Consider the following 144,179-nt stretch of genomic DNA (forward strand, 5'->3'; position numbering starts at 1 on the left):
AGCAGTAAATTTTCTCCCTCCTGTGCTTTTTATTGCCTCCATCTGTTATCCTTCCCCTCCTCGGTCACAGTTAGAACTGAACATTGCAAATTATCACAGTGAAATGAAGATCAGGCAATAAAGTTTGGGGATGATTGGATAAAGCAGCTCAATTACAAAGTGAACAGTAGAAGCTGGACCACGTGATGAAGAATAACAAATTACAGAAGGCTGCCCAGTGCATCCAAGGATTGCCATCCAGTGTCTCAGATAATCAGTGTATTTCTGGGTGCAGATTTAAAACCACTTTTTTTTACAATTCTGAAATTTTATTTCCCTCTAAACTATAATATTATAAATATTAAGGCTAGGGAAAGGGAAAAAAAAAGAAAAAGAAAAAAAAAAACCCACACCCAACCCAACACTCTGAAATGTCTCTATAACTTTATTTAAGAACCTCAGTAGTTTTAATTATTAGATGTTCATCCACATGAAGCCATTTCATTCAGTGTACCAAGAGGGCAATAGTCTGGGAACTCATCACAGCTATGCAGGAAATGAGACTTAAATCTTTAAGATCCTCTCTCTTTTACAGAAGGAGTGAAAACACAGGCAGCACATGAGGAAAGGAAAAACATGGTTTTAAGGTTAAAAAATGTCATCTTCAAGTATTGGAGTCTGCTCAGATTTAACTACAGACTATATGATGATGAAAAGATCACCCTGAAATTTTCACTAGTGAACTCTGACTGCCTGGCCCTTAATTTCTGAAAATCCAGATTTTCTGAGATCATGGAATCTGATTTATGAAAGGGCTGAGAATTCAGAACTGCGGGAGGGGTCAGCTACACATCTGCTTTCCCTACAAGAAGTGTAAAGCATTTGTAAATGTATCAGGTTTAAGGCATCTCAAATCGAATTGATAAAATTAGTGCTTATTTTTACCTTGCATATCACCATTTTTCCTGTCCCTGCATCTTAAACAGCAAAAACACATTAAACAGTGATTAACCAAAGGATTAATAAACTACCCTCTTATGGTAGCACTATAGAAAGGTACTTGAGGAAGTCGATAATCATGCATTCAGTGCTGGACAGAATGGTGTGCAGCAAATAACTCAGCGGCATCCACTGAGCAATTCAGATAAAAAGAAACATTTCATAAAGCTCCTATTCAGTGGTGTCTATTGTATATGTTAAATTGCAGACATCTCACATAAAAATGTAGCTACGCAATCATGTAATTTAATATCCCTGACAGGATGTGGATGAACAATTGGAAAAATTACCAGAATTAAGATTGCCTGTGTATTTTCTGTTTTCTCTACACTCGACTTTACAACCTTAACACTCTTGTAACAAAGCATGTGATATACTGGCTTACCAAAAAACATTTTTCCACATTTGAGTATTTCCATGTCAGGGATTTGTAAACACCATTATTATTATTATTATTATTATTATTATTATTATTATTATTGTTATTGTTATTGTTATTGTTATTGTTATTGTTATTGTTATTGTTATTGTTATTGTCCTAGTAATGTTCAAAAAATCAGGAACTTTAAAAAGTCACTGAACTTTATATTCAAAGATATTAGTACATTATACATTTCTAGTAACTTGAACCTGCTTTTCAAAAATATGTGAAAATGCTATCAATTATGACATGAGGGTGTAAAACCATGTTCAGTGACCCATTTAGGAGAGTATGGGGGTAGAGGCCAGGAATCTACAACTATCCACTTTAAAATGTCTCCCTTCTTTAACTTGAATCAATTAAGGAAATGGTTTGCCATTAAATTATGGCTCTCCCACACACCATTCAAATACACACTTGACTCCCATTGAAATGGTCAGTTCAACTTAAATTAGATTGAACTGTGCATAAACAAAAGGCTACTAAGAGAGCACAAAACTCCCATAGCACCCTCTACTGATAAAGAGGGAATGGGATTAACATTCATACAGAGCAATTCCACAGAACAGGCAAAGTAACAGAGAAAAGTGAAAATGGGTTTTCATTGCAGTTCAGAATTGAAGCTGCTGCTTTATAAAGGGACCCTTTCAAGACATTTACACTCAAAGGCCCAATCCTGTAGTCCTTACTCTGGCAAAATTCCAGCTGAAGTCAATGGGAATATTGCCTGTGTAAGGACTATTCAAAATTAGTCAAACTGTCTGAATATCATTCAATCAGCTCTAATCACTGCATTGAGAATAAAGGCCGTAATTTTGGCATTTTTTGTCACTTTAAATTCTTCAACAAATACTTGCATTATTCTCTGTAAATCATCTTGCCAAGCAGTATTTGTCAAATAATTGGACAATTTTTTTCCATCAACCATTGAATAAATTATGAATAACAAGCACTGATTTAACCATGTGACTCCCATCAGTCAATTCTTAAGTTTCCTATGAAGGGGGTTTTATTGGTGGCTTAAACATTAGAGAAAAATCTCATTCAACAAGAACTACTCAGCTACCTTTCCGCCAGTATTGACAACGTAAAGGCTAAATCTAAATTGTGGTTTACTCTTTTTTAAATTGTATGGACCACCATAAATGTTAGTATACTTGTTTGACAGAATATTTGGGTTTACTCATCATTCCAAATTTAAAGTATAACCTTTAGGAAAAATAAAAAAAAGATGCAAAGCTCTACTGAGGAGAGATTGTATATGTAAAGAGACTTAATAACATTTGTTTGATTAACAGGTATACCTGGAATAAATATTTTCTCTCAGGCACATAAGCCTCACACAGACACAACAGCTACTACAATTCTATATTATTAGCAACAGCATTTGTGTTTCCTATACAACCAATATTTTACTTGTTCTTCCCCCTTTGTGGCAAACACTAATTAGAAATATCAGGGTCATTAGGAAATTTTAAAGGAAAGATGACGATGTAGATTTACTACCTTTAATTTAATAAAAAAAATCAAAATAGAAATTAAATAGCCATTTAATAGGCATTTAAAATATAAATGTAAAATTTCTATTAAAAATAAATAGGGAGAAAAAATAATTTTAAATTATAAATACTGAGGCATAAGAGTGCACCAATAGTCCAGTGATCAGTGTCTAAAATATTAAGTGAATTCTGTTTTAGAAGATGAAACAATCCCTTGAGATCTATTATTGTGTGACAAATTGCTAAGAGGAAAATCTCATGTTTATCTCACGTTTATTGCATGGCAGCCATAGTTGCTATTACTGTAAACAAATAATTTTGGATAGTAATGATCTTATCTGAAATTGTTCTTCAGTAACATCTATCCCCCCAAATTGGCTTATACCCTGTCAAGCTGGATAGGCACAGAAGGAGATGATACTCACAAACAATGCCAAGCAAATGCATAGCTAGGAGCTAAGGTGTCCCTCTCCTCTCTGAGATGGGCACATTGAGCCCTTGAATGACTTTCCACTCAGGCAAGAAACAAAACAAAACAAAAAGTGTGGTAACAAGGCAAACGAGAAGATGAGCAAGAAAGACTGTGATGGAAGTTTATGAAGCAATGGTGATTGGTAAACCAAACTGCAATCTCACAGGGAAAAAATGAAACATTGAGAGAATTACTATTCTATGCAGAAGCAACGTGGGTTCCCTCTCCCTCTCTCTCTCCCCCATGTGGATGTATCTATGTGCACATCTTCTTGTAGCTTATTAACTATCATTAATTTCGTGTTTCCCTTTCACTATTTCACCTTTTATTTCAGGTAGTATCAGGAAGTGCAATTAGCTGCATCAAGCACATCTTCACTACGCAAATTATTTAGCTGGTAACCATGTTTATAATTAAGTGGTTTAACATCACTTTATTACATCTTTTCAGTTGCTTACAACCTTGCCCAACTTCAGTTGTTTTCCATGCCAGGTTTCTGTCTCAGGAAGAACATTTTCTGGAAAGTTTCTATAAAAACCTTCTGTGTGAGTGGAAAAAATTATTTTGTCTACATTCAAAAACTTGTGCCCTTCATTGGTGTGACAATTGCAGAAAAGATAAAATTTGGGCATCTTCTGCATCTGCTCATGGGAGTCTTGTTAGATCTGGCAGATTCAAATCCTCTGTCTATGGCTAACATGTTCCATCCTCTCAGAGCTCTGAATATAAAACTACATTGACCATATTTTATGACTAGCAGCTGACTGTTCTCTATCCTTATCCTAAAAGTCCACACAGAACTTTTTCTACAACCAGGGGATACCCGTGTAAGAAGCACAGGGACTTAGATCATAAAAGCCATGGCTTTTAGTCTTACACTGCAGCCTGAGATCTGTGGATACACACCTGGGTGATACATCCCAGGCAATTAACATCACAGCCAAGTCTGCCTTAAGCTCAGTGTGGGCCAACCACCTAAGTGTTAACTCAGTTTTCCAGAAAGATTTTACAGCTCCCAGTAAGCTGCATGTTGCACAGACTTGGAGGCAGGAGGCGACTTCCCCATCTTAAAGCTAATTTAGGCACGATAGAAGACAAGCAGGTACCTCATGACAGCAGTATGGGAATTTGAGCTGCCTCCTGTGCTCTCAGTTGTTCCCCTTTTCATTGTGTGGTGCCTAAGCAGAACAGTTAAAAACAAACAAACAAACCCTGAAGCCAATGGAGTACAAATTAGGAACTGGGAGAATGTAGGAGAAGACTGGGATAAGAGACAATAAATCTGCATTCTACAGAAAAAAAAAAAAAAAATAGGAATCAACTTTGCATTGGCTGTAAAAACTGATCCTAACCAGCACTCCAAAAAGAAAGCATCCCTAAATATGCATGTAGTGTCAGTTCTGGCACTCCTAACCTCTGCAGCCTTGGTTTTGTAACTATCTTGGTCTTTTACTGTAGGTCTGTGCTATAACTGCCCTGTATTTTCATATTAAAAAAAAAAAAAAAGCAAAAAAAAAAAAGCATTGGGATAGATTCTCTGCTGGTGTAAACTGGCACAGTGCCATTGATTGTTGTGGAACCGTGCCAATTTTCATCAGCTGCAAATCTGGACCATTCTTGTTAATTTACTTGTAAAGAAGCTCCCCACATGCTTCTAATCATTTCTATTTTCCCCCTTGACCCTTCCTGCATTTGAGGCTGGTTTTTTATCTTAGAAATGTAGTGATAAAATGCTTTGTTTTGTTCCGTCAGCAAATCGAGACGTTGCTAGTCACCACTGCTAGCCTCTCCTCCAAACACAGATTCCCAAGAGGGAGCAGCAAAGCAAAAGCTCTGCAACTCTGCTGTCCCGGGCTGCTACCCACACCTCGTTGGCAGGGTGCAGGAGGGAAGCACCCAGTGCAGCCTGCACAGCACCTCAGGTGATAAGACCTGCTTCTCATGCAGGAAAAAGAGGTGGCATATACTTTGTCTCGATGGCAATTTAAACACACCCACCGTGATCCTTAGACATTCACTGATGATTTGTTTTTCTGATTAAATCTTCTTTCTTTCTTTCTATCACCAATCTAGTTTTTCCCCATGTTGGCCTTATTTGTGTCACCTTATTTATCATGTTCTTTTTTACTATTAGCTGTGTCACCAGCTACTGTCTAGAAACCTCATCTAGTATTTTTTGTGGAACTCAATGTCTTTGATAAAACTACGTACTTGTGTTGCCAACCTTCTTCATTAAATTGCTAATCTTTAAAATATGCTATAAGGCTGAAGCAGCAATATATACTGTTGCAACAGCCACGGTCATTTCTCCTTAGAATTATACTCCATCCAGGTTCTTTCTAGTCTTTTTATCTTTAATGATTTTATCAATTAAGTTTCCTGACACTAAGAAAGGTTGACCATTCCAGTTCCTGGAATCATTCTCAGGACCATTTCCCCCAAAACAATTTTGTACAAAGCTGGCTACCTTCAGTTTTCCTCTATTGTATCACATTTTGCTGATTAATTACCTAATTTTTAATCAGAATTCAGTTAGCAATTCTTTAGCTCCTTCAGATTCCTTGGATGAATGCCACGTCTTCTGACTTTCACTGTCATTTAATTCCATGGGTTGTTGCAAACCCTGTATATACATCATTGCTTTTGGCAACACTTGCTGCTTGTAAATAGCAAACATTAGGGCAGGGAGTTTCTTATTATCTGCTCTGCTGAAGTTCTAAGCAACCAAACTACTTGTTTCTGCTTGAGCTCTTTGTCCTTTCAGTTTGTTCTCTTTGTATCCAGGTGGCTCCTCATGCATTTCCAGCATATTTATCACTATACCTCTAAACATTCTTCAGATTTCCTCTAACTTATTTGAGATTAATTCCACTTGTATTAGCAGATTATTGCATATTACTTGTATTATTAGTTACACTTGTATTAGTGATGTGGCTTTGTAATAGTCACTTATTATTTAAAATACACACCAAATTCAAAATCCAAGTTACAGATGTGTCACAAACCTTAGGTTTATAAAGTGTTTAGTTGTCGTGGTTTGTATCACATTTTGACATGAGATTGAATGATGTCACCCACCTCTACTCACCTCATTAAAATTCTGTTGCAGAAGAAAGTAATCTAGTCTTTGTGCTCTTTACTGTCATACCCACCCTATGCAAGGCAGCATTTAGCTCAGAGAGCCTGGTCCCAGCCACTCTCTACTCTTCTTGCTTGAAAAATCCTATGGGATTTATAGAATCCACTTCCCACTTCCACATCCCAATCTGTCACTCCTACACAGTACACAGAAGCAAATTATTGTACCTCATTGATTTTTTTCATGAGCACCATATTTCACAAGTGATAAATTCTACCTATATTATCTTGAGACATTAAGGCCTACTCAGAGTTTCCTTTAAGCTCTTAATATCAGTATTTGCAAGTTTTATTATGCTATTATTCTTATTATTTTGTAATAATAAGCACGTCCTTAAAGGTGTCTTTTCACCTTTGCTGCACCACAGCTGCAATTGCTTACCTTATCTCCTGGGTATATTTTGCAAAAATGAAAGTTCTGAACAGCATGTAAGAAACAGGACATTTTCATCTGAAAAATACCAAGAGGAGAAAAGCAAAATGATGGAAAAATACTCTGTCTTGTGAAGAATGTTTTTTGCTGCATGCACTTTTGTTCTATCAGGAAACATATAATACTAAGTAAGAGTAAGAAATATTTTTGCTTTGTGTAAGCTGTGATGAAACAAAGAACAGAATACGATATTGTTCAGGTAGCTTAACTTTTTAAAGTTGAAAATTTGTAGAATGTACAAGGTGAAAAAAAAGAAAACACTCCAGGCCTAGGCAAAAGTCTCCAGAGTGGTCTGACAAACCCAATCTATCCAGATTAGCAACAAAAATTGAGGAATGACTTGATGACATTGTTCATGTATCTTTTCAAGGAGAAAATACCAGTTAATAAAGAGCTCTTCAGCCTAGCTGAGAAACGCATAAAAAGAGCAAATGGCTAGAGGCTGATGCCAGACAAATTCAAATGGGATATAATAAAGAATAATAGTCACAATAATTAACCACTTGAACAAAGAACCTCCCCCAAGGTACAAAATTTTTAGATGGAAGCTGAATGGCTTTCTGGAAGATATTATTTAAACAAACAGTTTAAGTCTAAAAATTAGATTCTAAATTAGTTCTAAACTTTGCTAACTGCATAAAATTCCTTGCACAATCTTAGCAGGTCAGACTGGGTTATCAAATTGCACCTCAGTTTTAACCTGTGGAACAACAATCACAACCATTCAGAACAGCTGCTTCTTATAATTGTCTTTTTTGCATTCTCTTACAACATTAATTTTGTGAAGCAATTTTTGTACCCTCTGCTTTGTTACACAAAAGGTTAATTTCCCTACAGACAGTTCAAGTGATAATCAGGTGAAAGGTACATTTAAAAAAACACCCCTGTTTCAAACAGCATTTAACATAAAAAGAGAGAGAGGGAAAGAGCCACAAACGCCAGTGTGGGAAGTATTAAAAGCACACTCTGAAAACCTCTGTGATGACAGTTTGAAGAAAGCAGCTTTTATGTGCTACTGAGCCCACCTCTGCAATGTCTTTTAAATGCAACTGTTTACCCAGAAAATATAAGCAAGGGCCAGAATCTGGACTAGAAGAGGCACCTTTTGATTGCAGACACTGAACTGAATCCTTAACTAATAAATTGTCCCACACCTTTGTCTGAAACAAGAAAAGCAAAGGTCTGTGTTTTCTCACAAGAATGCACAAGCCCCCTCAAAAGCAATATGGTTTTCTACATCTAAGTCTCAGTATTTGTTGACTTAAAGAGTTTGTATGAATGACGATGCACATCACTGGCTTGTTACTTCTGTCATCTGTGCTACTGAGTGTACCTTGACTCAGATCAAAGTTGAAAGCTTCTTAAAAGATACACAAACCACAATGTGACAAATAGCATGCTTTGTTTGACACAGCAAACAAGAAATTACTTTCATCAACCCAGGAAAAGAATCCTGTGTTTTCAGTGCTAATTCTGAAGACTGCAGGGATGGAACCAGAGCTTTACTTCATCCTCAAGGAATGAGGACCTCTCCAAAGACAAACAGAGAGGAAGAAGCAATATCAGTGTTTTAAATGCTGACAAGGGTATGAATTCAAGGCTTGCACTCTCCAGCATGCATCTGTAAAATATTCACCCTTTACAGAATTAAATGGATTTCCCACAATGTGGAAAATGTCTCTCTTAAGCAAATATTAATCTAACTGGAAATTACAAATTAGAACATATGAAGCACTTCACAGATACATCCAAAACTAAACATTCCTACATCCACAGCATTACACAACCTACTGCCATACACAGTTAATACACAGGCAAGAGAAATATTGCAAACCAGATGTTTTGGTTTTGTTCTTTTTATAGTAGTATTGCCGAAGTAATTTCTAACATGTTTTTAAGAAGTACTTGAAAGTTTTTAATGAATATAAAGTGCTTCAGATCTATAAATCCTCACTAATATGTACATTATTGGAGTAAAAAAAAATTCACCATGACTTATGCTCAGTAAAAATCAACAGTCATGCATGAAATCACATTTGGCTCAGGATCTAATTTGTTCCCAAAATGGACACATACAAATGTCCCCTTAAATTACTCTTTTCCTCCCTGAGAAGAAATTAATGTTTACTTAACAGAACAGATTTTGAATTCAGCTATAAAACAGTGACAGCCTTTTCATTGACTTGAAAGGGCTTTAAATGGGACCTAATAACATCTTTGCTACCCTTACAAACTGAAACTATAGACCTTTCCTACTGAGTTGGAAGCACATGCCTGAAAGTTAGCAGAAATGGACAGAAAATGAAAAGAGTAAACTAACAGCACAACAATGAAAAATACACAGTATGCATGTGTACGCAAATGTATAAACAAATATACACATTTAATATACATGTGAACAAATAGTAAATGAGGTAAAACATTTTCAAACTTATGAGAAGAAAGAGCAGACGCTGTATTTTTATAATTAAGAATGTCTGACTCAGTTCTCTTAAAAAAAACCTTTAACTGTGCAATTACAAAGCTCTGTGACACGGTGTTCCTTGCTGAGTCAAAGGCATGGCTCACATGTGCAGATTTGCCAAAGCCTGCCTTCCTCAGCCAGCAGAAGTATTTCAAACTGGAATTCCTCACTAATGTGTTCAGAGTCAGCTCTCATCATTTATGACAGCACTGCAGTTGACTCTTGGAAAAATTGGTTTGTACACTTTGAGCAGCACAAATGCCCTTTCCAGTGAAAAAAAATAATCCGTATCTTTACACATGCAAAGGCCTTTACCCATCTTGTTCACTGTCCACATCCTAGAGCTTGGTTTGGAGACAATAACAATAACCCAACATGACTGTAACAACGCTCCATCACACCCCTACATGGATAAGCTTATCAAAGGTTAAGCTTACAAAAGGTACAGCACTCAGCATTCTTGCTGATTACAGCACAAGCTTTACTTAGCACATCAATATACATTTTTATAACATGTTCTGTGAAAAACACCTTCAAATGCCGATTATGTTGAAGTAACCTCCACAAAAGTACTATGTTCCTTTCAAACATATTAATATTTTCATTACACTCCTCTGACACAGCGAAGTGCAAAAACATACTAGACAATATCATGGTATGATGACACAGTTTCAGTGAAACGCATTACAGTTGCTATACCAGAAAGTCTATTCCAGACCCCTGCCCTAGCATTCCTTCTGTCATATTTATTCAACCCACAGAATTTATCAGCTCTTCCTGAAAAGGTACTCTCCTGCCATTGATGGCAGCAAGCCACCTGCCTCTGCTAATTAGCAGCACCATGCCTGGTTGCAGCCCTACAAGAAGAAAATGGATTGGCTCTTTGGTTAATGCATTTTGTTCTAGAAGAGCAGAAACTGTTGAATCTGTGTTTTACTCCTTCAAAAAGGCTTTAAAACTTAGTACACCATGCAGGACCTCAGACAAGCACTCCTAACTTGAGGAAAGAATTCTGTAAAACTTAACCATTCTTGACAGATTCCTGATTTCAGCACCACTTAAACATACAATTAAAATTTTAAAATTATGCACATGGATAAAAACAGGTATCATTAGTGACCTTCAAAACAGGCAGTGTGTTCATTATGATCATGTCTTTGGAGTGTTTAAAGGAACCTGTTGCATTTGAAGTGGACAGTCCTGGTAAAAGGTGGCACTTAATAAGAAATGGCAATTACTGAGGCATGTTACCCTCCAGAAGACTGCAGTATGAATTTTAATTTCTTCCTGCCCACATATCAACTAAGGCTAATACAGACATTTTCATTTAGAAGCAGTAGGAAGTACAGTAAAAGTGAAAACCAAAATAAGAGACGACACTAATCTTCTCTGAGTTTCAATTAAGGCCCAGCACCTCTGGATTAAAGGCTTATTTTAATGAAAAGCCTTAATTAAGCATACATGTGTATAGGATCACCTTAATGAGGTATGACAGAAACAGAAGAGACAGCAAACATTATTTTAAAAGAAGCTTATTAGCAACTTGGAGAAACTTAGTTAAGGATTCCTAAAGACAAAAGAAAGAAAGAAAAAAAAAAAAAAGAGCAATGCAATACTAAAGCAGTGAAACCAAAATAGGTATGAGAGAGGTATTTTTCAGTATCTTTGTAGTCAAATGGATACATACTAACAATTTTTCTGCTCATCAATGGGTCTATTTTTGTAAATATTACAGTGTTTACACTTTCATTTAAATTTCAGATAGGAGAAAATAAAGGTTTGTACTTAATTTGCTAATTAAAATTAAAAATCTTTAAAAGTTTATATTGCAACATATCTCTTCCTGGCACTGCTGAGTCAGGATTGGTGCCAGGCTAACTTGCAAGTTCATTTTAAAAACCATTATTTTACCTTTTTCTCCCTATCTTTAGAAACAAGAAGTGATTGAAAATAGCCACTTCAGTTACTTTTTACATATTCCCCCACAGAACACAGAGGTATTCTCATTTGCAGATTTGACTTTGAAGTAATTACTTATAATTACAGAGAAGTGCATCCAGTGCCTTAATCACTCCATTTATATGCTGCTCGCAGGATTATTCTCAGGACAGCCTCACTGTTTTTCCTTGGAAAATGTCAGTTCCACAAGAATATTAAAATCTCCAGTCAGCAGCAGCTGAGAAGTACTCTGGCCACTATTTAAACCCAAAAGATTAAAGAAATGGCACACCTGGACTCGAAGTATCTGTACCTATGCTCTACTTGGGAGTTAAGGGGCCACCAAGTGAGAATAACCAAGAAAATGGACAGAAGCCTGCACTCCTACTAGGGGCTAAAAGTACCTTTGCACAGCTCTGGATCTTTAAGCAACACAAGTGGTTATTAAAATGAGGGCCGTGCTTCTCAGGAAGCCACTCTGGAGCTTGGGAAGTCCCTGAAGGAGCTGGTGCTCAACACTAACCCTGGTCTGACAGCATCCATGAGTTACTCGCTTTTTGTCGCAGCCAAAGGAGGGACAATGAGGTGTTCTTCAGTTTGATCCATACGGATACCACTGATCTGTTCTCCTTTAACATATATTTGTAGGACTGCAGCAAACACCGGTCACACAGAACGGCAGCGATGTGACTTCCCTGCAGATTTCAAGCCGCCACCGCGTCACTCCAAATGGGCCACGCGCCACCAACCCCCACGTTCCAACAGACACAGGAGCTGAACGTGTGCGCAGTGCCCAGTGGGGGGGAGATGACAGGAAAAGGTGTGCAGCCCCAGTGCTGGTGGGAAGTCAGAAACAAGCCCTCAGCAGGGACACCCCTGTGAGGAGAACAAAGGACAGAGGACAGCAGGGCTGCCTCCCTCCTTTCCCCACCACACCTGCACAGCAGCCATGGCCACGCGGGGCAGCTCCGGGACAGCATGGGAACCTGGGGCTCCTGTTTGCCCTAGGCAGCATGAAGGGTGTCTCCTCAGGCCCTGCCAGCCTCCTCTAGGCCACCAAGCCACGCCACAGGTTTTCCTGCCGTACCCACGGGGGTGGTGAGATCGTGGTGGAGCAGCTTCAGCCCCAGAGGAGGTTGCTGGTGTCATCCTTGAGCTCTGTATCACAGCCTTCCTGGTCTACAATAAACTAATCTGGCAGGACAGTTCATACATTGCTGTCATATGAGATGAGGCTGACAGGTGAGAGGAACCCTTGGTGGTTTATGGATCCAGAGTTAACTTCTGTGCCTGGAACAGGTGTGAAGCTGTCTCCCATGGCAGGCCTAGGAATAACCCAGTGAAACCCTAGGTTTCTCTTCTGCTATTGATGAGGCTGTTCCTGCTGAGAAATGTTATTCAAGTTCTTGTACATGCCTGTTTCTGGAGCCACATGACTTGTAAAATCAGCTAAAGATTCTGATTTTTACAAGGTGGGATTTCACATCTTTTAAAACAAGGCAGAAGGGTGGGGGGAAATGCAGGAATAGATAGACAGATTTCCTGTATAAAAATAATATATTCTTGTTTATGTTCAGTGTTCTGGAAGGCAAGGTTTTGGGATTTTGGGATTTTTTTTAGTTATATTGAAGTAAAAGTGTGTTTGGGCATGCCAAAGGTTTATAGTCCATAATGAGTTTATTGCATTTAATAATTATGGGTTAAGTAATTAAAACTTTTAAATTACTGCTATTTTATTTAATAGAAATGATAAAGATTTACTTTTTATAAGTTAAAACTAGGAAGTGTCAGAAACATCAATCTTAAATTTCATATTATGGTAATTGTATGTTAGGCTTCAAGTACAGGAGTTGCATGTGCATAAAAGCTTTTGACAAGTCAAAAATGTCTAAGACGAGAATTTCTTTTAATTTAGAATAGCATACATGTTTATAAGTAATTTATAACAATAATTATTCAAGTTTGGTATTTTTTGTTTTCTTTTTAGTGCCGCACCTCCGAGAGACAGCAACAATTTCTGCAGTTCTTTCCAGGATCATGTAGTGCACAGTCATCGACTCCAGGATCTTTCATTAGCAGATCCTTTTAAGTCAAGAAGTACCAAGAACATTTACAAACGTGTGAACAAAGAAGTGGTCAGAGCAGTAGTAGATACTGGTCTAAGAGAAAAGAGCACTCACCACAAAAACAAGGAAGATGCAGAAAAAAGTATGTTCTTGATCCCAAGCCCTCCACTGTTAACATTAGGTAAACCATTATATTCTGATTTGTGATTTTTTTTGGTTGTATTTGAAATGAACTAAATTGAGGAAGCTAAGCTTTCTGTTCAATAAGATGATTTAATGCTAAACTGTGTAAAATCTCATTTTAAAGTTTGTCAAACAAGGGAATTACCATCACTGGCTTGAATGTGTCTTCTCGTATCTGAAATGTATTTGAACATATTATTCTTGAGACAATTAAGGTAAAAATGAAGAAGCTAGTGCATCTTGAAGAAGAATTCTGCACTTAGAAATTGAATTTTTTTTAACATGTTTTGTGTATTGGCTGATATAACTTTCTTTACCTTATATTCTTAAGCAAACACCAGTGATTTTGATCTTGTATTTATTTGGGGAAACGTTTTAGTATTAAGATTTTTTAAACTCTATTTGAAATGGTTTGTTTTACTTCTTCCTTAGTAAAAATACATTTACTAGTGCTGCATTAAATGTATTCTTTTTTAATATAAACCCACCTTTACTCAAAGTTAAAAAGGTTTGTTTTTACAATGATCCTGGGGCTAAACCTGGGAAGAATTAACACCTGTAGTTAAGTAACTTTTTCAAATTTAGAAGCAAACATGCAACAAGATAAAAGTCACAGATGTGAGGGCTTGGAATGATGCCTGGTGAGAAAATCACTTTTAAATAGTATTATAATAATACAGTTGTACATCAGCAACAGACAATATTGCTTAAAAAAATAAACCCAGGGAACATCTTAACAAACCAGGAGTCCAAATCTTCTTCCTGCCTGTTACTTTCAATCTCATATTTTCCTTTTCTAAAGGTTTCTACAGTCTTCTTGCCAGGAACATCTTCTTGTCTCCATCCATTTAGTTCTCTTGATTAGACATTTCTTAATGGACCTTTTGGCTCCACGGTTGGCAGATTTAAGCATAATAAACTTTCATTATCATTAATAATTGGTTTATTTATTCATTTTCATTAAAATGCCCTCAGGCCTCTCTGAAGATCATGTTGCCTTTGCTATAGTAGCTGTCACAGTAGTCCCAGCTCTAAAGAGAGCCATGTAAATCAGTGAGGCTCCATACAAGCACAGGCATCTGCCTTTTGGAATCAGCTGAAGGTTAAGAGGGTAACTTAACATAATACTCAACAAGTGAGTGTAACAAGTGGTAGAACAAAGGTGGTAAGACAAGGTAATTGTTATTATGTTCACATGGTTATAATTCTAAAGATGAGAAGGTTTTTTTCTCTGGTTCATTTTTAAGAGGAATTTGAAAGAAAAGAGGATAGTGGGGAGAAAAAACAGCAAAGAGGTACTAGGCTTAAAGCAAATATAAATATTAAGTGATTAAGGAAGCTAAAGGTTGTGGTGAAAAAATGCAGCCTAAGTGTGAGCATATTCTTTGCAATTATAAGACAAAATATTCTCTCTTTAAATCACAGCATTGACTGAAATGTCCTATATGAGTTCTTGTGCAAGTGATTCAAAAAACGTGCTGAAAGATTTTTTGAAATTGCCATTGTTTCTGGGGTTTGCTTATTAATATTTTCACCTATAGCCTCACATTACTGTAAAACGTTTGTGTTGAGTTTTCTCGTCTTAGTAAGAACTGTGTGGTTTAAACCTTACAGCTGTGACACAACTTAGAAAATGTAATTTAATGCAACTTTTTCTTCTTGAGTTTGTCGGTAATCAAACAGAATCTCACAGGACTCTGTCATTAAGGTTTTCTCAGTAGGGACTTAACTCCTAAAATAATAGTAGTTTAAAGGTTAATGTATGTAATCACTTTGCTAATGTTCGTTTTAGGATAATAACTCACTTGGTTGTAAATGGGTGTGTCAGTAAATGGATTGGGCTTGTAAACTTGATGCATAAGGATGAAAACTCTTGGATGCCTTGAGCTGTGATCAATATAGGCTTTCATTGCTTGTATTTATTCTAAGTGCTGCTTTGAGAATATCTTCGTAGAGCCTTTTGCTTCAACCACACATCCCTTCTTGTGTGTCCTGCTGCCAGTTTTCCTTCATCAGCTGTTGCATAAAAGCTTTCCTTCTAAACACCTGTATAACCTGTCCCTCACAAATATCCCATCTGGTTTATATTATTTAGAAGTCAGGTTTTACCACCAATCTCTTCGTACGTGGCAGCTTTAATCATCCATTTGTGAAAGTTTTAAATAAGCATTTTTTTCTTACCCTGGGGGTATACAAAAGGCTTTCCACAAAGTCATCTCATTGTCTTCCTTAAAACAGTCCCTGACCACAGGGCTTGGAAGCAAATCAAGGGTAGGCATTTCTGGTGTTGTGATACTGTCTTTCATGCTGTGACTGGCTTGCTATCTTGTTCACTCCCTGTGTATCCAGATTTTCTCATCATCAAGACCATTGCCTCTGTATATTGCACTATCAGAATGGGATCTTGTTTCCTTACTCATTCACTGGTACTCTTAAGGATTAGTGTTAGATGAAGCTTAGATTAACATGTGCTCTTCAGGAGTTGAATAGTCAAGAAGGAAAGAAGAAAAACTTCCTTGTCACTTAGCTACCAATTTCAGCAATTCATGCATAAGCAAAATACATGTTCTAAACTAGTTTTTAGACTCCAAAACTTTGCAGGATCCTTCACATTTCTCTTAAAGCTCAGATAATTTTTTGTTGTCAAGAGCACCAGATAAAAGCATTTTACAGCATCAAAACTACAGACAACACTATTTTATGTTAATACAGTGTATATTTTACATTCTGAAATTACTATGCTATAAATACATGTGTATGTGCTTTGCTGCTTGACATGAAGTGGTTTGAATTCTAGACCTGAGCTCTTGCCTGTGTGGAGGTGCTGTGCTTGTGTCCAGACATTGAGGTGTCCAAGGCACCCCAACAGCCAGCCCCTGAGGCAGTTCTGTAGATGACTGCTGATGGCATCCATAGCATTCATTGATTCAAATTTTCTTCTGATAATTAGGTTTCCATGCACTGCTCACCTTTCACTTGATACCTTTACAAGGGTAACAAAAGTAACCAGGTGGGGTGTATGGGAACCAAATCATATACAGAGAAAGCACTTTCCACATAACTTCCAAAAGCAAAAACTGACTTGGCTTAAAATCTCAAAGCCATCCTGTTGTTCTAAGATGTGGAATCAAATTGATTTACATTTGAAGGATCTCATGAGCTCACAAGGAAGTAGGTTAGGCAGATAGCTCAACTAGAGAGAAGAAAGTATTCCTTATAATTCCTTTAGTCCCCCATAAAAGTTCTTTTTAAAGATCAAAGACAGTTTTATGCAAATTTTAAATGATTAATGATATACATCTGTAGATGGATGAGCTCAGGAGCAGAATTTTTGTCTAAAAAAATTAACAAATCCTACCCTAGAGTAATCAGGCACTTAAGCAACTGGATCACCAAAATCCCATTCTTTGCTTTGTTACAATTCCTTTTCATGACTAGTTTGGATACACAGTCTGTCTGTTGGGGGTTTGAGAACTTATACAGATCAAGTAAATGCTGCTAATTAATGTCTGGTTTTGGGAAAGATTTTTGTATGAATGAAAGAGTTGATTTACCCTTTTCTTTCCATTTAGAACTATACCTCTCATCTAGGTGTCATCAGCTGGCATTCTATGACATGTTCCTTCTTTTTTCTGACTTTAGCAAATAATATTGACTAATATTATTGGCTCGTGAGACACACCTTGGTCATTCCTCCATTCATTTTGGTCAGTGCACACAAGCTGCTTCCTCTGGTCTTCAAAGATGAAGAAGATTCTTTGCTGTACCTGCTAACATCTCTTTTTGCTACTGATATACTGACACTGGACTCTCTCTGCCATTTCTGATCCCATCTGTGAGAAGGCAATTTTAACGTGGACGTGCAGCAAGACACCTCACAGCTACAGTCTGAGACCAACAAGCTTAGATATCAGAGTGATGCTGTCACTAGTGTCTTGTGACCATCTCTTTGTTTCTTTATGCTCTTCATTTCTCTTGCATTCATCCCAGTCTCATTACACTTCAGCATTTTGCACCAGCAACAGTTTATTATACCACTTTGTTCATTCTTATTTTTGAGAACACAAAAATGGAATGTTGAAGAAAGCTTTACAAATTAATTCTAATAGAGATTTAGTTTGTACAAACAAAATTACATTATTCTGCATTGTTACATTCTCTAGTTAATATTCCCCATCATAGGGGAATGTAGGAAGGTTTAAAAATAAATTCAAATTACTGAGCAAATAAAAGTTTACATTTAAAACTTTCCTGTATAAATCTGTGTGTAAAAGGGGTTCTGATAATTACTGAATAGATAACTAATAGCAAGAAGTATGTTGCCTGCAGTGGTTTGTCTCATAATAAATTTATATGAAGTATCTGCATACAGTATTTTTAAATAAGGGCATCATCAATTAATTCCACGTGAAGAAAATCCACTGTCCACATCTGCCAGTGGGTTTTATTCAGTGATTTGTTGTTGTTATTGTCTATGGCTCAGAAATTAGGCCTGGTTGAGCCACTAACTGCTGAAGAATGGGTAAAAATAAAGCAGAGATCCATACAGAATGGAGACTCCATACAGCCTTGCGCAACATTCAGGGAAGAATTTGCACTTCAACCTCAGGGACGTGTATAACTGTATCATTGTGTGGACTACACAACCATATTTTTAAATTTTTTCCAGAGTTACTGCTAGAAACTGTTAGCTGAAGGAAGAGGGGAATGAAAGCTGCTGCTGTAAGACACTATTTAGAATTTAATAGTTGGACCCAGCTTTGGGTGGCCAACTCGGAAAGTATTTGGGGCATGATATGGTAGAGAAGGGTTGGTAATGTTTGTTACCTTCATAAGTTATGACATCAGAAGGAGAAATAAATCAGCCTTTTTATCAGTTCTTGCAAAGCAGGTATAGGCTTTTTTCTGCTTCATTTAAACTGTTAGATATAATCCTAGCCTTCATTCATCAGAATGGTAAATATTTACTAATATGTACTAATTTAATAATAATAATATTTAATAATATTTACTAATTACATTTATTAAGCACAGTTTAAGGTGTATTTTGTTTTCTCACAAGTTGTTTTTTAATTGCAGTTTAGGTGAACAGTTATTTATATTTGGGAAATGGAAGTAGACAGACTCTTAATACCAGTCACTTCCTTAGGTTACCTGAAGAAATCCTTGCATTTCACCTTGATGGCCTTATTCAGTGCGTGTGCACAGCATAAGCATAAACACATCATGATTTATCAGATTCTGTCATCTCTCAGCTTGAAAATATTAAGCAAAAGGGACAAGTGACTGATTGAAGAGGAGTGCTACTTCAGAGGGGTGATGATGGTAATCAGAGGAATTATCTCAGCTGCTTGCAAGTTTCTTTCCACAGTGCATTTTAGGGTGTATTTGTCCTGCTTGTTCTCCTTTTTTATTTTTCTTCCAGATTTTTTACAGCCAGGTCTGTGATGTGACTCAAGGTCTTCTAACAACTTTAGGTACGGAGGTTCTGCTTCCTTTCGCATCAGCATTAAATGAAGGTGTACAATTGTCCCCAGACATGTGGGATGGATCTGGCAAAAGACCACTCTGCCAATTGCTGGCTACACTGAAAGTCTAAAGCTTAACAGGAGAGAGCAAAAGACAGGACTCATTAAAAAGGCTACTTTGGATTTGGCACAAAAAGGGAAATGCCTCTGGAATTCTTTTTGTCCTCAGTGTTTCGGTCAGCTTTCCTCCCTCAAGGGAAAAAAGCCACTGTATCTGAAAGCTTTCCCCTCAGCTGGCTGCTAGCCATTAATCCTTTTGTGTTTGCCAGCTCAATAGTGCACACTACTTGTTCTGGTTTTCACTCCTTTCCCAGTTTTCCTTCCTCTAAGAGCCAACTGCCTTTTTTGTCCAACTCTGTATCTTTTGTCAGGGTGGAGAACATCAGCATTTGGTGGGAATTTAGGTCAGATAAAGGTGAAGTTTTCTTGTAGCCTGTGAACATGCTTTCTCTTTTGTTATTTTGTATGTGTGAAATGCTGCATTTGATGTGTATCACTTCTTGAAACTGAAGGTCTCTGTGGGGAAAAAAATTAATCAGCTTTCATTTGAAGTACTTGCCTTATAATCTTTTCCTCCAGGCAGTAGCAGTTGGCATTTCTTGCTTTCTGCCACTGCATGTGTTGTCAACACAAAATTCATGTATTGGTTTAAGATGGAATAGATTAAGCAATTTCTAAAGAAGACTGGTTTTATTTTCACCAGAAAGACTGCAGTAGTAACAGAAAGAAACTGATGACCTTTCAGACAGTCAGAATTTTCTTGTCAGCAATTCTACTTTTCAGCTTTTAGAATGGTTTAAAGTCAGGTTTATTTTTTGGGTTTTGGTTTCTTTTTTTGCTTTAAAAAACAGGTCCTGCTTTCATGTTCCCATGTATTCCATAAAGTGAGTACATTTATATATAGCTATTCAAGCACATGAGTATTTTAACTAAACTACTTAAGTGAATATCTTAATGAACTAAATGTAATTATCATTAAAAGTCATTTCGATTCCAGAGTTTTATAGTAAGAAATATAATTTAAGGCTATTTTATGATAAAGCACTTCATTCCATTTTATTATCTTTTTTAGAACCATATGGGAAAATATGGTTTGTAACTGAGCTATACATTTGTATGCTAAGCCAGGGTATTTTAAGTCAAGAAATTCATGACAAAATATGAAGATTTAGAAAATTCTCTTAACATTTTAATTATAAAAACACTCTTGTAGAGTGTTCATGCATTGATGATTAAACTGGTTTTACATTCTGTAATCTACCCTGTTTCATCTGTTCCAGTGATATCAAATATATTGTAAGTAATTGTGATTATTTTTTCAGGCATGCCTGAAAGCCTTTGAAAAATTTGCAGGTAAAATGTTTTGTCCTGTGTGTAGAAAAGAGCAGTATCAGACCAGGGTGGTAAACGACGCGGCAGGCTTGTTTAAAATAAAAATTGCTGTTAAGTGAGCCTTACTTCTGCTACAGGTGTTGTCTCTGGACAGTATTTATTTCTAAATAATGTTCCAAATATGTTAAAACTTTAAGAAGAAATTAGGCAGAATGAATGTCCTACAGAACTTAACCTTTTAGAAAAAAAAAAAAAAATATTGTCATTTCATATAAATAGTAAAATTACATAAATTTGACTTTCCTCTTTGTGACCAAAACTGTGTCTTAAAGAATTCAGGCTTCCTGGAGGGGATATATTGTCAGAAAATGGTATAAAAACTGGAGAAAAACAGTGAATCCTAAATATAGCAAACTAAGAAAGCAATGCCTTGAGGAAAAGGTATGCTGCTTTTGCTTCATTGGTGTGTATCTTTGGTTTGCTTCAGCTCCCTTAAACCAGAACTCCTGAATCAGCTCTTGACCATTTCACTTACTCCTTCTCATTCATATCAAACAGGCAGCACTGGAGGCACCCGATTGTCAGTCTGTTCATTCCAGCCTCCTTACAAAACAGAAGTAAGGAAAATAATTGAAATATTAAATTTTAAGGCCTGCCTCGCCCAACAACAGTGGGGCTTCTTGTGAGGCTCTCTATTTCCCTTCTCTTTTTGATAAGTCACAGAATCTGTTTTCCTACAGCATTGTATGAAAGGGGTATAGTAACAGGAGCAACAAATCCATAAGCAGTCATAACTTCCTCTCACTGTCACTGTTTCCTCACTGGACACTGAACTGGATACTTCCATTCCATAGCTTTGCCCTTCTCTAACTTCTGTTCAGATGCAAGTCAGACTAATCAGTTAGAGTCCTGACCCCATACAAATGAGGCTAAATTAGGTGCAAGCATTTTGCAAAGACCCTGCTTGCCTTTAAGCACACAGCTGCTGCAGAGTCCCTGTGCCGTGGAGTTCTCAAGTCCTCCTTTGCAAACTTCCAGTGCTCAAATCCTCACTTCTGAACTTCCAGTCCTCCCTCAGTTTAGCAATGGCCAGCGCAGCTTTTCAGTGACAAAAACTGCTGTCCCATATCCTCAGCCACTACAAACCGTCTCTCAGGGAGCAGGAGAAGCCACCTCCCAGGCCAGGTTACCTGGCTGACAGCCTGCCTAACAGAGGAGAACAAAGCCACACAAGACAGCCATTTAACTGCCACTCGTGCACGCAACTAGGAAAGTACTCTTACCCAAGCTGCAAGCTAAATCAGTGGTAGGTTTAAATCAATACTTAAATCAGTTGTCTGCTTTTTTAAAAAAATCACTGCTTTAGTTAAACAGAAGAGTGCTTGCAGAAAAAGGCTTGTTAATGTCTGTCACTAGTTCTCACCCTCACTTGGTTGTATCCTGTTAGAGGAGAGCTTTGGAGGCAAAGCCCCACTCTTGCTGTATTAGTCATCTATGTATCATAGTGTTGGTACCCTGAAGATGATCTTGAAGACTGTTGCTACAAAGTTGATACCACTCTTCTGCTTGTGTGGTGACAGTGGCAAGAGAGAGGAAATAACTGCTGTCACCCTTAACACTGGGACAGCTTGCTGGTTGCTCTGCTAGCTTTGTAATCAGTGCTAAGTCCTTTGCTGAAACAGAAAATGAATATGGAAGTAACTGAAGAAAGCTAATGTTGCACTTGAAAGTGCTCCAACACTTAAGTTTGGAAGAAGGGAATCCTTGGGTGGATTGTGACTGTCCTCAAGTAGCATGATGAGAACAGGCAACAGACACATCTAGATTTTTCTGCATGGAAGACTGGGGAAACAGTCGTATGCCCCTCTCACAATAAGGTTCTCAGTTGTCTGTGGGCTCCAGATCCCAGGCTTAGCTATAAACAGGGTCTCAGTAAAGGGAAGCTGAACAAGGCTTCTAAATATGCTGAAAGTTGCAGCTGAGTTTCATTTATTAAAATTTCTCTCAGCCAACTTCAGATGGCTACAGCAGCAAGCTACCTACCGTGGGCTACCTTCTGGTAGCCTGTCTTAGATACGTGTTTTAGGGGGAAACCTCCTGACAGCCTGCCCATGTTTCATCACATGATTACAAGCCATGGGAAGGCTTCATGTCACATGGTTTCCATATTTAGACCCCAGCATCAGGAAATCGTTCCCATATGTAACACTTCAGGATTTTGCAGGGAGTAAAATGGACACTACTTTTTTCACCTGCTCTTAAGAAAAAATTTCTAAAGCCTTCTCACATGGATTAGCCAGGTTTAAATTAATTCAGTACCAATTATGATTAAAGGATAATAGCTAATTTTTCTTAGTGGCTTTCAGGTGGGAATTGTAGATGAGTTTTCCTGCTGTTTGCTCTAATGCTTTTAAATGTCGGTTAACGAAAACACTAAATAAATTTTTCACAGGGAGCCATCCACTTCCAGATGCTAAAAGGCTTTTCTAAAATAAACGTTGCCTCTCAAACTTGTGCTGTGCTTTTAAAATGTCACTCCCTAAACATTAGCATAATCAAATAGTGTCACTTTTGGAATTAAAAAAAAACAAAATTTTTAATAACCCTGCCTCCTCTGGAAGGATCACAAAGGTTGAACATCAGGTTTCATACTCTTAAATAAATATCACAAAATAAAAAACAAGGTCTGAAATATTAGTACTACGAAGGACACACATTACTTGTTTCAGAGTGCTACAGTAGCCCTTATAACAGCTATCATTAACATTTTTAATAATCCAGATCAAAGGAGATAAGAAAGGTCACTGAAACTAAAGTAGGCTACTTCTTAGCACTACTATACACAGAAAGCAGGGTGTTGCTTCAGCATGTTAGGTAGTGAATTTCTTTGATCCTACCTATAAATGTCACTTCTGTATGTCATTTAATTGTGGCATAGTCTTTTATTGGTGCAATTAAATCTTTTAAAATGCATTACATTATCTCCAGCTTTGCTAGAAATCTTGCCATTGTTTAGGAAGCGAGGTAAGACATTGTGAAATAATGTAGTTGACTTTAGTTTCTTCCTGCCTCCTCCACAAGATTTCTCCCAACAATTTTATTTAAATCTCACCAAACAGTATAATGGTCCTGGAATTTGTTTAGTCGTTTGACTTCCTTTATCACATGGAGATGGTAAACATTCTGTTGCTAACTTGAAGTGGCTCCAAGCAGCAAAACCAGGAGGATATTAAACCAGTAAAAGCTTATCAACTGATTCATTGATATGCTGTAAATTCCAGCCTTTTCATTTTACTTTTGAGGGTTGCCATAAGTCAACACATTAGGAAGCAATTTGCTGACATTGGATCACTTAAAAAGGCTTCCCTGTGGACAAAGTTCACCTTGGTGCTTTGTTTCATCCTTTTATTTTATCATAGTCTTGTGCTGCTCTACAGTTGACTGATGTGGTTTTCCATACTGACAGAATATTTCAAATACTCAGGTTATGCCATTCTGCTCAAGTTATAAGGCACAGATATAAAACACAGGGAAATTAATTCAATTAATCAGTTTCAGTTGTTCTGAGGAAAAAATGGGTTATTCATCATTATGCATTAAAACACAGCAGGATTTAATATTTAAAGCCTAGAACACATTACCAAATTATCCAAAATGCTTATTTCCTTGCTATTCACATTGATAATATGCACTGATTTGCCAGTCAGCATGAATTTTAGGTTAAATTTCAGTTACACTTTCTTTTTCTTCCTAACCTTAAGACTTCATTTGCTGATTGATGGATATGGGTTGGGTCAGGTCATACTGCACAAAATACAGTAGATAGTATCTTAGCAGCAGGGGAACTTAATAGATCACTGTCTCAAGCAGAAGTGTTTTCCTCTATTTTTACAGCTTCTGCTCAAGGAGCCTCATGAGAGGACTTGCAGGATGGGGAAGAGAAAGGCAAGAGCAAGCTCAGGGAAAAAATGGAGGGCTTCTCCGTGCTGAGGGGAAAAGCAAAAAGCAGCACAGACAGCAAGGGGGCACTGCTTGCTTAGTGCAACCCCAGCCCCTCTCTGCCCCCTGCTTCCAGTAATCCCTGATGGTTGATTTTCCTCAGCATCTTGTCTAGCTGTAGTGTAGTTCACAGAAACAGGCCAAGTCCTGGGACTGGCCACATACTGGCTGTGCTGCTCTCACATTCACAGAAATAGACACTGGATAAGGGCAGAGTTAAAATGTGATTGCTTTTTCCTCAAATGTTGGGTCCTGAGAGGCTATTAAAAAGCATGGTCATGGCTGCTGTGCCCTTCTGTTACATCCCCCTAGCTTTCTTACGAAAACAGTTCACATCTCTTCAAGTTTTGTACCAATATAAATGAAGACCAAATATAAATAAAGACCAAAAGCCTTTTTAAAGGGATCTACCTTTACTTGGTGTTGAATTGAAACCATGAATTAGGTAAGGTTTAGGTGTAATCTCACCCTGTTGTTCCTGAAGACAAATTTAAAACTAGTATCTCTTAGAGCAGTTAAAATTGCAGTATGGAGTAGATTCAGTTCTAAAACCCAGGTAACAACAGTTGAGATAAAACTACTAGGACTGTCATAGCTTAATTAAATACATAACACTAAAATATTAGCAACATAACCTGATTGAAGTGTAGCACATTAGTATTTCATATCTCATTCAGGAAGCCCACAGTGTCATGGTTAGGCATAGTTAGGAGAACACAAAGTGCAAATATTGAAGGAGGCCTGTGTTGGGCTTCTTGTTTGTTTGATTTTACATGTACTGTGGAAGGTCAATGTGCATATTTGTGGGGGATAGAATCAGATTTGTCACAAAAGACAAGTCTAAGACCTGAGTGACTCCCTACAGAACTCTCAGATACTGTGGTAGCAATGAGAGAAAGTGGCCACAGTGAGCCTGCACACAAGAAGATTAAGAGCAGCATACCTTGCATTTAGGTATTTGCTGAGCACTGATGGGAGCATCTCCACTTATGATGACCAGAGTGCTTAGATGCAGAAATATATTTAAGGCAGTAGGTCATAAAAGTCTATAACAAGGACAAGACCTAAGATTTGTCTCCTGTCACTGTTTACCGTGCCTTTAGCTAACGCCACAGCAGATGCACTGATGGTTTCACATCAAGTAACCGATGCACAGTTAAGTTCTGCACTTCCTTTCTCTACACAGCTGTACCTTCTGTGCTGCACCCAGATGAGTTAAGAACAGTACCTCTGTCTTGGGAAAGTTCCTTGGTGAAAATTCTGTTTCATCTGAAGGATGATGGTCCATCAGTGGATTCTGGGGACCTGATTCTTTTAATCTCTAAATTAGCACTGGACACCAGCTGCAAACTGGAACCGGATTTCACAGATCATGCAACTAATCAGGCCTGCTTGTCCAATGGCTCACAATTCACCCATATATGAGCTACCTCTAAGTAACTCCAAATCTAACAGCTGTGTAGTTTCTTCACAAGTTCAACAGCTCAGCCAGTGTCTGTTGAGTTCTTACGACATCAACCTAGACGAATTTTTTTCTGAGATAGACTCCTCTAGAGCTGCAAGTCAAGATGTGTTTCAACCATTGGAAAGAAATATTAACAAGTGAAACTGACTGGGAGAAGATCCAGATTCAGGTTAGTTCGCTTCCCCCCCAATTTTTCCCCACCAATTTTTATTTTTTTTAAGTAGTTTTGCATTATATATAACCTCTTCTATGCTCTTTCAAAGCATGACAGTTTTTTCAGCTCAACTGAGTGTTTTCTTTTTTCCTAAATTTTGGTCCATCTGTTCCAAATCAGAAATACCAAAATGTTTTACAGTTCAGAAGTTTCCCTCAGCAGTTTCTCTCTTCTATTCAGTTGAAGAGCCCAGAGAGGCTGCAGATGAAATTGTGAATGGAAATGTTAATAGTTTCTCAAAATATATTAGTAATAAAACCCGAATATTTGAAAGAGCGTATTTCCAATATATTTACCTCCCACCGTTTCACTTATACAGGTTTGTTTTTATTCAGACATTTTGGCAAGAGAAATCCAACTGCCACTCAGTCTTTCAGTTCATCCTGCCTGTGTCTGTCCGGGTAACTGCAGAGTTTTCACAACAAACTGTTCTGCTTTCTTGTTCACATTTGTTTCATCATACCTGTCTTCAAGCATTTGAAAAAATTTCCTTGTGAGAGAAACATATTTGTCCTTTAATCCTCAGATGTTGGTAACTTACATCTCCTAATGAGCAGCCTTGCAGATCAAAACTGACAACATGTGTATGTCTAATTTTTGAGTGTTTTCAGAGCCAGATCTGCCAAGAACAAATTATTTTAAATGGACAATGGTACTCGCCTTGTATTTAGAGAAATAACAGTCAAGGAGCTGTCACTTCCCTTTTATACTCAAGTTTCCCCTTTGATCTTCCAGCATTTTTATTCTTCCTCCCTCTGTCACTCCCACCTTCCTCCACTTCCAGGCACTGTGTTCACCCAGCACTACCCACCCCTTCTTGTCCCTCACCTGTAGTTTACACCCAAGGTGTTGCAGCACAAATTCCCACTCACAAGGGCTGCCACTGATGCAGCTGGTAGTTGTAGCAAGAAACATTTTTAACATTTACCTACTACACCCCTGGCTGCTGCTACTGCTTGAATGACCAATTCCAGTTAAAAGAGGCCCTCAAAGATGAAGGAACATTTCAGAAGTGCAGAGAACCTATGGAACCAGGGAGTACTGAGCACTTTCAAAAGAAGTACATGATTATGACTTCTGAGCTGTGCCTTGCTGAAACTAAGTCAGGTCACCACAGATAATGTCCAGGAAAAGTATCAGCACATAGAGGCAAAAAGTCAGAAGCTAAAACAGAATGGAGTGGCAACGTATCAAGGTACCAAGAAAATTAATTTTGCATTAAAAGGCAGTAACCAGTTAGCTATGCAAGGAACTGGGGCCACTTCTTTTACCAAAGATAAAAGCAACTAGAACCTTTCAGGTGTGGAAAAAGCTGATGCAAGTAGAAAGACCTGTCTGACTATAGGTGCTTGAGAACCAAATTGAAGGTTAAAGCATGGCAAGGGCCAATCACATCTAACATTGAGGAAACCCTGAACAATTAAACACTGGCACATGCTGCCTACAGATGGCTCAGAAACAGTATCACAGACAGTCCCTGCCAGGCAGGTTAAATTCCAGGAATAACACAGGTAGGCTTGATCCCCAGCAGCTGAACAGATCCAACGTCTCCAGCTCCTTTCCAGCCATGTGATTCCTGAACTTTTAAGAATGGCCTAAAATATCCTATGAAATGCAAAAGAAAGTCTGAAGCTGTTTAAATAGTTTAGGAAAACTGGTGGTCAGGTTTTAAATACACAGAAATTACCCTTCTGTCAAACTATTAAGCTATTGAAAATTACTTAGGCATAACATAATTGGGACACTCTTCTCTAAACAAACCCAACTTGCCTGAAGTAGAAGCTTCGAATTAGTTGTGCATCTGTCTTAAACCACAGGGCTCTGAATGCACAGGAGTCTCCACCACATCCCATACCTCATGCATTTTAAAAACTCAACCATCTGAGAATCTCAAAAGTATGTTAAACTGAGGGAATGAAGGAAGAAGAGAGAAAATGCAACTATTCACCAACTACTGGCAGGATAATTTAGAATGCCACCGATTATTTTTTTTCATTGCTTAAAAGAAAAATTAAAACTCTGCTTTGAGTCACACTTCAACTTTATTGAAAACACAGTAAAAAAAATTCCCTACAAAACATTCAGTGTAACATTTCAAACAAAGGATAAAACACACATTACCAGTGCTTTTCACAAAAAAAAAAAGAAAAAAAAATTGACCTGGCTAAGGCAGCAAATATTTTCATTTACTTTTGTAACACAGCAAAGTATCCACACCTGAGAACGTTACCAAACATAATTCAGGATGACCTAAAATAAACCAGAAGCGTTTGGTGGGAAGGTGTGCAAAAGAAAATTGTTCTGATTAAAGTAACATTAAAAGCATTATTTTTTAGCTATATTTTATCTTGGTCCAAGAGGTGTCCATGTGAAAGAAACATCAGTTGCTCAACACGTCCAAGTTTACAAAGCCTGAAGCACCAGTTGAAGCAAGAGGGAACAGCTGATTCCATCCAACATCTCTCTGGCTCACACACACTGTGTCATTTTATTCTTTTTTTGTAACCTGGACTCATACACTGCCATGAAAAACCTGAAAGTATATGACAGAAGGTCCCTGCTGTCACTGTCACAGCTCCAGCAGCAGCCACAGAAACACTAGTGCAGAACTGTTTGTTATGGTCACATCGCCCAAGCCCCCATGAAGCTGGTCCTGTGTGACAAGCTGCTGGCAGCACTCGGAGAATATTCTGTCACCTCAGTGGGAATTTCACAAACAAAGCCTCATGAAGACAAGAGCAACGTGCATTTTCTGCTTAGGTAACGCAGAGCTGAGTTCCTAACTCCACAAGAAAGTAAAGGAAATCCAGCCATATTTTTTGTATACCAAGTATGTTTCATACACTTTAAGATTTCAAACCCATGACTCAAATGTATCTTTATTTTCTATCCACGTGTTTTTAAAGCAATAGGAATCAGGCTAAAAAGGACAAAAATACTTCAAAACCTACATTCAAAAACCAGAAAGTGGCTTAACTTTATTTTGTTATATAAGGCCAGGGAGAAGAAAGTTACTTACACAGATTTTGTGAATCTAAGGATTTTGGACAGACTGGGAAAACTTATGGTTAGGTGGCAACCAGAAGTCATGGACCAGTTAAGTTTCTCCATAAGCTGTAAACAGATCCATCGTGTTCACAATACAGGCACTGTGATCATGCTGGTTTAATGATCATTTTCCATGGAGAGAGAGGGTCCAAAACATGCTCACACATGGAATACAAAAGGTGCAGAAAACATGAAGAGTCCTACCTGGCACAGTGCAAAGTTTAACTGATGGAAATGTGAGAGAGTTACACACTGGCAACACACCAGAAGGATGCATCTCTGGATCTCCAACCAGGGAAGGCAGCAAGGCACATGGAGAGCCACGGTCTTACTCTACAAATTACAAGGAAGACCCTAAAGAGCAGTTCCACAGTGTGTCAGCTACTCCAGACTTCCTGCCATGGGCACGGGCCTGAACAGGCTGCACCAGCACGTTACTCTGCTGAGAAGGGGGCTCTTGCCTCGCACTGCTGAACATTAAAAGCATGACATACCATGGCATTGTTGTTGGACCCGAGTCAAACGGTGACACTGAAGTATTTCCCTCTCTAATTCATACATGAGCTCTTGGGAATTTAGTTAGAGGACCCACTCTAGTGACAGGACTGTTTTAATGGCATTTATTGTTAAAAAAAGAGAACAAGTGCAAATGAATGAATAAATACTAATATTTTCATAATGAAGAGCATTTTTAACTAGGGAATGTTTCTGTACAGACTATGCAGGTAAATACATACATTAAAAGCAAAGCAAGTGCCCTGATACTTCACTAGCAGGTATCTATGGAACCACTGAATACACAAAAGAATGCAAAATAAAGCACAGGTCATGGAAGGAGCTTCATCCAGTGATGTCGACTATAAAACGTAATGTCATGGGGGAGAGAGGGTCTGTTTGGAGCCACCTTAAATGTTAAAACATTTAATACTGTGTATATATTAAAAAAAAAAAAACAAAAAAACAAAAAGCCACAACTATGAGCAATAAATTAAATTGAAAAAGCTACTCAGAAAAATATGGTAATACAGAACAAGCAAGTACCCTCAGGTCGTTACCAAGTAAGAGCCATCTTCACAAGTTCACAGGCTTCTATGAACCTGAAGTCAAGGATATTATTGCACTGGGAATCACAAAACAGACTTAAAGAACTTAGGGCGTTCTTTACAGTCTTAGCGAGTTACTGGCATATTTAGAGAACATCCAATTAACCTTTTTTTTTTTTTTACTAATGTTACTTTTTTCTTCTCTTTCTTTAAAAGAAGAGGTTGAGGTGCTCAAGTTGTGATGCATTTCAAAAAAAACCTTCCCATTTAAGTTTCCTGCTGGCATGTATTCTTACAGATCAGACATCAGATCTAGGTAGATCCTTCTTCTTTCATTATTTCATGTTTTTTCTACATCAGGACAAGTAACTGTTCTTAACATCAGTGCTGCCAGATGGGAGTGAATGACATGGAAGCACAAAAACAAAAATGGAAAGCAAGGCATGATGTTTGATGTCTTCCAATAACTGAAGTCCAGATTTAGAAAGAAGTTTAATCAGCCCCTGAATTTAATGAATTTTAGAATTTAAAATATATTTTTAGTAATAGGGCATTTTAAAGATTGTCTAAAAAAAAAAAAAAGCATGGAAAAACAGACTGTCTGCACAGGTGAGCTCCATGTCATTTCCCCATCACCACACCTCCCAAAAAATATCTGGAACAGTGAGGATTCTGGAAGTCCCATTTAGTGCTAATCCCCCAGCAGATCTGTTCTCCTTTCTAAGATTCTGACCAATATTGTCAGACTTTAACTGTTAAAATTAAACTTGTAGGAGATCCTCTCTGGATGTGGTTTAAGGGGACACTTCTAGTCAGAACCATGCAGCTCTCTTGAGACAAGAAGCCATTCAAACACAGCATGGCCTGCACTGAAACATACAATCAGGAAATCCTGAATGGCATCTTAGTCCCAACAAAATGGAGCTGAAAGTGAAAAGCTTCAGTTGGAGAACTTGCACAACTATCACCTGGAAACCCTGAGAGTCTGCAGTCCCCATCAAAAGTAGCTCAGTGCAGCAACTAGAACTGTGTGTGGCAGGACAGACCAGGGGCTGATCTCACAGCCTGAACAGAAAAGCAGCATCACAACTTCTTAGGACAGTGTCAGAGACTCTGTGCCTGTGGTAAGGGCACTGGGCACGGCAGAAAAAGGTGGCAGAGGTTATCACGACCCAAGTGATTCTGACTGAGATTGCTCTCCCTGAATGGGATTAACTCAAAAGTAGCATTTTCGTAAAGCTCAAATGTTGTTAGTGCGACTGAACTAACTTGCCAGTTCACCAAGAGTAAATTCAATATTCAGGAGCTCCAGATTTCAGATCCTGAAATATGAGTTGGGCAGGGAACTTAACGCATGCAATTTTGTCTCAAGTCAGCAATCAAATAACAACAAAAATACTAAAACTAGAGGGAAGGTCCTCTTATTTCCTTTCATAGTTCACATCAACACTTCTTTAAACAAAACTAAGCACATTTTTTTTAAGAGGTTGTTAGCACAGCCATAATGTGCTGTCTGCTTAAATGACTTTACCTAGATTTTAAAAACTGCTAATTTAAAAATCAGAGTATATGTAAAACAGCAGGATTTAGCTGTCTTCCAGCACATGGTATTTCAAAATTGTAGATGCTAGTCCATTAAGCATAAGGCTCAGCTGGTGTTTGTACACCCCCTGAACCCATTCCACTTCCAGAAGAGGAGGAAAAGAGAAAGGAAAATTACCTAGAACATTCTTACAAAATTCAAAGCAATTCACGTGCATGAAGAAGCCAATTGTGCTTTGTTCCTACCTCATTCCTTTCCATTTTGCATTGTAAATTCTTTAAGAACAGGCCTTGTCTTTACAACACAGTGGGTACACCTGTAGCATCAGCTGCCACAGAGACATATGGGCCAGCAGGAGAGACTTGGTGGGACAGGAGGGCTGCAGCCCCCTTGGCACTGGCCACTCCTGGGGAGGCACTGGGGATGGTGTCACCCTGCAGCACCTGCCACCTGCCCATCCCACCGAGCACACGGCTGCAGCACAGCACACACCCCTGGCACTCCAGGTGGTACTTTGGAACCAGACAAGGAAAACAACTTGTCAAATCCTTTAATTTCTATGACAGTAAAACAGTCAACAGGGTAGAAGGGTTTGGAGGAACAGGGCCAAAAATAAACATAACATTACAGACAGCAAACAAAGTTTCCTATGAATCCAAAAACTGTTACTTCCACAGTAACCAATACTATAATTTTTTAGCTTAAAGTGATAAGTATGTGTGCTTTACACTGAGAAATCCCACAATATTACAGTTCTGCCACTGCATTTAATATTGTGCTACCAACAGAGAATAAAGCCAAGAAATGGCTAACTTAAAAACACATCGTTTACATCTATTTTTTGGTCTTGTGTGGTATCTAGTTGAAGATGGAAGCATTTATGTGCTTTTTGCCTCATAAGAAGTGAGGCAGATGTTAATGTTACTAAGATCAGCTGTATATACCTTGAAGGTATAGACCACCTGACTCTACATGAGTCAAAATACTAGGAATGTACTGTCAATATCCATTAATGAATTACCAGTTGCTTGTATTTAAGTGACCATATGCTTCTGTGAAAAGTATATATTGACCTATCTTACACATAGTATATCTGAAAGTAGCATTGTATCTGTAAAGAAGTTTTGCATAAGCATGTCATTGTCAAGGCCAAAGGCATATTTTCATGTGGACAGTGTCACAATATCAACAGCTGATTTTAAAACACAACACTGTCAGTAACTACACAAGGTAGTTTTGAATTTCTGGTCCACCTTGGAAACCACGCAGCATCTTAACCATCTTCTGTATTTCAGTGTAAAATCTTTACTAAGGTAGCCTTAACCTACACATCTCCACAGAATCCAGAGGGGGTGGGAACAGGCAAGGTTGTAACATTTGTTTTGAATTAGAGTTTTGCAAGTCTTGCCTGGAACTTGTGTGATGATCACCAGAACAGGCTCTGCTCAAAGTAACTCCCCAACTCACTTTCAGAAACCACGTACATGTTACAATCCCATCTTTTCCTTTGTTCTTGGGTCACTGATGTCAGGACAAACATCTCTCCAAAACCATGAACAGCAAGACCTATGCTGGTTCACACTCTCTAGATATAGTCCTTCAATTCATTAATTCAGTTTCACAGGGTGTATTTAAATAAGTGTCTTAAAGTTGTAATAGGAACATTTCAGTAAAGCTAACTAGCCTCACACACCACAGTTCACCAGCCCCATTAAGACACAAGGACAATTTTGGTCACACAGTCACTTGCATGGACAAGTGGATACATTTCAGATATTTTTAACTGTAACACTAATATGTAAGGCTCCAAGCTCTCAGAATACCTGAATGATGCCCCTAATAAGAAATTTCTAATATTTTAAGTGTAAACACAATTTAAAACAATTTTAATTGCAGCTCCCTGTTCTTGGTTGCAGAACTTTGACTCAGATAAAGATTTCCAATTAAAATGTCAGCATTAAACTCAAACAACAGAAGAGATGCTTGTGTATCTTAATGAAATCAAGCAATTTTACTTTAAGTCTTTCAAGACTCAGTACAACACATCAATAGTCATTTTAATAAACCTTGAATTGATACTAATCACACCAAAAAAAACCCCAAGTAACTCTCTAGCATCATATTTACTACAGCAGTATTTACATTATGCCCCAGTTCAAGTCAGAAAAGGCAGCCTGCAAAAAAATAACTGATAAATCCTTGTGCATACTGGAGCTTGATTTTTTAAGCACTCTGGGGTGGGGGGAGAAGCAGCAGCTCACATTCACACACAGCCCAGAGCAGTCATCTCAGGAGAACAGCCCAAGAGTTTCTGATGCAAGCTCTCTCTTTTTTTGGAGCCACACTGGACAGCTAGTTGTCACCACTTGGTCACATGTAAGACCTCAAACTACAGACATACTTGTTTTACAGAAACAGGAAATAAACACAAACATTATCTGACTTGCTACATCATGGGCACATTGAGGGTGTCACTGAAGATGTCCTCATTCCCATCTGTTTGAATATTACTTGTGGCAGAGCAGGACAAAAAAGTGCAACCAGGTTCTGAATACTTACTTGGGTTTTGGTTGGTGGGTTATTTCTTTACTATAAACTGCTTAAAGGATCCCTAAGGCTGCAGTAATGCGAAGAAAAAAGACATTACCCCCCACCAATGCCATCCTGGATCTAAGGCCTCTGAGCAGTTAAACTGCAACACCACAGAAATTCTTACCACTGAGACTGAACACACAAGTTTTACTTACCAACCCACCCATCTCATCTCTATAAGCTTAGAATGTAGTTTACAGTATCTACACATACAGGCCTATATACACGTTTGTGTGTACATTAAAAAACAGTCTCATGAAAGATACTGGATTATGCCACTGAACAGAAATCCTGGTAACTATAGTATAAATTCAGAGAAATAATTTACTTCAAATTAACGAAGATCGTAAAAACCTGCAATTGCAGCCTTCTAGGCCTGTGCTTCTTGCATGGATTACAAGTACTGCTTATACACAGTAGTTTATAAAGAGTTTTACAGGGACATACTTGGTAAGGTAAGTGACCTCCACAGCACAACAGCTTACAGACCTGTAAGAGCTGTGACAGGGAGTCTACACAGCTTTTTACAAAGCATACTAGGCTCAGATTTAACATTGAAGTTAATCTTCATCTTGTACTCCACTCCATTTGGTAAGACATTGTCTGACAACCAGTAAAGCAGCCTTGCATTTATAGCTAAGAACAGAAAGCTGAAAACAATAGCCTTCCCAGACAGCTTCATAACATTAGACTGTGAACAGCCCTACTGCCCCCAGTATGAAAGGAACTGTGATCTCTACCAGCTACTGCCATTTTTAACACGTTCTTGGTGGAACTGTTTATCTACTTTCAAGGATACCTACTCCAGATAGTTTACATTCCCAGTAAGGGTCATATTGGGCATCAAGTGTATCTCTTTTTCTTCTTTCTTTTTTTTTTAAACCAAATCCCAAAGTTATTCTTTATAGCTGTGCCTGTACAACACAGGAGGTACTGTGCATTCAAATGGTAGTGGGTTTATACCTACAGATATGAGACTGCCAACAAATAAAAAGGAATGCATTCTTCTCTTCAGCTTCCAGTCTTCAAGGCACCTCCTGCATTAACTTACTGGGAAATAAACAAGCAAACCAAAAGTTCACTGGAAAGAGAAGAATCTGATATACTTAACTTCCTCAGAAGCACACAGCATCAAAAAAATTAAACAAGGTTGGACCCAAATTATCAACAAACAAAATCGATACAAAAATGCTGATGAGATGACAGGAATGCCATGAGGTTGATGTTTTCAGCTCTGTTGATTGCAGGTGATTGTTAATCACAGTGTTTTCTGATGCCCATTTGCAGACGGTTTTGTCTCCGAGTCTCTTGGATTGTTTGACAGATGAAGTTTATCTAATCCTGCAAAGATTACACAATACAGAAAAACTGAGATACTTCCATGTTTCATGTATACAGCTCTTCAAAATAATACATACAAACATATTTCTACTTTACATTTGCTGAAGAGCAGAATTTACATGCTAGCTCAGGTAAGAATTGTGGGAAAGTCCCTCAGTTGTGTTTTAAGTCAGAAAAGTTCATGATGATGGGCTTCTACTTTTACAAAGAAGGGAAGCAGGAGAAGCCTAACTTTGCACTGCCTTAAAACACAGACTTAGATGTTAAGAACTGAGAAACGCTTGCAATCCTTTACTCTGCCAACCTACAAAGATCAAAATAATTACCTAAAACACTTGTTTTAAACTGCAGCATCTTACTGAAAAGTATTCGTTGCTGATCTTAAGATCATAGGGGATGACCACATCCCCTCCTTAAACTGTTTGTTTGTGTAATAATATTTTTAGGCCTATGTTATTATTAGTTTATCTCCATTTCCAAGCCATTTTTTCTTACTGCATAGTTCTCTACTATGAGTGCTATTTAAAGTCTCCCATCCTGCCCCAGGCCATGAATTATCACGATAAAGATTTTACATCATTTGCTTTATGAAAGAAACTTTAAAGTTTTACCAGACCTGTTGCTTTAAACTCATGCTGACTGATGTTACTTTCTTTCTTTCAGAACTCTGCAACAGCCATTACATTATACAATGTAATCCCTTTACAGTTGCACCAAAAAAAGATAGGATTATGCAAGTCGCCTGAAAGAAATTAATCAAGGTCTTCCCATAAAGTCACCTTAACTAAAAGCTGGGGGATAATGTCAAATCCATCATATTCATATCATATATCTGTCTCAGTCAACAATGCAACTTCTCTAAAAAGATTTTCAGCATAAAAACCAATGGACATTTACACACCACTGGCTCACTAATCTGTTCCCCTGGAGCTTCAAAACTCCACATCAAAAATCACAGCATGAACTTGTTTTAAACCTTCACTATCAGTCATTTTGTTTTTCTCTGTTTGGTAGATCTGATTTTAACTTGTCACCAGTAGAGGTGCACCCTAGAAAGTGCCTGGATTTTGTTTACCAGGGTGACAACTCTGGAGAGCAGTAGTGGGTGAAAATTAAGTACCTTTTAGACACTACAAACTAAATCTGAAGTTATAAACACTGAAGTTTCACCATGAGCTCTCAATTTAAGCAAGTCCTACTCTAGGGTACTAAAGAGGTAGGAGCTTCATTAATTAGTAAAGATAAGATGTAGTAACAACAAAATTACTGAATCTATACATTTTAATCTCTTAAGATCACACATGTTTCAAGCCTTTCTGCTGTGGCCAAGAAACATGAATGCTCAATTTGAAAAAAAAAATGATCACATCAAGTACAGGTTTTACTCAGGCAGTTACTAAGATTCTTTATATTCTGTACAGAGATTTCTGAACATGTAGTGCCCAGAAGAAGCATCACAACAAAGCAACTAAGACTTTTACTACACTGGTTTTAGGGAATTAATATATTGCTTTAAACAAAAAAGCAAAAAAGGCAACATACAAGTTGAAGTTTTACTTTGGAGCAACTGCTCAGCAGCAACAGAATGTTTCTGCACTCTCTGAAGGCTGAAAATCCACCTGCAGATCAGTAACTACATGGACACATATTTAAGATCAACATTGTGCCTTAGTTCTCCTCACAAAGCCATGCATTCTTACCTTAGAGAAACTTCCACCAAAAAGAAAGTTTTGTGTGAGTCATAATAGAACTTTAACAGTAGCACAGCAAGGTATCAATGCTGGATAAAGGAAAAATTCAACTACAAACAACATTTTCAATGCTCTATTACCTAATGCCTTCAGGAGCTCTTCTCTCACAGCAGACGTGAACTTTCTAACCAGACATAACGTTGTCACGATAGCAAAGAGCAAGTTGTAAGATAACACAATATAGAAGTTCCCCAGCCAGTTAAACCTTCCGAAGTCTCCAAGGAGATCAAATCTGGTGATTCCTGTTAAAATTGCATTAAAGATTTACATCCAAATCTTGATTACATTTTCTAATATGGAAGCAAAATTCTTTCAGTCAACACACTATAAGACACATGGTTAAACACATCAGACAATGTTCTTAAGGTCATTTACCCCTTCACTGACCACTATAAAATTGTATGACACACTTATCAATGAAAATGCTCTAAGTTTCCAAGTAAAATGCTTGAGTAATATGAGCTGAAGGAAATTGTCTATTCTAGGTAAGAATTCTGCTTTTATAATTTCAATAAATAAAACTACGAAAACTGCTTGAAATCTCAGTTACTACAAAATCGTTATCTACCCCAGGAAAGGATCACAGAATCATAAAATGGTTAAGGTTGGAAGAAACCTTAAAGATCATCAGGTTCCAACATCCCTGCTATGAGCAGGGACACCCCCCACCTCCCAAACAGACCAGGTTGCACAAGGACGAAATGCACCATGGGCTTTATTAAAAAATACAGCTGGCAAAAAGCCTTTCCACCAGAGCCACAACACTTACAGTAAACACTAAGCCCTTTATAAGTGTTTTTTCTGAGCCACTGCTTTTGAAACCAAAGTTTAAAGACATCTTTCCAACTGCAGTTTTTCTCCTAGATCTTCCTACCACTATGGCCACAGAGCATTTGCACAGAAGGAAAAGAGTGTGGCTGAAAGACAATCCTGACAGGTCTTCTTCATAGTGGACCTTGTAACACTGAAACATGGGCTTTGTGCTGATCAAAAGCTAGTCAATCACTAAGTGAGAAAAACCTTCCCAAAATGTGTAAGTGTCCATCCTAGAAGGCAGAAGAGGAAGAACCACAGGTTGTTCCTTTGCCAGGTCTAAATCTAGAACTGCAGTGAATAAAGGGCAGAATATTGAGATGATACCCAAATAACAGTTGTCTAGGATTGACAAACTACTATATTCCCTAAAAAACCTTTGACACAAATGATGTCAGAGCAACGTGCACTCTCACAGTCAAGACCAAGAGTGGGAAAGAAGGAAGCTTACAGAATCACAGAATTATCTTGGTTGGAAAAGACCTTCAAGATTATTGAGTCCAATCATTAACCTAATGGTTATTCATTATTAATGTCTATAAATATCTGAGGGGTGGGTGTCAAGAGGAAGGGGCCAGTCTCTTTTTGGTGGTGCCCAGTAATAGGACAAAGAACAATGGGTGTAAGCTAGAACATAGGAAACTCCTTTCAAGGGCAAACCTGGCACTTACAACTCTTATTGTACCTTGATACCCAAGACTTAGCAGTTAGCTATCACAGTGGTAAAAGGTACCCATGCTTCTTGTACTTAGCATTAGTCAAATAAAAAACAGGGGAATCAAATTTAGTATCTAAGAAAAACATGCCAAAATGAAGAAAATTAAAAGGAGAATTTTCAAAGGATAAACAACTAAGAATAAAAATGACTGAAACTGATAAAAATAGCAAGAAAGGCAGGGAGGAATATCAAAAAAGCACAGAAGGTCTTAGCACAAGAAGAAGAAACTGGCTGACTGAACCAACCAGTAAACAGATGAAGGATAATAAACACAGAGTTGCTTTCACACTAGAAGCCAAACAGTGTCTTTAGGAATATTTTCAAAGAAGCAGAGTGTGTTTCAGTCAGACTGCAGAGTTACAAGAAAACTGAGAAAGTCGAGTTTGAATGTATCAGCTTTCAGACCTTTAAAGGAAAAGAAAAATAATAGGTAGAGCACTGGGCAAAGAATTCTCTGGAAAAGCAAAAATACTTCTAGACGCAAAGGGGTTCAGAAGAATCACTACCAATAGTTTGGGCATTACTAGGACAAACAAAAATGTAGCCTGACACTTCTGTCAGAGAAGTGGGAAAAATGCTGTCCACAAGTTACATACATTTTTCTCTTCAAATAAAGAAGTCACTGCTCATCAGAAAAAAAAAAAAATCTCACAAAGTATAATTTTTTTAAGTTTGTGGGAGAAAAAGGCTAAAAAGCTTTTGCTGCCTTTTTTTACACACGTATCTACTCAGCCCACAGAACAACATTTCCAAGACAGCAATTTGAACCACCACTCAGTAAGTGAACAGAAAGCTACATCTCTAGTGGATACAAATATATATCCAATAAAGGTGGTCAATTCACCAAGTAAAATATTAAAGAATTGTTTCGGTTAAAAAAAAAATACCGTGGTTTTAGAGTGTACATCAAAATAAGGTTTAATTCACTTTTACTTCACTGTAATAAATAGACGAATTCTAGGAATACTTCTGTGTATTAGAAAATCCAATTTTGCTTGCAATTCCTTGTTTGGATATTCCTAGCTTTTAAAGTGCTCTGTTCCCACGTTGTTTCACAGTTGTTGGAAAGATAGTGCTAGTAGGAAACTTTCCTCAAGAATGACTACTGAAAGGCTGAAAGGTACTGGAAAAGATGAGTTAACTCATTTTTGTAAAATAACTTATTTTAGTAAAAACATTCCTGGAGTTGTAAAAAGGACAGATTAGAGAAATCTACAACCCAGAGATACTTAGTAAGAATACTAGAAACACAACTAAATTCTCAGCTTTCAGTTTCTGTAACTTGAAGAGGGTCAGTGCCTGTATTAGATAACTTTTGCTTTTTTGCCTTTCCTATAATTATCAAGTCTAGTCTCTTCTGATTAGATTAAAAACTCTCCTTTTTAATAAAGTGAAAAGACTATGAATCTGCTTAACATATTTACTTCTTTTCATCTATTCAGTGCCACAGGGCAGTAGCATGTAGTGCAACACATGTTGATATTTTTGCAAAGCACCACATGACTCACTGTACTCTAACACACTCTATTAATCCTGTTTGGACAGCTGTGACTGTGCATTTGTTAGCTGTGTGTTAATTGTTCCATCTTTTTTCTTCTTTTATTTATCTCTATGGCAAACTATCCAGGAATTTCATTTGTTGGCCTTTTTTAAGTGAGTTTTACCATTCATCTGTTTCCTATGAGACAACAATGCACCCAGCATGCATACTTATTCTACACAAGCCATTTATTATGGACTGTTAATCTCATAGATCATTAACAATTATTTTTATTTTTTAAAAAAACAAATTATGAATGTAGTAACTTAGGGAACACAATACTCGTGTTAAAATTTTCTTCTAAAACACTAGTTTTTTCAACATAACATCTTGCTCTAAGTGCTGGAACTGTTTTACTTCTTATTTATTGTACTGGCTTTTTCTTAAAGCTGCACTTCTTCAAATACTTCGATTATTCTTTTACATTTCCATGAACTTTTACAACAGATTTTTAAAGCACGGGCTCTAGAATGTGTATTTTAAGATTAAACCCTCCCAAAAAGCATTACAGTTTTTATGTTTGTTACAGAAATGATCTGGTAAATCTAATAAAAGTAATCACCTGTAGATATACACAGCATGAAAATACACGGTATGGTTTACCAGACAATATTAACTACTCTTAATTTGACAGTACTCTGGTTGAAAAGAAAATCAGCTGCAGAACTATTGGGTGTACATTACTGGTCTGTGGACCAGAGCTTAAACTCCAAAGCTTGTACTTAAGACTCATACAGCCCGAGGTGAAGATTTTTGTTTTGTTCTGTGTAATGTTCCCAATGAAATTCACATTAGCTGCAAGTATTCTGCACTACTTAAACATGTAATAGCCTTGTAATCTAACTTCAAGAATTCAAATTGGAGATTACCTAATTAAACAAAGTGAAGGTACAAAACATCTTGTCTTTCAAACTGGTTAAAATAGTTTTTCCACTTCAAATGCTACTGTCAGCTCTTCACAGAAAAAAAATATCAGAACTTCTGCAGTTCTATTACGCTGGATTGCAAATTTTTATGTTTGAAAACTGAAGTAACAAAGAATGCAAGCAGATTATTTTAGAGTAAATTAAAGTAGCCTGGTATCATTGCTGATAAAAAAAACTTACCTGATTAAGAGTCATTAAGTGCTTTTAAAAAGCCATTTCTACTGTGCTATTTCAAATTTTTTACCTGAAATCCACAAATGTATTTTTCCAACTATTCTATACTGCCCTGAACAAGCAGACTGCATATCTACTCTTTTCACCACCTCCTGATTTACAAGTTTTCAAGTCTGCCCTGCCTTTTTAAAAGAATATATTATCTAAAAAACACTTAGCATTGTTTTTTTTACTATGTATGTTCTGCCGTTCATGTAGGTTAAATGGATGTTCAACACCTCATGTTGATGTCAAAAAGGTCTACCATACATGCTACAGGCTGTTTTCCTGTTTGTTTGTTTTTTTAAGTCGATTAAACTTCTTTTATTGCCATGATTTATACTCTCATTTCACTTACCCAGTGTCCTTGACATCACTGGCAAAGCAGAGCTCAGCACCAAAATTGAGACACAGTTTCCAATGATCTGTTTGAAAATGACAAACAGCATTTAAGTGGTATGTTGAAGAAAAAAAACAAATACTAAACCACAAAAAAACCACAAAACAAACAACAAAACAACACACACAAAGTAACAGTGGTCAAGATAAAAAAGAATACCTGAAAGTCACATTCTTCAAATCATTATTCTAAATCTAAAGCAATTTACAATAACATAGTTACTCTTGCTTGCTTTTGTCACACTTTTGCATATGGTGTTACACAAGATATAGATGATCCAAGAGGAAAAAAAAAAATCAAATATATAGTAATTTGCTTTTGATCATAGTGCTATGTATGCTTAGATTCAAACATAATTCCAAACTACCATGTTGCAAAGCCTCAACTGTTTACTACAGTCCTGCAAACTTTTTATAAAGTTCTATAAAGTTTATAAAAGAACCATTCCACGGGCTTAGAATAGATGACTGATACATCAGCTTAAGCTTTGAGTGTAACTGCTTGCAGGATTAGCATTATTTAAAAAATTACAACAAAGAGCTTCCTTTCAACTGAAAGCCTGCTGACTACTTTAACTAGTAGGAAAAGTTCACAGCTGTTAAGATTTTTTACTCTAGTTTTTGTGATGCCTTTATAAAGTGTAAATGAAACTTTCTCTCACAAGGAATCACTTTCTTCAGCTCTAATTCTATTAGAAATGAAAAGAAAACAACAGAAAACTTCTTAAAAGATGGTAGATATTTGTGCATTCGCTATTTATTTCTAGGCTGTTCCTGGTGTACTGTAAAAAACTGAAAACCTTAAGAACATTCCAACTCACTACTACCCATCATCTACTATAACCATGCTGTTTTTACCTACTTTCTCACTTCCAACAATTTGTGGTAAAAGTGTCTTTATCCATTACTTAAAAAAAATATATACAAACAACGGACAAATTATTAAATTCAACATCTGTTCCTTGGTTATAGATCACTTCCCCTTGTCAGCTGTGGGAATATTTTGCCCAAAACCTAAGTATGTTCCTCTGCATTAGGTAACAGCATTTGTTATTCTGAAGCCAGTGCTAAATTGTAGAAAGTCAAATTAGCCTCAGACTGTAAATGTCTGAATAGACCTCCTCAGTCTTAATTTAATTATTCAAATTTGAATTACTTTGTCTGTATTACTTCTAGCAACCAAGTTCTTCAGATTTCAAACAAGCTCCCTGAAGTACAGTTAGCACAATCAAAGTTACTCATTAGCAATACGTTTCCTTTGAAAAAAGTTCTTTCACTAGCTTTTCTATAGCTAGTTAACAAGCTCTGCCATTCCCGGTTTTTTCCAAGTGAATGGATGCCATCCAAACTAAACAGAGCACATCCTTTTTCCCACTCATTCAGCATTTTGAAAATCTTCCAGTTTGTGTTTACGCAGCTTACAAACAAATACTGATCACTGCAAATGAGCCATTCAGGGCAATTACTAACTAAAAGAGTCAGTTTGTCTTGGGTGGCAAGGGAGAGGAGGGGGCCATCACCACCACCATCACAGACTTTACCTTACCTTTGTCATAGTTGTGTCATCCTTCCTGGGAGTGAAATTTTCAAAAAAACGAAGACTGTAGAAGCCGACAACAGAGGATACCATAAGATAGCTGTGAGAATCAAGGAAAAAAGAATCTCCAAGGAATGCAAGTTTCACTCAAGTTCTCATCAGTCTCCTGAAAGTCTTAAGAACCAAAGAAAAAAAACAACAAAACACTTCGAGTGCTCGAGAAGGACTGACCTATCTCTTTCTTCTTCTCAGGCAAGTGTCTTAGTAAATTACCAGTGTCCCAGAAAACTAGACAGAATACTTGTTAACAGACAGAATTCTTAAAGAAAGGATACAAAATCAAAATTATTTCAAGTGCTGCTCCCACAAAACCAAAGGTGGATAAGGAGGCATTTCCTATTCCAGGCCCCTACAAGGAGAAAAAGACTTTGCATAATTTAATAAAATACACGCAACCATTCATAAAGTTAACTTCTATCAGGATCAAAACCCCTCAGATCTCACATGAAATACAGCCTTTCTTCAATTCAGTAATGAAGGGGCATTCTGATGTTCTAACCTGCAAGTTTCCCAACCTGTTCAAGTGCATCAGCCAGCTTTCCAACTTGAGTGAAATATATTAGTAAGACAGAAGGTATAATGGCTCATACTTTATGCACATCATGCTGCATTGTATACATACTCCATTACTCTGGAAACTAAAACAAGAGGTCTCAAAAGACAACACTCCGAGACGTTCACAGGCAGAGCAGCCATCACCACTGAACAACTTTTACAGCTCTGCAAGCTCATATACAGATAAGATAAACAAGGAAAACAACACCAAGTTAATAAAAACCCTCCTCATGATTAAAGGTACTTCTACTCAACCTGCTCTTCTTGAAGTATTTTTTATCATAAAGGAAAAAAAAAAGTCATTTTTTTGCAAGAGGAACACAAACACAAGACAGATTTTCATACTGTTTTTTAGTATAGTTTCTAAAACTGAACATTTCTAAACCATATAGAAGTAAGAGACACAAGTAAAATGCAAACTCCAGATGACTACTTTATGTTACTGAATCACTGCATCTTCATAAGGATTCTGGACAAGTTTTATGAAGAATTCGCTATAACGTGACATGTAATAAATGTCTGTGTGTGTCCAAGACCAAAACAGAGAAGGCTGAGACTTACTCATTTCAAGTTATTAAAGCAGAAGCTCTCACTTGCACTTTGTAAGGGCTCCAAAGCTTTACTAAAGTTACAAAAACTGTAAGAGAAGTTTACTTTACCCCTGATCCCTTTGGCATCGCAGTCTCATCAACCAACAGGTAAAGAATGTTGAGGGCAACTAGGAAGACTGAGATGGACTATTAGGAAGGAGAAACAGCCTTGTTATTTTAAAGTATTCCAAATTTTTAAAATGCAAACAATTATCCTCATCAGATTCCATAAAGTTCTTCTAAAATGGTCACGAAAAGAGTGTCAAGTATGTTGCTTTAAGACACATGACTCAAAAATTTTAAAACTATTCCCCCTAAGTGACCAAAGAATTCTTCATACTTTTTTGTTGGGGAAAAAGAAAAAAGAGCACAAATTCTTACCGTCTCAGTCAGCAACAAGATCATAACAGCTGGATAGACTAAGTTCCTTTCCCAAGCAGAAGCTTTTTTCCGCCATTCTGTCCAGAAGAGTAAAACAGAAGTTTAATACTACATATCACCTTAGAATCAAACAAGTTAAAACCATTCAGGTATCTAAAAGCTCCTGTTATAACTACAGGTAACAAAAGTAACCTTATCTTGAACCAACACCAACCAGTTCCTAGAAAACACCCACCCTGAAGCACTGTACAAAGCAATGCCAAAAACATGAAGCCTCTTTAGAGAAAGGCTGAGGAGATATACAGAGGCAGATCTTTCTTCCTTGAGTACAGGCATATTTCACCATAACATTTTCTTTCCCCTGACATACAGTTTTGCAAAGTTTAAAATACACTGAATTAAAAAACATGCTGTTTACACATATATTTTGCTATGACCTAAAGAATAGAAGGGAATTTCAAATATTTAAACGGCATTTTCCTCTTACAACATAAGGCAAGAAAGACAAGACATAACTCACTGGACATCCTTAGCACATGTAAAAAGAAAACTCAGCAACTTTTTCTTACCACAGTCTTAGTTTTGCACCTAACACACTGATAAACGCAAAATCCTGCAAGCCTTTGAATAAGTATGGGGATCTCTGCTGAGTGGTTGCCATTATTACCGGATGTATCACTTTTCAGTTTCAAAAGACAAAAACCTGCTAAGAATTATTTTACTGTTCTGAAACACAATTATACTGTTATAGAAATATTTTTTTAAATAATGTCTTAAGATAATCCCAAATAATCATAAGAATATGATTATATATGAAAAGACCATCCTATTGTGCTCCACACAGGGAAGTAAAGTGTTAAAATGTCACTAAAATTATGTTAAAAATTAGATCATATTCACACTTCCTATTTAAATTTGTTTGTTAGAGGGGCACACTGATTCCATGTGGTATATTTGTAGAAACCATGACAATTTTTAAGGACTGCAAATGCACAAATTTGCTTAAGAACAAACTGGAATGAATCAAGTGACTTCTACAAGCTAAACACAGCAACTTAAGATCACTTAATAAACTACAATCTAATGCAACAACAGAAAAAAGTTTATTACCTAGGTTCATTTTCTTGCTTTTCACTTTTTCAAGCTCCCGTTCCAACTCTACTGCCTGGTATTCCACTGTGGAAGTTACACCTTTTAAAACAGAAGACAGTTATTTTCTTTTGGATGAGACTAACTTTAGTACTGTAAGACACACTGTGACAATTCAGATTTAGGAAACACCATAATTAACACTTGTGTCTTTACACTGCAGGTGTTTCTTTGAGACTCTCCAACTACATTTAAAAAAAACAGGCTAAGTCAAGAACCCTCTAAATTCAGTCAAGCCAGAGGAGTTCAATACATCAGAGGTTTTACAGCGTGACTTTCTGTGATCCCTGTTTCTGTTGACCAGCTACTGCTGAATTGTCACACAGGTCCAAAAAATGTTATGGTGGAGCAGCCTGACACAGAGTGGCTCAAACGCCTCAGTCTTCTATCTCTATATAACACATATCAAGATGGAAAGAATATCTGGATGCCCTTCAAGAGCTTTATTATGTAGCAAATTAAAGACAAAGTGGACCTGAGCCTCCAAACGAAGCAAACTCATGGCTGGACCTCCAGTTTCACCTTCTGCCCTTTCCTCCCTTTCCCCACTTGTTTTTCCTAAGCAAACTCAGTTTCCATACTGCCAACTTGCTTCTTGACACCTCTTCTGCTCATATCAGCTTGTCTGATGTGGTCAGTCTGTACCAGAGAGCTCCCTCTGACAACCATGACCGTCCTCACAACCACCCATGAGACTATGTCCTTTCACTTTCCTTTTTACAGTTTTCAGCACATGCACATCACTGTTGTACAGCTCCAGTGGAAAACTTACAACCATAATGTTAATTCTTCTGTCACTAATCTTCTACCTACAAGTTGTTCAGTACTCTTCCTCCTTTCTCTACATGTGCTCTAGGGAACCCAGCCCATTTTTCCTCTCCATTCTTTTTATATTCAACTTCCCATTCTCTTCTGACCACCTACGTTTTCCAGTGCAAACACACTGGTTTCTCTTTATTCCTCTACAGACATAGCACAGTGTTCAATCAACATACAGCTCTGAAGTGCTGACTACAGATATTTCGGTTCTGATCTCATTATTTCTACTTAAATTTTTACTATCTGCAATCCTAAACTGGAAATATTCTTTCCAGGATAAATTAGAAACACCCTCCACTCTCATCTTTGCCCCACTTGCACCCTTTTTATTTCTGAATTATCTCACCTGAAAATAAATTAAGAGGGTTCACATTTTCCGTGTCTATTCCAGGCCAATCTCACTCTGCAAAAACACTCTGGGGCAGTGACAGTTCAAGGTCTTAATAAACCCTAGGTCCTCTCTGTTCTCTCCTTTTTTGATTTACACTGACACCAATTACCTGTTGGCCACTGCCCACCCTTGTCCTCTACTTTGATTGTGGGCTAACCTGTAGCAGCACCATGCTTCAGATACCTTGTTTCTTTAAACACTCTCTAATAAATTTGTAGGAGATTAACAGTCTTGTTCAAGCTTTTATCTCCTATCTTGATCATTTGACTACAAAAACTAAATAGCACTTAGGTTGCTGGCACACCAGCTCTACTTTAGAGTTCAGTCTTGGCATTTCCTTATTTTCTGCTGTCTGCTCATCCATCCAGCAATCTCAGTACAAGGTAAATTCCTCATCCAGCCCACACATTCTCCATATTCCAGCACAGTGGGATGCTACCTGAAAGCCAAGATGTACAAGACATTTTCTTGGACTTCTAATTGGACTTCTAAAAAACTTTTACTCTTTACTTCTGAGAATTAATATTAATTTGTTCAATACAGTCAAATTACCAATGAGGTATCCAACTGTTTAAAAAATGAATTTAAAAACGCTTAATTACTGGCTCCTTTCACACATTTTTGCACATAACATAGAACATAGAACCCGTGTGCTATGCCTATACATTTATCTTTGATATCAGTGATATAATGTGGTAATATTTGCAGAGTCTTGAAATGTATTAATATCTCAAATCGCAGGACACATCAGTAAGACCTACAAATGTTGTTTTGTAACAGCTTTATTCGCTTGAAGTTCCTGCAAAATGAATGCCAGTTTAGCTTCTCAGAGTTTAAATAAGCAATCATAATATGGGGGGGTTTAGAAAAAAGACATTTCTTTAAAAAAAAAGATACACAAGTATAATAATTATGAAAGCAAGCTTTTGTGCTGACACATTCCCTCTGAAAAAAAGCCTAAAGCTTACCATTTTATGGAATGACTAATCACTATAGTTTAAAAAAATGATAGCTATAGAGCTTTGTGGAAAAAGTCAAGACTTTTAATGGCAGGAGTTTAAAAAGTAAGAAAACTGCAGTTAGTATCTGAAATCTTCTTCTCCATAATTGTTTTAGAAGTCTTTGAGGAAAAGCTTTATTCAAGATGTATGTTGTTTTTCCCCCTCAAAATACAAATCCAGAGCTCAAAACACTGATATTCATGGGACTCTTTCCAAAAAAGCGTGATCTCATTAGGTCCCCAAGAGAGACTTCAGGAGAAATTCTGAATCACATTTAAGTGCTGCTGTAGTTCCTCCTTAAAAGTATTAGCAAACAGGTTGCTATACAAAAGGATCTTTTACGAGAGGGGAAGGCAAAGTTTCAGATCAGTCAAAAGAGTATTTGAAAAGGATGCAGCTAAATTCTTAAAAGCTCCATAACATCAGCTTTATTTCAAACGCGCACAAAGTTCAATGTCAGCGCTGTCTAGCCAATAAATCAAATTGGTAGACAAGACTTGTTTGGACTAGCAATGAAAAGTTAGAAGGGATTCTCCATGAAAGCCACAAAGCAGCTCATTTAAGGTCAATTTAACAGTATTATTCTGTTTTTCTTCCAGCCCCGACATAAGATTTCAGTACCTCAAAGGAAATTGTAAGAGTATCTATTTGCATTCCCCCTAGGTGATTGGCAGTTCAACACCAATTAGTTCAAAATTACACTGTTACTAGCGTGCAATAAAAACAACACCTTTCATCTTTCTTACATAGGTAAGGATACCTTCAGAGCCAATAACTTTGATCAAGTAAGCATTTTTGATCCTACCCCACCCGTCTCTTTGGATTCAGGAAAACTAATAGCTGAAGGCAACTTTTCTCTTTTAATATAAAAAAGTCCCAGCTTTATTCTTCGACTGTAGGAGTGATGTGGGTACTGAAATATAATACACTGGAAACAAACATTTTCCCAAAGCCCAGTATCTCTTCAATAGATAAAAATACTAGGGTAGATAACACAATCAAACTTTCCCCTCCCTCCTCCTCCAATTTTCAGTTATACACTGCAGGCATCTGAGAAGGAAGAAGATTAGTATCCACAGAGAAGATATGCAGTTTCACAGATTTATTTTCAAATATGAAGAGCTTTACAGAATACTTCAGCACCTGCATCATCACCACAACAGTCGTATCTATACGAAACAAGAAGGGCACCAGCTCACACAGCTAAATTTTTTTTGTTGTCTGAAAATAGAGGTTTTGCCCAATCTGTTCACTGGAAACAGTGATTCATGCTTACACCCTTACACCCTACGCCTAGGCATTGTCTGAGGAAACATTAATGAGGACAGGGCAGAGTAGTGCTAGGAGTGTCACAGCAATTATTCCACCAAGAAAAAAGAAAAATCAGCATTGACAATCACCAAGTGTTGCTTAAGCCCAAGCTCTGGTCCTCTTCCATTTTAATAAAAATTCAGCTCATTGGTTATGTGTATATATATATATATATAGAAAGAGAGAGAGAGTATATATTTCAGAACACTTCACTGCTAAACTGCCCAGTAGGGTTACTTAAGCACATATATTGCCACTGCCACAACTGTGGGAGAGTTCCAACAGCCATGGCACAGGAAGTATGTTGCCTAATAATTCTGCCCTGATACAGCAATAAAAATACTTCAACAATCTTGTGTGTTAGGTCAGAGATTATGGTCTCTAACATCACACTACTACATTTATGGACGGAATTAGCACCACGTCTCCATTTGTACATATTTTTTTAAAATGCAACAAACATGATAAGCATGAGTCTTCATAGTTCTGGCAAAAAACGTTATCTATATTTCTGGCATGATTTGTATGTACTAGAAAAACTTCTGGCAGAGAAAATAAAGCTTTCCTTACTTGCTACATAAACGAGAAACATACTTAACATTTCTTAAATACATAGTAACGCACAAAAATCTTGCAGAGTCTCTTCTTGCCCTCCACCTACATGCCATACCCAAGTTTAGATTTTTATTCACTCTGTAGACCAAATAATGGGTTTTCAAGCATTCCTTCAGATGCTAGAGTCGATACTATTCCCTCAGAAAGTGAAACAAACATTCAGCTCCCTTTCCTGTCAAAGGACATTTAAACCCCACATCTTTCACCGCTCAAGAGGAGGCTGGTGAGAGCTCTGCAGAGCATGGATGGATTGCAGTTCCATTTTACATTGAATTTGCTGAGAGAGCATCCAGTCTTTTGGCTAGTGTTTAGAGGAGCTACCTGCACACATCTCAACTCGAGATCAAATTAACACATGCCTACAAACACACTACATCCACCTCACAGGTGACATTATTAAATGGCAATATAAACAACTGTTGCATAGACTTCTACACAGAAAAACATCAGACAATCATCACCTATATAATCATATTCTTCACCTGAACAGTGGAAACCATTCTGCCCTACTTCTAATAGTTACTTGAATAACTATTGGGTCATTTTTCTCTATTGCTTTTCTTATACATAAGTGCAATCACCATGACAACATAAAATAACTCTGTAACATATTTTGCAGTTGCTAGCTAGCATCAAACACACAGAGCAATTATAAATGCCCCACCACAGCTTCCAAGACATTCATTCCATGCACCTTTTTGCACATCTGTATGTGTATGTATATGTGCCAGTATAAAAACCTAAGCTTCCAAAACAGCAAAAGTGAACATCACATTTAAACTGAAGCCATGACTGATTTTAGCACAAAGATGTCACTACTCCTCCACAAATTTTAAATGTTCAAATAAAAAAAAAAAACACCATGATCTACTGTTACCAAAGGTACTTTCCCTGATCAAGCAACTTGGAAAGAAGACTTACTGATATTTGAAAGAGACTGAGATGTACGACAGACGACTGAAAAGGAAGAGAGAAATGCAGGAAATTAAGAAAATTAGGCTAAAATAAGTTGCAAGACAACAGAACAATGGATTTGACGTGACATGAATATTCTTTGGTTTTCCAGCCTTAAACAAATGTATCAGAAGTGGATAGATGGCTTATCCATGCAGTTAAAAAGAGTTTAGAAGTGAGTTTGTACAACATAATTTTCAGGTTTATGGAACTGGTATTTTCTGTAATTGGTGCCTGTCATGCTGCAATACTCTTACTCTGAGAAGCCAAAGCTTAATACTGCTTTTGAAATACTCCAAAACAGAAACACCTTACCAAGTGCAAGAATGTAATACTAAATACAAGAAGTCTAAAACATTTGCATAATTATCCTAAAAAAAACCAAAATTAAGAATGCAGGAAGTTTATTCTCTTGTTCACTGTTCTTCAGACAAGGCTAAAATACAGTAATTTACCAATCCAAACTATTTTGCAGTAATGGTGGTGGGTCTGGTCAACGACTAAATTTGCTTCCTCAGTCTCCGAATATTCATATGTCAGAGCTGATGAACACATTAAAATCAAAGCAAACCACACACACAAGTCAATCTTGAAAACACAGTGAGCAATGAAATGTAAGCCTATAATACTTGTTACATGTTAAGATGATGAAATTTTCTGTTTGGAAAGAAGATGCTCTGCAACAGTGAGAGCAATACTGGTGGTCAGAACCACTTCACTCTACACACTGTATCTGAAGCAGTATCAGAACAAGCATACCATTAAGCTTCCTCTGAATTGCTTCTTCCTCTAAAGTGATTATATACATCTGCTCATCTAGGTCTTCAAGGATCTGTATTGGGAAACAGAAACATGAACGGACTGAGAATCAGAGCCACTTGATTTTCTGACTGCAGTCATCTAGTCAGATTTGTTTTGTTTTAGTAACCTATATTGTAAATATATAGTCTACAACTTTACAATAGTGATACAAGTAAGAATTCCACAAAAGATTATTCTGATACTGATCTATTTCTTCACTGTGAGTAAATTCTGTTAAGTTTTCACTTTGGGTTAAAGCTCGTGTGTTTAGTTTCAATTTAAAGAGACTTAGGGAACAGAGGAAAGGACAGTGTATATGGCCTGTACTCAAATAATTCAATTAATTTCTAGAGAAAAAAATGTATCTATCAACGCTCACACTTGATTTAAACAAAATTAACTGCAGATTTTGAAAAAGTATATTAAGTAGTCTCTTTTCACACAAGCCATTATTTCAGGCAAACAAAAACTCCTATTGGAAGCTAAACCCAAATCAATGTGCCTCTACCTTACTATCAGGTGCTTTAAGTTTAAAGCTTACAGACAGTGAAACACTCCATATTTTCTTTGTAAATTCAGGGTTGGAAGGTCTCATGAACTGGAATGCAAGACCTACGTGCATCCAAATTTTAGTATTTTCAAACCAGGAAACATAAGAGCAAAGTCACTAGAGCACTTGCACATGGTGCAAACTTCTCCCTTCCCTCACAGTATTCAGTGCAAGAACAGCAGAGTATCTACATATAAGCAGGTCTCAGATGCCAACTACCTACATTTCACTCATCGAAGTGTAGCCCCAGGTATTATTCTTGTCATCCAGCCTTAGTTTGGCCTTGTATCCTTTGTTCCTGACCTCAGAACAAGCCCACACTTTTCAGGTATTTGCAAAAAAGACATAGTAGGAAATACTGGCAATAAATATTAATACTAGTAGCAGTTACAAAAATTGGAAAAATCAGAGGAAGGCTATACTAAAAACTTAGTTTTCTGTGGGGAAAAAAACAGGATGTTGTACTGTATAAAAAACTTTAAACAAGTACATAAATACTGATTCTAGAAACTGATGAGCTGAAATCAGAAGTATGTAGGAGTGCAAGGATTCTAAAGGCAAGTACCCTAAAGCCATTCTACCTCCTAACAGGTAGCACATGAGGACAGATTTGTGTAACACTTACTGTTGGCTTCACCAGCAACTGACCCATGACTGTAAACATTCGTGAAAGTCCCACTGGCGTGCATACTGCAGAGGAAGGAACACAGTGATTTTTAAGTCAAAGACCAATTTTTATTTGGATGTTCAATGATCTATTCTACATACAACTAAGTATGGTTTTGAAGAGAACTGCAAGAGCTTCAAACTACAACGCAAACTTTAAAACATGTTGCTATCATATGAATGCTCAACAAGACAAGCCTCTCCCAAGAGCACAACAGTGAATTTTTTGTCAACAAGGAACAATATATAATCTGATATCTTCAACTTCTCAAGTAATTATTTATTCAAAGCATGTGGCACCAGAGGCTATGTCTGCACCAGTAAATTCAGCAGTGCCAGGATACATTCCTGGGCGCTAAGACTTGATTGTCTACATCAGTAAATTGCTAACCTACCCCTGGAAGGATTTGCCCTGGGCCAGACAGCACTTTCCCAAACAATTCCCAGGTGCAGTTCTGGACATCATGCAGTCCAGGAACCATTATCATGAGGCAATACATACACAGGCACCTTCTGCAAACTACAATTACACAGATAGAACAACACTATTTGGCCACAGCACTGGAGAACATGTCAGGCTCACTTCATCTACCAGCACAGGTGTAGCTGTAAGGTCAAGAGATCATGAAGCTGCTTTGCTTTGAAAGTTATACTGCAACTTCAGTTGAGAGTAGGCTCAGCTACCAGATTTTAACCTCTTTTCTATGAAAATTGGCCTTTTTGATCGCAGCCTGTGAAGTTCCTAGCTATGGCATATGTTGTTGGCCTCAAACCTTGATAACAGACAAGAATTAATAAAAAACAACTATTTAGGGAGAACAGCCTTCAAATACTGAAGCGTGTAGGAGATGGAAGGAATCTGTAACAGCATAGATGAGGACATACAGTTATAGTTTCCATCATCATAAAACAGTGTTATCAAAACAAAAGGAAAAAGCACACAAGATTTTACAGTGAGGTTTACATTGATTTTTCTTAACTAGAGCACTGTCTCTGTATAATGTGTATTACAGGAAAAATATGAGTATTCAAAAAGGTTAGCTTAAGCTAGTTTTACTACAAAGGAAGCTTGCAGGAAGAGGAGAAACGAGAAAAGAAGGAATGCTCCAAATCATCACTGCAATAAGCCTTGTTCATACACTCCTTCAGCAATTAAGCCAGCTGAAGATCTAATGAAGCTCTAGCCCAGCATCTACCCCTTTCCCACTGCTGTATGCTGCCCTTTCAGCTACACAGACTAACAGCCTGGAGAGTCTTAAATAACTTCAGTGATTTACTTGTATAAATTACAAATAACTCTTCCAAAAATCAGCATTTAATCCCAGTTATTTTGGTTGAGCTGATTTATAACAGCCCCAGAACACAAGCTGTGTTTCAGACAAACTGCACGACAGATGTAGGAAGTTTTATAAGCCAACTTTCCTGTTAAAAGATTCAGCAACAGTTGTCAATCACACTCGAACAGCCTACAGGAGATATTCAGAACATTATTCTTTTTACTTCCCCCTCTCCCTCCATTAAAGTAAATTTAAGAATCACCACATACAGAGAACCTAAGGAGACTCACCAAGGTCTCTATGATTAACACTTCAGAGACAGATCCGCTTAGTTTTAATGAAGTTTCAAACTATTACTGCCCATCCTTTCTCTACAGTGACAGCTCTAAACCCATAAAGCCTTGAGAACAGGTGAAACCATGATGATCTAGACAGGGAGAGGTTCTGTCCCCCTCTCAGCAACCTTCTAGAACTTATTTGGGGAGGGCAGTGAAGGTTGAATTTGAAAAGTGGGATTTAGAGCCTTCCATCAGCCTTCTTATTCCCCTAAATAGGGATGATTCAACTCTGGCTAGGACCAGTTAGTATAAGGTTGGATTTTTTTACTGCATTCAAGGAACAAGGAATTACTGAACACAGTACAAACTAAGTGTTCCAGAATCAGTTTTTCTCCATACTACTGACATCCTACAGACATTTAATTTAAACACTGTGCTTTTCTTTGCAGAATTGAGTCCCTAGTTTTCAAATACCTGCTTTAAAAAGTTAAAAACTGAAATTATTTTGGGTGAATCATAGAATAAAATTATAGAATCATCATGATTGGAAGAGATCTTGAAGATCAAGTCCAAACATATCCTAAATCCCCCTACCATAACCTGATTTACCCATTCAGTGCTTAAATCATGTCACTAACCCCTATATCTATAGAATCATGAGTGAGTTGTGCAGTTCCTCAAAAGGTGAAAGTCTAAGGTAGCATTTGCTCGTAAACTTCAGAACCCAAACCTAACAAATTCACATCTAAATTTAAACATAAGGAAAAAAATAATCAAAACCCCATTTTTCCACCCTTTTCTCAATCAAAAATAGTTTCTATCATCTTTAAAAAAACACCCAACTTTTGGAATAATCAGGAAAATACTTACACAGAAGTAACAAGCATCCCATCAATGATATACAGGAATATAAATAGGGGAGGTAGAATTCCCAGAGGTCTGTAAAGAAAATATTGAGCATAGCATTAGCTTATTACTCGTAGGCTACCTATGTTACAAACACAACTAAATCCATTGTATTTTCAAGTATAAACTAAGAATTTGTCAGCTAATAATCCTGCAGACTACTAAATCTCCAAGTACTTAAGCTTGAAAAATATCTTCAGCTTTTATCAGCTAAGTAACTTGTTTTTAAACATTTTTCACGTTCACATGAGCATGGAACTTCTCAGCATGCTAAAAACTGATTTAAGAGAAAAAATGTTACTGGCTAAATTAACACAGCTTGTTCACAACCTGTCCAATATTCACACAGCCTTTCCTAGAAATACATTTCATTAAGAACACCTTTTTCCATAATTAAAATTAAACTAGTGTGACTTTTTTTTTTTAATTCCATACCATACAAAGACTCCATACTGGCAGCATCATTGTCTATGAGTGCTGAAGCCACCCATACAATTCCAAGGATAAGCAGTGCAAGAAGAATAAGCATTACAAGGGTTTCCAAAATTCGTGCTCTGATGCCCTGTGGGCAGAAGAGGGGAGGGGGAAGAAAGAACACAACCAAGAACTTTGAATCAGTTATTTTTAAACATAAGAAAAATACAAATAAATAGCAATTCTTTCTTGCTAAATACATACTCACATTTTATCATGTAGACAAAAGCATAACGTGTAATGCACATTTAAAAGGCAGTGCATAAAAAAAGGAAGTACTTATGGCTTTAGAGTGCCCAGATTGCATTTTTCCCTTAAAACCACAAAAAAAGATGTTTAAATTACATATGCCTTACAGTTCTCATTAATCTCATTATTCCATAAAGTATCCTTTATACCATATGATTTTGCTCGAGCGTTTTTAAAAGATGGATTACTTTTCTAATACTTTCAGCTAAGAAAGTGGATTAGCAAATTTTTATCTATGACTCCAGTCAAGAGAATGGAAAGCCAATTATGGCAAATGGCCAAATGGCCCAGCAAGCATTAAACCCTGCGCAGGTACAATGCACCAATTTAGTTAAAATCCATTCAACTGCAATTGCTTCTGCACCATTCCTCACAGTCTTCAGAGCCCTCAAGTGCACGGTCGCAGTACTGCTTGCTCCGTCTGCCCACATCACACACAGCTGAAGCCTCAGCCGTGACCACCACCCTTGTGCATTCCGTGCTGAATGAAGCATGTACCTCTCCTTTACAACACACACAACTCCCAGGCCTACATGGTTACACATCACAGCCTTTGCTCAAGTCTAAAAATGTAACAACGCTGTTAAAGGGTTGATTTGCACATGTAACTATACCCAAAAATACATAAATCATATTTATTTTTTCTTTACTAGTGTTTTTAACACTAATTTTACTAATTTCCAGAAATAGAGCTATCAGGACACTTTCTTCAAACATCCTTGTCATTAAGGAACCATCAGATTACTTTTCAAATAAGAATTTTAATTTATTTTTCTTCATTTGCCAGCATATCGTTCTACAAATAAAGCAAATCGCTGGCTTCTCACTCAGGTCCACCCCAACTTGGGCATATTCCACTGAAAAGTCTATTTCATGGTTAAAAGTAGAAAGTTTGGTTTACTTGATAGTTTGTCTACTTTTATCACCTCTTCCATTACTACTTAAAACAAGAGCATAATTTTACATGACATTTACCCTGAAAATTATACTTCCTACATAACCACTGCATCCAACCATGAATGAGGAAGATCTCAGGCATCCTAACCATGAACACTGATATCTTCTAGCACACCAGGTCCTCTCCCCCATCACTCCTCTGCAGAGCAGCTAAGGTACCACAAAGGATAAACAGACAAAAAGAGACATTCAGAAAATTCCCCTTAAGGCTTAAATGGGCAGATTAAGTCCAGCCCCAGAAAGTATCTCAAACACCAAATTTCAAATTAATAGTAGCATGAGTAGGATATGGACTTACTCCTAGAAAGTATTTTGTGGCTTTGAGGTTATTAGAAGTTACTAAAATGTTATTTTTATAGTACTCATAAACAAGCTTTCAGTCTTCCAGTAGTTATTTTCAAGGTGAGCATCTAAGCCAAATACATGTATTTGAAGATTAAATAGCCATATGTTTAACATTAAAGTTTTTAACTTGAGCAGTAAGTTACCAGGAAACAGATCACCGCCAAAGTACTGAGTATGGATATAGAGCCTTCACTTAACAACAGAAGAAAGTCACAGGATTAGAAGAAAACCCAAAACATTTGAGGATGCATGCACAGGAATCTGCTTCAAGCTTTCCAGAAACCTTGAAGACTCCTTTTCTCTCCTAGGCAGAGGAACATACAAAGCTAGTTTCTGGGTTTCTGAAAGCCTCATCCACAAAAGTGGGTACCTTACTTCCCCACTATGAGACACATACACAAATCTCAGTCTCTCTGACAAGTTTCACAGCAATAGATTCTTCTGGACAAACATGGAAAATAGTTTCTTTTACATGGTGACTCAAACACCAAGTCCTCCTCCCTTGGATGGAGTAGAACCAGCATCAAAACAGATAGGCAAGAAACACACTGTGAAGGAGACAGTCAACTGTAAATAACATTTTTCACATTTACTGCAAGTGTTCTCTGAAGACAGGCAAGATTAAGACATTGAGTAACACTTGCTCTAAAAAATAAAAGAGATGACCACAAAAAGTCCTTGGAGGTGACCACTGCTTTTGGAAAAAAGTACCATTGGCACAAACTCTAGAAAAAGCCACTTAGTCATTTAACAAGCCTTTCACATTTTTTTGTTTTCATTCTAGTTTGAGTAATCATTGATTCTCAGCAAATTGCATCAACCTCCTGTTCTCACTAGTTAGACCCATGTGATACATCAAAAATACTGCAGTCTCATGTATACATTGAAAAGCAGGACTGACAGGTCATTCTGAAGACAGAACAATTTTTATATTGCACAGCACACACACACACAATAGGATTCACACACTGATGATCATTTAAAAATAGTAATAGGGTAACATTTTTAAGAACTTCAGTTAAGTGACTAGTGACTGTCATAGGCACTAATGAATATCTAGTAACAGTCCAAGATTTTTAAAAAAGTTAATATGCTTAAAGCATATAAGTAAATACTTAATATCCATTAGGGACTCCTAAGACTGTTCCCTATTAAATCATTAATGTTCCAAGTACATTAGTTCACACTATACACATTAGTGTATCTGTCAAATAGCTGCCATTTGTAAGGAATGAAAAGTACAGAACTTCCCCACAGACATGCACAGAAAATTTTTTGAAAGCCACAGAACAGCTGAGGTGTGAAGAGATCTCTGGAGGTCATCTTGTCTACACACACAAACACCCCCCCCTCACCTCAAGCAGGGCCACCTAGAGCCAGTTGCCCAGGACTGTGTCCAGGTGGCTTTCGACTATCTCCAAGGATGGAGATTCCACAACCTCCCTAGGCAACCTCTCACAGGAAAAAAAAAAAAAAAAGTGACCCCTGGACATCCTTACTACTTTTTATTTCTGCTGAAGGTAGCTTTATTCAGGTGAATAATTTAAAGCTTGAACATTGTCAGAAGTAACATCATTTATTTAAGAGCTAGGCAAAAATCTATACTCCTGACTTTGAGGACAGAGAGGAAAACCTAGGTAAACACAATCAACTTTTCATTTCATTTCAATAAAAGCAAAACTATGCAAATAAATCTTGAAATTCAATGATAAGTTGTTTTTTCTGAGCAAAAACCTCTTCACTAACATTTTGGTTTTGGCTTTAAATTTCTTCTCTGAGTCATTTCACTTCTCTCTAACAGCCCTATTGTGTTACTCAGATGAACTAAACATCATGGCCTATCTTCATGGTACAGAGGATATTGTCACTTCTACTGTTGAACTTTTTTAATCCATTTACTCCTCACATTTTTACACAAAAATAAGCATTAGTCTGCAACAACCTCATCTACAAGTGGAGATTTCAAACCAGCTTCTAAGAGTACAGTTCCTGTTTGTGTTCAGCCTATGCTATTGTACCTGCCTTGAGCACAGAACTAACAAATGAGTATAATATCAAAATACATGTAGTGTAGGTAGATAGGACTACTTCAAATTAGCATCTGTACACAGGTACATGTACAGAGGCAGGTAAGGGAAGAAGTGGGAAACAGTCACTAGTATTCTAGTTCCATTATTTAATAAGGAAAATTGCCCCATGCACTCTTTTGATCACTGCTTAACTTTCCTACGGAAATTAAACTGACTATAAAGAGGAACGAGAAAATACTTTGTAATTTTAGCTTTCTATATTGTATTCAAAAAGGAAAATTAAGTTGCCTAAGTCTTCACCTAGTTGTCTTTTCCTAATGGGTATGACAGGCAAGAACAAGGGAAGTCAGCACTATACAACCCATCAACTTGCATCAGGTTTTTAAGAAAGTTGTTCTAGATCTCAACTTTCAAACCTGCATTTGATACCACAAATACTATTTAATTCTTATTGAGTCCATCAACTTGCATCAGGTTTTTAAGAAAGTTGTTCTAGATCTCAACTTTCAAACCTGCATTTGATACCACAAATACTATTTAATTCTTATTGAGTCCTTCATTATGAGCAGAATGCATATATCATAAATTCACTGGTTTATGAACTAGTTTAATGCCATTCCGTGTGCAGTTTAACCTGTTTTAAGGGAGGAGGGATTTCTTAGTCTCCAAATGAAGCACGGATCACACAGTAAAGAGCCAGAAGGACATGTCCAGGACACTGACACAATGAGGAAAAGAGCATCTATGCTATGTTCATGTATTTAAAGAAGAAATCAAACAAGATACAGACTGAAACAAATTACAGATGTCTATACTGCTTATTAAGGGGGGCATAAGGAGAACAAGCTTGACACCAAAATCAGTTAAAATATCAAACTCAGAATTTGGTACAGCACTAACTACATAGCCTTAAATAACATGCCCTTGCTGTAGACTTATGGGATGAACAAAACCATTACCTTAAGTAGCAATAAAAACCTTCCCCTTCACCTCAGGCTAAATTTTGTTGTTTCTAAATACAGTGGTAAGATAATTCTAAAAGAGCAGCGTGAGCTCAAACAATCCACCTGGCTTTATTTTCAGTAAGACAAGCTGACCCCTGCAGTACTCCTATTAGCATGCCATTTTTAAGGAGGTCAAATCCCTTTCATTCTCTTGGTCAATTACTGCTGGGATGCTGGTTAAGCTGGAGATGTAACAACTACAACAAAAAACCCACTAATATTTAAAATCTTTTTTACGTTGCTACAAACCATAGAATAGTACCATAGAATGGTCTGGGTTGGAAGGGACCTTAAAGATCAGCTAGTTCTAGCCCTCCTGCCATGGGCAGGGACACCTCCCACTAGACCAGGTTGCTCAGAGCCCCATCCAACCTGGCCTTGAACACTTCCAGGGATGGGGCAGCCACAACTTCCCTGGGCAACCTGTGCCAGTGTCGCAACCACCCTCACACTAAAGAGTATCTTCCTAACATCTAACCTGAATCAACCCTTTTTCAGTTAAAAACTGTTCCCCCTTGTCTTCTCACTACAAGCCCTTGAAAAAAAGTCCCTCCCCAGTTTTCCTGTAGCCCCTTCAGGTACTGGAAGGCCGCTATGAGGTTTCCCTGGAGCCTTATCTTCCGCAAGCTGAACAGCCTCAACTCTCTCAGCCTGTCCTCTGAAGAGAGGTGCTTCATCCCTCTGATCATCTTCATGGCCCTATAATCTGATAGATATTACAATTTAACTGCTTATCATAAAATCAGGGGAAAAAGACTGGCAGATTACACCAAATGACCTCTTTTTTTTTTTTCCTAAACTCAAACTTTCCCAGCCTAACCTCAACAGCTCACCTACACCTTTACTCACAGTACACTTTGAATATCTACCCAGTTCTTTAACATGAGCACTTAGCCAAGTCAAGTATTTTGGTAAAGAAAGGATGTTTAACACATCAAAATCCCAGCAGGCTGGGATTTGCCAGAAACCTAGTCATATACATCTGACATCTTCTCTGCACACTAACAGTGCAGGGAACAAAAAATAAAAAATGAACAAAAAGAGCACCTGAAGCTCTCAAGGCATGCCTACAAATAAAAGCTGCCCTAAAAAAACACATTCTAAGGAACTTGTAATTTGTACAGCCTTAGAGACATCCAAATCTCAGACTGAAACTCAATTCAGAAGTTTTTATATTGTTTAATCTTCAGTTACTTTTGTTGCCTGGAGCAGCAAGCCTAAGGGTTCATGTTTCCAGAAAAGCCTGATTTTAGCAAAAAAAAGTTTTAATTATTCTTGAAATGTTCTGACAGATTTTTAGTTGCTTCTCTGGAAGGAGTAATCAAATCTTACCACATTTCTTTCCTACTAGGATTAATATACATAAGTCGTACTGGATAATAAGTATTCAAAACATACTGAAAACCAGCTCATCGCCAAAAAAAGGTAATGCTTCAGCTGAAAATCCCAATGAAATGGCAACAAGAGTCCTGGGATGACTGATGCCACAAAAGAAAGTCAAAATTGTTATTACTAAGGAAACCATTTTTCCTCCCAGTATATTTCTGTTCAGCAGCACAACTATTATGCCAATCGCAACATACTAAGACTTTTCCCACTGTATGTGTTCACACAGCACCTAAAGGCTGTTTTTTACTTTATAAAAGAACAAAACTTTGGTGTTAGTTTCTTACAGCTTTTCAAGAAGGAAAAGGGAGATTTCTTGATAATGGAGACAGTAAGAAGTGTTGGGATTTTTTTTCCCATTTGAAATTCTACAACTGTTTTTAACTATATAAATGAAATGATAAAAAATGTTTTGCCTTTAAGCAAAGGTAACAGAAGACCTTGCTCTGCACACTGGTTGCCCCCAAGGTTTCAGGAGTTTTCCTTCACTAGCAATTAGCCCAGGGATCTTCCCTGACTACAATGACTCACAAGGACAGTGCATAGGCAAGAAGACTCCTGACTGCTCCTCTCTCCATTAAGAGTCACATGCAAAATCTGGAAAGGCTTAAAAGGAAATCTCTGACAAGTGCCATTCTTGCTAAGCTAAGGTGAAACATGCACCATATATCCAGGAAGCACTGTGGAAGACATGGTTACCTTCCAAGCAGTGACACAACCCTGTGCCAGAAACTCAAAAGTCATAACCTTTCGGGAAAGAATGATTACATAAATTAAATCAATCAAGCCATTCTTGGCCAATTTTTGCTCTGTCAGTTCTGATTAGGAACACAAATATTATCCAGCAATTTAAGCATAATTTTTAATGCTTTCTAATACTACAAGGATTTCACCATGTATGTATAGATACCCTTATCAGTAGCTGTTGTGTTTTAACTCTGATGGAAGAGGAGAAAAAACTTGCAATGTGCTATTTCCTCTTTCTGTAAGAGGCAAAACTCAAAAAAACAAAGAACTACAGCCCCACCCCTACTTCAAGAAAAAACATTTATTTGCTTTAACATTAGTTGGCTATAATGATTTTGATGAACAAATTATTAGTTCCTTTAAGAACTACATTTTTGGAACATCACCAATGTACAACATGGTGTGGCTTTTGTTAATTCTACATTTTAATTTGGTTGCAAGTTGTGCAGGAAAAAATAATCTATAGAACTATTATCAGTGAAATAAAAATTACAGCATGTTACACACAAAACCAGAGAGTCCTAACAAAGTTTCTATGGTGCTGAATATTTGAACACAGTTCTGCCTGGACTTCTTGACCTCTTGCAAGGTAGGTAAACATTACTTTTTACACCATGCCCCGACCCACGGGGGAAGCCTGGGAAACATTTCTGCAATCATGACACATTTGAAGTACACACAAAGCCTATTGTTTTCATGTGACAAAAAGGAGTCTTAGTAACCTTAAGATTTTTCAGTGAGAGGCTGACTGCAACAAACATGCATGCTAACATCTGCAGAAAATAAACAGTGGCATTAGGAATTAGAGCAGGTATGAGGTTGGAGATGTTACATTAGTAACATCCATTACATTTTTAGCAGGCAACACCCCCTCTATCTCCATTTGTGAGCATTAATGAAGAGATGAGCTTCAAGCATTCTAACCATTGCTATAGTCAGAACCCATGCTCTGAGCAATCTCTGTTCTGACCTATGCAAGACAGCGCAGAAACAATTTTAAGTTAAGGAGACCCATATTCCAGGAGCTAACATGGAAACACATACTACATTTAGCACACTGATATTTAGTCACAAGGTCATTACCCTGAGACTAGCACAAATTACTGACTCAAAAATAGAAGATGTAGTTCTAGGAAAGTTCTGTTAATTTTGAAAATGTAGAACCCAATGACTCAGAACCCTCACAGAGCAGACTAAAAAAAAAAAATGTAATCAAGAAATAATATATTCAGGCATCAGATTCAAGCATTCAAAAAAAGTTTCCTGCCAGTGCAAGAACCAAAGACTTCAGAGTGTAACCAGTGCTGAGTGTGTCTTCTCTTCCATCACAGAATCTTGCCAGGCTGTGAGGATTTTAAGATTAAAATGAACATTTTTCATCACAACTCAGTGAGTGCATTTTGAAGTTTATGTGTATTTTCTACGGAATACAAATCTTAAAAATTCATAGTCACTTAACATTCCCAGCAATTTCCAGCTGGTTTTCCTGCTAGTATCTTTTTCCAAATGATTTCTCAGTGGTTACAAGTCTGTCAATGGAGCAAAAGGAGCTGAAATCATGTAACTGTATAGAATTTAATAGTTACACAGTATAAGTAGCAAATCCCAGAAATTCCAAAGTGACACTAAGAATTGGAGAAAGAAAACAAAAAATAAAGTTAAAGGAACATGATGAAAAAAAATCATTATTAATTATTTGCACATTGGCTAAAGACATTTACCAATAATCATCAGGGCTATGTCTGCCAAGTTGGAAATAAAGAACTAAAATCACTCACCTAGAGGTAAAAAAAATAAGATTTATTTTGTTACTGAACTGGTGAAGAGGACATCTATTCAGGATGCAGTACACCCACTGGAGTGACTCCTCTGCCAAAGAAAACTTAGGCCCTCTTCTCCAGTGTCCCAGAAGTGTACCCAAACCACACTGCTACAGTATATTTTGAGGTCCATATCTGTCAAACTTTCCTGTTGACATCATTGCATGCAAATAACTCACTGAAATAACCTAAGAACCAAGATGGACAACTTGCAGACCTGCATCCTTGTGATTGGGATAAAAAACAGTTATCTCTAACTTTTTTCCCTAGGGATATATTTAATTATGCAATACAAGATGGGCTCCAGTGAGAAGGACAGTGTGAAGCTCATTTATTGCCTGAGCATTGAGGCACTGTTTCAAACCTATGAATTCAAGTTACTTGAGAAAAGGCATTTCCACATCCAGGTATCATTTTTTGGACATTTAACATATTAGAAAAGCATTCTCACAAGATTTTTAAACAGAAAACATACCAGCCTCTTAAAATGAGGGAAAAGCTAAACAGAATAATCAGAGAAAATGCAAATACCTACTAGCTGGAAGAAAATAATTACAGCCTAAAAAAAAAAAAAAACCAAACAAAAAAACCACCACAAAAAAATGCAATCCAAACTTTTTGGGAGAAGGGAAGGAAAAAATTAAGACATAGTAAAATGATGACTGTCCCAGTGCTGTCCCTTTCCCCCACAAGTTTCCTTTGTTGTTCCATTCATTAGCCCAGCTCTCAATGATTAGGTCTTAGATGCTCCATTCCCTCCACCTACCAAGTTTCCCAGACCTTCCAAAGCCACCTGCAACAACATAGGAGCTGTGGGATTTCTGACACTATGAGTCTAATTCTAATCATATACTCTTGGATCAGAAAGAATCTTTCCTGCTACACTGGAGTGATAGGAAGAGATATTTTCCAAGTTCTTTGTAGCTTGGCAGATATAAGTAATGAAAAAGTATAAAGAAAGACTTGGAATCTGTGATTGTGTTTCTGGCAGAAAGAAACCACATAGTTCCCAAAAGCAAATAACACAAGAAACATACAGGTCACTAATGAAGTTCTAAAGTAAAAATAAATCTTAAGGTTTTTCTGGTGTCAACATCTATCACCCCGCAAGGGTGAATAAGATCAAGAAGACAGCACACTTCCAGGAACTGGCCAAAGTGCCAGACTGCTGAAGTTCCTCTTAATAAGCTGGAAAATCTTTCAGAAAGTTACATCAAAATAAATAATGCTGTTTAAAAAAAGAAAAATAAATAGCCAGCAACGGGAGACACTCCTTGGCCCTCGTTCCTTCTCTCCTTTGTAAACAAATTGTTGGTCGCCTTACAAATCTTCACTACAAATGCCTTAGCTCCTTCCTTGCATTGTCAATTAAGTAATTCTTCATATAGACTAATTCTTAATGAGGAGTATTTCTAGCAAAACTAAATAAGTAATACAGAGTCAGGGTCTAAATATCACATTGCTGGTTATCAATTAAAAAAATTTTAAAACAGTGGGTTTTGAGAGGGAATCAGAAGTGGTGCTTACCCAGTAAAGTCTCATTTAGTAAAGGAAGCCTATTAGAAAACTATTTCATGCCTTTCTATGATTAAGAGATATGTATGTACTAAATCTTGCCCCTATCAATATAAAATTATATGGCAATTTTCCTGTCTGTAATTAAAGTGACATTTCTACTAAATTATTTTATATGAAGTAACAGAAGTGCATAAGAAGATTTAAAATAGCATGATTTTGCTTGTCCTGCAACGTCACTGTTCGATGTCAATGAAGACTCGATTAAGAACACAGATAAATGTGAAAATATTCAAATCTCAATAAAATATTCCTGAACATAAACCAACCATTTTTAGAAAACAAATCACCATGCTCAAACAAAAACAGCAATAACTTAATGTTCTTACTGTTTAGCAAAAGAAACCCAATGATTGAGAGGGAAAAGTGCTCCCACTGCCTTCTTGAAGGCTCTAACTCAGACACACCACATTCCTAGAGGCATCTGCCTTTTCCCACTGGCTAAGAGAGGGGGGCTTCTAGATCTCCTGAATTACAGCCATTTCAGGGATCCTGCACATATGAATACTTACTTCTTTCCCAAAGGATGGCAAAGTTTTCTAGTTTAAATGAAACAGTTATATGAATTTACTAGAAATTGACAATTGAAAAATTGAAATACACATCAGGATTTTTAGATATATAGTTAGTATATAGTATAGTTAATCTACCACAAACAGAATGCTCTAACCAAACAAAATTTTAAAACTACTCATTTCTGCCTAAAATAAGTATCTTTAAAAAACCAGTACTTTAGAACCCAGTGTTTCAGTTTACATCGATGATGAAATGAAGAAATTCAAGCTTAGCATTGATAGCTGTATGATTTGTGCACTTTACAAGTACTAGATGTATTTAGTATGTATATTTTTACTCATGCAGAACTCCGTAAGTTATCCAAAAAAGCAAATAAAAACAGTAACATAAAAAACCCACTGAACTTATTCACCAAGAGAACAGCAAAGAAAAATATTCACACTTATTCTAATTTGCAGGCTTCTGGTTACACTTTCAAGTTTTTAGCAAAGAACTATGAAAATTCCACAAAACATAAGCATGCTAAATGCAGCAGAGATGTACACGTTCAGAACAAGGTAGGAGTGGGGAAAGCACCGCAGTTCAGCAATGCATTTCATTCCTGGCTCAGACAAGGTGTAATAACTAATACTCCACTGCTAGTTTCTAAAACTAATTAGTTTTACAGATTATTTACTCATATGCAAGAGTTGTCTAATACACTTTCTCAGTGTGCTAGAGGTAACAGTCAGAAAACCACACTTAACACTAAGTGTGTTTGGGATTTTCTTTGCATAGTGTTTTTACCCCAATACTATTAATAGTTCTTGTTTCGTCTTGTTACTCTACTAATTTCCATAGCTTGAATACATTAAAATGTTTCAAGAACACAGACTAATCACTTTTCTATCTACATTGAAGATTTAGTAAAAAAAAAAAAAGCAATTATAATCCCAACCCCATAAACTGCTGCAAAATGGCTGAATCACTGCTCAGCTAATGAAGTTGCAGTGAGGCAGGTAGTGCAGAAAAGCTATGCCAAGTAAAATATACCATTAGCTTATCTCCTGTTAGTCCATGGTTTGTAACTTATACTGAGGCCTCTTTAAAAGAAGGACATTCTAATTTATGGAAGCAACCAACTGACATTTAAGTACTTCAATGAAATGGAGCACAGATCACATCTCATCACATCTTGATCCAATGTGTGCAACAGCCAATATCCACTTATTTCCCCCTCAGCTGTCCCACATACAGAACTGTTATATATATTCAACAAACCAGAGATCTCCTTATGGTAAAATAAAGGGACAAATTTTTTGCATATAATGATCCCAACAGAGTTAAGCAAGACATCTTATAAAACCCTTACAAAATATTTTATAAAGCTACAAAAGACATTCTTCATCAACAGCCACATTTTTCTCTGTCCTAACCACCAGTTCTTGAATTTCTTTTTAGCTTAGTCTTACTGAAACATAACAAGGCCTTAAGTTGAAGAATACACACATATTATATACCTAAAAGTTGCTGTCTTGCACCACTTTTGGTCCTGTCTAAATACAGACACCAAATAAATTATACATGCTGAAGTCCAGGTTTTATAATATGAAAACTAATATAACCATTATTTCCAACCTCTTTTTTTACACACCTGTAGTAACTTTCGTGATCTATCTTTGCCATAGTCATTATGAAAGACAAAGACATCCCTGTAATACTTTTACTGACAAAGCTATTGTCAATTCACAGTATTTTCTAACTTTTATACTCCAATCACAGTCCTCAGAAGCAGGCCATACATTCATATAACTCTTTTCAGACTAATTTGCTTAGATATACCCTTGAAGCAAGACATTTTCTTTACCTCTGCAGAACTGCAAATAAAGGACCTCAAAGCATAAAATTAATTCTAACATGTTTTCAGAGTTCAGCGTAGACACTTGTCAATGTGACATGCTAAGCAGTAGGCTAAACGTCCTCATCTTCCATTTCCTGACATTTTCAAAGTTCTTCTCCAATTGACTATTAGATGTGCCTGCCCTCTACATTGCAAATTATAAACACACTCCACATTTAGTTGCATACATGCTATTACTGAGACTTCAACAGAAGCTGGAAACAAACGGTCCAGATTTGCAGTGTTCTTAACTCAAGATTCACTGTTAAATATCACCCTTAACTATCCATCTAACATCTTACAGATTATATTATGGGTTTGTGTAACTGTGAATTAGATTTGCTTTTGTTTTAACAGGGAGGAGTTAAAACCCTGATCACGCTACTTGCTAAATCAGAATCCTAGAATCTGCTGCTAAACACAACAAAGAAGTCTAATAAATTTGAAGTGGTGTCATTTTAAATTACTCCAGTCTAAAGAACTGGACTTCATATCTGAACCTAGGATGTTAGCTTATGTCAAAAATACAACACCAAACAGCTGCCTTTGATGTGACTGATTAAACAACTTTTGTCTCTGGTATTACTAATAGAAAGAGTAAACGGGTTGCAATATAATGTACAATAATTTAGTTACATACTAGTAAACATTTCATGGAGATCTAAGCTCTAAAGTCTCCGTTCATGCTGAATGATTTTATAGACAAATAAATATGAGCTTAAATGCCAAATAAACATCTACTGTTAACAGGGTACCTCAAGACTATTTGGTGAGCCATTGCACACAGTGGCCCACGGGTACTGAAGTCGAAGGTACATGCAAGCATAAAATATCAAGTTCAAATGCTGTTTCCAAACAAGATCCAAGCCTTTTGCACTTTCCAAATCACTTTTACAGAAAAATCACGACCAATTTAGAAAACTGGTTTTAATTAGGTATACTCTCATATTAGAAAGGATTTCCATGCCAACTTCCCTGGTATTTTGTATCACAGGAAAACCTGCTTTCCATGGAATACTTCATGAGATTGGCAAAAAAAAAGTTTCTATAAGTAAATATTTCAGAACTAACTCTGAACATACTTCCTACATTGGCTTCATCACATACTGAAAGTGCATTTTACAGTACTCTGTGCCTACAAGTAAACCAGAGTTCTATTGGTACACACAGAAAGGCTGGGGACTACAGCTTTTCTATGTGGAAAAATACAGAAATTAGAATCTCCATACTGACCAAGGAAAAAGTGGCAGGTTTAAATTTTACTGATGTTTATTACTACGTTCAGTTACCTAGAGTTTGCAAATACAATGCACTGCAAGACACTAGAAACTTAGGCTTAGTTCAGCCTTATTACATAGTAACATGACTAGGAAAAGCCATTTGTATTGATAGAGTGTTTCAAATTAAATATCAAGGAGATGGAATACATACATACCATGGCTGCTCAGCAAATTAACAGCAGCTTAACTATACAGCAAAAAAAGCAGTTTCAAAACCTGCTAGGAACTATGTTTTTGCAAAGCTTCAACGTTTTGGGCCCGCAAGTAAGTAATTTTACTTACACAACACATGTTCCAATGAAAGAGGGGAAGGGAAGAAATCTGCCTTTGACAGCAGAAACCACTGTATTTCACTGTTTGGAAGGGAACCCCCACATTACACTTTACGTGCATGGGCTAAGCTGCAACTACAGTCATGACAGCCAAATCTTTATACAGTAGCAAGCTCTGAGCAATAAACTGTTCCCAATGCTGGCCCACCTCACCTGCCTTAAGCATAGGAATAAACTCCTACATTTTTAAGTGGTGTTTTTATTAAAATAAACTCAATGAGTATTTAGGAAGAGATATCAAGGCAAGGCAAGCAGACGGAGAGACTAGCTGACACATAACAATAGCTGGTGAAATATTACTCTTATTTTCTGTAATAAACACCAAGATCAAAACATTATGCAAGTTAAATTTCCTTGAAAGGTTCCCAGCAGGAGTTTTCCTTTTTGTTTGTGCAATACGTGATTTCCTCTCACCCACAAAAAACATACCAAGAATGTGCATGTGCCACTAACACTAAGCAGCACTTCCTTAATCACTCATTTCCAACAATTTATGGATGATCAGTGGCAAAAACGAGCAAAAATAATGAAAGCATGCAATGAAAGCTCACTGAGACAAACCGGCTTGGACTTCCTACTCATTTCTGTGTGTCTTTAAGATGGGGGTCTGATACAAATTAGCCACTGGGAAAAAAGTCATCTGGTCATAAAATACAGTACAGGGTCACTTTTATGTAAGTTTGCCAAAAGGGACATAAACCAGGACAATTTCAAACTGTGACACAGGATAGAAGTATATTAAAAAAATCTTTGTTCCTCCTCCATTGTGCTGTCATGTTGCTCAGCTTTATAGACATTCTGAGCACCAGCTCTGGCCTCTTCGCTTCCACCTGGTCTACCTAATTAATTAAGCAAGGAAGTTACCTCAAATTTTTGTACTATTTGTTTTTATTATCATGCACTTCTTTTGATGTTCCAGGAGTTAACCTCTTAATCCACAGACTCTGTGTGTTGTGTTCTGAACATTCTGAGATGTCTGGATAATTTGGATAATTGGTCAGGATGTTGCTGTCGCTCATGTTAAACTTTATGCCGTGACTTCAAGTTCAAAGATCAGTATTAAGGTAAAATACTTCATAAAGCCTTTTTAAAACTCTACACTCGTGATTACGCAATACCTAGTTATTCCAGTTTCTCACGGTGGTAAATTGCACTATTTGTATTTTCTTACAAGGAAATTACTCCTGAACACCTTTATCTTTGTCAACATCAAACAAATACAAATTTCAGTTGAAGTTACATCAAGAGAAAGCATATTTTAAGGTCAAGAAAAGGTATAGCAATTAACTCCTCAAAAACGTTTGCCTCCTTCACGCAGCAGCACCCATGTCATTTTCTGTGCAGTTTGTTATTGCACATGGAAAAATAAGCCCTGTGAGCTACAGATTCTCAACTGCAAATATCACAATTTTCCTTTTTTGGAGAGAGGCAGACAATGAGGTTAATTCTGACATTAATAAACTTGGCTGACACCCTTGTTTCATAACTGTACTACAGAGTTCGAGAAGGCCAGTGACAAAGAACTGAGAGTATCTAAACAAGAAGGAAAACTTTATGCACAGACTCTACAAAGGAAGACATAAAGGATATAGAAAGAGGTGAAAAAGTTTTTAATACCAATGCAGGAGATTAAAGCTATTTCAGGTACTCCAATAGCTCAGTTAGTAGCACCAACTAAGGCTTAATTACCACAACAAACTCCCAATTACTTCAATAGTCTTGAAAAAATCTAACTCACGAATGTGCATGAAAAAAACATAGATATGCATAAATACACACTTGGCATTTACACGTATACACAGGAAGATACACATATAGACACAACATAAACCAGCAATATTACTTTTATAAGTATTATTCTGATAAAAAGTCTGCAGCTGCCATTAAATAGAAATTAACTATAGCAAGGAAGAGAACTTAAGCTCTTTAAAAGGCACGGTCAACCCCCTTAAGCCCAAAATGCCCCTTCTGAATTATCATAGTGGTTGTAATTAAAAAGTAGGCAGAGAATCAGTTTGATTTTCAGGAGAACACTGCATCCCTCCATGGCAAGTGCCTAATTTCCTTATTTCTCTTCTCTGCACAATATGCAAGTCCTTGGTTGTTTTAAACTGTTGCCCTAGGGAATCAAAAAGGGTCTGTAAGAGGGACAATGTGCCACTGAGGAAGTATACTAGCAACCAAGAAAAAAGCCATAGTAAATTGGAAGATGGTTAATCAAACCCATTCAGATTCATGAAACTTACACAATTAAGGGGACAATACTTCCTTACAAGAACATGGAAGAAAAGTTAGACAAAGCTCACAGTAGTAACCTATGAGCTATCTGAAATATCATAGCTTGTAAGAAGTCCACATTGCAGTGAATAGATAGAATCTACTTCTATAGTTTAATCTATGATCAACTCTCAAACAGATGGCTAAAAACATTGGGGGTTAGGTCCATATGTGATAATTATTAATATTACTGTAATTTAAGCTGAACACGAGTTTAAAATGTTAAAGTCCACTCAATTTCAGAACTGAACCTCTTATAAAAATCATTCATTTTCAGAACTGCTCTTAAAAGCCAACAAGTAATTCTTACATGAACACCTCCAAATAGATATCTTGACTGTGCACACTTAAATCTTGAGTGACCTATTTATTCATTACAATGAATTCTGTGACAAATTCAAGATGACCTGCAGAAAAGCTTCCACTGGAACACCCTTTCTATCCAAGCTTTGAGCTGAGCTGGGTGAGTATCTACAATCAGCTGCTTTCCCTATTCCTTGCATCAAACTCTCAATTGAAACATTACACACTCTTTGCCAAATCTCCTTACTGCATATCTTCACACTTACAGTAGATCACTCTTCTCTTAAATGCCACAAGTTTTGCCAAATATACCAAATGTTCTTCTCAATTGAGATCAGTAAAACCTGGTTTTGCCAGTTATAGCATTTGAATGATATTTTTCTCTCTCTGGCTCATTAGTATGATGTGACAAATGAAAAATACGGCATTTAAAAAAACAAAAACAAACTTGCACAAGTATAATCACAATCACAATACTCTTAAAGTACCAGAGCCCTACAAGGTAATCACAGTCTCAAAAGCTTCTCTGGAAAGAGATAACCAATGTGACAAAATCTAAGGAAAGTAAAAAAGATGGGAATTACCCTTCATTAGATTGGTTACCCAAACTTATAACTGAAGTAGCCTGGATACACCTACAGCTCAGTCAAAGTAACACTGACACAGCATCACTGAGCTCAGACAGACTGCCCCAAGCAAGTATTTACACACCACTTTGGTTGGGTCCTGTCAGATCCTTTCTGACAAAGCTATATCGCTCATTATATGTAAACTCCGGGTAGCTTCAGCAATAGAATAAAATCTCTTCCTTCCCTTTATTCTCTCCAAATTACAATTTTTCTTCAAGCTGTACTTTCTAAGTGTCTTCTTTGCTGTCCTCTGTTTTGACTCTTAACTGTCCACACAAATATTAAAATCCAAAATGGATGCAGCACTTGAGTTTTCCCCAGGAGCAAAAATAGCTCCTTCATCACCTCCATGACACATTGCTGTCAATGCAACCAGGAATTACATTTTCCTTCCCACCACAATCATCCCCTTGTTGATTTATATTACATACAATGTACCAATGACTCACAGTCTTTTACATTTATATTTAATGCATTTCATTTTCCTGATTTCAGACCATTTTTCGAGATCCTTTGCTTTCTATTAACTGCCATCCAAAGGGTGTGGAACTCCCTAGAGGGTAGTATCATTAAAAACAAATGTGTAATCATTTGGATGATAGAGATTAATTAAAATGTTCTACAACTGGTCCCCAGACAGTCATTCCAGTTTAATTTATTTTATATTTACGATTTGAAATTCCTTTTGCTGTGCCTCCCTTTATAGTATTTATCATGATACTTCTTTAGTTCACATATAATGTAACAGTTATCATTTTATTGCTCAGAAAGTGCTTTGCCAATTCCCATGCTTTGTGGAAATATTCAGCCCTCTCAACGTGAATATATTCATTAAAGTTGAATATTTTTAGTTATTGTCTACCCATTCAAGAGGTTCCTTAACATATTACTGCTAATACGAACCACACTTGAACATTTTTTGTAACCTTTGTAACCTTCAAAATTCAGAAATCATGCTTGTTTAATCACCCCTCCTGGTAGTAAGAAGCCTGTGCTACTTTTATTACTTAATTTCTAGTGTATTTTTTGAACCTTCTCTTCTTTAACATTCTGGCAAAACCATTTCCTAAAAACTAAAATCTCAAATAAAATATTTTGAGCTTAAGAAAGATTAGTTAAATAATTTTCTTGATCTCAGCATACATGGCTTTTCAAGGACTTTTTCCCCTTAAGATTACTTACAGCCACACACTGTACTTGCTCCACCTGCTTCTGCAAGAGTTCACATCAGCACACACATTCAAGTTCACCCAAATTTGAAATTCCTGTTTCATCAGAAATGAGGGCAAAAAATTGAATGTACATTGTAATTACTGGGTACTTAACAGTATTTTCCTACCTTTTTTAAGCCAGCAAATCCTTCAGACTCCAGGAAGAAAAAGGCAAAGGGCATCAACACAAACAAACATAAATTCGAAAAAAGAGAAGCAAGATTCCATAAACCTGCAACAAACAAGAAAGAGGTTACATTGTAAGTTCCTCAGCTTTAAAATGTAAAGATGCTACATTTTCTTCCCTTACATATAACAATGCAGCATACGTACAAGTGCTAACTGAAGCCAGGTTTTTATTAATACAGTTATTTACAGATCATCGCTGAAAAATACCCATTTCTCAGAACCATCTGCAAATAAAAAAAGGATACCAACTTAACAGCAGCAACTGTCTGGAATCCTGGAAGACAGACTGTGAGCTCATGTGGACTACTTCCACAGGATTCCACTCAATGATTGTTAGATAACTGCTTAAAAAATTTTCAGGACAGAAGTATTTTAGTACCATCAGTGAATCTCATAAGATTCAGTTCTGTGTACTCAGTTCCTCTCTGATTTTTTCCTCAAGAGATGCTTAGACAAATCATAAATCAGCAACACACAAATGCCATCACCACCTCCCAATCAAAAGATATCACAGTAGTATCAACAGCAGCCTTCCACCTGCACAGAGTAACTAATGAAGTATGGGCCAGGTAAGTGGACTCTGAAGTAAACTGAAAATTGGCTAAGCTTGTGACCAGGAGTACAAAGTCAAGCTGGAAGTCAAGTCACTAGTGGTGTGCCCCAGGGGTTCCACACTGGGTTTTACATCTTCTTTTATGTCCCAGATGATGGCAGAGAGTGCATCCTCAGCAAGTTTGCCTATGACATATAATGGGGAGGAGCGGTGACCCACCATTCAGATGACCCTCAACAGCTGAACAAATGGGCAGAACACACTCTGGAGACCAACTGTCCCACAAGCAGCTTTACAGCAAAGGCCTCAGAGGTTCTGTCAGACACCAAGTTGAACATTAGCCAGCAATGTGGCCTAGCAACAAATGTGACCAACAGCATCCTGTGCTGTACGAGGAGAAGTGTTGCCAGCAGGCCAAAGGAGGTGATCCTTCCTCTCTGCTCAGCACTGGTGGCACATCTGGAGAGCAGTGCATCCAGCTGTGGGCCCCTCCACACAAGACAGACATGGCCATACTGCAGCAAGTCAAACCAAGTAACACAAAGTTGGTTAAAGGACTGAAGCATCCATCCCACAAGCAACGGCTATAGAAGCTGGAATTGTTTAGTCTCGGGAAGAGAGGAGTATCAATGTATATAAACATCTGATGAGAGAGGGAGAAAGGAAAACAGAGTTGGACTCTTCACAGTGGCCTGCAGTGAATGGAGAGGAGGCAATGAGCACAAACTGTAAACAAACTAAAAAAACAACTTAAATGTAAGAAAAAAATATAACACCTTTAGCCACTGTGGGTACAGTCAAACATGGAACAGGCTGTCCAGAGAGGTTTTGTAATCTGCCTCCTTCAACATATTCTAAACCTGACTGGGCACTGCCTTGAGCAGCCTTCTCTAACTGACCCTGCTTTGAGCAAGGGGGTCAGACTAGATGATTTCCAGAGGTCCCTTCCAACCTCCACCATTCTGTGATCTAGGTGAAAAATCAACAATTGAGTAAAAGCAGGACATCTGTAACACACATGTGACATCTGCAGAAAGGGAAAAGCTTTAGAAAACCTGAAGTGATAACTAGCATCCACTAAGGGTATCTGCTCTATTAAGATTTTCCAAGCTTAACACTTTCTGAACCAGTTTCTGAACCTACCATCATCCTATCACATGCTGTGCAGAATACAGCATTTTTTCTTTATAAAAGCAGCAGTTTACCTGCAATTTAGTACTACTGTAGCTAACACATTTAAGTGCCACATATTCTGCATTCTGAAAACAAAGCTTTTAGTTTGTAGTTGAAAAAAACAGGCTTAGTCCCCCATCCTCCCCAAACCACACATTTCCACAGTTCTGCAGAACTATATAATATCGTTTGAAATAAAAAAATAAAATTCCCCATTATAAGAAAATTTGAACTAACAGCTTTGTTTATTTCTTTCTTCTCATGTACAGGCTTGTTTGTTTTCTTCTGTGACATTTCCATTTTGGAAAGAACAGGGAAGGAAAAAGACATTTACTGCATGTCTGGGGAATTAATTATTGAGATATACTCCTGTATTTAGCTCCAGATGTAAAATAGCAGTTATCTTCACCTACACTCCCTTAAAATTTGCCATATATACTACTTGTTTGTTGTTTTTTTTTTAAATGAAATTTAATTCAAGGAGAAATAAAAATGGGGTGAGAAGAGGGGGCCGAAGAAATCTCTCATTTCAGCACTTGATAGCACCAGAACACCAAGAACCAAACTTAGCTGTAGAAAACCAAACAAGAAAATTCCAAGAGATGCGTGAAATATAATACTCAATTGCTAAAGAAAACAGACTGCCTAAAGGTGGCTAAACTCCAGTGAACAAAGAGGGAGATTTTTCCCTTTGAATTTGCTTAGCCAGGAAGCTCCTGTTACCATTCAAGGAACATTCACACATAGCAACATCAGCAAGAATGTCACTAACAGCCCTTACTAGAGGTACATTAACTCAAGCAGTCTGTGTACGTTTTTTTCCATCTTTTTTTTTTTCAGAAAATGAGGACCCCAGAGTAGAAATACTGCCTTATTTCAGTGGTTTTCTCTAACTGAAGACAGGTAGTACATTCAGTTACCTGATATAAAGCTGAATACCTGGCTGCCCTAACTTCAGCAGCTCAATTACATGTGTATCTACAATGTAATTTGGTGCTTACGAGCTGCATAGTATGTACAGAGCATTCTAAGGGAGGGGAAAGTGGTGAAAACCTGGGTTGATTTTTAAAAAGTCAAAATAAAAAAATGTAAACACTAGCAGCTGATAGAAACAGTAAATCAAACTACACAGCTACAACATGCATGTAAAGTTATGGCAGGTAAGGACAGTGCTGCTGACACCTGTATACACTTTCCTCAGAGTAAGGACTTTTTCCTTTCCTTAACATATTTCTTATGCTAATTTGATAGTTCAGAAAACAAATTACAATAATCAGAAAAAGAACTGTTTCCTGCTACATGACTGCATCATAAAGTTGCATGAGAGAGATTTGCAGGTATCAACATATATAAAAGCTTTAGGCAGTCTATTGGAGTATTTAAGGGGATTTTTTGCATTTATAGTAACCTAAGACATAAAACAAGCTAATAAAACAAAAATTTAAAAATTCTCAGTCTTTGGCAAACCGATTAGACCCTCGACAATTTTTCTTCTCCATGGCAGTTTTATTACGTTTTACCTCCACCTGGTGGCTGTATCCAGCAACAGCACAAGCGAACATCTAGCTGCCAGAAGCATTTCTGGGTTTGGCTCAAAACGTACTAGGTGAGAGTGTTTATAGTGGATACAGATACGGTCTTTCTGCCTAGTCTCAAAAATCAGAGGCATATACTTTGTTTTTCTATATGCTGCAGCTTGTGCAACAGTCTGTGGCATAAAACCCTTGTTGCTACATTCAAGTACCTCAGACTATCTGTGATAGCTTTTAGCAAAACTAAAGTGTTTTAAAGCAATACAAATTTTCCTGTTGGGTAACATTTGCAAAGCAGTAAGCAAACCATACATGAAGGCAAGCCTACACAGTGTCATGGAGACAAGAACATTTCCTGACCTTGAGTGCCTGTGACAGCACTATCAGCTCTCAAAACTTGCACAGGTATGTCACAGCTAACTTCCAAAAGGCACTGCACGACATGGAACAGGTTTTACCGAGCAAAGAGCAATGCTGCCCTGCAAACCCAGTGACGACCACAAGAGGGAGCCCATCCCCACGGTAACGTCTGGAAATTAAGGACACTGATTTTTGACAAATTGCAGTAAGGGAAGCAGCACTGCAGCGAGGTCCAAAATCTATCGATGTTTCTCAAGTGTTCACACCAGCTGTGGTAAAAATCTTGGTTCAATTCAGTCATGTTTACCCCCAGACTAAGTTTTTCAACACACAGCCAAAGTTGGAAAGACCAAGATGCTGAATTTTCTTCCTTGCTAGCCATTACTGTCGGACTTCTGAAACAGAAAATATACTGTGCATACATGAAGCAGTACTTTCCAAAGATTATCATATTAAAATAAAAGATGGTCACGGAGAAATTTAATGGCCTTCCTATGTGAGAGCTGCTTCTTCCAGCAGATCCCTATTTAACCTAAGTTTTTAAGTACTATAACAACTCTGACACAGAAAGTTTCTGAATTGGTTATTATACAATTTTCACTTTCTGAAATATTTTACTGTAGTTTTTCCAAAGTCAATTCAGGCACAAAAGGTCAGATTATTTTCCAGTTAGTATTTTCTTTTCAAAATAAGGAATAAAGAATATAAATCTCTCTCAGCAGCTAAATCCATGAGAAAAATGAGAATTAGCTGCATTTTTTTCTTCCAAGTCAGAGACATACCAAACTAACAATCCCCCATGACATGTGACAAAACAGATCACAGAATAACTCAACTAGAAACACTCTCTAAAATCACATAAGTCTGATCTGCTGCTTAAAACAGCTGAACTGCAGGTGCAATCAGGTGCTCAGGGCTTTAGCCAGCAGAGTTTTGAAAAACTTCTATGGATTTAGATCTCAGTCTCTCTGGACAACCTTTCCCAGTGTTCAACCACCTCCACTGTGAAGAACTATTGCTTTACATCCCAACATTGCTTGTAGCCTCTCACTGCATGTCCAAGAGAAGAAGTTGGCTCTGTACAAACTTCTGACCAGTTGCAAATCCAGATGTGCCCTGGCTTTATTCATTTCATACCAGGATATTAACCCAAGTAGTATTTCCACAGCCCTCCTGGGCCATTCATCCCTACTTCTGCACATTTCCCTTTAGGTTTGGAGGTCAGGAGTTCCCCATTAAGCCAAGTCAACCATTTATTTCACCTGCTCATGTTCTTGTAACACTGAGGTGCACATTATGGTGCTTGATGATTACACCCGAAACTAAGTGTTTCTCCCTGCTACCTTTGCCTAAAAGGCATTCTCCAGTAAGGTCCCACATACCTATTTCCTGAAGAGGACACACTCTCTTAAAATCTCATGCCTTTAATCTACTATTTTCCTTCCTCTCTTTTCTCAGGTCTTAAAACTACTCCATCACCACAGTGAAAGTCATAATTTAGTACCACACCTACCATCAGCTCCCCGTTATTTCAGGGTTTAAAAACAATTCTTTTACTGTCCAGATAACACAAAAATACTCAACTAGCTTCAGAAAGATGACAAGCAATATGCATTATTTCCTGTCTTCACCTATGCACATTTAATTTGTTGTAAAAAAATTCTGATCCAGAATTGATGAATTTGCTATAAGAATTATTAGACATTCAACAAAAAGCATACAATTTTTTGGAAAAAAACCCCTTCAAAGCCCAATTACCGTCTCTTCACAAGAACAGAAAAAGGATAGCACAGTTACCTTGTAAACTATTTGTTCCAGATTAAATAAACTGCTTCACATTGTGAAAGTACTATCTTCTTTCTCTAGCCAAATCCACTAGAGAATGTCCTGTTTCCATGAGTTACTTCCTTTAGACACGTAAGTGTCCAAATTATCTTCACATATTAGTACCCATTATATATGTCATAGTCAAAAGCAGGTCATCCAAGACTGGAAAGCATTCCAAAACTCACTGTGCCAGTCATCAAGGCATCATTGTCGCAAGTACAATTAATATTTTTTTCTTGTTTTCCTTCAAATAGTTCATTTTTATTGGTGCCTCTTTATCACATTTGATACACTTATATTCTGTAATCTTCCTTGTATACACATAAATCACTAATTGTTCAATTTAACTATCTAAACCCAACTGCTCATAGCTAGCAAGTTTCTTAAAATTATTTTTTTTTATTTTGAGAATAAATGTATATGTATCACCATGAACAGGCTTAAGAATCTTGCACTAACACATGAGGAAGAAGTCTGAACAGTGTATTTTTAAGTTAGTTTCTAGTAGCTCTTATTCTACATGAATAGACAAAGCAGTGAATTTGGTTTAATTCCATCAAGCCTGCATAATTATTTTAAAAGCCCAATAAAACAGTTAAGACAGACTTATGTGATATATCACAGAGCAGCAAAACCAACTAGCCAACAACATATTAACAATTCAGTTAGCATTTTAAATTAAATGGAGTTATTAGTTTTTAAATAAGAACATATCTGTGCACGTATAACAAAGACATCCGTTTTAATGACATTATGCCGAGTACTAACCATGAATTAGTGAGCCATTTAACCACTGAATATAGTAGTTTTGTGGAAAAGAAAGCAGGATCTCATTGCTGATTATTGAGAAAGGTAGAAGCAGGACTGCACCAGCTGAAACTGCTAGAGTGAAGGTGCTCAAGAACAGCCTGAAATTTAAAGAAATGTACCACTGTTACCACCAACATGCTCTGAACAGGGGGGGAAAAAAGTAGTTATACTACTTATTAATCAGTCTGAAGACAGCACATTCTTAAGTCTTAAAGGGGTAGAATAAACTAATTTCCACAATATTTCACTTCCAAAAAGCAAATTTTGAGTACCAAGTAGTTTACAGAAACCAGTAAAAATAACTAGTTTTTACCAGCTACCACAACTACTTTCCTGGGACCTGCATGCATTCAGTTCCAATGCCATAGACAGGCTAAATCATTGGAGTTCATGGAATATCTATTTCCCACATACACCTTCAGAACAAAAAAAAAGAAACAAACAAGAAAAAAAAAAAAAACAAGACATTTCTATATCCTTACTAAATTTTTTAAAAGCAGTGCAGCTTTTTAATGTCTAAAAAGTAAGTATAATTAAACAAATATTTTCACACCAAACTGAGAAAAAAACCAACAGTTTTCGTTTTATAAAGTAGTTATTCGAGTACATAATCTCATAGCTTGGGGTTTTCTGATAGCTCTAAAGTCAGTACAGCTAACCTGTCAGAATTATATAAAATGTTTAATTAGGTTTTTCTTTTCGGATCCCAACTACAACTTATATCAAACGCCATCTAGTGGCATTAAAAGAGAACTGTTTGTTTTTCTTAAAAAAAAAAAGACCAAAAAAACCAACATAAACACTCAGAGAACTAACACAACGCTAGAATAAAATGAGAAATAATTATCAAAATTGCATGACAAAAAAGATAAACAGGTAATTCTTACAACAGGAATGTCAGCAAGTTGCTCACAGTGATCTTAACTTTTCCTTAATAGTCTAAAAATCTATTCCTCATTCACACAATACTTAACTTACAGAAGAAAATCTGGGTGACTAAATTTAAAAAAATATATTCTCACATGTTGTTCTTGGTTTCTGAGGTATTTTTTTCTTTTATTTAAGGATGTTTAAGTATTCTAAGCAGAACTGTGAAACCTAAAACTACAGCCTTTCAAGGTGCTACAGCAGCTTGGTTTTGTTTTCTTCCTCCACCCACCTCTGACAGTTATGCTATGCAAAGTAATACCAAACTGCATATGTTTGACAGTTATTGCTTTTTGGAATATAAAATGCACACTTAAGGAACAAGAAATATTAGGCTGAAAGAACAAGAAGCATTTTATATTTATAACAACACTTTTAATGAAAGGCTGTTACTCCAATGGAAGTGCTAATCTCGTCTTACACTGTTTTAGCATGAAGAACACACTATTCACAATTCGTATTTGTTGCATTTTAGAGCTAATCTAGAAAACAGATGTAGGGGAATACCAGTTAATAACAAATTTTACTCTTTGAATCTTGAAAAATTGAGAACCAGGCTGAGATCCCAGCAGCTATGAAAATCACAGAAGAATCTTTACTGTTAGAAAAGCCTTTGCTGTAGTCTTAAAAGCAGAGGAGAAATGCTCCTCTACTTGAGAGCAAAGAGCTTCCCAGCATTTGGAAGCTTGTATTTTTGTCTCTCTAGATCTGAAGTAAGTGTTGTGACAAGTAAGTATCTCAAACTCATAAAAAATACTAGTGTCAGAAACTACTGGGACAAGCATGCCTAAGATTTACATCACCTCTGTCTATCTTTCAAGCTTGTCACAAATGCACAACTAAAACTGAACAGCTTGCAATGTACTCGGCACTTTCCCAGGGTACAAGACAAATCAATAAAATACTCAATGAGTTCTTCTTCCAAGAGAATGACAGTACCACCATGGAAGAGCTAAGAACATTGTAATAAGCAAGTAGCAAGTCCACATAGTTTAGCAAATCACATAACTGAGAGGGCAGCAACAGCTCATAGATGTTCTGTAAATCTTTGGATGTATTTAATTAGGAAAGATTAATATCTAGCTCTACAAAGGAACAGGAAGAGGAAAGAGTTGCTGGCAGACCAGCAGATCTGGCAAGTGTTTGTCTTCCATTTGTTCTTCTTTTTTAAGATGATCAAATACAGATGTATACTTCAGGGTGAGCTAACTTTCTTTCCAAGATCCACTGCCTCTATCCACTGCAGTGAGAACTTAAACCACCTTCCTCAAGTGTAAACACCTACATTTTAGAGACCTAAACTTAGGTGCACTGAATTCCACCTCTGACTTCAGGTCCTCCTGCAATAAATACTCTGGCTAACTTCATGTCTACCAGGAAAACTACAGGTGAAAAAAAGTCCTATAACAAACTGCCCTGCCTCTTGTCATGCCCTTCATAATACAAGGTGTCACTTCAAAACTTCTTTCTCTGCCCTCTAGTAATTTATTTGCTGTTCCATTTAAAATGGAGCATTATTTATTTAGAAGCATGCAAGATTCCTATCATATCAATATATTTTGGAAGAAGTTCTGCAAAAAAAGATCTATACATACGATATTCTGTTAACAATGGCATCTTCATCCTCTTGCTCATCTGAAAATTAAATTACAGCAGGTTATATACAATACTTGGTCATCTTTCCTCAGGCTAACATGTATATACATAGGAAAAATTTTAATTTAAAATTTAGAATTACTACAACAATATTTTAGCATCAACATTCCTAATAAAAAGGAATACTTTATTTTTTTTGCTAGTCTTAAACTCTTTACAGTCAATGTAACTACAAAGTTATTTCACTTTATTTAAACATACAGATAAAAACTTCTTGGTAACATCTTCCAGAGCGCTCTACAGCAAACAAACTTTCAGACCATGGCTACTGCTAGGAACTGTACCTTCAGGCATCTCTGAAACTACAGAGCAGGCAAGCTACACGAAAGTCTTGGGGTCCCTACTAACTACTACTATAAATCCCAAAATGTTTCATTTTCAGCATTAATGTATTTTTAAAACAATACCCAGATTTAAAAGCATACCCAGATCAGTAGCAATGACCACTCAGTTGCTTCCCCTTACTCACCCCTCCCCCCACTTTGAGGGATTTGGGGAAGAGGGGGAAGGATAGCTGTTGTTGCTGTTGGCCTTTGTTTTGGATTTAAGATACCATGGCATCCTTTCTGGAATTTCACATTTTAGACCACTTTGGTTCACTTAGTCCTCAACTAATACTCCAACTTTCTGAAATATTATTAACATTTAACTCTGAGGTCGATCACTAATATATACTTCTTCATTCTTTACATCCTTGTCTACACATGCCTGTACATAAATGCAGAGACTTCTGCATTTGAAATAATTTTACTCAGCCTTCTTCTTTTAAGTCTCCCAGGTTTTCCAGGAGAGGTAACTCAAATTTATTTTAAAAATCTAAGAATAAATAAAGCCAGATGTTTCAAGTTTTTAAGAGTCATGCAAAAAACTTAAAATAAACATGTAGCCACTAACATCATACAATTTTGCAATTCTTCTGTTAAAGTACATTGGGTTACTGGTTCTGGTTTTTTTGATGGGAATCTCATGGTGTTTCGAGAGACTAAGTCAAGGTCTCTTATGAGTCATTTTGGCTACAGAACTCACAGAAACAGCAAACAATTTGTCCTGAAAGAATTCCAGAAGTGCTAACTCTTCAGATGTGTCTCATCAGGAAGATCCTAGTAGGCCACAAAGTTTGTCTAACTAAATGCTCACAAAGCTTTCATAAAGTCAGGACAGCTGCAGAGACTGACCGCCAAAATGTAATAAAACTGTCTTTACATCCAGTAGTATTTGCTAAACCAGCATCCCCTTCCTGTTCTTCTGTTTATTCAGATGGTAGCAGCTTTGTAGTATCCAAAAAATGTATTTGTCAGGATCAGATGATAGTATCAGTCTAACTTGTTTACTCTCTGTGTTTAAAGAGGTGCATGTTTTTAAAGGTATTAAATTTCTCAGTTTAATTTTTTAAGCACAAATCCATCTATGAAAGCAGCTCTATCATAACACAGGTCACTACAGCTCAATAAACAGTTTTCATCAAAGTGCCAAGATCACGATGCATAAGAATGCCTCTCCAGCATGACTAACCATCACTGAGCATCAAGGTTCCAGATTAGCTGTCAGAAGTTAAAGATTCTGCCATTTTGTAAAGATTTTTATGCTATTTGTCTTTAGGTTCAAACAGACAATACTTCTAAAGGAAAAAAATACAGTATTATCTCAAAGAATAAGACTTCAGTGGTGAGGCCACAAGGAACAGGTTAAGAACACTAAAATCTGTACCTGAACAAAGCAGGATTTTTAAAAGAAATCTGCTACTTCCCTTCTGTATTACAGGCAACCTTCTCACTTCACCAGCTAAAGTTTTGAACTTGGTTCGATGCTAAAACACAGCCTGAAGATACTGCCTCTGGAAAAGCTAACATGAAAGGAGTACAGAAGGATCTAAAGGCAAGGGAGGCAGAAGCATTTCCTTGAAATTCTCCCCTTCCCTCTCAAAACAGTTAAAATTTGGCCTGCCACAGAGTGACAACAGAACTAACTGTGGCCATCCAGGCCACCTTCAAACAGTCCCCTGTTCTCATTCAGTCGCAGAACGCCAGCTACAGCACCCACTGACCCTGTTCTGAGATGCTCCAGTGCACATCCCCTCGTTAGTGGTATTAGCAGACATGACAAAGGGTCTGAGAACTGCCACAGCCGGCACACGGGAAGGGATGGAAACGTGTGGCTCAGGGACAAAGGGAGCAGGTGGAGGGCAGGACAGCAGCATGAATATTCAGATTAGCCCAGACAGTCATAGACCTGCAGCCAGAGAAAAACTTTTGGTCAGAGAGCCACTTCTTCTGTTTTCCTTGTTGAGGTAGAGAGAAAAAGAATCACCTGCCCAATTGAAAAACAAAATTATTTTTAAATATTTTTAAAAGTCTATGGTTACCTGCTTTCCTTTTGTATCTCGTGATGATGAAGTAGGAAACTATGTAGAGAACAGCAAAGAGGAGAAAACAGATCTGGAAAAGAAAAATAAAACATTCCATTTATTAGGTTGTGAAGAAATTCCTGAATTACAATAAGAGAAAATCCAATATTGATGATTTAAAAATCAAATTCAGATCAAATGTGTATTATATGTGAATGTCAACAGTATTTTTGTTTCATGTCTTATTAATAAAAAGTTAAACCAACACAAACAGTCTGATTAGAGTAACAGGTATTGGATCAATTATATGACCAGTAAGCTTTACACCAAAATTAAGAAAAAAATCCTTATTTACAGTGCAGGTTTTTGTTTGGGGGAAGTGTAGGTAGGGTGAGGTGGACCAGGCCAGTTTTTAAAGTCTGAATCCACAGAATTGTAGAAGTTATCATGCTTTGTATCCCTTTACCTCTAACTTCAGGGTGACTATTTTATACAATGGGCTTTTGAACATTTATTTTTGAGTAAGCTATCAACATGAGTGGAAAAAAAAAAAGCACTTTGGTTTAGTATTTCCAACATGTCTTGAATCAAACAAATTCTAGGCAACAATACACACACAGAGACTGGTCTGCATACAGTGGATGTCCAAGCAGGACCTAGTCAAACACAACATTTCCACACTTTACATCCAAATCAGGAGAATCGGGGGGGGGGGGGGGGGGGGGGGGGGGGCAGGGGGAGCATCACTCAAGTCAGGAAAAACAGATTATTTAAGAAACACTATAAAAATAACCGGGGGTGTTATGTTTTCTGTGTAGTCAGATATTTTAGGTTAAAAAAAAAAAAAGAAACCACAACCAAGCATCTGAGTGTGGTATTTGGGTGCCTGCAACTGCCCTACAAACGTCCCACTGAAGTATTACAGTGCCATGGGTCTAAAAGTGGCAGCTGAGCTCATTGCTCAGGCAACACACAGCAGTGATATCTGAAATACAGATGCTGAAAATTAAATTTCACAACTAGATCTCTGAATCAACTTTTTAGGTTGAATAGAGTTCACCTCTCCAAGTTTCCAGAGGCTGCTTCAAAGAGTAAAGAGTTTTGATAAAGGATTATTTAAAGAAATAATTCTAATTTTTAAAAATGTATTAATATTTAATTTTAAAATGCTAGTATATTTTTTATCAGGAATAATCAAAGAAACCAAGACCAGCCTTAGGTTTCCAGAGTATTCTGACATAGCTTGCCCTTTCAGTAAGGAAAAATGCAATGTCAGAGCTGAAAGAGAGTCCTTCACCAGGTTCCTCTGAAAACTAGACCAAAGCTACAGATAGAGACATCTAATTTTAGGCATCCACTTTTGAAAATTAGGTGTCACACTTACAGGGTCAGTAAAATTCTTTAAAAATCTGTCAAACCCAAATAACACTGCTCCTGTGTAAAATAAGCTTAAGGATATAGCTAAGTTCCTTTTTTGTTGTTTTTTTAATTTTATTTAAAAAAAAAAAGAATAAAAAATGACAGCAACCTTGTTTATATCTTCAAATAAAATAGATGACCTTTATTCTATCCGTGACAGCAAGGTTACAAAGGTCTGTGCTTAGTGTACCACTGAGATAACAGAGGTATTTTGAGGGCACAGCAGGAGAAAGCTGTCCAGTAACACCAACTGTCGATGGCTGTATGGCTAGTTTTAGATGACAGCTACTTTGCAACTCAGCAATAAGATGTAACTATATATCTTGGTGTAATTAGCCTTCTACTTCTGTCAGAACTGAGAACAATTTTGTAAATATTTGATAAAGCTGTTACTGAAAATAAATTTTAAATTATTTACAAGACAGGAGTTGAGTAAATTATTACCAGTGTAAGCTTTAGGAACTTAACAAAAGAGTATTCCTAAGTCAAATTCTTCATACTGACCAATACAAGCCAATAAGCAAACAAATAATACTTCAGTCTCTATTTATACTTAGTGAAATGTATGATCCTGAACCATGCACAATGGAGAGCTTTCCAAAGGGAGCAACAAAAGCCAGCATCCTAACTATTTTTAGACTGGAACTCATTTAAGTTAGGTAAAGGAATGTGTTGCCCATGATAGCCTAAGGACAGACTCCACTGTTTTGTCACACTGCAATCCTGGATTCTTGCACCTCATACTGCTCTTTCTTTTCAGGATATTTTTGTACTGGAAAAAAAAAAAAAAAAGAAAAGAAAATACAGCCCTTGTTTCAGTTAATGTTTCTTAATTATGAATGACTGGGCTTGTATGCAGCACTCCAGGTAAGGTCTTATAGCTAAATATAACAGCACTGAGCCTTTCTTTCTATACTGAAAATACTTGCACACATTCACCCGAGAATCACATTGGTAACTTCGTATTATCTTCTGATCACTGAATCCATCCAGGCTGTCCTCCCCAATTGCTTTCAGCAGAGCAGCTCTCAAGTTACAGTAGAAACTTGGTTTTAAGGTTCAAATTAATCACCATGTCTTTATTTTTCCTTTTAAAAAACATACCTTAATTTCATTCTACATCTCACAGAATCACAGAATTTTAGGGGTTGGAAGGGACCTTGAAAGATCATCTAACCCAACCCCCCTGCCAGAGCAGGATCACACAGAGCACATCACACAGGAACGTGTCCAGGCGGGTTTTGAATGTCTCCAGCGAAGGAGACTCCACAACCTCTCTGGGCAGCCTGTCCCAGTGCTCTGTCATTCTACATCTACATTATTTTGGGGTAATAGACTCCTTTCTGCACCATGTTCTAACTCTCCTTCATATTGACTACATCTAAAGAATGGGGTTTTTGCTAAAACCAGAATTTTTTACTTCCTTTTCATCTAAGTTGAGCAAGACTGCTCAGTACTGATACTCAAGGAAACTGAACAGTAATGTGGGTTTTTTAACCCCCCAAACACAACACCTATTGTTATGTACACCACAGTCAGCTTCTTATTCACCTTACAGTTCTTCTACTAAGGCACAGTGACACTAGTTTAAGAAACACCTTTCAGTATATTTCCTGGATATAGCCCTTGGCATGTGCAAAATAAATACTCTACCAATAGTTATGTTCAGAAAATACAGTTCTTAACAACTACGTGGAGAACGACTCCTAATTTGACTTTGTTAAAAATTCCTTACAAGAGGGCAAAGTCACATATAAATATGTTCATAGTACTCTAATCTGTCAACTTTCATTCATAATCACTTAATAAAAAGCATAGGTAGTCATACTGAAATAGGGCACTAATCAAAAAGAACACCATACATAAAGCTATATTGATATCTCCAGTGAAAAAAGAGCCCATATTCATAGAATCATATAATCATAGAATCATTAAGATTGGAAGGGACCCTAAAGATCATCCAGTTCCAACCGCCCTGCCATGAGCAGAGAACTGGAGCTCAGATGAAGCTCTTCCAGGTTTGACTTGGGGAGACAGTGAAGACACTGTGCAGAGAATGTACATGACTGTTCTGAATAAGGATTTCTGACATTCCTTGATAGTTTCCACTGAAAAAGAAAAAAAAAAAAATCCCCACACAACAGCAAACAAACAAACAAAACAAATCCCAAAAAACAGTATCTTCCAATCTTAATATCTATTTCCTTTAAATTCATTCCAACTTTACAGAGGGGAAAATTAGTTATGGATCTATTGCCATGCTCCTCAGAAGTTACTTTAAACCCAACTAGGGTACTTTCTCACATTATAGAGGAAGTACACTCTGACCATGTTTTACCAGCTGCACCAAAATAAGAGAAATTAAGAGAGTTTGAGAATTATGTAGTTATAGTCAAACAGTCAAGCTAAGGAATTCTTAATTTTTAATGGTTTCTTTTGCTCAACACACCACTCAGTAACTGAAAACAAAACACACGGATTCTACACTACATCTAGGGGCTCCCTTTTACTAGGTGGCACATTTAGCAGTCAACCCTTCAACCCTTGAGCAAAGAATTCATTCACATCTCTTTGCATGGACTAAAAACATCCTCTGGTAGGACAAAAAAAAAAAAAGAAACCTGACTTTTCCTGGAGTTCTTAATCTCCATTTGGGAAAGGAAGTGCTTCATGCTCCTACCTATATCACACACTACACCTACCAAGAGAGGCTACTTCTGGAGATGCACTGCACTAAATTCTTAGATATCCTGTATCCATCTCTTCCATAGAGTCATAATTTTGGATCTGTCATCCAAAACAACCCAAGTATGATCCAAGTCATGCCTTTGGATCCGTTCCAGACAGCTCTCAACTCCTGCAAGAATGGAGCTGGAGATAAATTGCATGCACTTCAGGCATTTCAGTTTTTAACTACATGTGTCTTAAGGGGCTGGCACTGAAGATTCTAGCATTGAACTTAAGCAACAAAGGTCTAACTAACTCGAATTCCATTGTACTCATCCTACTGATAGTTACTAAAAATCTGCTGACATTAGTTGTCCATGCGGATGATGTTTAAAACTTTGGCACTGAAGTTTATGTCTCAGATTGGTAAAGCAACATCTTCTGTTGTAAGTGCTAGAGTTACACTTTCATGCTAAAAAAGGGTATGTTCAAAATGCATGAGATTCTCTTTTTTCCAGTGATGCATGAGATACAACCATTCTTCATAACTGTAATTCATGTATATGTGTGCATTAAAAGCTGCATTTTTGTGTACAGCAACATCAACAGCTTCTCTTTATACAGCACTATATTCTTCCCAACTCTTGTGCAGAAAATGTAGTTGTAGTTTATACTAGGAAGAAAGGATACAGCTGCACTGCCCAATAATTATTCAATACCTGTCAATCAGTGTGCCCTAGTAGCAAACACTCCCAAAGTGCATCCTGGGCTGTATTATCAGAAGCAAAGCTGATCATTGTGGGGAGTTAATTATCTCTCTCCAGTCAGCATTCACCAGGTCACATGTAATTGCTGTGTCCAGTTTTGAGCCTCCAATATAGGAAAGACATTGGTAAAAGCAGTAAGAAGATCACCAAGATGGTCAGAAATCTGGAACACTTGTCTGCTGCAGACAGGCTGATGGACCTCAGCTTGTTCAGCCTGAGGACAACAAGGCTTCAGGAGCAGCTTGCCAGTACCTCTGAGGTCATTAAGAATGACAAGCTGGACTCTTGATAGTGGTGCACAGTGGGAGGATGTGACTGGAGGTAAGGTGAAAGCCCCTCCGTGAGGAGAACCAAACAGGGGAACCAGCTGCCCAGCAAGGCTGTACGATCTCCATCCCTGGAGGTTTTCAAGCCCTAAGTAACCTAGTCTGATCTCACAGCTGACCCTACTCTGTAAGCAGGAGGCTGAGGTCCAGTCAGCCACCTTTTCTACTATCCTGAATAAATTAGCACCATTAGAAACTTGTTTAAAAGTATTAGTGTAAGCACAGGCCCCAGCAGGACTGTGCCATGGGTGTCTTCTCACTATGAAAGAGCTAGACATCTTATAGGACATCTTTTAGCAGAAAGGAACCACCACATAACTCCTTTGCAGAAAGAAGTCGCAGACCCTAGTAATGTTCTTTGATATAACACACTTCCAAGCATGAAACATAGGTTCAAGATTTCCACTTGAAAAGCATCAAACCCGACAAGTGATCATTTGCTCCCATTTGACTACATATTAGTGTTTAGAATAGGGAGAGTAAATCTGGAGGAGTAAAACAGAGAAGAAGTGAGCAGATTTGTACTACACTATGAAAGATAAAGAAGCTGTTACTTTACAGAACATGTCCTTTTTCCCTAAATAGAAATAAAGAGCACAGAGAAAAGAGAAGGCAGAGGTCAACTTGAGTACATCACACTGCAGAATACATCTAAAAAATGTTCAAGAGCTGAAAATCGAACTGTCAGTGTTCTGATTGACTGTGATTACTAACTAGAGAAAAGTAGTTGTATTGTACCTCTGGGTTTTCATTTCTGTAATAGAACACAACTGAACATACATCTTTTGCTGCTCTCTTGCCATTCAAGTTTTTTAATGTGCACTAAAATGCACCTAAAAAGCTTCCTTTTACTGTCCCACTTGGCAACTATTGCTTACTTGTGGAAAGGATGGCAGGAATAAACAGCAAGAAAATACAGGTGGAGACAAGCAATTCTCCTTTGTCTATTTCTAATCCCATTGACATCTAAAAGCAAACAAGGTGTTCCACCTGTTTTGGATGTATCAACAGTAAGCTACCTATAACAAACTATCCACACGAAAGAAAACTAAAATTTTTAGCTATGCTCACAGTATGACCTTGGCATTTGTAATACCATCTGCTTTAGACATCTCATTTTTCCTAAAATTAGGTATTAACTATTTATTCTTAAAAATTCTGTGCTCTGAGTTAGATTCAGTTCACTCTAACCCAACCAGCCCTACAAACTTAGCATGACACACTAAGTTCAAGCTTATGAGAAAATGTTAAATACATCTTATGACTACACATTAAGTTTACTCATTAACACAGCCCTCCACACCTATGATTTTCCCCACATGCATGGTCTTCTCTCAGGACTCCTCCCTGGCTTAAGATATGTGCAAGAGGTTGACCCACTTTTTTTGTTGGTTCTTAGCACATGAAGACATCCTAAGTGGTTTAGATGCTGGGTGCCTATGCTTGCTCATCTAGGAAAAAAAATCCAGGATCTAACAGAAAGTATGAAACATCCAAAAATAGACTCCATGTGCTAGAAACCCTGCTCAGCTGAAGACAAAAGCCAGCTCTGTAGCCCTTCAGAAGGTAGCTTCCATGTACCACTCATGTTAACCAGCAGAAGAGCTCCACTTCAACCTAATGAAAATAATTCCGGTCAATATATGGATTTGTTACATTCCCTTTTCTAAACTTAATAGGAATATATTTATGTTGCTGGGTAAAGGGAAAAGAATGTTACCACACTTCCACGATCCTTAATAACTGGCTCAAGACACACTGCCATGAATAAAGGTATTCTATACCCAGCAATACACTCACAAACCCTCAAAAAATGACTAAGTAATTTCTTTGACCTGTAAGGGCTACAGCAATGCCATTAAAATCAGATTCAAGAATATTTTTCAGCATTAGTGCAAGCTTTAAAAAAACCCTCTAGAATCCACGCCAATAGCATCAGCCTTCAACATGCTAACATTCTGCCACTGAATGAAGGTATTATTCAACACGTTAAAGCTAGGCTATTGTAATCAATTATATTAAAACTTCAGTCAAATTCAATTAAAAATTCCTTTCTGAAAAAAATAAAAGTCTCATTAATGCAAACTTAGTAACCAATTTATTTGTGCTAAGACAACTTCTTTGGCTAATAATTTCCAGTACAAGATGTAAAACTATTTTAAAAGACAAAGCTAATTAATTTTCTCCTCCTACCTCATAAAAATCCTCTTCCTTGTCTTCTCATACATACATCGTGTAGAATTTTTAAGTAGCATTTTTTTTCCCACCCCCACTCCCAAAATACAAACATATTTTAACTGCAATACTTGTATGTTTTTGTAATTCTCACCAATTATGCAGACTCTCCACTGGACATAAATTATCACAGTCTTAAACTCAGTAATTATTTTAAGCATGTTGCTATTGTCGAATTCAACAAACTCGTGAGCATCAATTCTTCCCATCAGCTAAATATATCACAAATAGAAAGTACAATTAGGTAATGGAAAAAATGGGATGCTCAAGGGATAAACAGGCACTTGAAATCAACAGTAAAACTGCGAGGCACCATGTTTTGATGACAATCGTGGAGTGTTACACAGGAAACCACAGCACTACAAGCCAAGACAGGGCAGGGAACAAAATCCCTGTAGTAGTAGTGCACACACTTCTTCTAACTTCTATACATTAAACTCAGTCATATACAGGCTTAAATGCCATCTATACACATACTACTTGCTGTGGAGAGCACACATAATATGGAAACAGAGCAACTGAAACAAATATCTTTAGAATAAGATATTCCACTTAATAAAAGGTTTCAAAGCCCAATTATTATCAAATATTAAAATGGTATGCTCAAATATTTAAACACTATGAAGCACTGGGCTCTTTCTTGGAACCATGTTGATGGTAATTTTTAATAACTTTTAATGCATTCAGTTAATCAAAAAACCAGAAATCTGTGTGGGAAGCAGCTCAGCAACATTACAATATATATTGAATATAAAACTGATGAAACATCAACATAAGTTTTGTCACCGTCTTCATGAGAATAAATTTGGCTCCAAAGAGCAACAGATCAAAGCTGCTTGAAGTATGAACCCATTTCACTTGTGATGTGAATGACTAATAAGGGGGTTACAGCAGTAACTTACTCCAGGTCATTTCTAACTACCTGCATACTTACCTTTAGAGTGATGAAACAACCAAGGCTATTAATTATTATATGCATAAAAAACAAGTTACAATAATGACTTCCAAAGCCTTTCCTGTTCCTGTGTTATAAATAATGTAATTTCTTGCACATTAATGTTACCAAGTGTGTGTCCCTAGTCATTTCACAGAACATGTTTACAGGAAAACTTCAATGGTTTTCAAGGTGAGGGGGAGGGCATGGAGAGAGTAGGGAGAATTGCAGAAGTTAAGACTTTCTCAACAAGAGTTATCACTACCCTCTTAAATGAAGATATATGCTAAATTAAATAGAAGAGGGTGAAACACAGGAAATGAGGAAGCACTGCATTTTCTTAAATAAAAAAATAACTTGAACATAACCCTCAAATAACAGCAGTAAGCTTATACTGAACACATTTTCTTTTAAATAATCTTCCTCCACCAAAATTCCCATCTATGTCACCAGAACTGAACTCTCACTTTCTTACCATAACTTCACTGGCAAAAAGCTTCAGATTCTCTTCCTTCTCTGACATTACCACCACCTCCTTCGCTGCTCTGCTCTCCACCTACCCACCCTTCCTCAACATCTCTGAAAATACTTCTTTCCAGAGGATCTTCGGCTTATGAATTCCATCACACTCAGCATCCCTACATCACAGCAAAGACTGAGACAGTCATTACAAACCTATCATCTCCCAGTTACATCCTGCCATCTTATCCAGTGCCTCTACTACATGACCAGCTACCCAAACAAAACTCCAGATGGATATGCTGATACGGTGTTGCAAGATTAGATTTTTCTTAAATCTAATTTACAACTTAATCTAAATTTTCTTAAACAGATGTCTGCACCTTCTGTGAAGTGTGTCACCCTTTTGGTCAATTGCTACTACAAACAACGCATCATTATGCAAAAGAAATTCTTCTGAACTATGATAGTAACTTGTACACTTCAGTCTTTCATACTTATTTTATGTAAACAGAAAAAATGGAACTCTCCAAAAGCTGTTCCTGTTTGGGATAAGCATCTCTCTATCCACTTGTCTATGCCAAGTATTTTGAGATGGCTATTGATTCCAGATGGATCCATGAGTGTTGATCCTCAGGACCAGCAGCCAGAAAATGACTCATCACTTCTTAAAGTTCAGCACAGCACCCATGTTTAAAATAGAGGTGTATTTTTAAGATAACAGAATGATGCCAACATTTTATATATGTAATTATGTTAAATGTGCACCAATCTTTTAATCTTCTATCTCACACCACTACCACAAATACTCATTTATTTTATGAAATAAATATTCAAACATTTCATTTTTTGTAGGAAGTTTGTTCTTAAACATCACCCAGGCTTCTAATCAGCATTTTCCTCCTGGCCTATTATCAGAATATCATCACTTCTGGCATAAAAAAGGGTCTGTGAAGATTACAGTTTTTGTCCAGGGCATAAATTTAAGGAAGCAGAACTGGTCAGGAACAAAAGCACACTATCAACTGAAACAAAAAGCTCAAATATCCTTACTCATTTTACAGCCCTATAGGAGATCAATGCCAGCAGTAGCCACACTGTACTAGTTCATATAGCGCCAAAATAGAAGAGGACAAAATGTACAAAAAGAAACCAGAGAGGAAACAAAGCCAGTGGTATTAGAGTGAAGTCAGAAACAACAAAATAAAAGACACACACAGTTGCAACTACCTAAAAAGGCCTTTCTAAACTGCTAAAAATTATTTTTAGATTCTGAACTATAGACATAGACATTAAATAATCACCTGCAACAAATATATATATATATATTTAAAAATCTTATTTAAAAGTACTATCATTCTAAAGAAAAAAAAAAACAGCCTACTTGTAGAGGGAATTGCATTAAGAAGTAAAGAAACTAAGTTTCTCCAAATATCTGGCATCTGAAGCCTACATCCCTGAAAACCTCTAGTTTTTCAAATGGAAGCATCTGACATTAATCACAAAACTACCAATTACACCAGTTTCAATGTCTGCCTGGACTTGCATGAAGGAATTAAAATTATAATAGTACTTTTGTATTTAAACTTATTCTATCAGAATTTATTTTTTCATGACACATTTAATATAATTAAGTACTTCCAAAATATACTGTTTGTTCTTCAGCTTTCTAACTAACAATTCTATGGTCAAATTGTTTTCTCCTGCAGATTTCCCCACACTACAAATGCAAGCACAGTGTATTTATTTTGCCAAGAAAGCCTCACAACCAAGTGTATGCTTATATTTTTATAAACTCAGACCCCTACATTCTGCAAATGGAAAAATAACATTAAAAAGTAGATGTAAGTTTTAAAAATGCAAAATAATATTGCAGAATAGAAGACTCAAACTGGAAAAAAAGGAGCCTATAATATTCCAAAAAGTAAACCCAGGGGAACACAAAGAACACCACTGCACTTTGAAATAAACAGTTCACAACAATGTCAGCAGAAAATGGAACACTTTATAATTATGCTGCATAAACAGACATAATAACAGGACACAAGGGAAAAGCAGCTCTTTAAAAGCCTAAATATTGTCCAGGGATGTGCAAAATCTCAGCAAACTATAAATTATTCTAAAGAATCATGAAAGGCAAACTAATTAAGTGTACAAAAGTAACAGATAGTATCAGACCAACACAGAACATCGCCTGGCCTTTACAACTCTTTCACAGGAATGCTGACCTAGTACAGAACACAAACGGTCTTTATATTTTGTAACCAACTAAAGCTGCTTTTCAGAAAGATGCCCCTTTTCCTTAGAACTGAGTATGACTGGCTTTCATTGACTTAGAGCAAACCCACCTCTGTGCCATGTCTCTTACACTGGGTCATCAGGTCTCAATCTCCATGTTTACTTCACTAAATCTGAATGTTCATGTTAGAACCAGTTTGAAAATGTCTAGTTGTTTTCAATAGCTGTTGCAAACAACAGATCCTTGACATAGCAGATTCACATTTGAAGAGTCATGTCAAAACTAGACGAGTTAACCTCCTCTTAGTAAAAAATCATCCTCATGAAGCAACAAAACACAGAGTGCTTTATTTTCCTCCAAATAGGCTCCCTCTTGAACTAAACACACACTCCAAATGAGGTCATGAGTGAATGGGCTGGAGTTAAATTAAGCATTAAATCACAGAGACAGTCACCTCAAAAGAAGATGAAGGATTTAACAAAAATAATCTTTTACTACTCTTGCTCAATCTATAAACATGTCAGAAACACTTCTCTTTTCAAGGTGGAATTAGCAGAAGTTGGCACGTACAGGAAGAGACAGGCCCCACCAGTGGGATAAGGAGCCTTTGATTTTTGTTATGTAACACAACTTTATGGAAAACTTTGTAGCTTGCCAGTTCAGAGACTAGATGAAACAGAAAAGATGCATTACACTGAAGCTAAGCTTAGAGTGCCCTTAGGACTGCATCAGAAAGCACAATCTAGAAATTATATCTATTCAAAGAAAACAAAGAAAAGTTGTAAAAGAAAAGCAAAAAGGGTACTTTTCAAGTACATCAACTTACTGTGATTTATCTTCTCTCCTGAGTATCTCACTTTAGCTTCCAGTAAAGACTGGGCCACACAACTACATCTCCAAAGACACTACCAGATACCAGAAATTTTACTTACTGCTTGTAGGCATATAGAGGTTTCCTCCACTCTAATATTACACAACAAAGACCAAATCTCTCTATTAACTGCTCCACTGCTCCCAGCCCACCTGCAACTGGAATCAAAGTCTTGTGCATGTGTCAGAAAGTGGAATATGTTCCCCTCTCTAGCTGAGGGGCTGATGATTATACCCACTACCCACACAATTGTCTATTTGCATATTTTAAAACATTCTGTTCACCATGTAACTTCATGATCAGCAAGGGCAGCAATGACTACAAAGGGATCTTAACATAATGGTACATGTAAGCAACATAACCTCTGTACTTAGTTATGCTTAAACTAACCACAAGTGATTCACACTTGCAATGTGCTTCTGCAGCTACATGAGAGCCACAGGAAGGTCGTACACTTAGCTGTGGATGGCAGCAGTTTATGTATTCATAAAACAGTGGTCCTCCAACAAATTAAAGGCAAGGTCACAACTGTATCGATGCATGATTTAAAGGGCAAAATTGTCATTATTATCACTGCTGATTAAACAATAACTTGGATGGCTTGTCATCAATATTGAAGAACAAAGTACAGTTTCATGAGCAAAAGTCATTCGCTGAATATTCTGCCTCCACTGTTCACATAAAGCAACACTGCCCTTCTAAAATATGAGTTCTTGATGCATTAAGTGATTTCTTATATGACCACACCAAGAGGAAGAGTTATCAATTGCTCTAGTTCCTTAAGAATTGAACACACCTTCACTATTTGTAGCAGTACCCAGAGAGGCTTCACACAGCCATTCCCTCAGACTCAGAATCTGTGCATCCTACTAGATACAAAAGCACAATATGTAGTGTACAATGTCTCAGAACAAGACTCTGGTGGGTACAAGTAGGAGATAATTATAACACAAAGAAATACAAATGGAAAAATGGATACTAGGGAAAAGATGGATGCCAGCATCCAGAAGAGATGCATGATTTGAGTACATACCTTTGTTTTCATGGCATCAAAGAGATTAAGATAATGCTCAAAGTCTTCTTTAAAAAATACTGTTTTTCTTTTAATCTCCCTCCACTGTTCACAGATCCCACAACATATGCCACATGCTCTCACAGAAAAGGCAAGGTCCACGAAATCCCCTAAAACAATGTGTTATCTTTATACAGACTTGCTTTGCAAGCTTCCAAAAAAAAAAAATCCCAGAAACATAGTACTTCACCAAAAGAAAGTCTTAACATCCAAATTCTTAAAATACAGAAAAGAAATTAACACACTAGGGATCCAGGCAAGTTTCTCCTATCAAATAACGTAGCCATAGGTCTACATGAATCAATTAGCAGATATTTAATAGTGTCTCCCACTACAGCAGAAAAGTATTTAAAAACAAGTTACAAAATCATATTTTATTCAAGAAATTCATTACTTCTCAGACAGCAGTAACTGCAAAGAGAATACAGTTACCCCAGAGTTAGGATGGCACGTGAACAGAAGACAACAATGCACATCTCCTACATGTATATTCCCTTCGTATATTCCCTTCTTTATACTGAAGCAGAAGAGTGACAAGCCCCATCAAAACATCTCTATGAGCTTTGAATAGTCCTGAAAACAACTATGAGGCAGTCAGGGAGGAAACTGCAACAGCTCTCTCCGTGCACACGTAAGGTGTAGTGCTGCACCCGACTACAGCAGGTTGATGAAGATGGGACAGGACAGGCACTGCACTCTGCATTACTCCACTTGGAGAGCGTGGGGCACGCAGCAGCACTGAGAACGACACGAGGGATTAGGGAAAACATGAAGGTTACACAGATCTGTTGCAAGCTATGCAGCAAAAGACACGAGGGTCTTAGCATTACAAGCGATAACACGGAATCCCATGCACGCCTTGCCGGGACAGGGCTGCACTCTGAACACATAACCCAGCGCACAGGAGCACATCCAGGGGCACAGCTCTGTCCTGCAGGTCTACACGGCATTTCCCCTTTCCGCTGAAGGCACAGGAAGACCCACAACGGGGTGAGAGCCGGCAGCCGGCCCTGGAGCCCGGAGGAGAAAACGCACACACAGCTTCGCCCACACGGGACAGGCCACCCGAGCCGCTCAGGACACGGGACCTGGGGCGAGGGGCAAAGCAGCGACCGCGGGAAAGAGCGGGACAAGCCCAGGGCAGCCCGGCCACGGGTGCTGCCGGGCGGTGGGGGCAGCCGGGCGGGAGGCTGGGGGCGGGAGCCGCGGCCTCCGGGGCCCCGCGCTGACAGCTCAGGGGGGGATCGCTCAGCCGGGGAAGCCGCGAGGGCAGGCGGCCCGAAGGAGGGGCGGGGCGGGGCCGGGGCGGTGCGAGAGCCTTACCGTGTATTCCCGCACTTGGCTGTGGAAGTTCTGCTCGCGGATCGACACCTCGTCCGCTTCCATCCTTCATAGTCCCGCGGCCCCCGCGCGCAATGGCGGCCGCCGCCGCCGCGCCTGCTCCTGCCCCCCCGGCGGCAGGCGGGCCACCATGGCCAGCGGCAGCGCCGGCGGCTCCCCCGGGGCCCCGGCGGCGGCTGAGGGGCTCCGGCGGCGGCGCTGGCGGCAGGTTCCGCCGCTCTGTCAGCGTCCGGCGGGCGCGGCGGAGGAGGAGGAGGAGGAGGAGGAGGAGGAGGAAGGGCGGGCAGCGCCGCCTCAGCTCCTCCTGCTGCGTCACCGCGCAGCGTCCCCGCGCGCGCCGCGGCCCCGCCCCTCAACGGCCGGCGGGAGAGGCGGGGCGGGGGGAGGAGCCAGGGGGCGGGGCTTGTCCGCGGTGAAGGGAGCAGGGGGCGTGGCCAAAGGGAAGGCGGGAGTTGTGATGGGGAGGGGGCGTGCTCTGTTCGGGGGCGGGGCCAGACGGAAAAGGGGCGTGGCCGGGGGAAAAGGGGCGTGGCCGGAATGGCCGCTGTCCCGCGGGGGTCGCTCCGCGGCCCTCGGGGGCAGGAGGGACCCGGGGTGTGTGGGGAGGGGCAGGGGGGGCAGGAAGGGCAGGGAGCTGCCCTGCCGGCCGGCGACAGGCGGGTCCTGAAGCCCGAGCCAGGCAGGGGAGCAGGCAGTGGCCGGGAAGGGCCTGGCCCGGGCCTGAAGCCCCTTCCCAGTGAGAGGGGTCACCAGAGCAGTCCTGAGCCGGGGCCACCGGCGAGGTTCGCCCAGGCCTGGCCTCGCAGGCCTCTCAGGAGATGGGTGTGGACAGGGGTCGTGCTCCCCAGGCACAGAGTGTCACTGAGTGAGACCTTGCCGCTCTCTCCAGCTGCCTGAAAGGAGGTTGGGACGAGGTGAGGGGTTGGCCTCTTCTCCCCCAGCACAGGTGACAGGACAAGGAAATGGCCTCGAGTTGTGCCAGGGGAGGTTTAGATCGGTTACCAGGGAAAATGCCTTCGCTGAAAGGGTTGTCAGGCACTGGAACGGGCTGCCCGGGGGGGACGTGGTGGAGTCCACATCTCTGGAGGTATTTGAAAGACGTGTAGACGTGATGCTGAGGAACATGGTTTAGTGGTGGCCTTGGCAGCGGGCTGGGTCACTGATTGGGCTTGATCACAAAGGTCTTTTCCAACCAAAATGATTCTGTGAACTTGGGCAACGTGAGGGGGCCTAGGAGTGTTCTGACCTAGTTGATCCTCCTTGAACTCAATCTTCCCTGTAATTGCTTCAGAATTTATGAAAGATTGTACTTGAAACTTTCATTCCACTTGTCTGGAGCAGGTCTGTGTCTTCGAGTGATTTTTATAGCTAAATTGCTGTGTTGGGTTTTGGCCAAGGGCTGCAGTACAAAGGCATGATCTCCCAGTGGTGCCCTCTGTTCACACAGGCAGCTCTCTTTGTATCTGAGTTTGCAAGTAGATCAGTTATCTAAATAAAAACAAAAAACTATTAATTTAGGACACGCTGTAAATTATAGATGGTGATTTAGCAAATCAAACACTTAATTCTATCCAAATATGTAACATTATTCCAATGAAGTTTCAAAAATAAGGTTCTCCCTATTTACAACTATTGATACATTGTACAATCTATCAATGCCAATTGTAATTCAGATTATATTAATTTGCCAGCCTCTGGCCCATTTTCTTGGTTAAAAGTGGATGATGAATTATGTTTCCAAGAGAAACTTTTGTTATTGCAAAGTGTCACGCTTAACATTTTTACAGACAGGTTCCCAACTTTCATCATCCCATATGAAGACCTTTGCAATAAACTCCAATGGTATTATTACCAGGGTGTGAAAAACAAAGAGTGTTGCTGCCAAAGCAAACCAGAGCTAAGAACTGGGGAGACCAGAAGGTCCAGTCAAAGGGGAAAAATGGGAACAGAGATTAGGCCAGGAGTAGGTACATTAAAATATGCATTCTAATACCAAGACAAAGGAGTAGCATGGTCACAGTCAAACAGCAAGTTGATCCAGGCAACAAGGATGACCCACAAGAAGCAGATGGAAGAGTGAAGCAGTTTGGGGAAGAAGACACAGTGAAAGACATAGTTAGGAGTCAAGAGAACTGCTTAAGGCAGGGCAATCTATAGGCTCTTAGGGAATCTTTGCCAGTAAATACCAACACCTATTGCCAGTTGCTTAGGAATCTAGGCCTGAGGTGAGATTTAGTTCCTGAGCTACCTGAGAAATTATTCATCCACAGCTCATTGACCCTGAAACAGATAATTGAATCTGAAACTAAGTTTATGTCATTGAGGTCTGAGAGCTGGATGTAGGCATCAAGGATTTCATACATTTCTAACTTTATGTGCAGACATAGTAAACACTGCTCTGAAATAGAAGGCTGGAAGGAAAATAAGCTGTACTTTTTTAGCTGTTACAGAAATAAATGTAAGATTTACCAGATCTGAACCTTCTGTTTCCACTCGGGCTGCAGGTTTTCTTTTTAATCTATTGAATTTGAAGTACACCTGAGGAGGAGACACAGATGATAATTTGTCTCATACTATGGACTGGCAAGTTCTTTCTTCCATTTCTAGCTGATGAATCCTCAGAAACATGATACACATTTATATTTGCTAAAAAGAACAAACTGGGGGCAGGAAATATCTTCAGTCCTTTCTTGCGCAGAAGTTATTGCTCAGTTCCAAGGTGTCTAGATGACAAAGGAAGGTCATGGTAGCCACCACAGCAAAATCTATTTATATCAAAAGAAATGCAATCTAGAGTAGGCAGCTCTTGCAAACTGACAGGAAGGCTGACTGATGAACACATTGGTTTTTGATGGGAGTAGGAAAGCAGTCTTTTGCAGGATGCCAAAAGAAAACCTAAAAAAAATAAGCCTGAGGTACCTTGCACCAGACCAGGGTTAGAAGATCTCTAGGTGTTTTTCATCCATACTTTGGACATAACAAAGACAGTGCTGGAGGGACTGTCCTCAGCAATTCTTAGAACCTGCTCAGTAATCCTAAGGAGCTTGGTCTAGGTATAAGATATACATGATTTAGGTGTAAATTGAACATTTTTCTCAAGCTGGTAATGTACACGTATACTCACAAAAAAAGGAGTAATGAAAAACAGACTTCTATTAAACTCACTTTTTGTGGTGCCTAACCCCTTAGCATAAAAGTTGAGAGGATTGAATAGATTTTGCTCAGTTTATTCCTTTTCAGCCTAGTTTTAAAAGAGCAGTTTTTCAGCCTCAGGATAACCCAGTAAGTGTCTGGTATCCTGAATCCCCAAGGAGGGTTTTATGTGTACTGGGTTAACGCTGAGATTCTCCTGAAAAAAATGTTGGGATATTCAAGCTAATAAAATTAGTTGAATTGGCTAAAGCTGAAGTTGCTTAAATTGGAACTGTTTCACTGGGAAGGTTCCCACAGAATTCATCAATGGATTTTAGATCACTCTCTTTAACTGTAAATGTGAAATTGGCACCATGTCTTTAAATCTAGATTTATCTAGCCCCATTTGAATAGATGATGTCTTCTTTTCCAGTCATCATTCAGCTAAATGCAGCTTGGACTAAACAGAAAAGAGAAAGTTATTCTCTCAGTTAATATGACTACTTACAGGATTACATATTGCCTAAGAATTTGCCAGATTGAAGCCTGAAACCCAATTCAGTATGTTGATGAGTGTGACCATTGATTTTAAAAAGAACTTAAAGTAAACACAAACCAGACATGATACCCAGCACTGTTTGGGAATTATGGAAGGGGAAAATTATGGAAGAGGAAAAAAAGATTAAGAAGTTAAAATAAGTTGGTAATGGAATAAAAGAAATGTTATGCACATTAAGATTATTTATGGCATGGTCATTTCAATGTCTTATATTTGGCAAGCTAAAGCATAGCAAGAATTGTATTATAATATGAGAAAACCAGATCAATCAGTCTTGGGTCTGGATTAACCCTGAAATATTGCTGACTGGCATTTCATTTCTATTCATACCTTAGTTCTGTTCTCTATTTGTTTGCTTTTTTAAAATAAAAACCATTTTTTTTTGGTTCAAAATACTTCCAGCCTCTATCTTCATTGTGTTGATCCAGTATCACTAACTTCCCAGCTAAATGCTATATTATGACATAATACATGTTTAATTGTTTTGAATGAGATAAGGGAAATAAAATTGAATAAAAAATGCAAATATTGGCACAAAAAATGGATGTAAACTAGTTTGGTATAGACCTACATACATATGTGCTCAATCTGATACACATATGTGTGTGTGTATAAAATATGTAAATATGTATGTGTATGTATATAAATGTTCATCAATATGTAGATTAATCTATGCAGCCAAAAACAGAAGAAAAATTGCATCATCAAATACAGTTTTGAACAAGCTTTTGAAATTAATATTTGAGTCAAATATCTCCACTATTTTTAACTTAGAGCTTAATCCATTTACAAAAAGTTTAGTGAGATTGCTTTCAATAACCAAGGAACTGGGTTCAGTGATGAATAAAATGCCTTCTAGTCCTTCAATTTGCTTCACTGAAGGGAACCTAGAGTGAGAAGACCCATGCAGAGTTTATAGAGGCATAAGCTCTGCAGGACCTTGGTGTTGTTAGGCAACAGAAGCATAAGTCATGTCACAGAGCTAGAACAGTTTCAGTTCCTTATCAAGGCAGCCTGAAGTGACTGAAAGCTCATTTTTTTTCCATTCACCTTTACTGTGTCATTCAAGTCCCACTGTGAGGATTCAAAACACTCCTCAAAACCAAACACAAAAAAAACCAAACCAACAAAACAACAACAAACCCACCTCACTGCAGCTTAAATTTGGTTAGGAATGAGATAAAAAGAAATTTTCAGGGATCTGAGAGTGCATGTAAATGTCAAGGTTCAGGTGCTGCACCAATGTGAACAAGCCCAGGGGCATGTTCTCCATGCTGTCTATCCATGGCTGATCTGCCTGATTCTTCAAGAAGTTATTTATTGGCAGAACTCCTAAACTCCTGCCAGGGTCAATATTGTTACAGAGTCTAAGAATGAAAAACTAAACCAACCAAAACCTCACCACCCAAAAACACACATGCAGTAAAGTCTCACTTTCACCAGCCTATGTCTCTTTGGAGCCCCAAAATTAATGTTTGATTAAGTTAGCCTCAGAAAGGTGTTCAGCTGGCGTGGATGGATCAAAAGAGTGACACTCACTACTTTGTTTTTATGGTGTGTTCAATATTCAATTACCATCTGTATTAAAAATCATGCCTTATTTCTGATTTGAATTTGATTGCCTTCAGCTTCTAACTATGGTTCTTGTTCCATCCTTCCTAGCTAAGGACTTTAATACTTGCTATTTCCTTCTAATGACAATCCACTTAAAAATCTCCTTTTCATTCAGTTTAAAAGATTTACTCTAAGTGAATTTACTTTTTAAAGATTTTTCTCAAACAGTAACTCTTTTTTTTTTTCTTTCTCTCCTGAGTTCTCTCCAAACTTTTAACATACTTATTAAAATGCAGGCAAAAGAATGGAAAACAGTATCTCATCTTGGTTTCAGCAATTCGATGAACAGATATAAAACCACCTCATTTTAGGCTCTCTCATTACAGAGGAAAACAGCAAACTGCTTCAGAGGTGAGAAACATTACTGCTTCCCAGCAGCAAATGGGGTGTGCAACTGAAGAAACTTATGTCTACCCCCGTCTTTCTGCTATCACAGGTCTGGCTGTAGAGAAAAGGCTTCCTTGTGGCAGACCTAAAGTAAGATTAATGACTCTTTATCTTAGTTTTGGGTTGCCATGTCCACTTCTTTCCTTATATAAAGCCAGTTTTAGGTACATTTTAATCCAAATGCTATAACAATAATTTCCCTGAGGTGGAAAATACTGGCTATCTCTGAGCTTTGCCAATATCAACCAGCAGCAACCCATAACTTCTCTTCTGAACCATTGTTTTCCAGATACAACCCCAGTTCTTTATATAAGACTTTGATTCCTTGTTTCTGGTGTATCTATGGACATTTGACTGAATTCAAGCCTCTTTTGGTTTCTGCCTCCCAAACATTTCAGATTGCTCTGTATGACTAGCTCATCTTTGCAATTTGCCACTCTGTTATTTCCAGTAGTTGCCAACTTTTCTTTGTCATCTGCCAGTAGTATTGGCAGTGATTTGTTGCCCAGAATTAAATACATCCTTTAAAAAACAAATAATTTCCACCCGTGTTTTTCTATCCAAATCAATTTTTCTTATATGTTTTTCTAATCTTTGGGTATACATACTAATATATATATTATAGTTATTTTACTGGTTGTGAGTGCCATGTTTGCCCATATGGAATATGAGCTTGCCCAAGTCATGGGCTGGTTCCATGGGAATCCATTGGGATCCAAAAGAGTTATTTGAGAGTGAAGCAAATATTTTTTGTGTTAGCAAATAATCATTGGAAGTTTTCATGTTGTTTTACCACAGGGTGAATAACAGCACCAGCATATGTCTCTGAAACCCAAGAGTCACAAATAACTTTTCTGTTCTTGTAGAACAACTGCTTCTTTGCCCCAGGGCTTTCCCTTCAGTCAGTGTAAGTCAATGTGCCATGAAGCACATTCCTGGAGTGCTTACCTACTACCCTGTAAAACAGCTCCAGCCCCTGCTCCACTTTGGTTTGTTGCAGAGGTAGCACTAGAGCCTGACACCTACACAACGTGCTGCACAGGCTGTGGAGTCTCACCCATCAGGACATCTGTGCTTTCCCTGTGAGTTCTGCAGATTGTTTACCTTTCATTGTTTCTTTGCCCTTTTTGAATATTCTCCTTTGATTTGTGGGCCATTCAACATCTTTCATTAGACATCTTAGTCTGCCAATTTACTATTGATTCTAAAACACGTGACCATGCATTAGCTGGATTATAAATGATGAAAATGCAAATATCTACCCCTATTATCAGTTCCTGAGTACTTAACGTGGCTGTACTCCTTGTCCTTAAAAAAGCATAAAAATGAAATTATTAATCTGCTGGACCATCTGTGCTCAATTTAAACTATCCTCAAGTTATTTTTTGTTAGTTTCGTAGTTTTGAGAAACGAAATAGTACAGGTTTTGGAGAAGATGGGTTGCACTGCCAAATCTTTAAACAATAAAAAAAAAAAAAACATTTACGGTATTGGTTAAATAATTTTATTTTTCTCTTTTAAATTCAGTATCTGACTCATCAAGACTAAGATGACTGTACTGTTAAATACCACACGGAAAGCATTTCAAAAATCTAACCAGTATTCAACTGCAACCTTTTCTCAGTCTGGTTTATGAAACCACATTGTATAAATTTAGTCTTTGAAAGTAAGCCATGCACCTTTTATGAAGGACTTTTATCCAAAATGCTAGAAATTTTAAAGGAAATAAATCATCTTAATTTCTAAAATTAATAGGGGCAAGATTTATTCTTAAATCATGGATACTCCTTTCTAATTAAATTCAAATGTGTTTAATGCATCTCAGGAGTGTTAAGATAATAAGTAGTCCTTTTCTGGAACTTAACATCCTCGATCCCTGTCAATAATTATATTGGGTGACTAATAAAATATGATGCCAGGCATTTTAAAAATCTTTATCTTCCTCCTCTGTCTCATTAGCAAAATGAATAGGTTTGCTCCACAGGTACCACCTCATCTGGAGATTTCAATGTTGTTCAAGGACATTGCAAATAAATTTCAGCAGGTATTCCCTTCATGCACCAGTCATATATAAAATGCACTTTTACAACATCTGCCACTTTCCATGCTAAACTTTTCCCTTTGCTGTAGAAGCTCATTGCTAGCATCAAAGGCTGGAAGGCTAAAAAGGGCCACTACAACTGTCAAGTCTGACCAGAAGAACTTTACACAGTTATCCCACCAAAGACTACACTCTAAGTAGAGCTCCAATGATCAGTATTCCATCCACAGAACATACAGCACTCATCCCTTCCACCAGTGGTCTATCAGAAAATGCTGACATCACGAGAACAGATTATCACATAAGACAATAATTACCTTCAGAAACTGGACTCACATCTAGCAGGCCTTTTAACAAAAATCATGTCAGTAATGTGAAATTAGCTAATTTGTTCCTGAGAGTTTAACTTCCTTTCTCAAGCAAATATTACATTACAATAATTGCACCTCCAACTAACAAAAATATGTCAGGATCCTGAACCCCTGGAATGATATATAGTCCTCTGGACCTCAAAGCAAAAACCATCTTTAGTGACTTTAAACATTTGGGTATATATATAAATATTTGTGTACTTCAATCATAAAAACATAGAATGGTTTGGGTTGGAAGGGACCTTGAAGATCATCTAGTTCCCACCTTCCTGCATGGGCAGGGACACCTCCTTGCTCCAAGCCCCATCCAGCCTGGTCCTGAACACTTCCAGGGATGGAGCAGCCACAATTTCCCTGGGCAACCTGTGCCAGTGTTGCACCACCCTCCGAGTAAATAATTTCTTCCTAATATCTAACCTAAATCTACCCTCTTCCAAATTAAAACCATTACCAATTGTCCTATCCCTCCATGCCCTTGTACAAAGTCCCTCCCCAGCTTTCCAGTAGGCCCCCTTCAGGTATTGGAAGGCTTCTGTAAGGTGTCCCCAGAGCCTTCTCTTCTCCAGGCTGAATGGATGACTTCAGAGATTTCATACTGTCTTGAAGGTGGGAGGACAGAACAGGGAATATGTTGTGATTCATCCAACTCTTTAAAATAATTTCTTTTTCCTACTTTTAGGTCCTTTGAGCCACACATTAGTATAATTAGAATCACTCTGCCAGCGATTGCAACTGCAGAGAGACTCCATGCTGAATGTTCCATATATGTCTGTGCTACCAGGCAGATATATATCTGACCCTATTTTACATGTGGTGTGTCACATGGAATATCTCAAGTTGAAAGGGACCCATAGGGATCATAAAGTCCCACTCCCTGCTCCTCACAGGACTACCTAAAACCAAACAATATTACTAAGAGTGTCATTCCTCAGTGTACATCTCTATAGGTACCATAATTCTACATGAGGGACCTACTGTTCTAGGCATTCAGTTCTGATGATGCCAGTCTACATCCTTGCTACAAAAAAGTCCAATATCACAGTTTACGAGTGATGGGGTATGGGCATCAGGCATCCTGCTATGCTGCCCTGGCGTCTCTCTTTCTCCTATTTTCATAAAACTGGGGATTTTAAACTATGTCAAAAATGTTGCTGATGATCTCCCTGCCCCATCTTCTGCCTGGATTGTCTAGTCAAACAGCATTGATACCTGAAAGCCTCTTACCAGCCTGATATCTGAAACTGCTTCTTAGATCGCAGGATTCACGGAGCCACCTGTATCCAGGATAGGTCAGGTATAGAGGCAAACCCTGTCATTGTCCCCCGCTGATGTGGGTTCAGCACCATGGCTGTGCAATGCCACCGTCTTGCTCATCTCAGGTTTTCCTTTGCTGCAGCTACTGGTGTGGAGGCAGGGTCAGAAGTTCTTCATGACAATGTCACTCCTCCTGGCACGTCTATTTGCCATCCTCTCAGTAAATCTCATGCACGGTCTGGACAAAGTCATCCCAAACTCTCTGACCAGCAGCTGAACCCTACACATAGGAAAGGCATAAGTCTCCAGTTTTTAAAACAGGAACAGCAGAGAAGAAGGTCTGTCTGTATCACTGGCCTTCAAGTTGCATCTCAGAACCTTGCCAAGTTCTCTTCACCCCACACACCACAGTAAAACCCTAGCAGCACCTGACTGAGATACAATTTTCTAATGGTCGAAGCACCAGCAATACTCCTTCCCTTCCTCTGTCTTACATCCCCACCACTGGATCTTTTGGTATACGCTTCTACACTTCATATTTTTTGGTCAGGCATTGGAGTCGTGACAGATTTGAGGGAACATCAGCTTTCCTGTCAAAGAGCTCTGAAGAGAGTCTCAAATTCCCTTTCTGTGGCCTAAAGAACCTTATAGAATAACTGAATACAAAACTATTTCATCCGTTCATGTTATAAAATTTATCACGTAATTTGGCACTTGTGAAGTAATCCTGCAGCAGACACTGTACAACTCCAAGTTTCCCACATCTAATTGATTTTTATATTACTACAGGCTAGTAATCTCCACAGAGCTGCTGAAAGACCCAAGTGAGGATTTCACTTTAGCACTTCATAAAAGTACCTGAGCAAGTACCTCTCAGGCTGTAGCACTGATCCTGTCAGGCTTTGTTCTTGCACCATTGGTTCTCAGCACTACCACTACCACTACCACTTCAGCAATATTGCCACAGCAATACATGGTCAGACAGATCTGGGAAAATACCCTAGCAAAAATTTACAATTTAATCAGAATTAATTCTCCGAGCCCAGAACAGAAGGAATGATCTAGCTGAGCAGAAGGAGCTACTCCAACCACCCCTGTTACAGAGAGAAATGCTTGTGAGCTACACTGCACACTCAAAGCAATCACAAATATGTCCATCTGTCTGGTCAATGCCACTTCAGGACTGAGAGTAACAGAAGATGTGAGAAACTATATTGTCCTTTTGCTCTGCACACACACCACCCTCATAAAGGATTAATGAGTCAATAAATAACTACAGACAATAGTTTTCAGACAGTTCTTTCAGCCCTATGTTATGGAATAAAAATACTCATGTACAATGTCAGGGGGACAAGATTATTGTATCTCTGGAATAATTTTTTTTAAGATTCTCTCATACAATACATTTTAAAGCATACATTTTCAAATAGTTAAATTTGTTTCTATATGGTATGCTTCCTTATACATAATGTGTCTGTGTATTTATATATCTATTTGTATGTTTGTGTGCTTATATTTATTTACATTTTAAGTGCCCTGAAATACAGTCACCTTGCCACAGTACTAAAATAAGCTGATGTGGAAGACAGCATTACATAGTGTCCTCTATAGAATTTCTTTTCATGAGCCAAAATAAACTAATTTGTATGCTGAGTTAATTTTAATCAAGGCACTGGTATTACCCTTTTTTTATATATAAAATGAATATCTATTGACTTGTCTGAAAATTCTGAGTTTGACCTTACAAAGAAGCAGCAGCTTATAGTATTCTTTCATATGAATGTGTGAGTATGTATATAAAAGAAAAATATAGTTTAATTACTGTTGGAGTGTCTCTTCAGTTTATAATTTATTATGCAGTTTAGATTTTAATTACTTAAGAAGAGCATTGAAGTCTGTGCCCCAAGTAAACTTTTTATTTTACCATGGAGTAAATATTAAAATGGCTGTTTGAATTAAATACAAGAACTGATGAGTTTAAGCATTATAAACTGAAAAAATATTATTATATGCAAATCTGAAATATACATAAACTAAAGCATTCTCTTAGTTCGCTTCCTCTGTTAGATGCATCACTGCATGCACAAAGCCATGTACCCCAAATCAATGTCTTCACTGAATCCATACCCTGGGAAAAAAAAAAAATGGGAGTTCTGACTACATAGAAATAAATCAAGAACTTCACAATGTGACCTATAGTTTTTACTGAAATAAATTAATGGATGGCATGCAGATGCCAAGATGAAACAGAGTAATAACAAAACATTAGTAAGCACTTTTAATGTAATTAAATTTTGATGTATTACAATTTTCAGTACGTAATGGTTTTTGAAGGAACTGGAGAGTAATACTGGATCACACCCTTATTCAACCTAGTTACTAAAGAATACAATGTGAAAATGCTTTTAAATTCTATTACAGAATAATAGTGTATTGTCCATCGCAGATAATGATGGCAAAATTGTTCTCATCTGATACTCACTCCTAGTGGCTACCTAATAAAAGGACAGTTCTTGGTACTGTAGGAACCTCTGGTCAGCCCAGAATGTACGCAAGCCTTGAAATGTGCTATATAAAGCATCTCAGCTTCCAAGTGACCTTGAATCTCTGTTTCCTCATTGCTGGAGGTTGGGATTGTTCCATGGCTACATTCCCAGTCTGCATCAAGGGGCTGCTGGTAACATCAATCTTAAATACTGGTCTTTAAAACATTTTTTTATATTGGCCTTGAACAGGTCTAATAATTTTGCTTAATCACCTCTGTTTCTACACAAAAACTGGTATCTAGGCTGACTTCTAATTTATCATTCTTGTGAAATCCAGCCCCAGGCTTTCTGTCTGCCACCAAATATCTAGAATCACAAGTGGCTAAATTATGTCAGATGCCCTGTGACACCAAATCTTCTTTATTGTATAGAAGTTCATTTTCAGCTTAGAATAGAATAAATTCCATTTGATTCAGAGTTCAGAACTTGGGAAGAAAAATGAGATGTACAATTTGCATATTCAAATATGCAAATTGGATCAATCCAATTTGTGTTATTTGTCTCCTAATGAGAATGACCTTTTCTGCTGATGGGAAAAAGCAATTGAACTTGGGCATGTGAAAGTTATAGAAGAAAAACCATATGGGGTTGTTCAGCCTGGAGAAGAAGAGGCTCTGGGGAGCCCTTAGAGCACCTTCCGGTACCTGAGGGGACTACAGGGAAGCTGGAGAGGGACTTTTTACAAGGGCATGGTGTGATAGGACAATTAGTAATGGTTTTAATTTGGAAGAGGGTAGATTTAGGACATTTAGATAATGTCTTCCTAGACATTAGGAAGAAGTTATTTACTATGAGGGTGGTGCAACACTGGAAGTGTTCAAGGCCAGACTGGATGGGGATTTGAGCAACCTGGTCTAATAGGAGGTGTCCCTGCCCATGGCAAGGAGGTTGGAAGTAGATGACCCTCTAGCAAAACAGGTGAACTACTTGCTTCTATGAACTAAAAAAAAAAAAAAAAAAAAAAAAGGTCATATTGAGCCCTAAATCCCAGTGTTCTTTCATCTTTAGGAACACCCAGGTTAGCTTCAGTGTCTGAACTTTGCTGCTTGGATGTATCCCTAATAACACTCCTTGCCTAGCACCCTTCCTCTTCACCATCCTTTACAAAGAACATCTAAACATTTCTCCCACTTGCTAACGCGGCTCAGGTTAACACCAGAACATCTTTGTAATTATTTTGCACAACAAAATTGAAGCTTGAAAATTCAAAGATTAAGTGACTTGCCCAAGGCTACAAAGAGGACGTTACTATGTCAGGAACTCATTTGCATCTGGTCTTCAGTCTTGTGTCCAAACACGTTAGATCAAGTTTCTTTCAATGCTGAAATGGAAATGGAAAGAAGCTGTGATCAGTTTACAAAGCAGCATTAGGGTCACACAGCCTGTGTGGTTCCACTTCTGTGAGTGCCAAAGGAGGAAATGAGTCCTGTGAATAGGCAGCTCATCTGTAGACAGGTCATATCATTGTCACTGCCATGTATTACTCCACATTTAATTATCATATCTACTGAAAAAAAATATGAATGTATATACATGGTCCTTCTCTTCCTTTCAAGCTTACTCTTTCACCTGCAGACCTTAAAATCAGGCAGCAATATCACCACATAGGATACAGGTCTTAGAACTGAAAACACTCACATACAGGACTCTGGATTAATTAAAGAGCTAGGAATTCAAACAAACATCTTGGCATGGCTTAGAAGCAAGGGCTCAGTTATTTATTCTTGTTGTTTATTTTTCATTATGGTGCTGCAGGAGTCCCCCACCAGGGAGGGGGGCCCCATATTGTGAGGATTTATTTAAACACTTAAAGAAAATATGGCACCTGCAGTTAAGAATTTACAACTGCAATGATAAGATGAAGAATAAAGCTGTCTCTTCAGTTGATTTCTCTAATAACAATCCTCTAAGTGGTACTAACACGTACCTCATTTTAAGTGTGTGTTTTCCCATGATTATGTACAGGGAGGAGCTGCAGTAAGATTAACACCCCAACTCTGGAAATGCATCCAGACAAATGTGGGTTGTCCTAAAAACAGATACCTTACCTTTGCCACCAACAAGCAAGGAGGAAGTTTCCACTGAGAAAGAGAAAATTCAAGCTGTGCAAAACCAGCCAGCTCCCTAGGCACACACATGCACATCCAGTTGTGCAGAGCTTTGTTCTTAATGTTAGTTTACTTGCTGGTATGCTATTTTTTGCAAAAATATTCAGGAGAGAAAAAAACAACACAAACCTTCTCATGATAAACAAGGTAATTACACAAAACAGGCTTTTGTAATTGTTTTGTTTTCATCTGTATTTCAAAATGTATTTCATACTGAGCACAGGTGCAAATGAATACAGATTGGGCAACAGAAGGACCAGCTGTAGCTGTTAGAGTAATCAAGTCTCCTTTAATGCAGCATGGGAAATAACTGTCCTACAAGCAGGCTACCCTGACCCAGTAATTTTTGTAATCTGCTAATGGTGTAATTTCATGTAGGGTTACTGTAGTCTGTCCTGCCACTGAAAGGAGCAGTTCTCTTTCCATTGCTAACTACCTCTTTCTACAGCTGTATCAGAAAATTAAGACCAATTGCAAATCTCATTAGTTTCATTCCAATCAAAGCTTGGATTTGGTGGATTATGCCACAAAGCCTGGTGTTAACATGAAGAGGGATGAGGAAATGCATTACCTGAACAAGTGCATGGCAGATTGAGATAGTCCAAAAGTAGCTGCAAAACTGCAGTCTTGACAGAAAGTGATTGCTTGAAAGGGATGGTAGCAGGTGTAAATTAGGGTGGTTTCTAGTGTCGAATATGTACCAGGCACAAACTGTGCAAACATGAGTTTATTCAAGCTCATATGCATCTGGTATCTACAATGGAGGTGCCTAAGCTGGTCATTCAAGGCTCCCTGTCCTTAGCTTAATGGAGTCTAAGGCACTGTCCATCTTCTCCTGAAGCAGAAGCCTAAGATGAATTAGATTTATTTTTTTTTCTCTAAAAGTGACTATTTCTCTCCATTTGACTATACACTGAGAGCAGGGTGACTGGCTCTGCTGTAGATGTCTGTTTAAAGTGAGGGAGAACAACTGCATCTTGTCTGTCAGGGCTAAATCAGTGTTGCTATTTCAAAGTACTTTGAGTGAACGGTCTAGAACAACTAGAGAGGTGGCATCCATAGTCTACTGCTGCTCTCTGGTTACAGTCAGGTAAGTCTTGTTCCTGAGCAGGAACTGTATATTAAATCAATACTGTATTACACACAACAACATGATGCATTATAGAAACTGAAATTAAGATATGGAATGGCAACCAACACATGTAAATTGATATCATTTTTATACTACAAGTTACCAGATCCAAAGCTTGCTGTCAGTCTGGAAAGACCTCCAACTATTTCACTGGATTTGTCTCAGATGCACATCATATTTTGCATGTTCAACAAAGCCTCAGGGAAAATGCAGAAAGACTTTTGTTAATTGCTAAGAGCACCCCACTGAGCTAGAAAAAGCTGCTGGAAATTAATTGTCCCTGAAAACAATTACCTTACACTCTGTATAAAAAAAAAGAGTTAGCACTGGGATGAGCAGTAGTACTGCACACTACTAGTGGTGCAGTTGCTCCATTGTCAGTGGAACAATGCATATTCTTGCCAATGTTTTCATTTTTTACAGGTACATAAACAGGTAAAAGGTGATTTTAGCAAAGTAACAGTAACTGTTAATTTTGGAGGATTTGTTTGTTGAATTCAAACATTCATAGCTATTTATTCTGGGGTGTCAATCCTAGTTCTAAGTATTCTTTTTGAAAGTTGCCTTGTCAGAATTAAAGAAATAGTTATGAAAAATAAAACTGATCTTCAGGGAATAATAGAATTACTATCAGGATGTTAAAGCTAAGCAATTAACAAAGGAGAAAAAAACAGATGGAAAAGGAATGTCTCTTGTTAAATATTTGGGGTTTTGATTAAAACTGCCTTATAAATGACAACATAATACAAGTGTTCCTAAGTTAAGGTCAGCGTTTAGCATACAGTTAAGTCTCCCATGGAGACTTACATTTCTTGGCAAGGCAATTTTGATCATATAAATTTCATATAGGAAATGCATAGTGCCATAATGTGGGACTTGGATCAATGATGCTACCCTGATTTATAATTGTGTTTTTTTAACTGTGATGTGCACAAAGCACTAATTTAAAAGCTCATTTTAGTTGCAACCTACCTCTTCCTTTTAATAACATGAAAGTCATCTGATCACATTTTTTCAGTCATCCCTGTGTCACGCATTACATAATCTCCTTATAGTTTAAAACTAAAAATGCTAATGGATTGGGGAAATGGGTTTCTGCTTTCACCCAGAGTATCTGTCTTTTTTATGCTTGTCTTTTGGATCATTTATCTAAATAATAACTTTTAGTACCCATTCCTTCCTTCCAATGAACTATAAGACATTAATGATTAAAGTCAGTGAATACTTCTCCTCCCTATTCTAGTTTTTACAGCTAAGGTTACCACTTTCAGATGCTCCTTTTTTTCTGGGAGAAGGGGAACTACAGACATACCCTTGCAGAACTACTCATACGGTTACTTCCTAATTTGTCTAAGTCAAAACAGCCTAAGTTAGCTTAAAATAACCTCAGATCTCTCTTCACTGAGTATCACCAGCCAGCAATGACTGAAAGAACATTGATGTCAGTGACTACAAGAAAGTAATTACATTAAAAACTCAGCCAACAGCTTTCAGTCAGCAAACCTGGAGGGGCAGCCCAGAAAAGAGACAGTGACAAGCCTCCCCTCCCTCAAGAGAAGGTGCTGTGGGGGGTAACTTCTTCAGCAGACAAACCTGGACTTACAGGAGGGTATACTTGCATGGCCTTAAATCTCAGAATGAGGGATTACTCATTTTGTACAAAACCAGTATGCAGAAGATGAATGACCAGCCCAAGGTCAGGTATAAAGATTGTGGAAACTGTGGGAATAAGTGCCAGGAGAGAGTGTTTGTGTAATTTAGTTTTCATCATACTTGCCTTATGCTGTGTGAAGGACCAAGCTCTCAGAAATTGTTTAGCACATACCCTCTGGGGGGGGAAAAAAAAAAAGAAAAAAAAAAGCCAAACAAAACAACAACAAAACAACCAACAACAAGATTCTGATCAACAAGGATGAGGATGTATCTTTAAAACACTAAGGAAATCACTTTCCTCACCTACCACTATCCTCGGATAGATGGAACTGAAGCACATTTGAAGAGTCAACAACTCTTGTGCTCCCTTGAGACTCTGGAGAATGTTTTGAGATGGAGGGAAATGACACCTCAAGTAGATGGGTGCCATGCTAGAGACTCACTGAGTCTTCAAGTAACTTACACTGTTCTGAGGCTCTCACTGCCTAGAATGAATTTGCTCTGGCACAATGCTTTTGGTCTGCATAGTCAGAAAAGGCTTTGGCTGTAAAGCAATATTCTTACATGAATCAGGCTGTTTTCTCCATTGATAACAAAGAATGACCTTATGAGCTCAGTTTAAAAGTCTTTCTGGTGCTGCTTTGATATTTCCCATGGTGATAAACAGCACAATATTCTCAAGAGCTGCGAATCACAAAAGAGCCAAAATCTACCTACATGTATTATGTAGTCACTAAATCACATTTTCATGGCATGTGGGAGGTGACCAGGAGATAATAGCAGACAGACAGCTAAAGGAACTATAGTTCACTCATTCTGCTGAGGGGGAAAAAACAAGCTCCATGAATATAACTTAATAGGAAAGGAAATCTGTTCACAAAGATTATCTCAGCAGGAAGCAAAAATTTACTGAAGCAACAATTCTATCTGAACTTTCATTTCCAGTGAATCATGCCATTATGTTCAATTGAATTCTAAATCTGAAACCTGCCCTTGCTTCTTGTTCTCTGCTGTGGGATCACTGTCAAAACAAAGAACAATTACAAAATGTTCCCTCAATTCAGAATTCCTATTTGGTGACGCCCATGTAACAGAGATCTAAATGTGAAATTTGTAACATGGAAACTGGATTTCTCCCCTTTTCTGGTATTTAGACAACACAGAGAAGTTGGAAAAGTCGTTGACGGGAGTTACTAATTATTCACATTTTAGAGTTTAAGACTGTATTTACCAGCTACTTGATGCCAAATGGGTAAAAGTAAAATAATAAACCACAATATTCTAGTATAGTATCTGAAATATTTGTTGTAATGTATTTATTAGGTATGGCATTACTAGATTTGAATGCTGAATTAGTCTATTAAGGAGACTTACACTTATCTCAATATTACATTTTCTTTATTATTATATCTTGTCTGAAACATGGCTTTCATTCTTAGAAAGTATTTTTACTTCACAAACAGGTGACAATAATTCAGCTTGTATATTTTTCACAAAAGTAGCATGACCATTTTCATCCAAATTTGGGGTTGTGGAGTTCAGAAAATACATGCTGTCCACACTTTGCTTTGTGGAATGAAATACTAAAGAGGCAAAATATTGGCATTTCCTCTCTTTGAAGATACATTAAATTTCCTATTATTGGAAAGCTCTGTTGCCCAGAATGACAAATTATGAGACAGAAGGAAGATGCAAATCTTGGACTTTTAAAAGCATCTAATATTTTCTCAAATTCTATTCAGCTGTATTTATCTAGCATTCTGGGATGCTGCTGGATTACTCTTCTCAATAAATCTATAAATAGGATGCCAAATGCATGTGAGCTGTCTGTGCAATGAATAAAGAGCAGCCAGCAATAAATTACAGCATAATATATAGTTTAAAATGTAGGAAAAGGAATGCTTTGACAAATCAATGCAACATATTTTGTTAGTGAGGGTGAAAGATTCATTACACGTCAGCCTTGAGAAAGCAGGATTTCTGCAGCCAGGGTCATCTAGGACGTATGACGTAATGAAAGAATATGGAACGATGCATAGAAAGACAAAAATCATCTTCTGAATAATAACGCCATATTAAATTTTCAGGTAAAATGTAAGTGCTGTGCAATACTTCGGTGTTCAAGAGAGGCCAGGAGTGCAATGCCAAAGAACACAACAAGGAAACCTGACTCCCTATGGATTTGGTCCACCCAGGAGGTTCAAGACCAACCCTTCTTCTGAACCTGGGTCACCTGCACTGGCTGCCCTTTGTGTTTTCAGGTGTCTGCTGAGGTCTGAGCTCCTCTTGTAGCACTCGGTTCAGATCAGTTATTTCCTCTACCCTTTCACATATTTTGATGGAACTTGGGAAAATTCAGTGGTTCGGGGGCACTCAAGACATCTGCCAGACACAGGTGGAACTGGGATGAGATTTCGAAGGCGGTGGGAGGAGAGGAGACAGAGGCACGGCCAGATACACGCGCCCTTCAGGTTGCCTGAGCCCAGAGTACGGCAGAGACGAAAAATAAGACCCACCAGTTGATTTTCCTGCGGACATCATCACACAAACGACAGACGAGTTTCCACCCGCTGTGCAGACCGGGCCAGAAGCTCCCACCCCTGCGGCAGGAGCCACCAGCTCCAGCGGCTGCAGCAGCTCGCCCGGCCCTCGCCTCTGGATGGAAATGCCCCGAGTCAGCGCCGGAGAGAGGCTGGAGATGCTGACGTTGTCCCTGGCCATGCCCAGGGAGAGGCCCCCGAGCTTGGCGGGGCTGGAAGGGGCTCAGAACGGGGGGCTGGGCAGGGGGGGGAGCGGCCGGAGCACTGATGTGCCCCGTCAGGTGGGTGTTAGGGTCTCGTGGCTGGCGGCCGGAGCTACGAGGGGCGAATCGTTCCGCTCTCTTCTGTAAGAGGAAGGGCAAGCCTTAGGTGTTGTTAAAACACGCGAAACGAGAAGCGATCGCTGCGCGCTCCGAGCGGGCCCCGGGGGAACAACCCTCCCTCCCGCCGCGGCGGGGCCCGCCCGGCGGCCACCGCCCGGCAGGGGGCGCTGCCGCGCCAGGCGGCGGCGGCGCGGCGGAAGAGGCGGGGCGGCCCTTCCTCGCCCCCGCCATGGCGGCGCCCGCGCGCGGCGCGGCGGCGGGGAGGCCGGAGGGGAGGCGGGCGGCGGCGGCTGCCCGCGCGCGCCGCGGCGGGAAGCTGGCCAGGCTGCGGCAGTCGGTGCGGGAGTTCGTGCAGACAGCCGGCCATCCGCCCCCGCCGTCCCTGCTGGAAGGCGCGGGGAAGCAGGACCGCAGGAGCCGCCGGGAGGCGAGGAAGGAGAAACGCAAGCTCAAGAAAAGCCGTCGCCGCCGGCTGCAGCGCGGGGAGCTGCGGGAGGCCCCCGTCGCTGCAGCCAAGCCGGGGCCCGCCAAGCCGGGGCCCGCCAAGCCGGGGCCCGCCAAGCCGGGGCCCGCCAAGCCGGGGCCCGCCAAGCCGGGGCCCGCCAAGCCGGACGCCCCCCGCCCCCGCCCCCCGGCCTCTCCTGCCGCCGGGAAGCAGCTGCCGGGCCCACGGCGGCAGCAAGAGGCGGTTCGGCAACCGGCGGCGGCATCCCCCGCCGCCCCGGGACGGAAGCGGGCCCTGCTGGAGGCCAACGAGGATGAGGAGAAAGAGATTCGGCGCCTGGAGCGGCTGCTGGGGATCGGCAAGCGCCGCAAGAAGCGGGAGGGCCCCGCGGCGGAGAAGCTGCCCGAGAGCTTCCTGAGGGACGGGCTGGGCTACGTGCTGGGCGCCCTGGGCTGCAGGGCCGGCCTGAGCAGGCTGTGCCAGAGCAGCGACGAGGAGGAGGCGCCGGAGCCGCGGGAGGGCCGGGCGGAGCCGGGGCAGGACCACGAAGGGGACGAAGAAGAGGACGAAGAAGAGGCCTCAGACCCCTCCGAGGGGGGGGATGTGGAAGGAGGGTGGGAGAGCGAGAGCTCGTCCCCCGAGGAGGGCGGGCGGCCTGAGGCCGGCGAGCCCGCGGCCGAGGAGCAGGAGGGAGGAGAGGTAGGATGTTCAGCTCAGATTAACGCCCACCCTCTGGAAGTACACGCCGCAGCCTGAACATGGAGCAGGGTTTGCATCGCCTGTGCAAAGCGCAGGTGCGTCAGGCCCTGCAGAGCGGTGGTTCAAGGGCACGGCGGGCTGAGCAAGTGTGGACCTGAGCGGCCTGCCCAGCCCCAGGGAAAACTCGGGCGTGGAGGGGGAGAGGTTCCCCAAGTCAGGGTGGCCTTGTTTCTGTGTATGGGATCAGCAAATAAAAGGAGGTACCCCATCTTTAAGAGTTCAAGAACATAGTATAAAACTTTTGCTGAGAGCTTGTGTTAAAAGTTAATAACCTTTTGCAAGCTGAAGGGTTGATTCTGGTTGATCCCAGAAGTTCTGCCTGGTTTTTTAGGTCTTGTGGCACAGGTGGAGGAGAGGAAGTCAAAGGGGTCATTTAGCCCACATGTCGCTAATTTAGGCTGTTAGTACATCTGTAGCTGATAAAAACAAAACCCAAGATGTCAGGTTTTAATAACAACAGCTTGAAGAAAATTTCACGTAAAGGGAAGAGGGGTTTTGCTGGCATCAAGTTGGTCTTAAGCAGTAACTTGTTGCATGCTTCTTTATGAAGTTGTTTCTTTGACATGAGTTATTAGTAAAATACACACTTAACTAAAAGCTTGGTGTATTAATTTTAAATAGAAATTTGTATTTGTGTTTGAATATTTAAGATAGTAGTCTCATTTAGTATCTTATTTTATTGCTTTCCTGGCAAGAGTCCTACTCACAGAGCTACGAAGTATATTCCCCCTCAAGTAAGGAAAGCTCAGGAGACACTAGATGACAAGAAAAGAGAAGAATTGGGAAGACTGAAGAAAATGGTGAATGGTCTCATTAATAGGTAATGTAATAAGGAAAGTAATTTATCTTTCTGCTTTGATGTGACTGCTCATCATTCAAAGAAAAGTGGCAAGGATGTGACTTTTCTCTTCACAAACTGATTTTAAGTTGGCAGTCATGTCTGCTATCTTTAATAATAATTATCTTTGTTGATATAAATTCTTCAAAGTTGGTCATTACAGAAGTTGAAAAATCTAGCAAATAATTTAAGACTGGGCTGAATTCCACACAGCAGTTAACTGCAAGTACTAGGTATAATTCACAAGTGTCAGTTGGAGTATGCCTATTAAAAAAACCTCATAGTGTGAATTTTAACTCCCCCCTAAAAAAGCACGACTTAGTTTTTGTTAATTAAATAAAATTTCTCCAACACTACAACCAGTGAGGACCAACACTTCACAGCTAAAAGTACTGAAGAACAGGAAAAGCAATTAATACTTTCATGTGTTCTAATTGTAAAGTATTTTTAAAAGAAGTAACCTATTGGGTTATCTGTAAAATGTAGACTACAGTATGCAGTCTGATCAGTGATTTAGAATTTGTTATACCTTACATGATAAAAAAGTATGAAGTATTTTTATACTTATTTTTTCCAAAGACTGTGGTGTGCCATAGATACAGCTGGTAAGAGCTAAGTCTGTCAACAGACATTAAGCACATTGACAGTGCTTTGTAAATACTGCTGCTAATCTGTTTTTACATGTCAATACTAAAAAAAACAAACCACAACAAACCACATCCCATTTTTAAACATGTTGTAATTTTCATAGTTTAGTGAACACAGCAAAATAAAAAAGATCCCTTCCAGTCAGCTTTTTGTTCTTTCCCCTTAAGCCATGCTAGTTTCTCTAAAAATAATAGGTTGTTTGTTGGGTAAGTTAAAAATTGTGAAGCTGTGTAAGGAGAAGAAAAAGTGAACGTTGTGTTTTATTTCTCAATAGGCTGAGTGAACCCAATTTGCCCTCCATTAGTGGACAGATGGAAGAGCTCTATATGTCCAACAGCAGAAAGGACATGAATGAAACCCTGACAGAGACTCTCCTGAACGCCTGTGTCACTGCAGTTGCCATGCCTGCAAGACTGGTGATGGAGCATGTCCTTCTGGTCAGCATTCTTCATCATAACGTAGGAATTGAGGTAATTCTTGTGACTGAGAATAATTGTGTTTCCTAGTAAGTATTGTAGAGTGATCTCCTTGATACTTTGTTTGAATTGCCTTTTAATTTTTGATTGTGTGCCACTAAAAAGCATCTCTATATGAATTTCTTCAGTGTTTGTAACTTATTTGCTAAGTGTCCACAGGTGAAAGGGACCGAGTCTGTTTCTTTATGTGATTAATTTTTTTTTGTCCATGAGTTGCCACTGGTCAAGTTACAAAAACATCACTTTTTCATCAAGCATCCATAAAACTAATTTTTTTTAAGCTTCAGATTTTCTTCTCTTTAATTACATTAATCCATTTCTGTTCTCTTGGGTATTTGAGGTTATTGTGCTTGAGCAATATGCATCCAGATAAGGAAAGTATTACAGTTACAGAAATCCTTTTACATCAGAAATAATTTCTTAAGCCAGATAATGCAAATCATCAGTGGAATTAACCAAGTTTTTCAATTACTTCACAATATCAAAAACTTCAAAAAGCATGGTGAATTTTTTGGAGGTTTTTCTTTTATGGATTTCAATCTGATGAACGATTGAGATAAAATATCTCTTGCTTACTGCTAAGAAGAAGCTGACACTGCTAATGTCCAAGGGGAGATTTTAGCTAATTTTAGTGAAATGGCTCTAAGGAAACTGAGGTGTTTCAGCACCATGTTCCCAACAAGTTACTTTTTTTTTCTACAACTTAACGCAAAAGATGTACTGATGCAAGTCCTTCAGTTCATCATGTGTGTGACCTTTATGCTCTCTCAAACTGTATTAAGTATCAGATGCTGCTACAGCAGCTTTCTCCATGCAGCCCTGACATTATGCTTTTTTTTGTTCCTCTTTGCTGCTTGAAAGGCAGTTCTGAGTGCAAATATAACATTAATATTACAATGCTGTTTTAAGAGAGAAACACAGCCTTTTTAGAAGTTGAAACTTTTCAAAATACCTGGTAATAGGCTTTAGATACAGGTACACTTAGAGTTATTGGAAATACATAGATGAGATACAGACTGTCTTCTCCACTACTGACTGTTACACAGCATCTTTGAATTTGACCGTAGTGTTTAAGTATACTATAAAGCCCTGTTATTTTTTTTGTAAAAACAGAATGTGTGTTATGCCAAAGTGTTTTAGCACAGCCACATTTAAGATCAGTGTGAGCAATGCAAGAGTTGAGATTCCAGTAACTGTTTGTACATTTGTGGAATACAATTGTTGGATGGTTAAAATCTTATGTTGGTCAAGACTTGTAATGCAAGTCAGTACTGGGACTGAAGGTTTTCATAAGAACAATCAACAAATTAGCACCATAATAATGGGAGAGGGTCTTGTTTAGCAATAATGTGTTCAGTATCTACCTATGTATTGGTATGCTTTCTAATTCTAGTCTTTAGCATCAGTGCTTTCTTCACAAATACAGAGATTCCAGTATTTCTTTTCCTAACTGTACCAGTGACAAATAGCTAGGACTTATTCCTACTTCAGAATCAGCCTAAGCTCATGCTCAGCAGCTGTGAAAACTTGGTATGTTGGGAGTTGTTTTACAATATTATTTTTTTATCCTGCTGTTAAGTATTTGATTCTGGAATGCAGAACTCTGATGCATCTGATTTCTGACATGCAACTTTTACTGGACGAATTACTAGCAGTAGCAGCATGCCAGCCTGACAGCTAATCCTAGTATGTGTCCATGAAAATTATGTAAATACATTCTGATGTATGTGTACTGTAAGTTCTTAACATTTGCTTTTCTTGCACAGACTTTAAAAGGCATATATGAGGTGTCCATAACATACACTTCAAGGAAAGGTTGCACCACTTAAATATCTGTGTATGTAAATATTGGTTGAGAGGAGCAATAATACATCTTTAAAATAATTAGTGGCAGTGCCCCAGAAATTAGTATTTTACACATGTCTGTAAAATCTACTTTGGGTTAAATGCTGAATTTTTTTATTATTTTTTTTTACCCACCTTAATGGAACTGTTGCCAGGTTGGTGCTCACTTTTTGGAAGCTGTGGTGAAGAGATTTGATGAATTCTGTAGAAGTGATGATGAAGGGAAAGAATGTGAAAATCTGCTTGCCTTGATTGCTCACCTGTATAACTTCCATGTGGTTCATTGCCTGCTGATCTTTGATATTCTGAGAAAGCTTGTTGGCACTTTCACTGAAAAAGAGATCGAGTTGATTTTGTTTCTTCTGAAAAATGTGGGGTTTTCCTTAAGAAAAGATGATGCATTGGCCTTGAAGGAACTGATCACTGAAGCCCAGAGGAAAGCAAACTCAGCAGAGAAGAAATTCCAGGATCAGACTAGGGTACGTGTGTGTTTTTTTTAAACATTGTGTTCTAAATAGACTTTAAATAAGCACTTTGGTAAGTGTATTAATTTACCAAGAAGTTTTTTGCTACACTCTTATTTATATTCTATGTTGCCATTAGTGTTCTGTTGCTGTATTCTGTTACTTGCATTCTTCTGGTCTGTCTTTTTCCATTAGTTCTTACGACACACACACCGAAATGGTTGTAATGGGTGAGACTAGGACTGTTTTGTCTTATGCAATAGACAGTACTTCTCTTTCCTGATACTTTGTACACTTCAAAAAATGGTCACTGAGGCATCATGTTTAGCAGATTAAGCTTTGAATTGAAGCTTGAACACAAATTACCATATTAGGAGTTAAAGTAAACATCCTTCTCTGTGTTTGTATTGTGTAATCTAAATTGGGATATATATTGCCAGCTGAGCTGCTTTTTCTCACAGAACAGTAATTTCAGAGTACATTCTCCATTAAAAAAAGGTAAACCACATAATCCACAACAATATTTCTTTTCCCAATAGGTTCGTTTTATGCTGGAGACTATGCTGGCACTAAGGAATAATGACATGCGTAAGATTCCTGGTTATGATCCTGAACCAGTTGAAAAACTCCGTAAATTGCAAAGAACACTGGTGAGAACTTTCTTAACACAAGTAATAAAGCTGTTCTTAAACCAGAAGTAATTATTTGTATTGTATGTTGGCCTGATGGGCTGTACTATTTCTTAATTCATTTCCAGTACCTGAAGAGGCTACAGGAAAGCTGGGGAGGGACTTTTTACAAGGGCGTGTAGTGATAGGATGAGGGGGAAAGGTTTCAAACTGAAAGAGGGGAGATTAGATTAGATATGAGGAGGAAATTCTTTCCTGTGAGAATGGTGAGGCACTGGAACAGGTTGCCCATGAAGGTTGTGGATGCTCCTTCCCTGGAGGTGGTCAAGGGCAGGTTGGACAGGGGTTTGAGCAACCTGATCTAGTGGAAGGTGTCTCTGCCCATGGCATAGGTGTTGGAACTTTTCAGATCACTATGTATTATCTCCTGTGTCCAAGTCAAGTGAGCAGTCAAGCTGAACCATTTTGAGAAGGGACATAATACTTAGTAAAAGCCTTTGCTTCCAAGTCCTGTACTTGAAAAAGAGAATGTGGGATATTTAGTCATTATGCAGAATAAATGAGTCATTACGACAGGTTCTTTTTTTTCCATAGATCTTGAATGCAGGTGCCTGCTTCTAACTTCTAGAGTACTTCTGGTGAAGTCTTAACACTTCTGAAACCTGGATGTGTTTTCTGTCATTTTTTTGGTGGAGAGAGGGCAGTTTGTCTAGAGCACCAGAGTATAAAATAAACCCAGCATAAAAGTACTTTTCTCTTTAGATTGAGAACTAATTCATTTTCACAGGACATGAGTCTGGTTTTAGAGTCCCTGTATGTCCAACCTGAAAATCACACTTGTCTGCAACACCTCTAGCATCTTAATTTTCAGAAATTTGTAACTGCCAGGATATGTGCATCGGTGATAATAGGACAGGCAAAAATAAGCTAGTTAACCTAGTTCTGTAGAATTTCCTCTCTTAAATTTTTGCAGTGCTTAGTGCACTTCTAGCCTCCATTTTTGAAAATTGTTTTTTTTAAAGTTTTAATTTTTTTTTAGTTTTCCAAAACATAAGGCAGTTTGTACTGTCATTTTTATTTTATCACGTGTTCAAACAGAAAATCATCACCAGATTGTAAGATGCTGTAACTAATTTTTTATGTCAGCATCAAGTCTGAATTCTGATCAAGTTTTATGATTGGAAGACTTACTTTTTAATTTATTATCTCTTAAAAAAAAATCAAGCTTTTAATGTAGATTTAAGCAGCTTCTTGTATTTGAGAAATCAGAGCGTATTGGAAACATGTAAATTCTTTTCAGGTTGCTGATGGAAATGATAGATTGGGGGAAACGTGAAGACCTTAATAAAGATTAAGTTGTTTTAAAGTAATTAAAGGTATTTGTTGTTTTTTTTGTGTTGCTGCTTTCTTTTTTAAAGAAAATTCAAATAAAAGGGTTTGGGTTTTTATGTATTTTGTTACTCAAGGTTCGCAGCAGTGGTTCTGGGAAAGACACTGAGCTCCGTGTCTCCCTGGAATCTCTTCTCAGTGCCGATCGGGTTGGTCGCTGGTGGATTGTAGGGTCATCCTGGAGTGGAGCACCAATGATCAATGATACACAGAAGAAGACTCAGGAGAAAGTGCATATAGGAAAGGTAAATCTGAGCCTTCCTGGTTTTAAATCTACGTGCTGGTGATCTCTTGAATGTTCTTCATTCAGATGAGTCAGTTAATTTCAAAGCCCACCTGAAAAGGCCAGCAATAACATCTGCCAGCTCTCTAAGCACTCATCCCATCCCATCAGGGCCCATGGACTTATGGATGTCCAATTTGGCCAAGTGGTCTCTAACCTGGTCAAATATTGTGGTACAGCTTGTTTTTTCTTACCTTGTGGAATTGGAAAAGTAGCTTGTTACGTAAGTAGAAGATGATACTTGACCTAAAGTGCATTTGCTAGTATGAATTCTGACCTGTAATGTCTGTCTGTGGGTGGCATATAAGTTGATCCTAAAAGTAGTGAGGTGGCGTGGTCATGGTGACTTGCATTAGAGAAATAAGTCTTAAAAATAATTGACACAATTAAAATACATTAAAATACGTTTCCCTAGTTGGAAAAGCTCCTGGTGGTGCATATGTCTCTGGACGAAAGGTGAGGACCCTTGGATTAACACTTCATAGTTTACTGGTGGTCTTCACTAATGGTCTTACTTGAGGCTGCACAGAAATAGCTTTCTTAAAGCAAGCATAAATTAAATAGCATTTACTTTTTTTTTTCAGGTGAGTTCAAAGATACTGGAGCTTGCTCGGAAGCAGAGAATGAACACTGATATCAGGAGAAGTATTTTTTGTGTCTTGATGACAAGTGAAGACTTCCTGGATGCCTTTGAAAAACTTCTCAAGTATGTAGAGACTAACACAGAACTAAAAATAGCATTAGCTGCATTGGAAAAATAACATTGCTGGTCTGGGCTTAAGAGCATTTAATTGATGATACCATTAAAGAAGAGCATAGCTAGGGATCCATGTAGGGTAAAAAGGTAGAAGAGGAACCAAAATGCTGGTGTAAATTTTAGTAGAGGGCAGGCAGAACCAACTGTCAGTCAGAGGAAAGGAGTGTTATTGTTACCCATGCCTGTAAGTGTGATTTACAGCATCTTTTGAGTTGAGGAGCCTGTGCCTTCTTGCATCAAAGGTCTACATCCCAGTCTAGTAGGTGGCAGGCTGTTGCAGGCTTGCTTCCTTACAGAGGCAGACCAGAAGCCCCTTCAGAACATCTCTTGGTTTTGTTACTGGATTTCTGTACTACTGCCACTTCCTTTCCACCTTGTTAAGACATCTTGTGTGTCTGTCTGTACTTGCTTGACCTGGTAGTGTTCTAGCACATCCACTTCCTTCTTGCAGAATTTATTAGCTTTGGATTTGCTCCAGGGTTGCATTTCATGTTAAGACCAGTTTCCTTACCCCTTGGCAAACAACTCTATGGAAGATGTGATCAGGGAAAAGCTCAAACTAAGCTATTGTGTCTGTCAGAATATTAATTTTAACTCTACAGTAACTGAGAGGGGAGACATCAGGTCTGAACTTTTCTGTTGCACCCTTGTAATTCAAGGGAATCGTCTTACCAGGATGGCATGCAATTATTTAATTTGCTAACGAAACCAAAACAGACTTTGTAATAAAGTCAACTAATATTTGATTAAATGCCACTTCTGCAAAACATGGCTTGGATTTAAGACTGTGATGGAGTCATTCCAATATCTTAATATGGCCTGTTCAATTAAAAGAAATTAGCTGCTGCTGCTGCAGTTCTTGCCAAGACCTGGTAATTCAATTTGCAAATTGATCCTTGACTCTCATCCATGGTATTTAAACTAGTATACAAATCTGTACACATACAGGCTTGGTAGAAGGACTGACTGCAGGCTGCCTGGTGTGTGTTGGTACTGTTTTTTATAAAGCAAACTCAGAGACAAAGTCTCACATCTATCCACATCTGACAGAGTCCAGTCGAAAGTACACAGAATTGTCAGTGAAGTCAATTAACTTCAATGTGAACATGTGTTCCACGGTGCATGGGAATTTATGCTCATATGTTTGATGTCAGTCTCATAAGCAGAAGCATGAGAAATATATAAAGAGGTATTTCAACTGCACCTGTTGATTTATCTGTTGCTAGGTCTCTGGCAGAGTTGAGGTGTGATTAAATGGTCATTTAAACCATTTAAAATCCAGGCTTCTATAGTTTTGCTTGTCTTTCTCCTCCTTACAGCAAAATAAAGTAAGTAGTTTGAAGCACGGCCCCTGAAGTGGCTCAGCTTGTGATTGCAGAAGTGTCAATGTAAAGGAAAGGCTGGGAACATAACTGGAGATAAAGCAGAGGGGGTGAGGCTTGATCCATTTCATCAGCTGAAGGGCCACACCTTCACAAACCACAGGCTGGCACAGGAGGGGAAATGAATGCTTCCTAAGTTTGAGGCAGTTTTTAAAGCTGTTTTGTAGAGGTGAAGAATATGAGAAACTTTGCATCTCACAAACAAACTGGTAGAAGTCACAGGTATCCTGTTGTAGTGGGATGTGTAATTCATGGTAGCAAGTATTGAACTGGCTCTTAAAAGGTGGGTTTGAGTGTTTCTGGTTTTGATCTAAAGACAATAATAGTTTTGGGTTTCAGCTGATGATACCTAACCTACTTAGAGGCAGGATTCTGCTAGTGATAAATAACTACCTGAGAGGCCATTATCTCGTACACAGTGGGCATTTCTTCATGTGGTCAAGGCATACACATCCCTGGGAATACTGTAACTCAGGAATGATTTATTAGGTGAGGTGGTTGCATATTCTTTATCAAAGATTATCAGGCTTATGAGATTTGTAGGAGTTTATGCTGAAGCTCCACAGTGAAAGACAATCCTGACTCTTATATTTTAGATGTTTAGGAATGCTAGGTCTGAAAAGGTAACATACTACTAGGTCTGTGAAGAACTGAAGGTAAAAACAAAACTAAACATCAAACTGCTGATTTACATGGTTACAACTGTCTGGTAACGTGAATATTTCCTAAATAAGCAAGTTGTGATAGAAGTGATGATAAATAAGGAAAAAGAGTGTCCCAAATTAGTAATTGCAGTGTAACTTCACAAGTCATCTATTAAATCCATGTTGGGTGGCTGGAAATGTGTAAATTTTTAAGAAATCTTCTGTTGCTCCATAGTAAAATCAGATAGAACTTGGCTGATTGGAGAGCAAGCAAATTGTATCACAGATACAGCACTTATAGTGCTGGTCTCTTTTGGAGAAGCAGACTTCTAAGTTCTCACTGCTCGTTAGCAATCAGCCTAGAAATCATCCCAGATTTTCCTATTGTAGAACCTTAAATTCTGGGGTTTTTTTGGCCGAAAGACAGTATTTTCTGTTAATCTGGCGTGTGTTTCTGTGATCAAAAGCAATGGCAGATGTCTGGAGGTGTATACAAATGAGGCTTATTAGAACCAAGCAGTGAAAAACTACAGATGGGACAGCAAGTTCAGTGGTGTCAAACTTGGTTAGAAAATACACTTGAGTTATACTAATGCCGTGTGAAACTTGAGCTTGAAGCAACTCAAAGAATTTTGTTTGACTTTTTTTCGGGTCATAATATGAAGCATTTTTCATTTTAATTAGTTTTAATGCTGCCAAGCATTTGGCAGCCCTGGAAGCTAAATCATATTATTCACAGAACAGGTGCATTGCGAGTTAGTTACCGTTCCCTGCCAAAGTGTCTCAGCTCAGGCAGGAAGGCTGCTCAGTCCTTGGCCTTTATGCTGGGGCAACCAGCATAAGAACTCATTGGTACTGTTTTCTTCAGACTTTCTTTTTTTTTTTTTTAAAGCCCTTTGAATCACAGGCTGCACTGTCTTTGGCTGCTATCAAACAACCATTACTTTGAAGTATTTTGTAGCATGGAGTTGGCCAAGAGATTCAATTATTCATATCACCAAATAAGTAGGAAAAACATCTTAAAATACTTTCTTATCCCTAATAAGTACTGCAAAAATGAAGGGCACTGAAAATGTTTCTCTAAACAGGCTTATACTGATGCAAAGGCTTTTGTTCCTGCCATGACCAAAGGTGCAAGAGACAACTGCAGCAGGGTCCTACAGTTCTCGTTTCACTCTTTAACCTTTGTAGTGGTGCACCATGCAGCAGCACGTGCTGCAGTACTGCTGCTGTGTTCACAGGCAGAATACTCCATGATGACAGGGCCCTCTCCTCTGTTTTGATTCATGAGGAGCTACAGACATAGAGTGGGATACCTTTCCTTCCCCAGGGGATGATTACACTTGTGTCATTCCATTTCTGTCTGTTGAGATCTTGCCTTTGCAGCCACTCCTTTAACAGTCCTTTAGCTGTAGCATTTCCATTTTGCCAAACCAGGATACTGACTTAGCCCACAATCTTAAGGATTTTAGTCTATTCAGTGTTTTAAAGGCTGGTAAGAACTTTCTAACAAGTAAAATTCAGTGTGGTGTTTGGGATTTTTTTTTTTTTTTAAGTATTACTCTTGGATGTTAACTGTAGCTCTTAATTTTTGGTGGTAATTTGCTAAAAGATTTTTTCTCTTGCTAAATTTTAGGCTTGGACTGAAAGATCAGCAGGAGAGAGAAATTATTCATGTTGTCCTTCACTGCTGCTTACAGGAGAAGACCTATAACCCCTTCTATGCATTTTTGGCCAACAAGTTTTGTGAATGTGAAAGACGATTTCAGGTGAAGAAGAATCTGGTTTTACTTTGTTTTAGTGTGGTTAGGAACACAGTTATTAAATACCTGAAAATGGATGCATGCCTGCTATGGTCTTGATCCTGAGGAAGAATTCTGCTGGTGTAGCTATGCATTCACTAAGGCATACTCATGGCCAGATCTGAGTAGGAAATAAAGTAACTGCTGCAGGTTTGCTTTGCTCTGTTTTATGAATTTTAAAAGAATTTAAGAGTCTGATCAAGCATCTGTTAATGAACCCATTAGAGTTCATAAAGAGTAGAAGGTCAAAAGGTTTTGTTGTGTTGTTACTCATTTAAGTAGTCACTTGATTTGTGGGTTTGTTTTTTTTCCTTTGACACCTAGGTAACATTTCAGTTTAGTATTTGGGACAAAATCAGAGACTTAGAAAACCTGTCAGCTGCTGCCGTCTCCAACTTGGTTTCACTGTTGGCTCACTTAATAAGGACAAAATCATTGCCACTTTCAGTTCTCAAGGTTGGTGTGTTTTCAAAATAATTCTGTTTTCCTTGCATTTGCTCGTTGTATGAAAAATATTTTTTCTCTGTTACCTCTCTGGTACTTTAGCTGTTCATGGTCATAAGCTAAGCTAAAACTTGTTCCAAATTTACTGAATAAATCCCATTGATTGTAGTAATGGTATCATTTGGGGAAGAGGGAACCTGTGGTGACCCAGGCATACAGAAGGTCTACAGCTCTGTATCCAAATCAGTTGTGAGATTATTTTCTTCAGAATACTCAGAGTGAGGCCCCTTTATTAACAGGCTGTGTCAGTAGATTTTGAGCTATGCTTTTTAGTTGATGTTGATTTTTATTAGACCAGGAAGAGATCTACCGAGCACTTGGGTTTCAGAACAGGGAGTCCATAGAATTTATTAGAAGAATAATTGAAATGTGTTAAACAGGTAATTATATAGATTGTCCTAGGTATTTCTGAAGTGTTTCTCTAATTGAGAAATTATATCCAGTATTCTGATACCAGTAGACAGGCTATTCCTTAGAAACTTCTCTGCTTCCTTATTGATTGGCTTTGGGAGGCAGCACTCTCAGGTGATTCTTCTGTGCCAAACTTAAGATTCAGTATATGTGGGAAGCCAGTTGATGTGCTAGAAAGCTTTTCTTTTGAGAATTCAGCTGTTTGAAACGCTTGATTTAATCTAATTCTCCCTCCCTCTCTCCTAGGTAATTGAATTCAGCGAACTAGATAAACCCAAAGTCCGTTTCTTGCGACAAGTATTGAGCACACTGTTAATCAAAACAGATGCTGAAGAACTTACTGACATTTTTGTGAGGTAAGTGATTAGAGAGATCTCCAGGGAGAACCCTTGGTGAGCAGTAATTAAGAAGAAGTTTGTTTATTTTGTTTGGAATTATACAGTGCTTTTTCTGAAGATCAGCCATTCATCTCTTAAGTAGTAAGGTCTCCTGGCTGAGTGGGGAGGAAGTGTATAATTTGTACAGGAAGTATAGGCTCTGATATAGATAAAGCTGTGAGAAGTTTTATACAAAATAAGGCTTTCAGATATTAAATGTATCATTTTAGTCACAGAATTTTCAGGAGCAGAGCTCTGTAAGCACCTGCTTTCCTTGTTGCTTTACCATCTGTGCAGTGGGATTCATTCTCCCAGCGGTCTTTGCTAGAAGGTCTCATTAGTGTGAGAAGGAAAAATAAAGAAATATTAATGAGGGAAGATTTTGAGGGATTTTTTTTTAATTATTTTTTTTTTAATCAACATTGTCAAGAAAATCTTACTTTTGTAAGTGGGATAGAGTTCCCTGGAGAGGATGGGAAATCTCCATCCTTGAAGATGTTTGTGACTTGAGTGGATAAGATTCTGAGCAGCCTGCCCACATTTGGATGTTAGTCTGGCTTTAAATAGTAGGTCAAACAAGTTGCCAACATCCTTTCTGACTTAAATTATTCCATTATTTTGATGTATTAAACTTGCAATGTCACAAGGTTAGAAAAAATTAGGTGGTGATGTTTCAAGCTGTTAGCACTGTAACACAAGGAAGCTCAAAAATGGAGTTCGCCTTGTTTGCTGCTGTAGTGTAAGTGTTTACATGAAATCTAAAACTCCAGTTTTATTATTGAGGATCAATTGCATGTTGAATGTGTTTAGGCTGTTTGGCAAACCAATGTTTGCTAGTGATTTGAAAGCCTCCTCAGGAAAGCTCCTTTTATAGGTTTTTGCTCCTTTTATAGATTTTTTTTGCTATGTCTCTATCTGAAGAAGATAATGAAACTTCTGAAACAGTGGAAGACTGAATACTGGTTTTGATCTGTATCTTTACAGGCTATCAGACAACCCCAAACTGGGATTGCTACGGGAAGGCTTGAAACTCTTCCTTAACCACTTCTTGCTGAAAAATGCACAAGCCCAAAAAAGTGCTGAAGAAGTTAGCTTATTAAAAGAAAGAGTTGAACTAGCAACCAAGGCTTTGCAAGCAAAAGAATCCAAATTGAAGCTATAGTTCTGTTTTTTTAATAAAGCTTATGGAAAAACTGAGTCTGCATGAAGCTGCAAAGCTTTATTAGTCTTTCAAGACCCGAGTAATTGAGAATGAGAACAGTTTTACTCTAAAGGATCCATTTTTTAATGTAAAGTTACTTTGCTCTCCACACAAGTTAGAGGTTTAACTGAAGGTGGTGCAAGGCCTTTCTGAAGAAGAGGAAAATGTTTTTGTCACGTACCTTTTTAGTACAGGTGATGCACGTTGATGGTTAGTATCTGCAAATGTTGAATTTCTCTACTCTGATAGTCCCAGTGAGCATCAGTGTTCTGCATTGCATATTCTAACCTTTCATTTAAAATAATTGCAGGATGCTGACCACCTTAACCAAAGACTTTTGATAACTAGTCATAATACTTGCCTGAAGAAAGAGGCCACTAGATGGCATAAGTACTGGGGATTCAGTTTTGGAAGAAATCGACCTTTTTCTTCAAGTGTTGAAGTTATCTGCTAATTCTGTGAATTGTTTGCCTGACTGTGGGTCAGGAAGAGATCTTCAGTTGGATTCAAAACTGTAGTAAAACGACTTGAAGATCTGACTTTGCCCAATTCTGTTGGGTTTAGAGATCACAGCATAGTTTTATTGCTCTTTTAGCCAGGTTTTTGCAGCTTTAAAATTGGAGTTGCCTAATCACTAAAAATCAGATTTTTCTAGGCATAATATCAAGATGAGTCTTTTAATAAGAGAATACCTTCCTTAAGAATTTGCTTGCATTTTCCATTCATATGTTTAAAAAAAAAATCATGTACATTTCTTTCTGTAACACTGGGTGTTAATGGTTTGTTTCTTTTGTCACCTTACCACTACAGATTAAACTGCATTTTTTCTGAAGGTGTTGCTGTTTATATTAACTTTACTCTAGCTGGCTTGCCAGGAAGGGAAGGACTTTAAATTGGGGCAGGGAGGAAAGCACTTTCTTGTCTGCATTGTGCACTGCATCTGCATAATCTACCTGTGCCAGAGCTGCCAACCCTATTTCTGTAACCAGGCTTGTCCTCTGGTGTTCAATACTCCATTCACTAATTGCATTTGATATCAATTGGTCTATTCTGATGCTTTGTAGTTGTCCCAGTTGGGAAAATTTGCTCCCAGTAGGCATCCTCTAGAAAATTTTCTGTTTTGCAGAAGGAAAGGTAGACAAGAATTTTTAATTTTGTTACAACTTTTTAATCAAAGAGCTGAATGTAGAATTCTTTGCTTGCTCAGTTGTATGAGCAGGGTTTCCATGGGGAGGAGTTCTTCCCCCCATAGACAGGGAGGTGTTTTTCTTACCTTTCCTCTGCTGGCAAATTGTAGGGAGCAAGATGTTGTGGCAGCAGAGAAATCTAATTTCCAAGTCCCAGGTTATGCTAGCAGAGTAACAACACTGAAGAGATGAATGTCAAAAAAACAGTGAGATGCTTTCCTCGGCCTGTTTCATACCACTGGCAGCTCTTAAGCATACAAAACTGACCACGTGCCCTCAGTTGCATCTTGTATGGAACAGGGGGAAGAGGAAAAAAATGTAGTTAAAATATTTCTAAAATTCCTATAAGTTAACAAAAGTATGGACAGCAGAAAGATTGACACTGTGTGTGGATGGATACAACTTCAGAGAGGGCGTGTTAGCAGCTCCCATACAACCAACCATGCCAAACCTGGTAGTTTAGTTTTGGAGGCTGAACTGGGAGAAAATGAGTTGCAATCCCCTAGAAACTGCCTGCTGTGGAATGCGTGGGACCTCGGTGAGTAAAAATTGCTCCTCCTAGACTGCACCTAATTGATTACCTTTTGGGGTTTTTTTTCAGGAGTTTAGGTAAACCAAACATTTCAATGTGTTTGCAGTTTAATAATACATAAATGGAAACACATTGCTGAAGCTGGGAGGTTGAGGCAACTTCGTTCTTCAAGATAAATCTTGAAACATCTTCCTGAAATGCAGTGTCACAGGCTGCTTACTCTGTGTTTGAATGTTTTCTTTGGTGATCAGAATTGACCACCCTTTGCCGCCCATGGAAAGACTGCCTGGTGTTTTATGGGCCTGAGCCTATTCACTTGCTGTAGCTGCCTGGGGCAGTGTGCTGCAGGTGTTGCCAGGCAATTAGAGGAGATGGTTTTAACCTTACAGTCTAAAATTACAGTTGCTAGGTTTTTCTAAACTGAAGCTTGACTTAGTTATTATTTATCCCAAACAGCTACTATGTTTTGTTTAAACTGACAGTTGTTAGAGCCATTGCTTTGTTTTTGAAGAAAACAGATTTTACCTGCCTGCAGCTTTTGTTTGTCACATTTATGTGTAAACATGAATTCCTTTAAAAACTGCATTTTCAAGGCAATCAGCCAAAATGCACTGCCAGTCCACAGTGGTCATGGTACAAGGACATTTGCTGTGAGTGATTCTGCCTGAGTCCTATCCTCTCACTGTGATTCAGTGAGGGAATAACTGTTAAACAGAAATTTGACAATTCTAGGGTAAAAGTGAATTCCCAAGTCTTGGATCTTGCCATCTTTGACAATTTTTTTCCATGGTCCTACTGGCCAAACTGCCAAAGCTCGAGGGAGGTGGAAGGCCTGTCAGAGTGTGCTGTTGACGTACGTACACATCTGCAAGCTGCTGCTGCTGTGGTCCAGTCACATTCCAAAGATATAAAGCAGGTGTGAAAAGGAAAGCTGACATGATTTTAGATTCATTTTTAAGTATATATATATATAGATAAAAGTATATATATAATGTTAACCATGGAGAAAAAACTTGATACCAGCAGAGTACTCTGCCAGTGTCTCCATGTAACAGGGTTGTCAGTGCTATCAAGTCTCTCTCTAACAGCAGCAAGTCCGTATCAAGCAAGCAGCTTCCTGCAAAGCTGCACACTAAGCACTGACTGCCAGCAGAGGCTGCTGGAGAAGTTACACCAGACAGGGACACATTTTGCTTTGTCTGCTGTGGAATAGATGTTTGCTCACACATGCAAAATGCCGCATGTTGAGATTTCTTCCTATAATGAGTCTGTTAGCTGAAGTCAAACCTCTGTGAGAAATGTTCCCTGATTGTTCCAGTAAGTGAGTTGCCACTTCAAACGTCAAAAATCCTTCTGCGAAGGAGGATCAAGGGGGTTGCTACTTCATGAGCAGGAAAGGGCTTTGCATTGGTAAAAATACACTACGCTGGAAAACAGCTACGTAATCCTTGTGCCTGACAAGCCAGCGGAAAATACAGCGTGATCTGCTTTGGATGCATTTAACTAAAAGCCGGATGTTTTATTTTTCAGCTGTGTGGCAGAAGACTTCAATTGCCCTTTCAAACAGCACTATCCACTCCTAGCTATTAGCACCGTTTCAATTTTTGTTTTCTTTCAAGCAGGACAGAGATGTTTTCAGCTTTCTCTGTTTTCTGTATCAAAATTAACAGGGCAGTCAAGTCTGGTTTTTAGCTTTGGCCCGGGTGTTAACGCTGATAAATCACAACCCGAGTCCTTTTGGCAGGGTTTTAACACCGCACCTGAACGGGCCAAGTATCTGCAGGGCTTTTGCAACTTGACATTTTTCCATTGTCCTGCACGTGGGGGGATGACGGGCGGATCTCAGTGGTGCTCGGAAGGCGCAGCCGCGAGCGGGTCGGCCCAGCCAAGGTGTGCAACCCAATACTGTGCCGAGAGCACATCTGGGATCGTTTGATTCCCATTGTTCGTTCTGCGGGTGAACTTTGCACGTGAACAGCTACAGCCTGGGGAGCAGCGTGGTGCCAAATGTGCACGACGAGTGGCAATTCTAAGACCCAAATTTTCCTTGCGTTGGGTGTCACAGCTGCCACGTGCCCAACTATGTCTTCAGTGCTAAAGAATCAATATGTGGGTTTTTTTCCTGCAGTAGATAAAGCACTTTTCAGGAGACAGTTTGATCTGTAGGATCACTTTTCCAAGGGCAGGGGTGTTTTACCAGAGACTTTTTGGGTTGGACTGAAGTCAGGAAATTGTAGGTAGAGATAAGACTCTTTTACCATATGCCGATTACTGTGATTTCATCTCCTTCACCCTCTAGTAAAGCTTAGTTTACCTTGAGGCCCGCAGGCATGGGCATCACAGCTGCCTGTATAAAACAGTTGTGCTATCCTCAAATTCTCATGCAACCTGCAGCCTTCCTTGCTTTAAAACTAATTACAGGAGCTTTCTACTAATTGAAATGCATGCACAATTCAGAATTGGATACCATGTGGTTTCCCTAATAACCCTTTAAGGAAATGGAATTAGCATCTATCAAGAACAAGTGTAAGAAGAGCCAGCTGGCACCAATTGTTCCTTAAAACTTGAGTCCTAGGATAAAACAGGCCATGCACCAAAACCAGCTCACTTTGTGCAAATGGAGGACTTCAAAGTGAATACATTAAAAAATGACCAAGTAATATAACTAGAATGAGGTACACTGTAAGACTGCAAATAGAGACATTTTTAAAGTCTTTTTCTAAAGCTCTTTGTCAGTAACAGTGAAATGGTGGTTTCATTTTCACATGTGAAAGATTTCCAAGAATGACACATTTTTCATTAAAAATTCCATTATGGACCTTTTACTGTTCAGATGGTAAGAATACCTTCATATCTCCCTTGGGTGTGCCAGCACACACAGCCCTGACATGAAATAACAGCGAATACTGTTAGGAGGCAGTGAAGCCCACTGCAGGAACAGCTTGCAGTTACAGTCAGCCAATAGAGCAATGCATTTTTCTAGTATAGAGACAATAAGTCAAGGTATGGTCAGTGTCACCTGGGGGAAAAATAAGACATCTTGATTGCATTTTCTAGGCTTGCATCTTATTCACAAAATCTCCTCTCCTCTTCAGCCAAAACTGAAGATTCTGGGTGGATTTTAATTTTTTTTCCTTATGCTGTAGTTCCATTGAGCCTTAAAACATTGACTAGATGGTGTTTACTTTCCAAACCCCTAGCTAAATGGTTCATATTAAAATGGAACTAAGCCTGTCGGTCCCTTGAAGATGTTTCTTACACCAAGGAGCATGGAGGTCCTGTGCAGCAGAGATTAGGAGAAGCAGTGCAGAAAGGCAGGGACAGCAACTGCGAATCATCAGCCTTTCCTGTGATAATAAAAGTTGTAAAGTTCTGGGGAGCTCTTCACCAGCACTTCAGAGCTTGAACAACAGAAAATAGGATGACTCAAAAGCTGCTGTGGGTTTTAAATCAGTTTGTTTTTCTTGTCTGTGGTCTGAAAGCCATGTGAGAATCAGATCAGAGAGACACTAGACCCTTCGGTATTTCTTGGGCTACCCTATTCTTGTGAAACCTTCCATCAGGTTTTTTAGTTTAAAGGAGCCTTCAGACTCCTACAGGATGGAGAAGAAAATCTTTATTCCTGGCCAGGTTTTTGACACCCTCACAGATGCTGAGTAACACTTTCCCTGAAATGGCCTCCTCCAGGGAGGAGCCAGGGCTACCCAAAGGCTGACGTGGCGCTGTTGGAGGCACAGGATTAACGGGTTTTGCAGAAAAGGCCATTAAGCTTTTTCAGCATTATCCCATATTCCTCTACTGCTAAAATCCACCCTCAAATGTAACCTCTAGATGTATTTATCAGTCCTAAAGATGAAGATCTAGAAGAATAAAGGAGTGAGGGGTTTCAGATATTTTGCCATCCGTAGCTGACAAAAGAGCTTTCTTCCTCCCATCCCCGGAGCAAAGAGCACCCATGAGGATCTGCAGTAACAAGAGATGTGACCTCTCAGGGCACCTTCAGGGTCAACAGAACAGGAGACATTTTTCATGGTGCAAGCTGCCGGGAGCTCCAAGGGTGACCCAACATCAGACACCTAGGCTGGCTGTCCCATCTCAATGTGATTCCAGGGTCCCTGTGAGTGAACAGGTCACCCACTTTTCTTCTTGCTGTCCTACAGCCAGAGATCCAGCACACAAGCAGCTCAACTCATGTACCCAGGAAATCTGCAGGAGAGGCACAAGATGAGCTCGCACCCCAACCCACCGACCCCATGTTTGAGTGGCACAGCCAGGGTCTCTCCTCAGCTAAAACCTGTATCATGGGCTTTCCATTGTCTGAAACCTGTGTTTCACTGAACAGCATCTGATCAGGAGGTGAAGAATGAAAATGTGCTTAAAACAGAAGTTTTGTTACTACGAACCATATACTTCCATAGCTGTTAATCCAGCTCCTCCATAGTCATTAATATTGGCCATGATCCTTTCCTCAGAGGTTTCCAAGGCACACAAAAAGGAAACAAAAAGTGGGAAGACTAGCTCTTTCATGAGGTGGATGCTGAAAAAAGCTGCACACATCGTCTAAGCAAATTACAGACACAACAGGGATGGGTGCATGATGCACTGGGCAGAACCACGAAGGCAGAATGTCACTGCTTTGCATCACCCAAACCTCTGCTTCTCCCAGTACCCTCAGCTCATCCTCACAAGACCATGTAAAATGCTCAGGCCACAGTCAATCAGGCCTTCAGAAAAGCTGGAGGGCTAAGAGTGTTGGAGGGGTGAAGGTAATTGAGAAGATCCCTGAAGGAGGGGGAGAGCTGCAGCAGAAGCTAGGAAGGGAGAAGGATGCAGCAGAGACAGCAGGAACCACTGGCTGACGCTGCTGAAGTGTCATCTTAATTATCCCTGGCAGAAGAACAGTGATTAACATCAATGACTGTAGACAACCTTTATGTAATTACTCATTAACATTTCTAAAATTGCACCTAGCTGCTACAGCAATACATGCTTTATAGATTCATCATGTTGAAGTCCAGAAAGAATCATTAGATGGTCTATGCAGACCTCTGTGCATCGCCAGCCACTATTACACTGCAGAAATGAGCACTGGAGGTGGCTGGGCAGCTCCTGCTTGGATTTCACGTACCTTCCAGAAAGGGCATCCAGGGATAGCAAGTAGTGGACAATCTGCCCGTCCCTTGAGATGTTGCTCTAAATTGGGATCACTCCCCTGCCCTATCCCCATGTTAAAATCAGTGCTGGCAGCCTTTTGTTTGTATTTATGGAACTGGTGCCCACAGCTCAGCAGGGCTGGATGGGGACAGGAATTCTCTGTCCCTGTCTCCCCTGTGCAGAAGAGGGGAGGCAGCTGAATTAGAAGCTTCTGCATTGTCTATCCGTGCTCCCTCTTCAGACCTGCCAAAAGCTGCCAGCAGCTAAGAACATTAACAGAAATCCTTTGAATAATAATTTCAAATAATGGATTAATTAGAGGAAATTGTGATCTGCTTGCAAATGCCCTGCAAGCAGTAAAATGGAGCTAAGCCTTCCAGCTACACAATTCATTGCAAGCTACTGGCTTTGCTGGGTTCAGAGACCAGTCCCAGTTAGATTTAATCCAGCAAAACCTGTTTCTTTCCAAAAAGCATCTGAATGCAAAATTTTGTTAGTAGCTTATGATCAGAGAAAGACCACTAGAAGACTACTCTGACCTCCTACACGTTGTGGGTGATACCATTTCCATGCATACACTTCCATTCCCAGACAGGGAGAGACCCAGAACTTCAGTTAAACTGAAGGTCTTCAGCCCTCAGTAGGGAGAGCATGACACTAAATACCTCTGTGGGTCTCTGCCCTCACAAGAGGACCCTTGGGGGGAGACATTACACAATGCCTCACTCCTCAATGGAGGAAAAATAAAGCAAAAGTCCCAGAAATTACAAAGCAGCCTGATCTAGTAATCAAGGACAACCCCAACACACTGTAAGTGTGATCCTGATTGCATGGGCATTAGTGCAGAATAAGGAGTCAAGCCACTGTGTCACCGTCACTGAGTAACTCCCAGAGTAACACACAGTCTCTGGTCAGACTTGCACCAGCATTTTGGGGGCTGAAGAACTGTAATTTGGCCACTATACGCAATGCCCAAGGGAGACTAAGGTCTTCCGGGAGCTTCACCCTTTTCACTGTTTGTCCTGTGTTGCTGTTCCTGAGATCTAAGCAGCAGCCTGGACATCAGAGGAATTGTTTGATGGTTGAAGAATTAAACTGTAATGCTTTTGCTTTCACATCTGAGGCACCACGTGGTTATCCTGGCACCTACAGCAGACAGGGGAAAGCTGGGGAAGAAAGATCTACACTGATTCACTGCCCTGAGAGATCTCTAGTGTCTGAGGTGACACTAGACTGAGGAAGCTACTCTGAGCATAGCCCCCAGCAGGGAAATCAGAGCAGGGAATAGAAATCAGAGCCTGGATGGATTTGTGGGAATAAAACAGCCACTCACAATCACATGGGGAGCAGTGGTCATGCAGCCCTCCCACCCATGGCCCTGCAGGCGTAAAGGGAAGGGGAGTAAAAGGAGGAGGAAGGAGTGTGGGGCACGGTCTTACTGGGAACTAGAGTAAAAGCTGACATTAATCCCTAGTTTTGGATGGGCGTAACAGTTTAGAGATCAGAAAAAATCAATAGTCTTTCTGCTAGTGAAATATTTCATACCCAGCAGTTTCAGGGAGAGTTGGAGGGGGATTATATATTTATGGTTTCCCATTTGAAAGACTTTTAGCAGGTTTACCCTGAACATATGGATCCTATTTTGGTTCTTTTGTTTTAGCACTTAATGCATATGAAATTGCCAGTTAATGACATCCATGCCTAAACTGTGTTGCTTTTAAAAGTAAAATGTCCACCAAAGGTCCATGTTCATACTTACCACTTCTCAAGTACAGCAATGAAAGTTTTAAGAGGCTTGTTACCTACTGTGTCTGGGGGAGGGAACCGATCAAATAATGAAATTACAAACAGGGTGTTAGATTAAAGCCTTACTGGCCCTGTCTGCCTTGGGTCCCAAGGGAAACCAACCCCACCAGCACCAATGGGGCACCCCAGGGCTGAGTGTGGGGCCCCCTAGGGATGGGTGCAGCAAGGCTGGGCTGGAGGGGAGGCAGGCTGGGAGCATGAGGAGCCTGGGGCAGGATAAGGGCTACCAGGGTCAGGTGCAGGGGGATGAGGCTGGGTGCGGGATTAGCCCGGGGGGCGACCCCAGGTCGATGATCAGCCAGACAACGCATCCCCTCCATCCTCAGCCCGGCCTCTGGCTGACCTGAGACTGCGGGAGATAACGGGGCCCCTT

The 144,179-nt window shown here is 38.6% G+C and overlaps 3 protein-coding genes across 4 annotated transcripts; 2 read left to right on the forward strand and 1 right to left on the reverse strand.

Annotated features, from left to right (window-relative positions):
* Positions 1 to 18,065: 18,065 nt before the first annotated feature.
* Positions 18,066 to 21,073, forward strand: RNF32 (ring finger protein 32). The gene is made up of 5 exons (XM_051612807.1): positions 18,066 to 18,207; positions 19,972 to 20,004; positions 20,443 to 20,567; positions 20,785 to 20,893; positions 21,011 to 21,073. Exons 1-5 carry the CDS (start codon positions 18,067 to 18,069, stop codon positions 21,071 to 21,073), a joined length of 471 nt encoding a protein of 156 aa, XP_051468767.1. The 5' UTR covers position 18,066.
* Positions 21,074 to 32,296: 11,223 nt separating this feature from the next.
* On the reverse strand, positions 32,297 to 100,898 carry LMBR1 (limb development membrane protein 1). 2 transcript variants are annotated; one of them, XM_051610521.1, is made up of 18 exons: positions 100,596 to 100,898; positions 86,302 to 86,374; positions 83,879 to 83,918; positions 81,315 to 81,454; positions 75,041 to 75,144; positions 56,334 to 56,460; positions 55,863 to 55,931; positions 53,397 to 53,461; positions 52,180 to 52,252; positions 51,388 to 51,423; positions 46,291 to 46,371; positions 45,181 to 45,257; positions 44,869 to 44,946; positions 43,930 to 44,003; positions 43,604 to 43,694; positions 42,017 to 42,083; positions 37,529 to 37,690; positions 32,297 to 35,697 (listed from the first exon to the last, which is right to left on the reverse strand). In XM_051610521.1, exons 1-18 carry the CDS (start codon positions 100,656 to 100,658, stop codon positions 35,615 to 35,617), a joined length of 1,503 nt encoding a protein of 500 aa, XP_051466481.1. In that variant the 5' UTR covers positions 100,659 to 100,898; the 3' UTR covers positions 32,297 to 35,614. The 2 variants fall into 2 exon arrangements, with proteins under 2 accessions (XP_051466481.1, XP_051466482.1); XM_051610522.1 differs by lacking the exon at positions 51,388 to 51,423 and having other exon boundaries at positions 100,596 to 100,897.
* A 19,597-nt stretch (positions 100,899 to 120,495) lies between these two features.
* Positions 120,496 to 135,959, forward strand: NOM1 (nucleolar protein with MIF4G domain 1). Its single transcript, XM_051611319.1, has 11 exons — positions 120,496 to 121,417; positions 122,173 to 122,297; positions 123,238 to 123,433; positions 125,440 to 125,763; positions 126,288 to 126,398; positions 127,844 to 128,011; positions 128,634 to 128,755; positions 132,469 to 132,601; positions 132,959 to 133,090; positions 133,796 to 133,905; positions 134,911 to 135,959. The coding sequence occupies exons 1-11, from the start codon at positions 120,503 to 120,505 to the stop codon at positions 135,086 to 135,088; spliced, it is 2,514 nt and encodes an 837-aa protein (XP_051467279.1). The 5' UTR covers positions 120,496 to 120,502; the 3' UTR covers positions 135,089 to 135,959.
* The last annotated feature ends 8,220 nt before the right edge of the window (positions 135,960 to 144,179 follow it).

The sequence above is a fragment of the Apus apus genome, chromosome 2 (genome assembly GCF_020740795.1).
Source record: "Apus apus isolate bApuApu2 chromosome 2, bApuApu2.pri.cur, whole genome shotgun sequence".
Classification (NCBI taxonomy): domain Eukaryota; kingdom Metazoa; phylum Chordata; class Aves; order Apodiformes; family Apodidae; genus Apus; species Apus apus.

Bases quoted from the DNA above. Each gene is read 5' to 3' on its own strand.
- RNF32 (XM_051612807.1), top strand. From the start codon at position 18,067: ATGGCTCAGAAATTAGGCCTGGTTGAGCCACTAACTGCTGAAGAATGG. The intron at 20,005-20,442 runs GTGAGTACATTT...TTATTTTTTCAG, and splicing joins GTTCCCATGTATTCCATAAA to GCATGCCTGAAAGCCTTTGA. The intron at 20,568-20,784 runs GTGAGCCTTACT...TGTGTCTTAAAG, and splicing joins AAAATAAAAATTGCTGTTAA to AATTCAGGCTTCCTGGAGGG.
- LMBR1 (XM_051610521.1), bottom strand. From the start codon at position 100,658: ATGGAAGCGGACGAGGTGTCGATCCGCGAGCAGAACTTCCACAGCCAA. The intron at 81,455-83,878 runs GTATGTATAGAT...TTTAAATTTCAG, and splicing joins GCCATTGTTAACAGAATATC to GCTGTTCTTGAGCACCTTCA. The intron at 75,145-81,314 runs GTTAGTACTCGG...TGTTTGTTGCAG, and splicing joins AAATGGCTCACTAATTCATG to GTTTATGGAATCTTGCTTCT.
- NOM1 (XM_051611319.1), top strand. From the start codon at position 120,503: ATGGCGGCGCCCGCGCGCGGCGCGGCGGCGGGGAGGCCGGAGGGGAGG. The intron at 121,418-122,172 runs GTAGGATGTTCA...TTTCCTGGCAAG, and splicing joins AGGAGCAGGAGGGAGGAGAG to AGTCCTACTCACAGAGCTAC. The intron at 133,906-134,910 runs GTAAGTGATTAG...GTATCTTTACAG, and splicing joins CTTACTGACATTTTTGTGAG to GCTATCAGACAACCCCAAAC.